We start from the raw sequence: 116,336 nt of genomic DNA on the forward strand, positions 1-116,336 counted from the left end.
AGCTGACAGTGACACCCAGGGTGCCCCAGGACTGAGTGACGCAGACATCGTGAGGGATACAAACCAAAGGGAGAGCCTGAATACACAATAAAGCACATGCACAGAAGACGTTTAGCACTGGAGCACATTGTCGGGAAGGCAGGGTACCTTTTCACAGAATCATCCTGAGGGAATTACACTACTGTTGGCAATATCACCGTTGGATGTCACTAGCAAGCTTTGCTCCTGCATAAGCTATCTGCGCATATCACCTGCTATGGGCAGGAGTCAGAGGTTAGCTTGATTAAAGAAAGCAAGCTGACACAGGGGTCAATATCCTTTCAGACTCAAGAGGACGTCTTGAAGAGCAAGCAGTATTTTGGCCGTCTCAAAGACCAAGAGCACACAAACATCTCAGGTAAGTTTGTTTGCTGTGGTCTCCTGTGATGAATTTGGATGTAATTGTTTTCTGTACTTAAGCCTTCTTTTGTTAATTTGGATAGTTAGTGGGGATTATTCCTATCATTTCCAGTAGACACTTGAAAGTTTAGCCCTTCAGATGTTCAGCCATTATACACTATATTCTAATCCCTACAAATTTAAGACCATGTGGGGGAAAAAGAACATTAATGCTAATTGTATGACATCCGTCTCAGTTGGGCTTTTTGAGGGGCTTAACAAATGCCACACCAGACCATTCGATGTGCATTATGTAATCATGTCCTAAATAAATAATCTTTCATTTTGGACAAATCATATGCCAATTAGTACTAATTGTATCTATTACTCATTTAATCTGAAGGACCATGAAGTAAGACCATGAAATCTTGATGTATCACTGAGTCAATTTGAAACTGAAGTTAAGACAAACTGAAATGGCATACTGGTGCGCTGTTCCAGTTATATCAGGATGAGGTGATGCATGTTATCATGAATGCTGTAATGAATCACAGTTGGTCAGTGCAGTTGTGTGATGTATGCACAACTTTTGTTTTGTCCACCACACAGTCCACTTATCACCCCATCTTTATTTGGACAGCCTATTTTAAATACTTCTGCTTGATATACAGCACCAGCTGTTGAGACTGAGGAGGAGCAGGAGAGGGATTTGTTGGATTCCCTCTTAAACGTATTCTTTATGAATGCTTCTTTTAAGAAGACAAACCTTACATAAATATAATATATTCATCTTTGGATATTAAAAGACAGGTTTGCAAATGCTGTTCCTTGATTTGTCCATAGTAGTACTTGTGGTATAATCTGAAGTGATCCTGAGGCAAAAGAGTAAAATAAAATGACACATTGATGGTTTCTGTTTATTTTTCAACAGTGTGGTATGTAGAAAGGAAAGCTCAGGACAGCTTTATTCCAATAAGAAGAAAACATTGTGAAAGCCTTGCATTACCAAATATTACTCAACTGCCATTGCTATGGATGTGTTTGGTGGTGCTCCCCGTGTTCTTGGGTACCCACGTCCAGTTCTGGTGAAAAGTGGCTCAGATGCCCTTCTCAAATGTCAAATCGGTGGAGACCCCCAACCGGATGTGGTATGGGAGAGAAAGAATATACCTATTGTCCCGGATGGGCGCTACTGCATTGCCCAGGATGGCAAAGTTTATACCCTGTCCATCTCTGGGGTAACTCTGGAAGATGCTGGTCAGTATATCTGCAGAGCTAAGAACAGCATCGGGGAGACTTATGCAGCTGCAACTCTTAAAGTAGAAGAGCAAGCTCGAGAGGACCAGCTGACACAGCCTTCTGAAGTACACCAAGACGTTAAGGTTGTCCCGCCTCAACACGAAGTAAGGTCACTTCACCAGCCAAACCAACCAAGGCCAGAAAAAGAAGCAGGTCTGTTTCAGGACAACAGGCCTCGGTTCCTCATCAAGCCTTTGTCCTTGAGAGTAGACCGAGGTGAGGATGCTGCCTTTTCTTGCAAGCTTTGGGGCGACCCCTTGCCTGAGGTTGTGTGGGAGAAAGATGGCAAGCAGCTCAAAGAGATCTACGAGAGTGCACACTTTCACATAGGCCAGCAAGATGGAGGATGGTTCCAGCTAAAGATCTTCCGGACGCGCGCCCCAGATGGAGGAGTGTATACATGCAAGGCAGCCAATAAGCATGGAAACGTTGTGGCTGGAGCTGTACTGCTGGTTCAGCCTGTCCCAGAGCAAAGGGGGGAGAGCCATCAGAATGGCTACACCAATGGGCACTGGTCCCCACACCAGAACAAGGATAAGTACCCAAGAACAAAACACTGCAAAGAACCTCAACTGAATGCAGCCAAAGCCAAGAAGTTCACTGTCACAGAGGGAAAACATGCCAAATTCCGTTGCTGTGTCACAGGTAAACCCAAACCGGAGATTGTGTGGAAGAAAGACGGAGAGCCGCTCATGCCTGGGCGACGCCACCTACTGTTTGAGGACAGGGAGGGGTACTACACATTGAAAGTGCTTTACTGCAAGCAACAAGACAATGGGCTCTACATCTGTGCAGCATCAAATGCTCTGGGGAACACATTGAGTGCTGTGCATCTCTCTGTGAAAGGTATGATGAAATTTAACCAACAATGTGTAGATTACATCTTTCCAGGCTGGTTGGTGGGACTAGTATCCTCACTCCCATAATATACTATGTACTAAAACTGTATAGTTCCAAGCATTCCCCAATGCACCCCAGACAGTCCACATTATTGCTTAATCCATATGTGTTGGGATTGAGCAAAAACATGGAGCTGAGGACAGGTTTAAGAACCCCTGGCTCCTTGTATTATTTAAAGTCATCTGTATTATAAGCTTCATGTTGGAATGAATGCAATTAGAGAACTTAGTTGCTAGCTGTCTTACCCTAATGCTTAGTTAATGTTTTGACTACACTGTAATTGGTAATGGTTTTTATGTGATTACTGTGGGGAAATAGCTATTTCAACCACCAGCTGTCATTACTAATGACTTATTTGCACCTGTTGGTGCACTGTATGCAAGTATGACTGGAATGTATATAATTGACAACAGAATTGAATTTGTTGAATTGAATCAAATATGCTAAACACAAGAGATGCTTCATAGGAGCTCAATAATTTAATTAACCTCTCCAGTCAATAATAACAGTTTATTTTGGCTTCACATTATATTAGAATATGCATATACCATTACTTTGAATTGCAATGATTCTTTCTCTTTTGATTTCTTATATAAGAATTGTTAGATTTAGAAAACATGTCACATTTATGTGTGTATGTGACCTCCCTCACTTCTTTGCTAAGTGTATTACAAATATTAGGAATATATCTTGTCTGAGAAAATATATGATCATATCATCAGCTATTATTGACAGTACAGTAAGGAACAGTATCTGCACAATTCAGTTAAAATGTACTTATATAGCCCTTTCCACAATGAATGTTGTCACAAAGCAGCATTACAAAGGAGCTTAGCAACATTGGGGGGGGGGGGGGGGGGGGTTAAAGTGATACAAGGCTGACTCAGAGGCTAGGCACCAGCACTCAACCATGATTGGACTCAACAGCAAACAGACTGCAGGGGGAAGCTTGATTTTTACAGTTGTGATGCATAATGGTACAGAATGGAGGTTTTCAAGGTTCAGTTTAAATTGTGAGGTGTCCACTGTGATTAATGAGTGCCACAGCTCTGGGGAAGAAGCTATTGGTATGTTAGGTTGTGTTTGCTTTGATGGCTCTTTGCTTTGATGGATCTTCTATTAGAGGAAAGTAGATGGAATATGTCATATGCTCCTCTGTTTCATGACCCTGTTGTAGAAATGAAATGTTGCCAGCTAACTGGTTATCTCTCTCCAGTCCTGATTTTAATGCAGTAGGTTTTGCTCATTTTTGTGATGTCAAGGCTCTAAACTAAATGGTTACAGCTGAGGTGGGGGAGAAGATATACATGTAGAGCTAGATCATAAAAGCCAGTGGCAGGCTGAATTTGTGTAATTAGCCAAGAAAGAACATTCTCTTCTGCATTATGTTTTTAGACTTTTTCCTCTCTTACTTCAAGTCACTGGATATAGTGCTGCCCAAAAACTTGATATACTCCAATGTAAAGAGAACAGGTCTGTAGATGTTAAGGGTGAGGCGAGAAGGTAGCTTCTGTGTCTGGCACTACAAGGCAATACTGTACAATACATTAGGAAATATATGAAGAAATATCTTCACTTGGAAGCTTGAGCATGTTTATGAGACATAAGACATTTTGTAAGTCAATATGACTTCAAGTGTGACATCCACTCACTGTGCCGTAACCTGGTCTTTAAACCTGGTCTTTCTATTCGAGCAAACACTCAGCTCTCAAAAACTGACCCTGCTGCAGCTGTTAGAGCAACCTAATGCTACATATCACAAACATTGCATTTCTGTTTTAGTAACTGATGTCATTCATTTTAGCATAGTTAAGAGGCTCTGAATTGGACCACATAAACCCCTAACTTATGCTTAATATAAAGACTCATAACCCAAACTGTTGTATCCAAAGTAAAAATGTGTTATTTAAATGTCTGTTTAAGCTATTCATTTTACAGATACATTTCCATTACCAGCCTAGCAGAAACTAGCATTAGCTTAGTGAGACTAACACTAGGGACACACAGGTATCCACCATGGCTGGAATGTCATGGTCAGGGGGCTTCAGGTGAATGTTAGGACCATGGCAATGTGTATGTGTGAGGGAGTTAAATACCTCTAGAATCATGCAGTTATGAACACAAATACATAAAAAAGTTACTCAATAATTAATAACCTTAATAGCCTATATAACCAAATAGTCTTCTTTCTTTTCAACTGAAAATACTACTACTTTTACTATATTTTACATATCTTTGTATACATACAGTAAATATTGACTAGAAACTGGACTTTTATAGAATATTTGTTTCCACTAAACAAAACAGCATTTTTTTCTGGAACTGATTGGACTGTGTTGGCATTTTGGGCTGTGGGAAACAGTTTGACCAATGGTTGATGTAAATGCATGTATAAATAGACAGATTGTGGTGGATGAGAAGGTGGGACTTAAACAGATGTGCTTAAAGCTGTAAAAATCTGTTCATATAATGTGTGGCGACTGTGAAAACAAACATTGGCATGAAATTTATGTGAAATTCAACTTTTAAAGCAGTTAAAACATCCCTGTCTGACACATTTTTAGATGCCTTAGAATAGGATATCTGGTCACCCTAGCTTGGCTGGCTCATGATTTAATAACTGGATCTGGTCATTTCATAGAAAAACAAGCATAAAAAGTAAAGCATGGTTTGTCTAGGGTTCTTTGTGGCAATCATTGTAGAGCTGTCCTCTGTACATTTATTTAAAGTCATATAGTGTCCTGCTTTCATATTTCACTATATATAACCTTTAACGCAAACGTTGAGCTATGTGTTGAGTGAATGGTAACCACTGCCCTTTGCATACCGATGAGGGAAGATCAGTGAAATCCTATCAACAGTCCAGGGCAACTCACCCTTCACCCCTCTCTCTTATTAAGGGTCATGAGCCTTTGGGATTTGCCAGCAAGGTTTTTTATATTCTTTCTTGCTGAGTAGATAAGACAGCATATATATTTTTTGCCAGCATTCCTGTGGGTAAATGTCACAAACAATACTTGGCTAAACTAAGGGGAAAGGGGGATGAAGCAGAATCTGCACCACAGATAATGTTTGCTGTCTCTGACAGATAGATATATCACTTGTGTATAGCCTTCACTTCAAAACAGGCTGACAAGCATCAAAGAAATGTCAGCTCAAAAGTTGTTTTTCATTGCCAGGACTGCCGGTGCGGTTCAAACGGGCCCTGCAGGACATGGAAGTGAGGGAGAGAGATGTTGCTGTTTTGGAGTGTGAGGTTCCAGAAGAATCTATCCCCACAGCATGGTATTTGGAGGACCAGAGGCTTCAGCCAGGTAGCAAGTATGACATGGAGCAGAAGGGCACTAGACGGCGGCTCACTATACGAGATGTGGGGGCAGATGATGATGGAGTTTACCTGTGTGAAATGCCTGATGGCGGGAAGAGCATCGCAGAGTTGGCTGTTAAAGGTGAGTGCTGGCCAGATTTTTGGCAGATGCTGTTTACAAGAAGTGAACATAATACCATCATGCTATTTACTCGAATTGTGCATATTAACATTGTACTTTCCACGACGCAAATTGTAACTAGAATGATGTGATTACAAACATTAAACAACCACATTGACCATTTGTGATGGACACAGATGGAATTTGGCTTCCGTATTTAACACATACACACCACTGAAACACACACAGTGGACAGGGAGCACACATGCCCGGAGCAGTGGGCAGCCATTGCTGCAGCGCCCAGGGAGGGTGAAATGCCTTGCTCAAGGGCCCAACAGTAGCAGCTTGCTGAGCCTGGGTATCGAAACCACAACCCTGTCATCAATAGCCTGGAGCTCTAACCGCTGAGCCACCACTGCCTCATACAACTTTTTGCACAATGTGCAATGTGCAAAAAGTAAATGCAGGTGCTATTTACATAAAATCACATTTACACCATGTGTAACTACAATGATATTATTAGGTAGATACTTATTTACTGTTGCAATCAAAGTTATTGTGGAAGTCGAACCCCACAGATTTATTAGTACTATTTACTAACTTTTAGCTGTTTGCAATAAACCAATCAAACAAGAACAACTTATATAACACAAATTTTAAGTGCACCATTTTTAATGAATAACAAAAGTGTTTTTTTACCACAGTGCGCTAAGCTGTAAAATCACATTTTATTTACTTGCACAAAAAAGCACAAATTGCCCCTTGTAAGAATTTTCTGATCTTGAACCAGGGAACCAATGGGAACAATGCTTTAGTGGAATCCAATCCTCGAATAATTAATAGCAATTTGTTAACTTTTTTCGTTATTAATTTTTGCTCTGTGTCAAAATCACAATTTTCCCAGGTTCTCTCTGTCCACAGGAGAACGCAAATGGCTCTAAAATGCTCACATAAGCTCACATCAAACTCCCCAAGAAGCAGTATAATGACCAAAACAGACCTAAATCCAGTGCAAAGCTGAAGCACATTTTCTAACAACAAAGCTGTTCAATCAAATAAGAAAAACATTTTTTACATACTTTTTAATATAACTTGCTCTTTTACACAGACTGAACACCTGATTTGTACCAAGAAGAAAAGTTTAAAATCTTTAAAAAGGCACTGTATTTATTTATTTTATTTTTTTGTAGCCTATTCCAACTGTAAGGGCAGGACGTTCTGTCACACTGTGTTTTAAGAGCAAACTGTTGTTAGTCTATAACAACCATGCACAAGTAAAATATCAAGATGTCTTCAGAAAGCAGCATTTGTCCGTCCACATAAAAAAAATCTCAAACTTACACTCGTCCACTCGTCCTTATCGTAGTATGGTAGAAATCAAACCTTCATCATTTTACTGATGTTAGAATGTTAAACTTACACAGAACTATTTCAGGTAAACAAAAAATATTTTAGAGCAGATTGCCGAGTGTATACTCATCAAACTTCTCAAGGTAAAAATGCAGTTTTTTTAACAGACCAACCAAAGGCTTTGCCATGTAGTGTCTTTGTTCGCAAAGGTCATCCAGCTGTCATGTACGACACAGCTAGTGAAGCTTCAGTGCGACTTTGTGGTTATTCATTTCTCACAATTACACATTGTTAATCAAAGCCAGGCATAGTATATTTCTGTGTTCTGTTCAGAGTCCTGGTGTATGTAAGCAAATTACCATAAGCCTATGTCATTAACCTGTGTTCTCTGGTAACTGGTACTATTTCTGCTATGCTATTTGTATATGTAGAAAACTTTTATTACATATTTATTGTTAAAGGAAATGATAAAGCAGATGTTCTGGGCATTTCATTGGTAATATGAGTGATTTGATCTTTTAGGTACAATTGTGAAGAAGCTTCCTCGCAGGCTAGAGGTGCTTGAAGGAGAGAATGCAGCATTCTGTGTGGAGGTTGATGAGGAGGAGATGGAGGTGTTCTGGTTCAAAGATGGCCTGCAGTTGATGGAGACACATCAGACCATTATCAAGTCCTTTGGAAAAACCCACATCCTGGTCTTTGTCAACACTTCTTACCAAGACTCTGGCACTGTCACGTTTATGGCAGGCAGATCTAAGACAAGCTCCAAACTACGAGTGAAAGGCAAGAGATCAGATATGCATATAAGACTTGTTTACAGCCTCTACCTAAGGCCTGCATACAAATGTGTAATTTATTTCTAAGAAGACCTTTATGAATATTTATGTATATGACTGACAAGTGTAAACTACACTACAGAAGTAGGTACTGTGCAGGTACACTTTTGTTGCCCAAGGTAAAAACAATATAAACGTACCCTCTAACAAATATGTATGCTAATCACACTTCTGGCATGAAAGGTACAAAATGTTCCTCAAAATCCAACTGTGTATCTCAAAGGTACCCTACGCTTACTTTCAAAGGGGAAAGGGTACATTTTTAGACTTTTAATAACATAAATGTTTTTAATTAGACAAATATATTAAAAGCTTGAAGTAGATAGTGTTTGGTAAATCCTTGTATCCTTGTAGATTCTACAACAGTGACTGTTTGGTACTTTTTTGTGAGAGTGAAAGTTTAAAGGAGTAGCTCAATACATTTATAGTCTTCTATATACTTCATAATTTGGACAGCCCCCAATAATCCATCAAAGATTTTTAACAGCATTAGGGTTAGGGTTAGTTTCATTTCCTTGAGGAAACTGAGGGTTAGAAATTGTTGTTAACTCAATAGATTTTATTTAAAATTTTCTAAACTCTAAAATGTTACCAGAGAATTGTATTTTTAGTACAACTTGGTGAATCAGCCAAGAAACCATTGTTGTCCAAAATGTAGACTTTTAAGTGTAATCCATAAGCAAGTATGTTCAAGATTACTGAACATCAGGGCAACTTTGGCTAATGTGTGATTATTTAGGCATGAAATTTGTTCACAGTTAACTGGCAGAATATAAACCAAATGTCTTGGCTGATTGAGTATGTGTAGGGTATGTGTATGTAAAAAAAAAAACTTATCTACATGTTATATACATGTTTTTACGAAAGTTTTCCTTTAACATTGCCTTTAAAATTATTATCAGTAGTTTTCCATAAGTTGGCACAGTATCTGATCTGTCATTTTTCCTTTCAGCGATCAGACACTGTCCTCCTATCTGTCCTGTGGAAGTCCAGATGAACACAGACTGCCCAAATGGGGCCATCTTGTCCTGGTTGCCCTCTCCTAACTTACAGAACTCCACTAAGTCAGTGTATATGTTGGAGTTCCAGGAGATGGGTTCGCAGGAGTGGCAACGCTGTTTGACTACAGAGACAGAGACCTCAGCAGAAGTTCTGGGAGACAGTGTGCCATGTGAGGGTGATTACCGCTTTCGCATCTGCTGTATCAACAAATATGGCAGAAGCGGCCATGTGGAGTTTCCCAACGTGGTGCATCTGGGTAATAAACTATATCCTACCATCACTGAACCTATGTTTTACACAGGGGTTAAATTGGGGTCTAGGAGGTGGGGAAGTTAATGTGTTACTATATGGAGGTTTCAGAACTTGATATCTCAAAAATTTCATGAAGGGGTCTTCAAATACAAGAGCTTGATGTGCTTGATGCAGTGTATAAACACTGACAAACATAGTAATACAGATCATGTAGGACAGATAAACCTGCGAAAAAAGTCAATTTCAAATTATTTCATCCTAGAAATTAGTTTTCCTTTTCTTTCTCTTCGCAGTTTTTCAGTCTGGACTGCTTTTTGTATGAACCACAATACAGGATAGTCAATGAGAACAGATATTTAGTTTTTTTTGTGTTAAAAGCACTGTAGGCAAAACAGCTTCTTTAAATCAAGAAAATAAAAATGGTTGTATAAAAATGTATTTCTACTATTACAGTTGTCAGCAAGTTTATCTATGTCTAATAGATATGTGTATATATTTCTCTACTTATATCTAGCTCCTCTTTGTAGCTTGATAAATAAAAATACATTTGTTTAGAATAGGCCTACTGTATAAAGGCATGTCTTATTTAAATATCTGCAGGGATGTTTCCATCCTTAACAATTTTAACACAACAAGCTAAACAAGTCAAACAGAAGCACAACCTTTTTTGAAGGTCATTTAGCATTGGCCTTACTATTATAAAATCAAATATGTCTAAGCCAAGGGAACAAATTACTGTTCCTGGAGAATTGTAGGTTCATTATTAAAAAACAATTTTTACTTTTACACAGTCATTTAAGTTCACCCAGGTTTGAGGCAGGAACAGACCTTGCTGATTAGCCCACAGCTAATATATACATATACACTGCTAATGCTATTTGATGGATAACAACATTAGATGATATGAACCTTATTTTAACACTTTTTACTTTTAACTGCTATGTCAGAACAGCTAATACATACATACACAAATACAGACTTATGCAAAATGTGACAAAAGGACATTTTGCTGACTTTCCAAATGAAAATAAGTGAACAAATTGTTTTCTACACAAACAAATATGTACTATGTAAAAAAAGTGAATATATTTAATGTGACATTGCTTATTTATTTAGTTATTAAATTTTTTTGTAATGTTAATTCCTTTTTTTCTATATCCTGACATCTACAGTCCCTGGTCCAAAGATCAAAACTTCTCTAAAGAATGCTGTGGTGACTGAGGGGGAGGATGCAGTGTTCTCCATTGAGCTCTCAGCCTCTATGATTGGCACCTGGTTCCTCAACAGCACTCAGCTGCACAACAGCGAGTGCTTTAGTATCAGCCAATCAAAAAACCTCCACACCCTGCGCTTTCACCATGTGCTGAATGTGTATGATGGAGCCGAGATCACGTTTATCGCCACTGGAGTCCGTGACTCAGCAGTCCTGCAGGTACAAGGTATGGAGCTTTGAATTTATTTCCAAAGTTATCCACCCGTCTGTATTGCCATTGTAAGGGGTGGCTCTAGGGCAAGGCCTCCTCCTGCCACCAGGGGGAGGCCCCGAGTCACCCCAGCCAGTAATCGAGCCCAATTCCCTACACCTGGGCAGTAGGCTATATAGGCACACAGATCCAGTTGCCCCACTGCTGGATCTTTTGATTCTGGTGGTGTGTGTGTCTGTGTGCCTGTGTAGATCTCCAGTTGAAGGCTGAGTGTGTGTCACTCCCCTTCGTGTGTCTCTCCCGAGTCTGTCTCCCTGTGTCTGTGCAGTGTGTGTGTCTGTGTGTGTGTGTGTGCGTGTAGCACACATACACTCGTGTACCAGAGGAAGACAGGAGTGTCTGTCTTCCCTGGTGTGTGTGTCTGTGTGTGTGTGTGCGCGTAGCACACATACACTCATGTACCAGAGAAAGGCAGGAGTGTCTGTCTTCCCTGGTGTGTGTGCCCGTGGGTGTGTGTATGTGTGTGTGTTTGCGCACATACACTAGTTTTACAGAGGAAGGCAGGAGTGTCTGCCTTCCCTGTAACTTCTCAGTTTTCTGGTTTCTTTTGGGAGATCCTTTTTGCCCTCAGTTGTATTTAATGCTTAAGAGGTAGCCAGCTCTCCCCTGGTGTTCTTTGTTTGTTTATTAAACCCACCTCTTTTTAAGTTTCATTTGTTGGCTGCTTTCATAACTGCCGCTTTGGTGAAGCGGCAGAGCGTCAGTCTTGCAACGCGGCGGCCTGGGTTTGAGTCCCGAGAGGCTTTATTTTTCATTTCCGTTTTACCTGCTCTAAGATTGAAAGACTCTGCACTTGGGCCCGTTGGTCACGTGATAGTGGTAGCCCACTCAGTAGCGCGTCGGCCCGCCCACCTGGCGGCCTGGGTTCAAACCCCACTGTAAGTGAGCACCACATTACAGAAAGATCCAGCCCAGACATGGACCCAGCAGAGACATTCAATCTAGAACAGGTAAAAGTCGCTCTAGCAAGTCAGGGGGTGACTGTGGGGAGGCATGAGCAGGCCCTGCAGCAGATTCTTTCTCTGCTGCAGGGTCTGACAAATCTAGTGACCCAGCACACTCCTGAACCTCCCCAGGAGGAGGCTACCGCTGCCCAAGCAGCCGTGGTTTCTAGTGCTGAGCCCCTTCTACCAGCCCCAGAGCGCTATGCTGGTGGACCAGGAGGATGTAGAGGGTTCCTCCTTCAATGTTCACTGGCTTTCGAGCTGCAACCATCCCACTTTACATCCGAGCGTGCTAAGGTGGCATACATCATCTCTCTCCTCACCGGTAGGGCATTAGCCTGGGCCACCCCGGTGTAGGAGTATCAACCCCATGTATGTGCCTCTGTGGCCCGGTTTGCGGCTGCGCTGTCGCAAACTTTTGACCTTCCGCTCCGTGCAGAAGAGGCAGGGTCCCACCTCCTGCACCTACGTCAGGGAGAAAGGTCTGTGGCTGATTATGCCATTGAATTCCGCACGCTATCGGCGGAAAGTGGATGGAATGCCAGTGCTCTTGTTTCAGCCTTCCTCCATGGTCTCAGTGAGGAGCTCAAGGATGAGCTGGCCTACCGTGACCCCCCCACCTACCTTGATCGGCTCATTGAGCTGGCCCAAAGAGTGGATAACCGCCTCAAGGAGAGGCGTAGGGCGCGGGGTGCCAGAGCCCCCGAGCTCCTCAGGGCCCACCTGCTGTCTTAGGCTCTCTTTGGGGGCCCCCCAGCAGTAGGGCCCTAACCATGCGGCTGGGACACACTCGTGTGCCACGGCAGGAGCGTGAGGCGCGCATGCGCGAAGGCAGGTGCCTCTACTGCGGGATCTCTGGGCACCTTCGTGCTGCCTGCCTGCCTTTTTGGACTCTGGAGCGGCAGGGAACTTTCTAGATGCCGGCCTCGCCAGAAAGTTGGCCCTGCCACTGGTCCCCTTGAGGGAGCCCATGCCCATAGCGGCCATAGACGGTCGGTCACTGGAGCCTGGGGTGGTGTCCCACCAAACCCACCCTCTCACGCTGCGAGTTGGTCCTCACACCGAGCAGATAGTGTTCTTCATTATCAGCGCTCCTGACTTGCAGTTGGTGCTGGGTTTCCCTTGGCTCCAGCGTCATAACCCCCACGTGGACTGGCTGTCCCAGTCTGTCTTGGCATGGGGACCAGTTTGTCGGTCCTCATGCCTCAAGACCCCTAGGGTTACTGTGGGTACTGACACCAATCCCGAAGGTTTCGACCCCTCACGAGTCCCAAAGGAGTACTGGGACCTTCGGGAGGTGTTTAGTAAACGGCAGGCCCTGCTGCTGCCCCCCCACAGACCCTTTGACATCGCCATCGACCTCCTCCCCGGCACTACCCCCCCTAGGCGTAGGCTGTTTTCTTTGTCAGCACCAGAGCGTCAGGCAATGGAGGACTACGTCCAGGAGGCCTTGGCCTTAAGGTTTATCCGGCCATCCACTTCCCTGGCTGGGGCCGGCTTCTTTTTCATGGGGAAGAAGGATGGGGGCTTGAGGCCCTGTATAGACTACAGAGGCCTCAATAAAATAACGATAAAAGACCGGTACCCATTAACCCTCATGACCTCAGCCTTTGAGGCACTGCAGCAGGCCTCCATCTTCCCCAAGCTGGACCTGCGCAGTGCCTACAACCTGGTCAGGGTCAAAGAGGGTGATGAGTGGAAGACGGCGTTCATCACCCCGTCTGGGCATTACGAGAACCTCGTCATGCCATTCGGTCCAACGGTATATTAACGAGGTCCTCCGGGAGGCTTTGGACAGGTATGTGTTTGTCTATTTGGATGACATTCTCATCTATAGTAAGACCGTAGACGAACACGTCGCCCACGTCCGGCGGGTTCTCCAGTTGCTCCTGGAGAACCACCTGTTCATCAAACTGAAGAAATCACAGTTCCATGCGCAGTCAATCTCCTTTTTGGGCTTTGTTGTGTCCCACAACACCCTGCGCATGGACCCGGACAAAATCAAGGCCGTGGAAAACTGGCCCAGGCCAACCTCTTTGCGCCTTGTCCAGCGCTTTCTGGGTTTTGCCAACTTCTTCCGAAGGTTCGTGAGGAATTTTGGCTCTGTGGCAGCCCCTTTGACTGCTTTGACGAGGAAGACATCAGGGAGGTTTGTTTGGACCACGGAGGCCCAGGAAGCATTTGACACTCTAAGGCACCTGTTGACCACGGCCCTGGTTCTCCAGTTGCCCGACCCGGAACTTCCGTTCATCGTGGAGGTGGACGCCTCTGAGGTAGGCGTGGGTGCAGTCCTCTCCTAGCGGTCTGGTCCTGGCCAAAAGCTGCACCCCTGCGCCTACTTCTCCCACCGCCTTACCCCGGCTGAACGGAATTATGATGTGGGTGACCGCGAATTATTGGCGGTCAAGCTTGCATTAGAGGAGTGGAGACACTGGCTTGAGGGAGCAAAACATCCCTTTCTGGTCTGGACGGATCACAAGAATTTGGCCTACATCCAACAGGCCAAACGTCTTAATCCGCACCAGGCCAGGTGGGGATTGTTCTTCACTCGGTTCGATTTTGTGTTATTGTTCCGACCGGGCTCGAAGAACACCAAGCCCGATGCTCTCTCTCGCCAGTGGGAGCCCTATCCTCTATCAAGCACACCCACAACTATAGTCCCCAAAGACCGGATTGTTGCGCCCATCCGATGGGGACTAGAGGACGCGATCAAACAGGCCCACCTCACTGAACCTGATCCGGATGGTGGCCCCCCGGATCGACTTTATGTACCCAGGCCTGTAAGGGAACTGGTGCTTCAGTGAGGCCATGCGTCCTCCCAGGCAGCACACCCAGGGACTACACGCACGCTCGAGCTTCTGTGCCGGCGATTCTGGTGGCCCGGCATGGAAGGAGACATGCTCGTGTAGCTTCCTGTTTGGTGTGCTCTCAGTGCAAAGATCCCAGAACGAGGCCAACTGGTCTGCTGCTCCCTCTGGCTGTCCCCACGCGTCCTTGGTCCCACCTGGCCCTTGACTTTATCACAGGGTTGCCCCGATGATTCTAGTCATTGTGGACAGGTTCTCCAAGGCTGGCTGCTTTGTGGCTCTTCCAAAGCTGCCATCAGCTAAGGAGACAGCGGATCTAGTACTCAACCAGGTGGTTCGGGTTCACGGACTCCCCTCTGACATTGTGTCAGACCGTGGGCCCCAATTCACCAGCCGGTTCTGGGGTGCATTTTGCCGACTGTTGGGGGCGGAGGCCAGCCTCACATCTGGCTTCCACCCCCAGTCTAACGGCCAGACAGAGAGGGTCAATCAAGACCTGGAGCGCACCCTCCGCTGTCTGGCCTCCTCCTCATCTTCTACCTGGTCTGACCAACTGATTTGGGTGGAGTACGCACATAACACCCTCTGGCACTTGTCCCTGGGAATGTCACCCTTTGAGTGCCAATACGGGTACGCTCCCCCATGTTCCCAGGACAGGAGGCAGGAACTGGGGTCCAGTCGGCGGAACAGATGGTCAGGCGCTGTCGGAGAACCTGGCAGAAAGCCCGCAGGTCCCTCCTGTCTGTAGTAGCTGCTCAGAAGCGCTATGCAGACAGGAGGCGAAGGCCAGCTCCGACCTATCGTCCTGGGCAACGGGTTTGGCTTTCGGCTAAGGATCTGCCCTTGCGTGGTGCTCCCTGCAAGTTGGCGCCTCGGTACGTCAGACCGTTCAAGATCCTTCGCCGGGTCAATCCCGTTGCCTACCACCTTGCCCTTCCCCCTTCGATGCGCGTGAACCCCACCTTCCACGAGTCCCGCCTCAAGCCCGTCTTGTGTTCCGTGGGTCCCGCCGATCCGCTGGGCCCGCGTACGGTTGGCGGTGCGCCGGCCTACACTGTCAGGCGCCTTCTGGATGTCCATCGGATCCGCGGCGGCCTCCAGTATCTAGTGGACTGGGAGGGTTATGGCCCGGAGGAGCGGTCCTGGGTGCCCTCCCGCCACATTCTGGACCCCGAGCTCATCCGGGCGTTTCGTCGGGACCGTGCTGCTGGGTTGGGGATGTCGGGTGCCGCCCCTCGGGGGGGGGGGTAAGGGGTGGCTCTAGGGCAAGGCCTCCTCCTGCCACCAGGGGGAGGCCCCGAGTCACCCCAGCCAGTAATCGAGCCCAATTCCCTACACCTGGGCAGTAGGCTATATAGGCACACAGATCCAGTTGCCCCACTGCTGGATCTTTTGATTCTGGTGGTGTGTGTGTCTGTGTTGTGTAGATCTCGAGTTGAAGGCTGAGTGTGTCACTCCCCTTCGTGTGTCTCTCCCGAGTCTGTCTCCCTGTGTCTGTGCAGTGTGTGTGTCTCTGTGTGTGTGTGTGCATGTAGCACACATACACTCGTGTACCAGAGGAAGGCAGGAGTGTCTGTCTTCCCTGGTGTGTGTGTCTGTGTGTGTGTGCGTGTAGCACACATACACTCGTGTACCAGAGAAAGGCAGGAGTGTCTGTCTTCCCTGGTGTGTGTGCCCGTGGGTGTGTGTATGTGTGTGTGTTTGCACACATACACTAGTTTTACAGAGGAAGGCAGGAGTGTCTGCCTTCCCTGTAACTTCTCAGTTTTCTGGTTTCTTTTGGGAGATCCTTTTTGCCCACAGTTGTATTTCCCTCTAGTGGAAAATACCTCTAGGGGTAGCCAGCTCTCCCTGGTGTCCTTTGTTTGTTTATTAAACCCACCTCTTTTTAAGTTTCATTTGTTGGCCACCTTCATAACTGCTGCTTTGGTGAAGTGGCAGAGCGTCAGTCTTGCGACGCGGTGGCCTGGGTTTGAGTCCCGAGAGGCTTTATTTTTCATTTCCGTTTTACCTGCTCTAAGATTGAAAGACTCTGCACTTGGGCCCGTTGGTCACGTGATCGTGGTAGCCCACTCAGTAGCGCGCCGGCCCGGCGGCCTGGGTTCAAACCCCGCTGTAAGTGAGCACCACATTACAGCCATAGTTTTGTTTTGAATGCTTGAGGGGTTCTTTGCCTAGTTAAATTGATCTGGGCACTGTGCAGCATCATGTGTTTTGCATTAGTCTATATGAAGCTGTATAAAATATTATACAATGTTAGATGCATCCAGAAAATACATGTCTAACATTTAGGATGATAATCCTACAGTGTAATTTCAATACTATTATGATATTGTATTGAAAAACAGTAAGGGTATTTTTTTATGATTCACTATATGTATGAATAGTACTGTATAATATTACCACTTCCTGTCATTTACACTAGATATTAAGAAACATGTGGAAAGAGAAGCAGTCTCTTTTTACAGTAAGAGTGTATAGTACATAACCATTCATTTAGTACCTGGAAGCATTCACTTACATCCACATTAAGTCTAAAAGTCTAAAGACACAAATGAGAGCTAGATGCATTTTCATGTATTACTGCACTTCAATTTGTTTACTCTCTCTGATTTTTTCATTGTTATGTCTTGATGTATACATAATCAAACATAGAAATAAAAATGAAAAATTCTTGCTACTTCCAGCTGCTGTGGTGAAGTTCATCCCTCTGGCGGAAGCAGATAAGAATAAGAGAGTTGAGGCTGGAAACCCCATCGTACTGTACTGTGAGGTCTCCCACCCTGCAGCTGATGTGCGCTGGTTCAAAGATGGCCAGGAGCTTCACCAAGAAGAAGGGTTAAATATCCAAGCAGATGGCAACATGAGGAGAATCGTTATCCAATCATCAGAGTATTTCCACTCTGGAGTTTACACCTGCCAATCAAATGATGATGTCCTCAACTTTAATGTGAATGTTGAAGGTAAAGGTCGCAATTTATTGAGTTTTTTTGTTGCTAAAAAAATCGTACCCTTACCTGAAATATAGCTAATCCAACATTTTAAAGAAGTTTAGACTGCACCCTCAAAATGTCAAGTATTTAAATTCAGTGAGTGATGATTTAGTGTGTGATGTTTGCATAATGTTAAGTAGTCTTGAAGTTCAAGCGCAAAACTAAATACGCAAACCTTAGACATTAAACATGCCTTGAATGATCAGCTACATTTAAGGTAGAGAGTAAATTGTGGACATTTGATTCTTCAGAGGATCACATTAAAATAAATAATTATAACAGTTAATTATAAGTTGCTTAGCATAAGTAATGATACTGAAATTATTAGAAGTACAGAACACTATGCTGAAGCCTTTGATTTGACTTATCTTCACATTGACAAACTAAACACCCTCAGCACTACGGGCCACATTCGAGAGTCTGACAGAGGCAGAGAAGAGCAGGTCCGTGGATGCTGGACATCCATTAGTACTACGCTGTGAGTTATCTGACCCAGATGCAGAAGTTTGGTGGCTCAAGGATGGGGAGCCCATCTGTCTCCAAAGTGGAATAGACATCCAGACTGATGGCAACATTAGGACGTTGGTCATCGAGTCTGCTGATTTTGACCACTCCGGCACATACACTTGTCGGTCTGCTGATGATGTTGCTGTGTTTCAGGTGGACATTACAGGTGATACGGAGGTCTTTCTGTTTTGAAATTTGGCCTTTTTTAGTGTCTCTCTTAACCCTCCACTGTATCTTCCCTGTAACCTTTCCTCTTTTTCTTCTTTTTCACAAGCAAGAATTGTGAGGTGCACAATGAGCACTATGAATGCGTTTGAATTACAGAACTCACAGTGTGCATCACCTTTTGCTGTTGTTTGCTGCTGTACCCTTTCTACCTAACCTGTTTTCTCTCCCATTTTTGGATACTATTAACTTACGTATTATGCACACTGGAGTAAACCTTGCATATCTCCTTCACAGTCCAATACGACTGGATTTGTCTAATTGCATGGACAAAAAAGAAACTAAAACCTCTTTATCAACATGTTTCAGGCTGGTTCACAACATAAAACTCAACTTTGACTACAGTTTGATCTATTTTCACACATCTACCTTTTACTGACGATACTAGTGTCCTTCCTTATTGTGACAGGGCCCCCAGTATCGTTTAAGGAAATCCCTGCTGAGGAGAGGCAGAAGAGCACTATGGAGCTGGACCCTGTGGTGCTGCACTGTGAGCTCTCTCGGCCAGATTGCACCACTCAATGGTTCAAAGATGGAGTTAAGGTCCTCCAGAGTGACAGTGTCACCATCCAGACAGAGGGTACCATGCGCAGACTCATCATCCGTTCAGCACAACTCAGTGATGCTGGCACATACACATGCCAAGCAGGAGACAACACCACATCCTTCACTGTCAACGTTAAAGGTGTGTGAGTGCACTTTGCCATTTTGAGACATATATAGAGTCTAAAACCTGAGTTCCATACAAAGTCTAAAATTGTCTTATCCAAATGTATTTTCATTCAGCAGCATTATTCTGTCTCCAAACATATTCATTAGTATATTATTTAATTGTACGCCTAAAAGCAAATAGAAAATTATGACTCCAAGATAGTCATTTAGATAACATTTGTTGGCCTTAAGCATTTTCTTTCGTGCATGTTGAGTTGCTTTAGAGGCAGTTTGGCTCACATCACAAGGGGCTATATTAACATTACTTTGGCTAGCTAGCAATTTTAAGCCTTTTGCTTGTTAACAACTGTACCGGTCTTCCAGTTAACAATTGAAGTCAGAACTGAACAGCAAAAAACATTTTAAAACTGCCATTATACTGTGTTTTTCAATGCTTTTACACTTCTGTTTTAGAACTTTCTTTTATAAGGCGTTATAAATGCAAGATGTTAGTATGTCAAGCTCAATGCTAGCATCTTTTTACCCAAAATCGGTTTGCTATAAAAAAAAACTTTCTCATTGATTAGTTATCATTGATTCTTTTTTATACAACAGTTAGTTTCAGCCACGCTTGTCGATTGGTTGAGAAGCTTTCTAACTGCAACGTTATTTTACCATAGCAGCCTTTTTTCTATATCGCTCTGCTAAACGCTGTTGCTATAAATCATATATTAAATCAAGACGTAATGTAAAGGATGAGGATACACAATAACAAACAACAAAGACAAGAAAAGAATTATGAGTGGAAAGTATTTTATTTGTTGGTCTATAAAAGGTCTCTTTTTGCTTGTGTTTGCTTCATTATAGACGTGGCAATAATTTTACCATGTTCTATTGTATTCATGTAGTACATCTACTTTCCAAAATGAAACAAAAATCCTGTGTGAACAAATAGAAAAATATTTTATTTGCATTTATTTTTTGCCATTTAGCCCTCTCCATCCCATTCACTAAGGACACACTCTGACTCTAGCATTTCCCAGTGACTTTTTGGTATGAAGAAAGAAAAAAATTGATCATTACACACACTTGTGTTTTACTGTATAATTATATATGCTTAGAAGTTAGTCATTCAGTACATTAAAGAGATCCTTTTCATTTTTAATCCTGGCAACAAAACAAATTTGAGGGGTGGAGTATAGATATGTCAAACTGTTTCAAACCTTTACAGACTGTATTTGATTGAGAAATAGTATTTGAAGGAAACCTCTCATAAGGATTGTTCTTATTATTTATATATTACTTAGCATGTTTTATGCATACTGGATTTGTCTTTGAACAGAGCCGCCAGTAACAATTGTGGACCCAAAAGACGATGTCTGTTTGGAACGCTTTGTCTCAGAGGAGATAATACTGAACTGTGAGCTCTCCCGCTCGAATGGAGAAGCCTGCTGGTTTAAGGATGGCCTGAAAGTCCATGAGAATGAGAACATAAGGCTGAGTGCAGAAGGGCCTTACAGGAGACTGACCATCCTGTGTGCATCCAGGAGAGACTCAGGAGAGTATGTGTGTGACACAGGAGGTGACTCTGTTTTCTTCCAGCTTAATGTTACAGGTAAGCTTTACTGAACCAAGAAACTTCATCTGTGGAAATGAACCATTGCTAATGTTTTAAGTACTGTTTATGTTGTTATAAATGAGTGACCTATACATTATATTTTTATTGGATTTACACAGAATTGAGTGAGAGTTTTGAAATGTTCAACAGAATGTGTTGTATACTCTGTATACAAATTCATGGACATGTGAACAAAGACATTTTTCACTTTCTGTATTGTTGGGCTCACTCTAGGAAAAGTCATTCAATTTCAAGCTGAAAAAGTTAGTTTAGGGGGTTTTCTCTGCTGTTAAACATAGGGGACATTTTCTCAAGAGTTACGTAAGAGCAAGAAGAATTGGCTGCCAATCCGATGCCAATATTCATCATTTTCCATCTACATATCTGCTGATGCCAATGTCAATTCATAAACATTCATAAACCAGTACCAATAAATATAACATTTTCTTTGGCATGGTTACAAACACGGTAAACTTACCGTATTACCCAACCACCTTTACTTAAATGTTAAGTTCTTTCAGAGTACAATAAATATCATCATATTTGAAATATTATCTTAATCTAAATAACTGTCTGAAGACATACATTACTAGTAATTAAACACTCTAAAGGCGTATTTTGATTTTAGGATTTGTTAGACCTCTATCAAGTACAGGACAGTACAGCTCCAACACAGCAGACTTTAACACTCTTAACAGACTATTGTGTTAATGAAGACATTGATTAATTGGATCCATTGTGTTAGTTTATTGTTGTAAGTTGACAAGATGAGCGTACTCCATGAACTCATTCTGTGAATTCCTTTTCAATCAGAGACTCCAGTGCGCATCATATCCCCAAGTGAGTCTGAGGTGGAGATCTGTCTGCTGGCTTCAGAAAGGCTGATGCTAAGCTGTGAAATCTCTAAGGCAGAAGCAGAAGTCTGCTGGTACTGTGATGGCATGGAGGTAGAGCAGAGCAATGACCTCACACTGGAGGAGGATGGGGTTCACCGCAGGCTGATTATATCTCATACCACGATAGACGATTCGGCAGAGTACGTTTGTGAAACTGCAGACGATTCTGTGACCTTCTGGGTAAAAATTGAAGGTAACTTTACTCTTAGATATATATTTTTTTATTTAATGTATTGTATATAGTATATATGCTATATATATGCTTCGTTCATATTTAAATTTAGAATTCTTACATTATCAGATACATAATACATTACATTTACATTCGATTTACATCCTATATCAACATATCAAGGATGTACAAGGGTTACCTTACATAATGATGTAAGCCAAAATACTAGATACAGATACCAACCCTTAAGTTGTTAACCCTTTAAGTCAGTGAAGAGCTTCTTTATCCAAATCATTTTGAGGTGTTCAGACAGTCGGTACATTATTTAGTCAAGTATTCTTACTTACTTTTTTTTTGGTTCACAGAGCCCCCTGTAAAACTTTCCTGCTCTAAAAAGACAGATGGCATTATACAAACATTAGCTGGGGAAGCTGTGGTCTTAGAGCTGGAAGTGTCGCGTGAAAATGCTGAAGTCTGCTGGATGAAGAATGGAGTTAAAGTGGAGGAGAGCAACAACATCACCATCACCATGGATCGCCTAGTCCGCAAACTAATCATTCACTCTCCAAAGCTCGCAGACTCTGGCCTCTATACCTGCAATGCTATTGATGACACAATGGATTTCCAAGTCAAAATTTGTGGTACATTCAAACAGCTCCAATCACATTGCAAACCTTATTGCTACACTCTTATCTATGCTCCTATCCTAATCCTAACCCTCATCATGGCCTTAATCTTAACATTAGCCTCAACTCAAAACCTAATCCTGACCATCATTCTGGCCCTAATCTTAACTTTAATCTCAACCAAAAACCTAACCCTGGCCTTCATTTTGGCCCCTTATTTTCAACCTGATTCAGTTACAGATCTGAACTTGCTGATTTAGCCAGAAAAACAGCTGAATTCAGTCAAATGTCTGTGTTTAGTAATAGTATCTTGATAATCTACTGAATAGTGAGATGCTGCTAAGTCATTAATTAATGTGTTATTGATATGATACTGAGAGTCTAATGAGTGTTTATTTCATAAAAAGACCACTTCAAATACAGTGTACCTAACTCACTGAAAACAAGTTAGACTGTATGTGTTCACAATTAGAGTTGTATGTACACTGTTAAAAGTAAAAGATCCTTGAGGAACTTTTGGGGGTTCTCAAAGCACCTTAAGAGGTTCCTCCATTTTAAAATGAAGAACTTTCGAAAGTTCCTCAAAGACCTTATACTTGTAACATTTTCTTCCTCAATAGGTCTAAATGAAAACATGATTAATGTATTCCTCTGTAACGTCTTAATTTTAAATGTAATGTGTTAGACCTTCAGTTCAGCTCTTAAAGTCCTAGCCAATAGGAATACTCACATGGTTGTGCCTGTCTTTTTACCACATGTTCACAATGAAATATAAGCATTTTTTACAACAGAGTTGCTTACAGAGTTTAAATTCAGCAAGCAGGATGACAAGAGTAAATACAAATTAAAGCTTAGAAGGTTTCCTACTGTACAATAAGTATCATTGGGCAAGGTTCACTTTCCTGTGTAACATGATTCAATTGTTAGTCCTTCTTGAGTGTCTGCCACTCTAGACATATGGACAACGACACTTTGAGATTTTTTCTAGTAGACACTGTTTTCTTCTGCCATCAGAGTCACCGCTTAAAATCCTGAAGAAAGATGAGATTAAAACAGATTGCAAGGCCTTGCTTTCCGATGACATTGTGCTGGAATGTGAGCTGTCAAGACCAAATGGGGAAGTCAAATGGTACAAAGATGGTGACCGTATAGAGGAAAATGAACGCTTCTGCTTTGAGGAGGAAGGAGCTTTCAGATCCTTGGTCATACTCTGTGCAGAGCTGGAAGACTCTGGGGAATATTTCCTTGATGCAAAAGATGACAATATTTCATTTAATGTCACTGTGCAAGGTATGAAGATAAAGACACTCTGTTTTTACATTTCTAAATGTATTACTTTTTATAGCTGCTATTCATGTACTTGCATTTTCTAAGTACTTTATCATTGTTTGGTGTATTTTTGTCCCGTAGAGCCTCCTGTGAAAATTATGGGAAACTCAATGCAGCCTGATGTCCAGGAAATGGTGTCAGGTGATGACCTGATCCTGGCATGTGAGGTGTCACGTGCGAACGCACTTGTTCAGTGGCTCTTTAATGAAAAACCACTGCTTCCTGATTCTCGCACCTACATCGAGAGCTATGGCACACTACGCAAGCTCATCATATCTAATATTCAACCTTCTGACTCTGGGAAATACATGTGTGATGCTGATGATGATAAAATGCTGACTGTAATCAAAGTTCAAGGTATGAAAACCCCTTCACTTTAAAGCCTTTTCATGCAGAAAATAATGTGTATATATATATATATGTCAGCATTTGCATAACCAATTAGTTTGTTTTCTTGAAAGAAAAATGTAATCGCATTTTTAAAAAGCACATCTATTGGGCCGTGTGGTAAATGAATAGGTTTCAAAGCTTTTTTGAAAAGCTTTTTTTCAAATCATTTTCCCCTTTGATTATGAGGTATTAAGTATGAGATATTTTGCCTATATTGTCCCAAAGTGATCAGTTAAAGGAACATTATGCAGCAATTGTGCTTTAAAACTACAGGTCCAAAATCATTTAGTTGGTACACTAAGGGCTTTTTCACACTTGTCCTGAATACACAAATCTACATCCAGGGGGAGGGGCTGCTTTGCTTTCACACAGAAGAATTCCATATGAATCGTGAATTGTGCAATTTATTTGCGAGTCCATTTGAATCAAACCCCAGACAACCAATTTTAGGAGGACCAGAGATTGGTTCTTTGGACTGCTCTTAGCTCTCAGCTTTCACCAAACGTACCAAACTCCAGGGCAAGTGCTTCTGGGTCTAAAAAAAACTGTTATAAATACATTAACTTGTAATAGGTAGAATACCATCTCTGATGTTCCCACTCAATGTAACTTTGGTGGAGCTGCATAATACCTGAGTAATCTGAGTCATACTACTACCACATAGTAATAATACATGGTTCGTTCACTTCTAATGCCGGTTCTTTATCACTCAGCTTGTGAACAAATGCCCAAGAGCAAATATTCTGCATAATACTGCTTTACATACTGCATATTAGCTTGCAGGTAGCACATAATTAGCAATGCTTGTGTTTCAGCTGTTTGAAACTACTTTTAGCCTCGAAATTCAAAAAAGATGTCTGGAAGAAAAATGTACACACAACGAGTTCTGGTACTCCCTTATCCCCAATAAGGACATGTGTTTAGAGGTCTTTAGGTCAGAAGGCGAACTTAAAGTTTTTTTTATCTATCTCTCCAGAACTCATGTTGTTCTTTTTTTTTATTATTCATCCAGGACTGCATAATAATTAATGAAATGCAAAAGTCCATAAGGAGGTGTTTTGCATAATACACAGCAAAAAATAAATGTTAGGTGTAGTAAAGAAAAGAAATGAAGAAGTGCAAACTGTGTAATGAAGTAAAAATTAAACTAATATATAGAATGTTTCATATTTTTCTTCTTATTGAACTACTGTGAATAGATCATTACAGTGGATTATTTATGAATCAATGAATACCATCTTAGTACTCCCCCAAAAAACTTAAATTATTAATGGGGAATTTAAGTTACACCCTAAGAATTACTATTCGGTAAATTCATGCAAAACAATGCAAACTGGCTGTGTTGTTCCTAAGTTATAACAGAGGATAGAAAGCCAGAAACTACTGGTGGTTTTATTGAGTTTAAGGGATTAAACAAATTGTTTTCAAATAACTTCTGTTTTTTAGCTTACAGTGTTACGTTATAATTTATTAAGTAGCATCAATAATCAATATAAAATGTGATTGAGAACATTGAGAATTTGATGAATGTATACAGGGATATGGTGTCTCACAAAAACAGTAGCAGTGGTGCAACTGCTACTATAGCAGGGCCCAGAGAATAGTACGTGGCCTTATATATAGTGTGGCCTTTTTCAGAACTTCAGTTATTAGATTCTTGGATCTTTGTGTCTTCCAGAGCCTCCTGTTGAGTTTCTTGATAAAGAAGAGATGGTCATGGTTACGGGTTATGAGGCAGAGAGCATTACTCTGACTGCCATGGTGTCCAGGAACAATGCTCCAGTGCGCTGGCTCAAGGACTGGACACCGGTCAGTGGAGAACGCTTTCACACAGACAGTCAGGGCCTGGTGCGCACCCTCACGATTAACCCTCTAAAGAGGTCAGACAGTGGAGAGTACACATGTGATGCTAATACAGACGAGCTGCACTTCAGTCTGCTGGTCAAAGGTTTGCAATATTTTATAACTCTTACAGCTTGTTGTACATCACATTGATATGAAGGAAACAACTCAAAGCAAAATCCATTTTTATAGTGGCATCTAAAAGAACACCCTGCTGTTTTTCAGCTTTGGCTTGTAACTGGTTTGAGATGGTAGCTGCTCTTTGGTGGCTCAAGTGGTTAAAAAGCTGGACATTCAAGTGAAAACACACCCTAGGCTGGTAAGCCAGCTGGTTAACCAGTTCTTGACCAGCATAAAATATGTTTGACACTTGAGTTTGATGAACTAGCTGGTCCATCAGCACGACCAACAGCTTCAAACGGCTTGGTAATGCTGTTTATGCTTGTCAACCAGCTTAGTTATGCTGTTTATGCTTGTCAACTAGCTTGGTAAAACTGGTCATACCGCTGGACCAGGCTTGGTTATGCTGGTCAGCCGGCATGGTCATGATGGTCATGCTGTTCAACGAGCTTGTTCATACTGGTTGTCTAGCTTGGTCAAGTTCTTCATGCTTGCAGACCAGCTAAACCATCAAACTGAAAAACAAAAACATATGCTGGTCAAGAGCTAAGCTGATGTACCAGCTTAACTAGCTTGGCCTGGCCGGGTTGTTTTTTTTTCAGTAGGGTAGTTTAGTTTAAAATTCACATATGTCCCTTTTTCTTTTTACCCCAAATAGTAGTAATCGGCCAGAACATGTTACGTGTGTACTATGGCAATAATGGCAATGTAACTTTTGAGAACATACTTTGCATTCACACATTTCTCTGTGTTTGTCTGTATATGTTGTATCTACTCAGAAATGCGCATTAAGTTTGTAAAACCACTGTTTGACACTGTGGCCCATAAGGACGGCATGATCACTCTGCGCTGCGAGGTCTGTAAGGCCAAAGCTGATGTGCAGTGGCTAAAGGATGGTGTTGAGATCATCCCCAGCCGCCGTTTCTCAATCCGGGCTGATGACATGGAGAGAAGTCTCACCATCCACCGCATCAACAAAGAGGACGCGGGAGAGTACACCTGCGAGTCTAGAGACGATCGCACCAGTGCAAGGATCAGGGTGGAGCGTAAGTTGGATGCTAATGTAGCGTGATGGAGCACAGATTCTGTATTTACGAATTTTGTTTGTAATTTTAAGTGACATGTATATCATGATCATCACTTCATCACAATATCATGAGGTCACAATGCATCGTGACATTACAATATCATGAGGTTACAATGCATCATTACATTACAATATCATGAGGTCACAATACATCATTACATTGCAATATCATGAAGTCACAATACATTGTTACATCACAATATCAAAGGTCACAAGGCATTGTGACATCACAATTTCATGATCACAATGCATTGTTATGTCCTAATATCATGAGGTCACAATGTATTGTTACATCACAGAGAGCACAGAATTCATTATTTACATGGGCCAGAAACATCATTTAAGAGAGGTTTCTGTCAGTGCATGCCATACTGGATTTAATCACAATATCATGAGGTCACAATGCATCATTACATCACAATATCGAGGTCACAGTGCATCATTACCTCACAATATCATGAGGTCACAATGCATCGCTACATCACAATATCATGATCACAATGCATCGCTATATCACAATATCATGAGGTCACAATGCATCGTGACATCACAATATCGAAGGTCACAATGCATCGTGGCATCACAATATCATGAGGTCACAATGCATCATTACATCACAATATCAAGGTCAAAATGCATCATTACATCACAATATTGAGGTCACAATGCACCGTGACATCACAATATCTTGAGGTCACAATGCATTGTTACATTGTTACATCACAATATCATGAGGTCACAATGCATCGCTACATCGTTACATCACAATATCATGGGGTCACAATGCATTGTTACATCACAATATCATGAGGTCACAATTCATTGTTACATCACAATATCATGAGGTCACAATGCATCATTACATCACAATATTGAAGGTCACAATGCATCATGACATCACAATATGGAGGTCACAATGCATCATGACATCACAATATCATGAGGTCACAATGCATCATTACATCACAATATCGAGGTCACAATGCATCATTACATCACAATATGGAGGTCACAATGCATCGTGACATCACAATATCATGAGGTCACCATTCATCATGATCATGATCACAATGCACCACTTCATCATAATGTCATGATCACAATGCATTGTGACATCACAATATCAAGGTGAAAATGCAACGTGACATCACAATATTAAGGTAACGATGCATTGTGACATCACAATATCGAGGTCACAATGCATTGTTACATCATAATATCCTGATACACAGTACATGCCATATTGGATTTTGTTTGTAATTTTTGTTAATCTTTGTATGTAATAGTAGATCAAATAAGTGACATGTAAATTCTAATAATTGTTTTCAGGAAAAAAACACTGCAGAATAATCCATTTACAGATAAGAAATACAGAATAATGTGTTTTTTGAAATCAATAGTGTTATCAATTTTGAATTTTTGTCTTTGAAAAAAAATATTAATGACACGTTGTATAATGACCCAGCAATTTTGAATGATTTTTGTGCCTGCTGGAAGACCCTTGGTGCTCTAGAATAGTGGGTATCAACTTGGTCCTAGGTGGTTTGATAACCACTGCTCTAAATAACATGTTGAGCGGGGCATGATAGCATTGTGACCTTTACCATGAGCTTTGAGGCTTGTCTAAAACCAACATCAAATAAAGCATTGCATCGTAACAGTGTAGTAGCAGCTTGTGATGCCAGAGCTACTCTCAGATCTAAAAAGTCTGCTTCTGACCTTTACCAGGCAAATTTTTCCCATACCACTGGCTTCACCACAAGCCCAACGCATGACTGACTCAGCCCCTGTGCTTAACAGAAATGTTATTTTCATGAAATCCGACACCATTTATTCTCCTAACATACAATATATGGACAAAACTATTGAGACGCCTGCTCATTCATTATTTCTTCTGTCTTTATACTGCTGTTGTTGGAGTAACTGTCTCTACTGTCCAGGGAACTACTAGATTTTAGAGAATTGGGGATTTGACTGCATTCAGCAACAAGAGCGTTAGGTCAGGATGTTGGATGATCACCACCCTACTTCATCCCCAACTCCCCAAACCATGTATTAGGTGGAGTAGCATCATTCCTGAGAACACAGTGCCACTGCTCAGCAGCTCAATGCTGGGGGGATTTGTACCCCTCTAGTCTGCGCTTGGTGTTAGGCATGGTCCCAATAGGTTCATGTTTTTCAGCTCTAGAGAGTCCAATTCAAATTTGCATTTGCATCTGTGTCAGCAATGAGTGTAAGGTAAAGCAGCTGAATGCATTAATTAAAATGGGTGTCCATAAACATTTAAGCATATAGAGTATTTGAACTGAATGGATAGGTGGGGTTGCAGGAAAGGCTTTATTTAGATTAATCCTTCTTGAAGGTTATGCAGATGTCGCTTTGGAGATCAGTTAATCTTCTACTCGCTTAACTATTTAGAGTAACAGGTATTTTGACCAGGGTTGTCCAAACTTTTGCATGCCCCTGTATTAGCATATGGTCACATCATAAACAACATAATTTATTTATATATAATCAATTTGATAACAACTCAATGTGGTACCTATAAGGAACCTTATATATGTATATAAACCCATATATTCACAACCGCTGTCTGCCATCTTCCTGCAGTGCCCCGTGTGGTGGAGTTCCTCACTGAGCTCCACAACACCACGGTGATGGAAGGCGAGGAGGCCACCTTTAAGTGTGTGGTGTCGCCAGATGATGTTCAGATGGTCTGGTTCATGGATGGAGAAATCATCAAGCCCAGTGAGCGTTTTGTCATTGAGCAGAATGGCCTGTGTCACATGCTAATCATCCGTAATGTCCAGTTACTAGACTCCTCCAGGATCACAGCCGAGGCTGAAGGAGTCATCTCCAAAGCCAGCCTCAAGGTCCAAGGTGAGTGAAAGCAGTGTGTGATTTATGGAAGTAGAGTTTCTTAGATACACACAGTAAACATGATATATGTAGACAGGGTTACTCAAGTGCATACACTAAACAAGATGGCTGCATTTCTGAAGGACACTGATACATGTGTTTACACTTTTTTAGTTAAATACTGCCAAGATCAAAGTTGAGTCACAATCATGATTCCATGTAGCCAGGTCAGGTTTTTGTTGTTATCGATTATGTTTTTGCTATACATTAATTTTATGTATACATATTCGCATATTCACAATTTAGTAACAATATTTTTCACTATTGCACATTTTTTACAAAAGTTAATTAATTAGTACTGTAAAATGTCTGTCTGAAGCATTTCAATATTATATAGCAATTTCAATTTTGAATTTGTCATGTTTGTGATGTCACACAAACCAATACATTTGCATCTGGACACATGTTCAGTAGGGCTGTGAAATGGCAAGAACCTGGTGATACAATACATATCACGATGCAGTGGTTACAATTCAATATTTTGTGAAGCTGTGAGCAAGACAATATTTTGGATTGGATAAAATCTGAGGAAAATTTAAATATAAGTGCACTTTTTATACAGTCAGTCATCTTTACAGCTAAAGTTTTAATAGAAATGGATACTGTGTTTTTGAGAGTGGATACAATATTGCAAAACATATATACAATACTTTAATAAAATAAAAAAAATCTTACACCCCTAATATTTAGTCCACATAATTTTTAGCGATGTTCTGCTCGGGCTAAAATTAGGACAATTCTTTAGGCCTTAATTTAATTTTAAATTAATTGAGTATTTTGGCAGAATTGTTAGAGTTATGGGGCAGCAAAGGTTTTATTACACAATTCTATTACCAAGGAATTGCCCCACCAGTTTGCTTAGAAGTCCATGTAGTTACTGAATAACACAAAGTTTGTAATAAGCCTTGGAGTGTTAAGGAGTTAACTTTCCCTTTCTAATGACAGCTTCTTAATTCTTCTCCATTGATGCTTTAACTCAGAGGCTCAGGTGCTGTTCAATAAGAAGATGGAAGCAGTGATGGCTGAGGAATTTGGAGAGGCCACTCTAGAGACCGAGGTCAGTCTGGAGTCAGGGGAGGTGCAATGGATGCGTCAAGGTGTGGTCATCCAGGCGGGACCTCGCCACACGCTGATCCAGAGTGGTTGCAAGAGGGGCCTGAAGATCACCAACCTCAGCCTGTCTGACCGTGGCACCTACCGTTGTGAGACCCTTCATGACCGCACACAGGTCAAACTCAATGTGGAGCGTAAGTGTGAATTACATAATAAAAAAATTAACATACTTAATTAACATACTAGAATCGTGGTGATTACATTACCCAATCAAGTCTCACTGGGTTTATCGCTAGCAATGAGAAAACATCTAATTACATATTAATTGAAACACACAAAATGTCCCAAGTGAAGAGGAAAAGACTTAATTATAATAAGAATAATTACAGAAGATACTAAGAAACTAAGCTATGTTATGCAGCTTATGTAAGCTATGTTACGCAGCTATCTTGGTGATGTAAACCAGCTGGTAAAAGTAGAGTTTGTAGAGTTTGGAAAATGATTTTTTTGGTATCTAAAACCACAAAAGTGACATAAGGTCATCTTGAAGAACAATTATAAATGAAAGCTGTCAAATATGGTCTCTTTAAAGAGCTTTCATTGATCTTAATGCTACCCTGGCTAAACCCTGAAATCCAGCTTCTCGGTATGTGCCTGACCTCTGCTAATGGCATGTGGCTCAGTGCTATCACATACAAAAATAACTCAACCTGCTGGCTGGACAAAGCCTGTTTGTGTGAGAGGAGGCTGGTGAAACAGCAGTATGTCATTTTAGAAAGTGTAGGCTTTAGCTAACACTGAAGACATATTAGACATGCACATAGTGTTGTGCTATACATTCATCAAGGGTTCTTTAGTGAAGGCAATAGTTCTATATAGAACCATTTGGATGTTTAAATTGTTCTTTGCTTGGTTACAACCATCTTCTATGTAGCACCCAAAAGGGTTCCACAATTGCTACAAGTCAAATAAGGCCTTTATAGTACTACCTTGAAACCTTTTCGCATAGAAAATACTGATAATATTTTGACAATAAAAGCTTTGTACTGTAACTGTTCAGACTTTGCTGTAAATGTCATGTATATTTGGCAGCCACTGGGTTGCTTTGACCACCTGCTGTAGTGCTTTGGAGTCAGTGAAAGTGAAGTCTGCATATTCTTCTTTAGGCATCTAGATTTGAGTATTAAGAATTTGGCTGGCCAAAAGCATACACTCCTTTGTCCCCTTACCCCAAATGTAGTGAGGCATGTCTTAAGCAGAGGGACAGTTTTTTTGTCCATCAATCACACTGTGAGAAGCCTGAACTATGGTGTCATCATCAAGCATGAGTCATGCAGTGCAGTCGTGAGTGAAGTGTAGTTAAGGCCATAACAGGTTGCTTAAGTTGGTGAGTCATCTATGACGTCAGTTGTGGAAAAGTCAGTGAGGCAGATTCACCATGCTAATAAACACAGACAGAACGTACAATTAACGTATGATCAGTGCAGTATAAACCTGTCTGGCCCACATGCTTTTTGAATGGAAGCCTGTTTCCACCAGATAGGATAAAAAAGTTTGTATCCTTCACTGTTTCTGATTCAAATATTGACTAGTTAAAACATCATACTTTCACAAGAACTTTGCCTTAGATAGTAAAACAAAAACTTTTAGTCTTTGAGTTTATTTAGAAATTTTGAAAATTAACTGCTAGAAAAACTCATTTTTCAGATGGTGGAGCTGATCTTCTAGATTGCTCTGCTCAGAGCATTTGGAAAGCATATGATTTTGTAAAATTATCTTGCTCATATGGTGTTGAACCTGTGGTGAGTGTGAGGTCTTAGGAACCTGCATCACAGTATGGCAACAGCCAAAATAGTTTTATTATGTGCTCTTAAAATATTTTGGAAAATATATTTGGATGAAATTAGTCCATCAAACTATTAACAGTTGATTATCAGTAGTTGCAGTAGTTGCAGAAGGCCTAAATGTAAAGTTCTTTCTTGACAGATTGACAATTTAAGGCTGATTTATGCTTCTGTGTCGCATCAACACAGAATCTACGCTGTAGCCTGCGTAAGGAGCCATCGTATCTGTCCGTCTGCATCACTCTGCAGTTACACTGGTAATAGGGTTTCTATGTCACTGTCGAATAAGTGTACTACAAACGATGGCAACTGAAACTGAGGGGATTATGTTGGAGTTAATAGCTGTTACTTTTACTAAAATTTCTGCAACGAAAGAGTGAGTCAACATTCCATTCGGATGAGATGGTCCAGTGCGGCCATTGAACCGAATGAAGCAGGAGGGTAAAATCGTCTGTGCTTGTCCAGCCGCTGACATGAGACAAGGACAAGGAAATACAGGTAGATTTGATGATTTGGTTCATCATGTGCAACCATTTATCTCACATCAGAATACGCACAGTCCATATCCATGTTCCCCAACTAAATTTTAAAGTGGCAGTAAAGGTGGAAATACAAAGCTACTAAGCAGACAGGTAACAGAACACAATGTGTAGTTACATTTCTGGGGAGGTGCGCGTAAGGCTACGGCTGGTGTAGGCGTAGGGTATGGCATAGGATATGTATGGCATAGGATACGTGGCTACACATATGCTTTGCCACAGAAGCACAAATATGCCTTTTGACACGCACAATGCTTTGTAAAAAAAAAATTTGAATTACTTGCTTAGGGAATTTTTAAGAATGTTAAAAGGAATCAGTGAACATCATTCTTTCACAGGCGTCCTTTTCATCTAGGTGAGTCAATGCTGCCAGAATGACTTGAAAAAGTGTGTCCTCAGTCTATAACACTCTGATCTAATAGATCCTATTAACTCTTACAGCCAGGAAGATAACCTTACGAAAGGGCTTGATGGACATTGAGACGTTTGAGAGGGAAACAGCCTCATTTGAGGTGGAGCTGTCCCATGCAGATGTGGAAGGCGTGTGGCAGAAAGATGGACTGAGGGTCAAACCCAACAACACTTTTCGGGTCAGTGCTAATGGATGCATACATGGCCTCACGCTCACCAACCTCACTCTGGAGGACACAGGCACCATCACCTTTTCCGCAGAGGGGCTCAGGACCTCTGCCCGACTCACGGTCAAAGGTGGGCACATTACTCGCAACTATTTGTACTTATTTAGGTTGTACTGAGAAGTACTACACTATTATTCAGAAATCTGGAATCACTGTTCTTAGTTTGTGTATATATATATAATATGATTCTAATTTACAAACATATGCAAACGTTTGGGCACCCCTGGTCAAATGACATCTTTAAATCCTCCACGGGCACTTATGCACATTTTAATATTAACATAATTAAACATTTTGTATTTTGTGTTTTCCTTTTTTTTTTTACAATGTTAAATGAAACAAACTCATAGATATAGGACTTTCGCACATTCTTCCGTTTTTTTCTCAGAATTTTAAGAATGTCAATAAAACATATCATAACATTTGTACAGGGGCCAAGGGGACAAACGTCAAGGGGCCAAGGGACCAAACGTCATTCTGAACTGCTAAACAGTATTGTAGCATAACAGAAGTGAAGACTCACATCTTCTCAGCATCAGACAGATAATAAGAGTATCATCAAGAAAAGCGTCACAGATGTCTCCTGGGCTCTGGCTTCTAAATCTCTTCATGAGTCACACATATTTCAAACACAAACAGCCATGCCATTAAAAGTGCTTGACGTTTGCTCATGGATAAATCATCTAGCAGTACTCAGTTCCGATTAGTCATAAAGACAACAGTGCAACTGTTGCCTTGCATAATTATCACATAGCTCTAACCTGGAATGTAGCCTGTGTACTTTAAATCAGCATACAGCTGTGGCAGTATAATAGGGGTGATACTGAACCAAAAGCCCGGCTCCCCTATTGGCCATTCCGCTAGTGAACTGGACTTTTTTTTAGAATAAAATATATTCTAGTAACTCTGTTATCTGGTCAACTTAGATCTCAGGGTGTGTAAAATGTGACTCCCTGTTTTGTAAACCATTAATATTTCCATCAGTGTATGTTTTAGCAACTTCATTCAAAAGAAAATGCATAGGTCAACAAAAAAAGACTACCTCACATTTAATGGCTACTTTTAAACGGGTCAATTGAATTCAGTAATAGCTTGTCTTAAAGAGCCCATGTCATGAAAACTGTGCTTTCTTCCCTTTTCTGAAATAAAAGAGCAATGTAAGAGTAAAGAGTAATTTATATAATGTAAATATGTAAATATTTTCTGAAATAAAAGAGTAATGTATATCATGTAAATATTAGATAAAAAAATGTCTTTCCTTAATTTGCAGAGACACCAGTGGCAATCATAAAGAAGCTGTCAGATGTCAGATTTGAGGAGGGCTCCCCTGTCATGCTGGAATGTGAACTGTCCAGGCAAAATGTGGAAGTCAAATGGCTGAAGGTGCTGCAGTTCACTTAAGATCGTTTTGATCAAACAAAGACTGTATATACACTTAAATATGTCTTACACATCTGATCCCTGATACATGTGTTCTCCACCTCTAATGGTAGAACGGACTGGAGCTTAAGTCAGACAAAGGCTTGAGGGTCTACTCGATGGGTCGGAAACGCTGTGTGCAGATCATGCAGAGTACTGTGAGTGACTCCGGTGTCTACACCTGTGAAATTGGTGACCTCTGCACATCCTGCAAACTTGAGATCTACGGTATAGACTTCCATAACACCAATCACTGTCAAATGAACCATTTCCTTGTCACAACATCCATCTTTTTTGTACATGAAGCAGGGGGGTAGCATCTTTGTTTTCTTAGAGCTAGAACTTCCAGTGTGACAGCGGAATATAGAGTGCAAACACAGTGATAATAAACATATAGTGAGTAGTATAATATGATCTATTAGAGGGTGTCACAAGTGGAAGAAGAGGAGAATTTAGCTTGAACAATAGCTTTACAAACACAACACAAATAGATCGGAGTGCTTTGGAATGCCATATAACTATCTAACACTTTCTAAAGAAGAGGACCGCGTCTATTGTTGAAGACCATAGAAAATCTAAAACATCCACCTAAACGTCCATACACCTTTTGGTCATACCACTTTGTGGAGGAGAACATCCTTACCAAGAAAAATGGCTCATCATTCATCTTCACAATATGGTAAGAGCAGACGAATGGACGTTTGGGTGGAAATTTAGAGCCTTCAATCACAGACACAGGTCATCTTCTTTGGATGTGGTGCCTCATGACACTCTGATCTGTTTGTGTTGTGCCAACTCTTAAAAAAGTAGATGTTGGATACTGTTGTTCAAAAGTTTGCAGTCTGTATTTTCAATAAATAAAACCCCATTGGACTGAGAATGCTGAAGGGCATCAATTTTGAAGCTATAATAAATTCATATACAGAATTAATTTTTCAAAACATATATTTCAACTTTTTGACCTTTACTCTCTAGAGAGACCACCCAGGTGATTGTTCAGTCTGTTAACATTTCAAGACCACTGCAACTCCCTTCTGGCTGGTTTTCTATGTGTACCTATGAGATGGCACAGGTTGTTTTCAATGTTTCTATGTTCAGCCATGTTATTCTTCTGCTGCATTCTTCTCTTCACTGGCGTTCTGTAGCTACAAAGCCAAGAATGCACCAGCACTTTGGTACTTAATGTCAATGGTCAATACCTAATCTATACCAAAAGTCCTTCAAGCTTCAAGTACGGCTCAGCTTCACCCACCATCCTTAATACGGAAGACAAGTATCTAGAGTTTTTTTTTGTCCTGGCACCTAAGTGGCGGAAAAAACTTCCCCTGGGTGTCGGAACGGCAGAGTCACTTGCTGATTGAAGACCCATCTCTTTCAGGCGAGGTGGCAAAGTAGCTAAGGATATTTTCTGAGTAAACAGTGAAGCACCCTGTTGATCTGAATAAGAGCATCTGCTAAATGCCTTAAATGTAAATGTTTCAGAGCGGGAGTTGGAGATTGTCACTGAGCTGGAGGATTTGTACATTAAGGAGGACCAGAATGCTGTGTTCATGTGTGAGGTGTCCATGGAGGACATGCCTGGAGACTGGTACAAGAATGACCACAGAATCCGGCCCAGCAGCACTATCAAGACTCGAAGAGAGGGTCAGCATGTCACACTCTTTGTCATGCTTATGTACTTCGTATTAAACCTCTGAACTTATAAAGTGTGATTATTCTAATGAAATATTTTCCTTTTTTCTAATAGGGACAAAGCACTTCCTTTTAATATGCAATGTAACAGCAGAGGATGCTGGAGAGATCAAATTTGTGTCCAAACAAGTCGAATCGGTTGCCTACCTTGAGGTTCAAGGTATTAAATCTTTTTAATTATTTAATGACAAATATCATCTATGGTAAATATGTTGCTGCTACACTGCAAAGAATGTAGATTGATCTACTGCATAACACACATATGCACACAACCCCTTAATAACTTCCTTATTGGACAGAGCTCCCTGTGAGCATTGTGCGTCCACTAAGGGACCGCACAGCGCTGGAGAAACATCGTGTGATTCTGGAATGCACAGTGTCTACCCCTCGCTGTGAGGTCAGCTGGTACAAAGGCGATGAAGAACTGGAGTCTTCAGAGCGCATTGAGATCATCACCGAGGGCTGCTACCACAAGCTGGTCATCCACCAGGTGGCAGTAGAGGACGAGGGCACTTACAGCATCGAGGTGGGCGAACACACGTCCACAGCCAAGCTTCTGGTGGAAGGTGAGAGATCATTGTCCTCACACTGGAGAAAACTTATCCTCAGAGGGGCAAGTAAACCAAGTATCTGCTTAGAGCCACTGGTCAAAGTTGGCTTACTAATAGATAAACTGACATTAATGTAGAGCCACTACTTAATGTGGACCCTACCCAATATGTTGTACTCAACAGTTACATTTATTGATTTGTTTAAACATATAATTCCCCATAGTTTTATTATCATGACATGAATGTAACATTTACACCCACTTTCATTATCATTATGATAATCATGACATAAATGTTATTTCAGGAAACAGGCAGGTGAAGCTGTTTTGTACCTGTGTTTCAACAAATCGGGAAAATCCAGCGCTGGTGAACTAGCTGTTGGCTAGGCCTAGTTAACTTAAACCTTTTTGTTACAGGCTAACTTAAAACTGGTTGTCTTTTAGCATACCCAACTAGCCTTTGCCACAGGTGTCCATATATTAACTGGCTGGGTACCACAGTTTACCATTTTCATCCTCTCTGCGGATGACCTGAAGCCACAGATCTCTCCTTTTGCTGTCCTTCACTCTTTGGGAAGTATAGAAAATGTATTGTTGGTTGAGCAACTTGGCGGCATGATTTGGAGTATGATTGGGCTTGTTTTTTCACCCAAAAGGGCATGTAGTTGTTTTGACAGGGACAGGGAAGTGATGTGTGATTGCACTCAATCATAGCAGTGCATATGGTATAACACTGCGGCTACCTGACAATAATCGAAACATGTGTCAAGTGACATTTGCAGACTAGACAACAAACTATGCAAGTAAAACTTGCACACTGTGCTTATACATCTATTAACGACAAATCATTCAGATAGAGCTCTTTTATTAAACTGCTCTCCAAAAGCCAGTTGTTTCACTAGTGTAAATAGTTTTTTACTAAAGCCGTTTCATACAACAGTTTTACTCCATGTAAGGTGGTGTTTTCAAAGTGCTAGCTCATGACTCACTGGCATTCAGTCAGGCACTAACACTTGAGTTTGGTGAGAAGCAACACTTGACGTCATGCTCTTAATACATGCTGTAATAAAAAGGTTATAATTTATACATTTCTTCATAATTTTCCACAAGTCTTACTGGGTAGTGCTGCTATCCTGTCGTCGATGTGTGCGTTTAGTCCGGCTAGCCTGACTAGCTGAATGGCTAACCATTCAGACAAAAGCACAGCAGTCCCTGATTTGCGTTACGTGGTTAGCTGCCGTCTTAGCTCGTCCAAACAAAAGCACCATTTTCTTGGGAAATGGCCATGTTGGACTAGGGCAAGAAGGCTGGTTTATGAAAATGAACATGAATATTCATAAGTCAAGACTGTTATGAAACAGTTTAGCCCAGTGTATAGCCAGTTTATTTTTGAGAGATCTGCATTCCAGTGAGGAGACCGTACGGAACTGTCCATGCAGTTTTCCATTCTATGGCACCTTTAATATTTTGCATTTTTCTTTTTTGACCAAAACAATGCCACATTTTACATTTTAACATACGGCGATTTTCAGGTACACCTAGTTTTCAGCTGTTGCAAAAGCTATCGTATCAGAACGGGGATTTGTACTCTGTGTGCTGTTTCTGCAGCTAAAATTACAATTCTACAATGTTTCATTTGTCCACCCAGCCCAGTCTATTAAGTTCACAAAGGAACTGGAAGACGTGGAAGTGAACGCACCAGAGGCAGTGCGCTTCCAGTGTGAGGTGTCTGTACCTCTCATCAAACCCCCTGTCTGGACCCTGAACAGCGAAACCCTTCAGCCAGGCCCAGATATCCGCATGGAGAGCAAAGGGACAGTCTACAGTCTCATCCTTAAAACGACCAGCGTGGACATGGACGGGACTGTGCAGGTCACTATGGGGAAAGCCAAAAGCAGTGCTACGCTCAGAGTGCTGTAGAGAAAGAGAGGATTGAGCACTGCTAGGTCACAAATGAATCATAGCTTATAGGCTGAAGTAGCTGCATACAAATGATCAGTGTTCTGTGGGCTTCATCCTCCTCAACTTTATGAAAACATGTGGCCACACTGAACCTTGCCTTCTGTTACTGCATAACCATCAGAGGGGGGAGGTACGAAGGCATCATACAATGAAATTACAGTCAGTTTTATTTGATAAGCAAATAGCAATAATTGGTGATTCCGTTCAGTTCTTTATGTTGAGTTTAAAATAGGTTAAAAAAGAAGGCCCAAAGAAGGCTCAAAATTCATCACTGTTGATCGCTCAGGCATCCAAACAGGACTGCTGCCTAAATGTAAATGCACCAGGAGACCCATATAAACGATGTATGATTTTTTTATGCATGACAGTGAACTGTACTGATTGTCATTTTTATGTGGATATTCTAGAGCCTTGCACAAAGTTCCTCTCAATTTAACAGCGTTTCTTATTTAGACAAAGTGGAGTTTCATTTATGTGTGCTGTGTTTGTGTAAGTTTGTGTGGGTTTGCATCATCATGGTGCAGTTTGGCTGCCAATCAGGGGCTGTGTGTCATCAAATATTATATCAAATGCTAGTGAGGTGGGTTTGCCCAGTCTGGGAATCGAATCCTTGTCTTCTGGGAAGAACCATAGTGTTGTTACCCATTACATCAACCACTATTCTGATTTCTCAAAAATTGTATAAGCACAAATTATTGTTAGGGCACAAACCAGCACAAATTAATGGAAACATTTTACATTAGCAAGTGTTCTAAAAGTGTTCTCCGAAAAGTGTATTTTTTTAAATGTTTCCTGAATCCTGAATACAATACTCTCTACAATGCTCTTTATGTGTATTCCTAATACTGGTATTTTGTTACATCCCAACATTCATTATTGTAATGTACCTTAAGTTGACTTTTTTATACTCACATATATTTGCTTACACTAAGTGAAGATGAACGGAAAGAGGAAAGTGTGCTGAAAGTGAAGGAATGCTTAGCAAGTTGAATGTAAGAATGCATGACATTAGTATAAACACAATTATAACATGAAATTGTGTCTTTTCATGCCATACAATGTACTGGTGTGTAATTTGTGTATACAGTCTTGTATTGAAGAGTGTTTTAGAATCCTATAAAATGCAGAAAACGTCATTTTATCTTGGATTTGTATGGCACACGGTTTTGTAATATTTATGAAAATATAAAGTGGAAGGGAAAACTGCTAATCTGAATGAGGATTTCCTTTGAAAGTGGAGAACTACAACATATTTGGTATCTTCTTTTTGTTCGAGATGAAAATATTGTTGCTGTTGAAACAAAATTTGAGTTTCCAAAACAGGAAATGAACAGGAAACCTCCCAATGTAAGTTTAATGTACCAAGACTGTAACTTTGAGTTTAAATAACTCTGAATCATTCTGTTGTAATTCTGACACAAAGTAAAAGGGCAGCTGCCAGTTTCAAATTATGTCAAGAAATGAAAATGGACATAAATGGAGAAAAAAAGGTTTTGTTCCAACAGCGACAGCAGCTTTTGTTAGCAAATCAACTTCCAACATCAGTTAAAACTGCACTGTGGAGCTTTTGATGTTTTTATGTTAGGTGAAGGATTTACCCACAATGTTTCCAACAAAATAAAGATGAATAAATATTTATATTAAACAATACAACCAAAGTATTTCCTCTTTAATCAACACTTCTGTAATTCAAATGACACATTGCAAAAAAGCAGCAAAATGCTATTTCAAATACAAACAAAAACATATTTACAATTCAGCACAACAGCGCTCATTCCTTTTTTTTTTTTTTTTTTTTTTTTTACAAAAACAGACCCCAGCAGAAATTAGAAGTGAAATATGACTGATTTAAATCCATGTTTGCTATTGTCTTGTTCAAAAGAGGACTCTGTGAATGCATGCCTAACCAAGAATAATATATATGGATGCAGCTGTCCAGAAATAAATACATAAATTAGTAAAGCAACATTACACAGCTGCAGCGAAGTAACAGTCACCATTTCGACATCTAGGAGCACTGTCACGTCTACAACACACACACACACACACACATACACACACACATACTATAAAACCCTCTGTCTATCCTCCTTTTGGATTTCTACCCTTCTAGTAGAGTTAGTTCCCATCCACACTTAGCATACATTAAGAACCCATATCACAGAACACCTCGCTTCACCATTTACAGCATTTGAATGACATGTTTATCCAGAGCAACTTACATGTAAATCATCATGCATCTGGAAGTGCCTAATGCATCACAGAGAGTTTTAATGAAATGTTTATGAGACTGAAGTCTCATAAGTCTTGCCGAAGAAATCTTATAGGTGCCTGTCACATTGAAGGCAGTGTTGTTTCAAATTACACTACACCAACCACTATATATCCTTTATATAACTTTCAAAATTGTAATGGTTGTGATGTCACAAGCACATTTACATTTGATGTATCCTATTTAGCCTACTGATTCACAACTTTTTATCCAGACTGCTTTTTTAAGGATGCAAAATACAAGACATCAGTCAAGGGTCAGCCAACCAGAAGAGTTGCAACTTACATTAAAGGGGAATTCTTTCTTTATAATTCAGTTGTTAAAATGCAAGCAGATTGATTCAAAGTGGCTTGATGTAAAATGCCTCTTTTCTAAATTCTACACGACTCTTATCTCACACACTGCATATCAGCTTCTCTCATATTGTTTACCTTTGAGCTTTATATTTTGTCCATTGTATATTTTTACCTTGTTTCATTACTACAAATATACAATTACTACAAATATAATATTTGATTTAATTTGTGAGAGACACACAGTGGTGGTGGTTGGAACCTGAACCTGATATCTGTAGTGCTTAATGCATCTGGAAGTGCTCAATGCATCACAGAGAGTTTTATGAAATGTTTATGAGACTGATGTCTGAGACATTGTTTCCCACAGCTTTGAGAGACTTTTTTTTATAGAAAAAGTAGTTTTATAAAACATTTAGGAAATAGAGGTATGCAGGGTATGCTAAAAACAAAACTTATTTTTAAAGATTTATTACTACTCTACCATTATCGATATTACATATAAAAGATTCACTGGTTGTTTTGATAGTAAATAAAATGGTGCCAATCACCACCACTGTAAATAAATCCACAAAAAGTCATTTAATCATTTTACAACAAACCGCTCTGAACGAATTTGTTTTACATCTCAGCAACTGAATTATAAAGACATTTCAAACAAACAATGAAATTCTCTTTTAGGAGACATTTTAAAGGCAAGATAACAAAAAAGCTTGAGACCAAATTGTTATGTGAATTAGCAGCAATGATATAAATTATATGAATAAAATCCAAAGATTTTAAATAGATGCTCACATATAATAATAATAATAATAATAATTATATATATATATATATATATATATATATATATATATATATATATATATATATAAAATACAAAAAAGGGAAATATGGGTCCTTCAAAAACACTAGCTTACAGTACAATATGCGAAGAACACTCTGCAAGAGGGATGAGCAGTAATAATTCAGTAAAAACTTTCTTAAGCACTCTCTATAACCATATACTCATAACAACCTTCTAAGCACAAACACAATTTAAGTAAATATAGAGTATAGGTATTTAACCCCTTGAAACCTATTTGATACATTACAAACATTTCCATAGTTAACATATTTAATCAGCAGTCGGATGCAACTGAAGAAAAATGTAGCAAATATGACACTGATTAAAGGAAATTAAATCGCTGTACTCTGCTTCATACACAGGCCCATGCAACCTGTCTCTCTGCAGTGCTTACCAGTGTAATGAGATATTCCGTTGGGGTATGTTAAAATTAGAGACAAATATGAATAGTTAATACATTCCTCTGCCAAAGGCCAAACGCATGGAGTCTCGTATTGCTCTGTATACCATACTATCTTTATCACATTTGTGCCATGATCTCAAAGCTACAACAGTTCCACCCCCTATTACTGTCCTTCTACATACAGTAGCACTATTCATGAACATATATGCTTTTTAAAACTTTGCTTTCTATTAGCTACAAGAACTCCGTTCAACTTCTCTACGTCTAACCTTCGCCTCCATGCAGTCTGCTCTTCTGGAGCTATGTCTGCCGCATTAGGTAGCAGGTGTGGTAGGTAAGCTAGGTACTGTTGGTGAAGTTGGGGACTGAGGTCCACTCTGGTAGGCCCGCAAAAGGACTTTGTGTTTTGTGGCTGACTCAGCCCGTCGACGCTCGTGCACCCCAAGAAACTCCTTCAGTTGTGCGGTGGTGAAGGTCAGAGTCTGCCGACGCAGCTTCATCAGGTAGGAGTCCTGCAGCCAAGCATGGCTAAAGCAGTCTTTTGTGGTTGGTCGAGACCTGGGCAAATTAAACATTAAAAACATTAAACAACCACATTGACCATTTGTGATGGACACAGATGGAATTTGGCTTCCGCTTTTATCCCATCCATGCAGTAAACACACACATACACACCAGTGAAACACACACAGTGGGCAGTGAGCACATGAGCCCAGAGCTGTAGGCAGACATTGCTGCGGCACCCGGGGAGCAAAGAGGGTGAAAGGCCTTGCAGTAGCAGCTTGGGCCCTTGAGCCCGGGTATCAAACCCACAACCCTGTCAACAAATGCTCAATAGCACATAAGAAATTGTGGTATGGAAAATTACACATGAAAGAGTAACTAACACTGAAGTCTAATTCTGTGTAATTATGTAAATAACGGGTTTGTGGTTCAGTGCTCGGTTTATTTAGGTTGGTTATAAGAAACCAGCACTGACCAGGCGAAAGTCGCCTTTCTCGTGACCCGTCTCGCGGGCGAAGCTCTGGATTGGGCCGGCGCCACCTGGGAGGAGCTTAGTGTGAAGCCCTTCTCGAAGTACGTGAAGCACTTCAAGGCAGTGTTTCAGCGTCCCCGAGGGGGGTTCACGCCGGACGACCTGCTGCTGTGGCTGGAGCAGGGCAACAGGTCGGTAGCCCATTATGCGTTGGAGTTTCGCTCCCTAGCTGCGCGTAGTGGGTGGAGTCACGCCGCACTTGTCGCCATGTTCTGCAACGGAAGGTAGGTAAGCTAGGTACTGTTGGTGAAGTTGGGGACTGAGGTCCACTCTGGTAGGACCGCAAAAGGTGCTGGTGGAGAAGGGCTAACCCCTCCTGTAGCTCATAGCCATGCCACATTCCTTAGCCATGCCATGTTCCCTAGCCATGTCGTCCAGCCCACAGCCACTTCAGTTAGGGGACCACTGGACAGCGAACCCATGGAGGTGGGCGTATGCCACCTCACGCCTACGTCCTTGCCCATGGTCCCTACCCCGGTGGCAGCTCCCAGCACCTCTGCCAAAGTCAAGGCCATGCCGAAGCCATGCCGGTGCCCCGCGCGCCCTCCGAAGCCAAGACGGCGCCGCGCGTGCCCTCCGAAGTCACGGCGGCGGCCAGCGCACCCTCTCAAGTCACGGCGGCGGCCCCACCCGCCTCTGTTCATGTTTCGGCAGTGGCATCTGCGCCTCCTATCAGGCAAGCAGTGCCAGCTGTCCCGGTTTCAAGGTCTGGTCATGCGGAGGTAACCGTGACTGCCCCAAGGCGAGCGGTGCCGTCTGCCCAAATATGGCCCCTTGGATGGCACCTACCTGGGGTACTGACCATCATCGTCCCCCGGGTAGGCCGCAGTGGTCTCGGGCCGCAGACGCCTAGCGTCCACAAGTTACGTAGTTTTTGGTTCTAGTCTGGTTTCTTGTTTTCTACTCACGTTCTTGTTCACGTTTTCACCCCAGTCATGTCTTGTTTTTCATGTTTTCCAGATCAGCCTGTGGAGCCCGGGCCCCGGGATGTGGCCACCCCAGCGGACTCGCCGCCGGAGCCTGCGTTGTGGGTGCGCCTAGCTCCCTGGCTATCCTCCAGCCTCAGGTGGCATTCATGTTTTTGCCCATGTTCATTTGTCATGTTTGTTTTGTTTATCACTATCCCTTGTGTTATTGCTGCATTCTTGTGTTTACCCCTGTTTGGTTCATTAAAGTCTTGCATCGCACCGTACCTGCGAGTGTTCACCTGTCATTGATCTAGCCAGTCATGACAATAACACACTCCCCCCCAAGGTTGCTTTGAAGGTAGCTCACACGCATGCAAATTACACACAAGGACAGGCATAGGAAATACATAAAATAAAGTATAATAAAGTATAATAGTGCTAAGTCCTTCTCAAGTCATTAAAATTGATTGAAAACTTTTGAAGAGTATGTCGTTTAAAACTCACCATTGATAGCCATTTAGCATTTTCTTGAGGAAAGCCAAGGCACTTTGGGAAACGTTTGGGTACAGCTTAGTTGAGTCAAACTTTGCTGTGTATATTTTGGTTTCTGTCTGCCTCGGGTCTTTCTCTTGGAATGGCAGCCTACCACTAAGCCTGCATGCACAATGAATAACAGTCAAATGTGTCAATTAAAATCAACAGATGAGAAGATAATTTTAGTCTAGAATCTCATGTAGAATTACAAAAAAGGGAGACACATAACGATATATGACTTATCATTAATACAGAATCAATCAAATATAGAATTAAACAACAATGTGCCAAATAAGTGTATCATTTATAAACTGTGCACACAAGTGGAAGTAAAGCAGAGTAAGGTACACTTACATAATGTATGTGAGAACTCCTAAACTCCATATGTCTGCTGGAGGCCCCACAACATCCCCTTTAAGTATCTCTGGAGCTTCAGTAATGGGAGACAGAAGTAACAGATAAGACTCTATTCTGTACTTCTTAAGCGGACACACAACATATTCAGAGTTCATTTAAGAGTTTATCATTTTTTTCATTTGCCCAACTGTACCTAAGTACTAAATGTGCTGTACATACCCATGTATTCCAAAGTTCCCAAATCTCTGCTGTAGTGTTTGAGGGAAAGAGGGTTGAAGGTTTGAGCACTGCCAAAGTCTATGATTTTAATGATGCTGAGGTTGGTAACCATGATGTTATCTGGCTTGATGTCTAGATGAAGAATCCGGTGGTTGTGCAAATACTCCAAACCCTGCAGGATTTGAACTATGTAACCCACCACATCGTCCTCAGAGTAACGGAACCTGCAACGGAAAAACACATTAATCTTACAGAGAGCCTAAATAATCTCTGTTACTTTTGCAGATGCATGATTACATGTAAAAATGCAAAAACACAAACAGGCACATAAATACCTGTCAACAAGGCTGTTAAGGATCTCCTTCCCCATGCAGCATTCTGTAATGAGGACCAGGTAGCGAGGTGTGACATAAGCTTCATGAAGTGCCATGATTCTCTCATTATGAAGGGACTTCAAGATCTCATACTCCTGTATCACTGTCTGCTTGGTCTCTTGGTCATAGCAAACAATCTTTGCAATGAACATTCTCCCAGTGGAATTTTCCCGGCAGTCTCGTATCACACCAAATCGACCTCTATGAAAGAAGGCAATATAATTAATATATACATGCATTTAAAGTAAAGAATTAAGAATTTACTATTCACTACTTTTGAGTTTTTAAATCAACACATTTTAAGTTTTTGGTTTTATTTGGATAGCCCCCTAAAGATTATCTACAGATGTAGATGATCTACAGATGACTATCGATACATGTTTATTCTTAACAATATTAGAATAAGCACCAGGGCTATGATTAAAACAAGATCTCCAAAGCATCTACAGCGGGCTATCGAAATAAAGTGTGACCTGAACAGACCAGAACAGCAGCTTGGCCTCTCACCTAACTCTCTCATCCAGAAATGTGTATGGTTTCTGGGGAACTCCTTGCCTTAAAGCTGTCTCACTTTTGGTTGAAGGGATCACCCTTCCCATGGACATTTCTGTCATGGGTGAGCTCACTCCCTCCCCAATAAGACTGCTCCCTAGAACCACAGGAGGAGAGACTGGGGTAGGAGTCACTCGAGCAGTGGTGGCTGGTACATATGTAGGAACTGGAGAAATTGGCCGGCCCACTGAGGGGGGAGCAGTGTATGGCCTTTGGGTTACGGACTGGATTTGCGTTATGGGGGGAACCACATTTACAGGGCTGCTAGGTTTGAGGGGTACCAATGGAGGGACAGACTTGACCTTTGGAGGCAACTGGGTCACAGCAACCATCTGAGCAGCGTTTATAACAACATCAGGCTGCATGATAAGCTCTGTGGATATAGTGGAAGTGATATTAGCTGCTGATAGTGACAAAGCTGCAGACTGAGGAGTGGAAAGCTGACATGTGGAAGATGGTGAGGCAGGTGCAGTGCTTGTGCTGGTAGCTCTCCAAGGGGCAGTAGAGGGAAGTGTCCGTGGAGGAGTGTCAGAGGACAGGGAAGCCGCTGGCTGTGCCGAAGTTTCAGAAGTTGTTGTTATATGGGAGCTCATAACAGGAGGACAAGCTGAGGGAACTGTCTTCACTGCTGGCAGGGGGACTGAAACCACTGTCAAACAGATGAAGCATTACTCCATTAAATACGAAAACAGATAACATGCAGAGATTACAATTACCACTTAACAATTGAATCCGGTTTGCTGAGATGCTAGAGGGCACTCCCTTGTGAATCCAAAGTGAATGGGTCCATATGAAGCTTATGTGCAAAACTGTCATTTGAAATTGACTATTTTTTTAAATAGACAACTACACTTGTTTATTTTCAACACTATAAACTATATCTTTGAAACTCAGAATCAGTTTGTCTACAAAACCATTATTAAGATTTCATCCATTCTGCTGTATTCAATAGTGACTTACTTGAGTGCACCCTCTAGCATTTTTTTTGTCATTTTATGCTATAATGGAAAGAATGAGAGGCCAGTCTCCTCATAAACTGGCTATGACACAACGCTACCAAGTACAACAATGTTGTAGCATTCCCCTACTGCATTACAGATTGCAGCTCTGTCTGGTATCGCAATTAAAAAGCAATGTTTGGTCTAAAATCTCATTGTTTGTTAAACATTTGGTATCTTAAAGCCCCTGAGAACACATTTTGATATTTTTTTGTATAATATTTAACTTGTGTTAAATATTGGTGTTTCATGAAGCGTTCAGCAAGTTTAAATAGAAAACAAAGCAGGAATGTGATAAAAACCCTCCTCAAAAGTCACCAAAACTCAGAGACAGAGACAGAGAGCGGTCTGGGCATGGTCTTAATATTGCAGGTGTGTGATGCAACAACAGCCCTCTATCACTGGAAAACAACATTTAGTTTTTGTTACCATGGCAACTCCTTGAGGAGTTGCATTTTTCAGCTTTTTACTTTATATTTTTTGTTGTGATTTCACAGATCTGTAATAAAGTTTATTTAACAGCCCATGTATGAACACAAGTTAGAGTGCCCCACGTGCGCTGTCGTCCCTCCTGTCCCTTCCAATTCATATGGCATTTAGCAAGGGGGCCGGATAAGTGCTGTGTGGGTAGGGTGGGGTACATGTGAGCGGCAGGCTGTGGACCTTCCTAGCTATGCTATCCTATACATCCTGGCTGCCAGCCGCTGAATTCAGTGGTGAAACAAACAAAAACAAGTTTAGATTTAGTTTTAGCTCACCAGGTTGCTCAGACTCTAAGAGAGGGCGGAGCCATGTTGGTCTTGCAATTGGTCAGGGTTATGCTGACATAAGTATGACCACTTTTAGGACCACCGATTCTAAATCGAGAGGAAAGCAAAACTGATATACCGCGGACATTTATTAGACTTTGGGAAGATATTAATAAGACATACTTTTGTACGTTTACACGGGGGGCCAGATTTAGGCCCCGAATGGCTATAAGATGGCTGCATTTATTTTGCACTGGTTTGATTAATTTAATGTTAATGGATACTTATACCAGTTAGCACTGTGCAAACTGAACGCTCGTATTACCACACATGCTCAATCTCAAATAGACTTGCTTATGTGGATTCTGACAGCGATATAAAAATAGACCAAATACAGACAATGAGCTAATGAACTACTGAAGAAACTGATGGCACTGTTACTGCATGTTAGCTACATTACCCTTGTATTAACAGCGCAACAAGACAGTCAAGTTGTTCTTTCGCTTTAAAATAACCACAAAAATGTTTGCCATTAACATTTAAAGATGCACCTGTTTGTGTTTTACCTGGTACATTGACGCCAACTCTCTCTGAGACATTGCTGTATGGGCCCTGGCCCGCTTTGTTCACACATGCCACACGGAAACAATAGCTTACACCAGCTGGAAGGTCTGTGACATTGTAGTAACAATCTGTGATTCCTGCAGCCACAATCAACCAGCTGGAATCACCTGGAAAAAGTTAATGGCACATTTTATGGATATAGAAAAAAAAACATTTCGTCCAACTAGAAGATTAAACTAAATAAAAAATATTCTGACCATCAGTTTTCCTTTCAAGTGTGTAAGTGCAGGGGGCTTTGTTGTCCGCTGGTTTCCACAACACCAGGGCTGTGTTGTTGTAGGTCTGTGGAATCTCAGGGGTCCCTGGACGTTTTGGAACACCTAAAGAGGATGTATGGGAAGAACAATATGATATGATTGTTTAAAAGCTTAATGATAATTACTTTAAATAAAATTCTGTTTAGATCAGTTTAAAACCTTTTTATTACTGCATAATTATTATTTTGTATTTTCTCTTTATCAGGCAAGACATTTAAGTAGGTGTGTCTAACCTTTGACTTGTGCTGTGCTGTACAGCGGGTGAAATAAGTATTGAACATGTCAACAATTTTCTAAGTAAAATGAACTTATTGAAATTATTGAACTTATATGAAATTATTGAACATGAAATTATTCCATAAATAATGTGTAATTATGAGAAATGACACAGGGAAAAACTATTGAACACGCTTACTGAAATGTATTTAATAATTCATACAAAATCCTTGTTGGTGATGACAGCTTCAAGACACCTCCTGTATAGAGAAACTAGTCGCATGCATTGCTCAGTTGTGATTTTGGCTCATTTTTCCACACAAACACTCTTTAAATCCTGAGGGTTTGATGGATTCCTCTTTCTCTGAAACTAATCAAGAGTTTTCTTTGCTGTGTCTTTGGGATCATTGTCTAAAATGTCCACCCTTGATTTATCTTCGTCATCCTGGTAAATGACAGCATATTTTTTATCAAGAATGTCTCTGTACATTTGTCCATTCATCCTTCTTTCAATTATATGAGGCATGACAGTGCCATATACAGAAAAACAGAGACACACCATGATGTTCCCACCTCCAAATTAAATTTTGGTCTCATCTGAGCAAACTATCTTCTTCCAGTATTTCATTGGCTTGTCTAAACGTTGTAAAGCAAACGTCAACATGCTTTTTCTTCAGCAATGGAGTCTTGCATGGTAAGCATGCATACAGGCCATTCTTTTCACTCCTCTGTCTAAAATCTTGCAGGGAGCACCTGGTCGTAGCCGGTTAGCCAGAATATGCAAGAAGGTTGCGAAGGTCTTAAAAGAGCTTACTGGTTTTGGGATTTTTCTTGAGTGGCACCCTGGTAAGGACACCTTTTCATAGGCCATTAGTTGACCCAGCTGATATTAATTTACACTAACTGTGAAAATTAATTTCCTTGGCTTTTGCACACTTTTTCCCTGTGTCCCTGTGTCCACCTTTAGATATATATTTACTTAGAAAATTGGTTACATGTTCAATACTTACTTCACCCGCTGTATATGATTATCAGTTTCCAGATAAACATATTGTGAAATATTGTGCATGAACTTTTGCAAAATGATGCATTAACTTACTAGCTAAGGATAAGGTACAGGAACTAGTTGAAGAGGCCAGGTTATTAGTTGCCAAACACTCATAAAGTCCAGCATCTTTTTTGCCAGTCTTCATAATCATCAGCAGTTGTCTTCCATCTGGGCTAGACATCAGATTCATTCTGTCATCAATCTCCAAAGGATTCTTGTCTAAAGACAAAATAAGACATTTTTGAACAATCGTAGTCTGAAACTGCCAACCAAAACCAATTGCAAAAGAAGATAAAGGAGGTAAACATTACCTTTCATCCAGACAATCTTTGGCTGGGGGCAGCCGGCTGGTAGACAGCACAGAGTGACTGGATCACCCTCCAAAAGAATGTGGTCCTTCAATTTAATATGAAAAACTGGGGGGAAATCTATTAGCAAACAAACAAACAAACAAAAAAAAGAATTTGCATGCATCTGTGTTGTTAACCTCACAAAGGGCCCACCATTTCAAATTGCCCCACCAGTTTGAACAGACGTCTTGGAGTGTTATAGGGGTAATAGCAAATACTATGACAAGAGAATATGAGAGTAATAGTAACATACCAGATGTAGACCGGGTATAACGATGGGATGTCTGGCTATCATGTTCCGTAGTGGTCGAGGAAATGCTTGACTGAGAAGGTGTTCTGTCTCTTTTGGCTTTAGATAACCCCCATCTGTCCCATCGAGACCTACGCTCACTCTCAGGGGCTATGAGGAAAATAGCAAACTAATATTATAAATGCATTATCAAAAGAATCATTCCTAACAACCAGCAAATCAGAAAACATCCACTGGGCTGTTTGGACATATCAAAGAACATGAATTTGAGTGATGCAAAATATACACATATTATATAAATGGAAGTATTATATACCTAATCTAGTCATACATACTTTGAGATGATTTTATAGACTGGGCGCTAGATGTAGAGTCTAAAGACTCTTTGGACACTGTACAGGCAGCCTGTGAGGCCAACTGGTTTTCAGGAATGTCCATCTTCTTTAAACTAACACCTTCTGACTGTGAAAGGCGGAGTCGTGAGAAAAGAGGTGTTCGGTTTCCATCTTTTTTGGTTTCCTTTTCTCCCCTTCTCTCTTCAGAGTGACTTCGGTTTCTTAAAGACCCTGAAATTGACTCAAATCTCTTGCGCATTGCTAGAACTGGTGAATCATTGACCTTCTTTGTGTCTTGTTTCTCCTTGGGATCTTTAGGGATCTTTGATTCAGGCTGTGTTTCCTTATTCTCTTTTCTGTCTTGTGAGTTACTATGCATTCTGCCAGAAATACTTGACACTTTAGAGTCAAACTTGCATCTCATTGTAAGAGCTGGTGTCTCAGATGCCTTCTTGCAGTCCCTTCCTAGGCTTTCCCCAGAATCAGCTGCCTTTTTGTCAAGGGATTTACTACGCCCCAGAGCCCAGGTTACTCTTCGCCTGGAAGCAGATGAGTCTGGATTGTCCTCTTTCAGATTTTCCTCTTTTCTGTCGCTTCCATGTGGCTTTTTTGAGCGCAAAGACAGCCTGCCAATTATTCCAAGGCCTATATCCTTCTCCACTTCCCGAAGGTCTTGGTATGACTTGGACTTTTCCTGCAATCCTCTTGACACAAACTCTAGTGGCGCACCTGTTGGCCCTGGCCGATAAACCTCTTCACCTGACTTCCGTGGAAGCACAGGGGATGTTTCCTCTGTTTTTGTCCTGGTGAGACGCTTCAAGCCACGTGTTAGAGATGATTCTCGCTTTTTAAACATCGCTTCAAAAACCTCCTCTGAGTCAAGATCTTTGATATCAGATCTGAGAGTTGGTTGGTATGTTGGTGCAGAACATGCCACCTTTGCAAAGACAGCTGGGTGTTCAATACTGGATGATGGTTCTGGCTCTGATACCCTCAGGACTGGTGAAGGTTTATCTGCAGAACCATACTTCTCATTTGACTGGACAATGCTATAATTAATTGATGCTAGGTCATGTGGGAGAGGACATGGAACATCACTACTTTCTTTCTTTGGTAAATATAGGGGAGACATAAGCTTATCTGAGTTCTCCAATTTCTGTTTATTGTCCTGCAATAAAGGCTGCAAGAAAGGTTCACTCTGGTCCATCCTATTTCTTTCATCCTCCTTCATAATTTGTTTAGGTTCTAAGTCTAGATTCCCCTTAGGAGACACACATGTAGGCTCTAAATTGGTTTGTTCGGTACATGCAGACACAGATTTTGCTTCTTGCAGTTTGCTCTCCCCAGACTGTGCTGATGGAATCTCAAGTGGAGCCCCAGATCTTCTATGAAAGGGCATGGACTCTGGATCACCATGAGTGAAGGATGCACTCTTCCGGAATGCTTTTGTCTTGGGTGGGCTCTCGCCAGGACTACCACCAGTAGAGGTAGCCCGGTTTAAGCTATCCATTTTAGCTCTCCTCAAGTTGCGGTCTAAAGACGAAGTTCTTCTTTCATCGTCAACACCTAGAGTCTCAAACAGGGGACCACGAAGCCCACTCAACTTCTTATCCACAGAGCCTCCTTTGAGAAGCCTCTGCCTCATGAGTTCCAGTTTTAGTGCATAGTCTTCCTGACCCAGTTTACCTGGACTGGGACTACTGCTCCTATGTGGCAGTTCCATGGACACTGCTTTTTTAATGTTCTTCTGGTCTTCCTCTGAAGCCTCCCCTGTAACACATTGTTCAGGTGTTATGTGGAGAAGAAGAGCGCTGTCAGCTGAACTACCCCTTCGCATCAGTCGCCTTCTGGGCTTAGCTGAGGCCTGTTCTGCCTCTGAACTTGATTCCATTGATAGTTCTCTTGGTTCAGTTATTTCTACAATCTCTGTGTGGTCCAACTCTGTTTCATGTTCAGGCTTATACTCCATAGCATCTTCTTTCTCAGGAAGATTCTGGTGAGTGCCACTGGATGCTCCAGCAACATCGTCGTCCTCATGAATCTCAGTCAGAGACATACGGGACCCAGAAAACATCATTGTGAGAGGCATGGGTATGAAAGGCAGCTCGTCAATGTCCTCGTCAGAGTCAGAGGAGGACGAGGGAGGTGGTGAGCTCTCTTTGAGGTTCCTGGGTACAGCAAGGGATATGTGACTGGAGGAGTCATCAAGTAATTCCGGGATGGACCTCATAACCATTTTAGACTTGTAACTGATGAGTGAACGCTGAGATAGATAGATAGATAGATAGATAGATAGATAGATAGATAGATAGATAGACAGAAGGAGGGCGATTAGCACATTTTCACTAGGATTTCCAAACTCTTATGGTTTAAGTGATTTAACACATACCTGCCATTTCCGCCTAGCCAGCACTTGCTTGTGCACCGATGTGCTGATGCTCTTACCCTTTGTTAGAGTCTTTGAACAGAAACATTATGATGATTTTCATGTCAAGAATGAAACATATGAAAATCATAATTTATAATACATGAATATTACTAATGAACATGAATTATTAATACTGGATATTCTGGTTTACCTTGAACCATGGGTGACGGAGACATTCGGTGGCATCAGGCCTCCTAAAATAGCACAATTATGCAGTATGATGAAACACAAAATGTCATTCAATTATATAGAGTATAAAAATGTGTTTTTTTCTTAATAGAATGAAATATTCATTGTATATTTTATGATTCTAAGCACTCACAGTCTGTCTACTACAAGAAGCTTAATGACAAATCCTTTTGCTTCTCTGCACAGGTCTGCAAACATGCTCTCCTCAAATGCCACATTAGAATTCCTGATGTTGAGCAATGTGTCACGATCATTTTCACCAGCAAAAGGCGAAACTCCAGTGAGACTGTAACAAACAAATCCTAGTAATGCATTGTGCACAGTGTCTCATTCAACACTCTTCAAATGTTAAAGAAACCAAATGCAGATCAAATACACTTACCACAAGTATGTTATAACTCCAACTGGCCTGTGTGAGAAAATAATGGAATTTAGGGAAAATAAATAAAGATAAGAGTGTAAATAAGAATAATGAAAGAGGAGAGAAACATGACTTTGTACCAGATATCAGTTGCCTTGGAGATGGGTGTTTGGTTAACAATTTCAGGGGCAACAAATTCAGGAGTTCCATATTTACAATACTGTGTTTCATGTGGTGTAATCTTCAGAGCATTGCCGAAATCACAAATCCTTATCTGGTCATTCTTGCGGTCTGCCATAAGGATGTTTTCAGGCTGGAACACACAAATGCTTTTTTTTTATGTCTTCGCATACCATTATTATAATAGGCATATGTTACCCTGAGAATTTATATACCTTTATATCCAAGTGGATAATATCATTCTGATGGAGGTAGGAGATACCCTCAAGGACCTGCCTTATGGAAGACCGAATCTATAAGAAAAACACCAACAGATGTTTTCACATTTTTGATCATCTGAGTTCATGTTCATGGAAAACATAAGTAGAGGACCAACCTCAGACTCTAAGATGGTGGTCTTCTTCATTAGTCTTTCCAAAAACTCCTCATGACAACTTTATTAAGCAGTAAAGAATAATAAATTACATGAATGATCTTTAATGAAAAAATGCTCTATTGTAGATGAACATGTTTCTCTGCAGAATTGTTTATTATGGTGATGGTAATAGCAACCACATGGAAAAAGCTTACATGAATGGCTCCAAATATGCTGCCTGACTGTTTTATACATTAAAATACAATACAAAACACTGGTCATTTTGAGCAGTAAACAAAATGTTTACATTTGTGTTGTACATACCTGGTTTCTATTACTAGCACTGTAAAGAAACCAGTAAGTATCTCCACAATTAACAATTCTTCATCAACCACTCTTAAGGACTTTGTTCAAAGATGTGAAAAACTGAGTTCCCCCTTAAGAGAAGGTAATGGTAAATAAAAAAGATCCTGTACATTAACAGAGCAACAAGGATACAGTTCTGTGATGATGACCACAACATTTTTCTTTTCAAATGCATCATGAAAGTAGAGAATCCTCTCGTGGTCTAACTCAGCCAAGAGCTCCATCTCTCTTAGAGCAGAGGCTTTCCTTTTGGCCCGAGCTGATATGAACTTTGCAGCATACTCCAGCTTTTCTTTTTTCTTGGTCACCCGTTTTACATAAGAAAAAGCTCCCCTGCAAAAACAGACATTACAAAAGAAGCCTTTAAAAGCAAATACAAGGTATATCAAGTGGTGTTTTTTTTTTCAAACCCATACCAAACATGAAAGTCCCTATGTCCTGACAGACCTGCCAATTTCCTTGTGGATGTCATAGTAATCTGTCAGCCTACGCATACGTCTAAGAATGGTCCCTTCATCCTCCATCTGTTCCTCTTCCTCCTCCAGCCGTTTTGCTGCAACGGGGAATAAAAATTCACAATTATTGTAATATCTGTAATACTGCACCTGGTACTCATGTATATATTCTGGGAATGTAATTGAGATCTATATACTATATAGTGTATACAAACAACTTGTCACTTTTTATGCCTCTAAGTAATGACTAATTTTTTTTTATTTACCTTTACTCTAAAGTCACTAATGTTAGGATTTAGCAAAATAAAACTTTGGATCACCTCACAGGTTCTATCTACACGTTCTGGAGTTCTAGCTTACAAAACATAGTTCACAAGGAATATTTCACAGTCAGGCTTAACAAAGCCAAACAGTCAATAATTGTAATCCATGGTATTCGCCATGTAAATGGACTTTTACAGACTGCACCAGGAAAGGTTCCACTGGCTTTTAGCTACAATAAAACAAACAAGAAATTACATCTGAAGAAGCAAGTGTACAACAGGACATTAAAATGTTCTTAATTTCATGCAATGATGCAGTTGGTTATAAATTCCTACAGTAATGACAATGCTACTGGTGCATTCACTTAAGACAGTTAAGACATCTAGGTAGTGTTTAGAGTAAACTAAGTCATGGCTAAATTAAATGTTTGGTATGTATTTTATACTGACGATTTGAAGTTGAATGTTTTGTATTTGGACCGTTTTTAGTATGAAGGCAATAGATAGCACAAGTGTCCACTGGACTGGTGTCATTTATAAAAAGATTTCTCATCCTGTGCAAATCAGTCATAAACAAAGGTCCTGTCCTGTCATCTTGTGACTGGATGAGTTACCCCTACATTATATAAGTGAGGAAAGAAATCCTTGGCCAACTCACAGATCCTAGCAATTAAATGGGTTAAATACTGTAAATGCTGAGCATAATACAAATTGATACACTATATGTCATCCAAATAAATGCAACTATTTAACATTTTATTCCAGTATATGTTTTACCAAGATGGACAGTGAGCTCAGCCTTGCATGAGACTTCTCCTGCCAGGTTCTTAGCGGTGCAAGTATACACTCCTGAATCTTCAAGTTGTGCATTAAGGATCACTAGGGAGCATTCTTGATCATCATACACAAATGTAAAATGACTGCTCTCTGCAAGCAGTACATTGTCCTGGAGAAAAAACAAACATGTTTTACTAATATAACATTCTAAGATAACAAAAAAATATATATAATAATAAAATGTACGATAGAGGCTCACCTTATACCATAAGATGTCCGGATCAGGTTTGCCATCAACAACCACAGCAAAACAAGGTGTTTCACCAACACAAACATCCAAGTCTTCCATGATGGTCTCAAAAGCAGGAGGTGCTACAAAGTATAAAATGTGCTGTCTGTCACAAATTCAGTGCAGGCTGGTGAAAAAATGTATTATGTGTTATGTAATTTACCATAAAACACCCACCGGCTTTGTGGTGGGTGTTTTAGGGAATGTAACATAATACATAATACATAATTACATAATACATAACAGTATTGTAATATGTATTATAAGAAAAGTTGAGATGAACTTTAAAAGAAAGGACAGTCACCTGCCATTGCAAGCTGGACAGTGCAAAGGTCACTGCCATACTGGTTGTTTGCCATACAAATCAGCTGTCCAATGTCAGTTCCCTTCACTCTGTATATCTTCAAAGCATGCTGGTCATCATCTGGCATTAGCATCTCATATGTACCAGGTTTATTCACAAGTGCCATGCCTCTCCTGTGAACCCGCAGTTTGCTAAGTAATATGCAAATTAAATACATAAGTGAAATACTGTAGTTTTTAACTAGATTTCTCTTACCTTTTCCAAGTAACTGTTGCTTGGACATGGTTTAGGGTTACTGTGATAGTAGCAGGCTGGTTCTCCACTGCATATACAACATCAGGTTTGTCCACAATGACTGGTGATTTGTGCAAATATTGCCCTGAAATCATATAGTAAAAGTCACCTTATATATTGTAATAAAAACACCTGTCCACACTAGACATTTAATGCTTTAGCCATTAATGCCTGGGCCATTTAAAAGAAAATATCCAAAATGAGATTATTCTGAAGATATGTATACTATTTTGATCATTTACATACTCTTATTGCAATTAAGGGTAGTGATATCCTTCATCCTTCATCCAATCCTTCATGTCTTCTTATGTTATTTCTTTTTTTTCTGTTTTCTACTAATTACTAATTATGTAAAGCTGCTTTGCGACAACAACAGTTGTAAAATGCGCTATACAAATAAAATTGACTTAACTTAACTTGATATGGCACAAATAACATCCCAATAATATGCATATTAATAATATATTATTATATGTTTTAGAGGTTTGCAAACAAACTGGAATGACAAACATGATTGACCACAGACCTCAGATGCAGTCGCTCAGAAACTTTTCAAAACTTTTAAGCACATGATGTTTGCTTCTTTAGTTTACAATGAGAAATGCTAGGTTAACGTTGCTGGACTGACACTTTTATCAATATCATTTACATAAATTAACACCCAAAATTAGTAAGTAATTTGTTTGATTTAAAAAATCTGCAGATATGTAAACCATTTTAATGTAGTAAACATGTATGAATATACCTTATTTAAACATGGTTTATGGTGAAATTTAAAACGTTTAAATGCTATATCAAATTGTCTGCTCCAAACAAATTAAGATCTGGATGCATTTTGAGTGGGCTGAGAGGTATTTTTAGGCATGTATTACAGAAATTAGAGCGTATTATTATAATCATATTTAAATTCACTACATCCAAAATGTTATAGACTTTACAGGGGGGAAATAAAAAATTATGGCATAATGTACTAAAATCCAATCAGGGGTGTGTACGTAGTATTTAAGCTTCTTTACTATTTTTATCATGTGCATGACGTTTTCACTAAATTCATCATTCATGCAGTTGTTCCTGACAATACTCATAAAATGCTATGTATCACAATTACATATTTTCACATTGCCAACAAATTGCCTTAATATGTTTTTTTCTAGCAGAATGTGGCCAGCCATTTTTTTTCTCCCCTCACACCTTTATCGACTAGCTGAACCAGGTCAGTAGGTTGAGAGGGTTTGCTGAAGGCTTTGCCGGTGCTGCAGAGTACCCTGAAAGCATATCGGACTCCTTTCGAAAGAGAGGTCATGGTGTAAGAGGTCTCCCTCAGACCAGATGCTATGATTGTCCACTGGATGGAGCCCAAAGCTTGTTGCTGGACAGCATATATGAGGGAACTGGGATCTGTTAAAGAAAGAACATAAAAAAACCACCTATGTTCCAGGAGCTACGTTGACGGCCTTCACATTTAAAATCCAAGCAAGGAGCACTCATGCATCCATTTCTACAGGCAAACTCTCACCACTTTTTTTTCAATAGCCCCAGCTTGACTGTCTTTCATGACAAATATATCTAAATACTTTTGAGAAAATTTAGTTGTGCATCTTTTCGCAAACAAATACTAAAGAGTATCTGTAAAATACATCAAAAAATTAAAAATTAAAAATTTGTCACAAAAACGTAAAGAAGCACATCCTAAAAACAGGGATAACTATAACAGCAATCATGGAACAGATATTATAATCTGTATATATTATTATACATAATACTTCACAAATAACACAATAGACCCTTATTGACTTTGAATCATTTGACACAATATGCTCTTTTCTCTTGAAAGCATTTTGATTAGTTTGTCAAAATCCTATATGACAAGAATGGTGGAATCATGGGCTTTAGGACCAGAGTACTCCACCTCTGCTGTATAAACATATCATACAGCATTCCTTTGTTGTGAGAAAAGATTTAATTTACTCAAAACACAATATGTGGTTTGTAGGCACAAGTTGGCTTATTTGAAGAAGAAAAATATATTGAAATGCAATAAAATATATATTTTTAAAAACTCAATTGGAGAGCCACCTAACATCTTGAGTTGTATATTGTTTTGTTCTGCCTCATACAACAAACACTGCACTCGGGGCCCCCCAAGACAGAAAGAAAGTTTAGCTCAATATTGCATATAGTACTGCTTATGTAATGCTTTGTGTAACTCTATTAAAAATGCAGTCATAAAACCACTTTAAATAGCAACACTTTGGATATTAAAAACAAGGATGCAGTGGTCTTTCTAACATACTTGATGTTAAAATGTGATTTAAAAGCAGTTAAAGGCGATGCAGCTCAGAACTCAGAAGTATTATATTTGCAAGAGGCCAGTAAACAAAAAGCGTGCAATAAAATGCAAAAAAGCATTTACCAATGGATGGATCAAGACTTTTTGGTCTTTTCCAGCTTAAAGTGATGGTTCTTCCAGTTATGGACTCAACAATCGGAGATCCATCAGGAGGTTCAGGAATGATGTCTGTTGAAAGAAATGTTCTCTAATGGCTTCACTAGAAAGAACACTGCACATTTATATATACATTTATTAAGACATAATGCGAGTGATGTGGATATAAGACTATGGACCATTCAGTGCTGCAAAAAAAGAATTTGTCCCTTTCCCAATTTTCTTTATTGTTGCATATTTGTTAAAATCAATGTTTTATATCTTTAAACAACAAGCAATTTTATAAAAACAACATTTATTCATTACATTACATTGTGTGTCCTCTTACCGGTCACATACAGATGAGCATAGCAGGCGGCCTTTCCCACCTTATTGGAAATAACACTTTTATACACACCGCTGTGACCATGACACACTGAACGAATGACCAGACTGTGAACATCCCTGTCTAGAGAAGGCAGAAGACAAAGTAAGCAATGTAGCGGAGTAATGTGCAACTCAATTGTAGTGTGCAGTTCATGTTCAACTGTTACCAAGATTTACTGTTGTTTTGTTTTTTAGTAACTTTAGTGACTTCACCTTCATTGACATTTAAAATTCTGAGAGTTAAGGTTGACCTACATTGTGTCATCTTCCTGTCTTCAGTGCTGTCTATCTTCTGGCCATTATGGTACCAGGTAATGGTGGGGTATGGCATGCCTGTCACTTTACACTTCAGGATGGCCTCTTTCCTCTCTACCACTTCCAGGTCGCTGAGGGGCTTGACAAAGTCTGGCATTGTTCTGCGCTCCATTTCTCCCTCCAGCACCTCAGGCTCCTCTGGGATGGACGGCATCTTCTCCAACCTCGACCTGAAACACAAGGAATACAGTAATACAAATATAGACCTTATTCAGTGGTCATTCTGCTGTATAATTCAAACTGATACTGTACATGGTGCGTGCAGGTTGGTTTAAGTGTTAGCTTGCGGCTGCAGCAAAGGAGCAGATAACACAGCTTGCAATTGCTTTTTGTAGTAGAGTCTTTCTATTCCTGTTTTTGGAATTTTCACCCACTCGTCCTTTGGCTGTCTTGAATGCACAGCATGTTTAAGATCTACCCACAGATTTTCAATGATGTTCGGGTTAGGGAGATGCCAGGGCCACTGCAACAGCATCAGCTTGCATTTTTAGAAGTAGTTTATGGTGGCTTTTGAAACTGATTTTTCTATTTTTTCCAAACACACCACTGATGAATACAGGCAAAGAGATTTAAAGTGCTTATGCAATCTTCAGCAAGTTGCCTAGAGTAGCTCATGCTTTTTGAATGAAGCATAAAAGTTTATTTTATTAATTTATTCCACTCTGGAAGTGTCAGCAGCTGATTACTAATGACACTTTTTTGTCCTGCCTAACCATTATTAATGAGTCAATTCGGGCCTAATAAGTCAATTAAAGTAGGTCATGTCCAGACTTTTTCATGAGCCACACTTAATATTTATAATTTAAAATATACATTAATTATTCTTAATTAAATATCTTGCAGTGTAGGAATCTTTCAGGACAGGAATACGTGCAGGACAGGAATACTCTTGGCCAGGTTTAAAAACCACTGACAGCATGTCTTACATGTGAGAGGATATGACTGGACGAGGTTCCTGCACATAGAGTTCAGCTGAGCTTTCAGCTTGTCCATGAGAATTTTGTGCAATTGCAGAGTAAAACCCCTCACTCTGCTGGGTAACATGGGCGATGAGCAGGGAGTGTCGCCCACCCTCAGTGAGAATGTGAATATTTTCGTTCTCCACCACTGGTTGTTCTAACGAGCAGAAAGAACAGACATCTTCTTAAAGTAACTCACAAAAAATATCAGTGTTGCTAAAAATGAATGCAAGCAAGCAAGGCTCCACTGCATTATTCAAAAGAGATTTGATAAATGGTTCCTGCTTGCTTGCATAGTACACCATGTTAGAAGTATTGCTTTATTTTTAGGAGCTGAGGTACAACAATGAAACACTGAACTCTGTATTGCAAAATTGTCCTCACCACAGTGGGTCCATGTGACTTTAGGGGGTGGTGAGCCACTGACTTTACAGTCAAAACGAGCAGAACGACCTTCTAAAACTTCTAGTGCATCCAGCTTTCGTGTGAAGAGAGGTTCTTTTGATGGGATAACAGTGAGCTTGGCACTGCTAATCAGCTCCTCTTACATATGAAAATGAAAAAATGACATGTATCACTGCTTAAAATATCAACAACAAAATGCTAAAAATACATGTTTGCATATTTTTTAAACGTTTTATCATAATAATATGTATAATAATATTAAACTAGTATATTATATATATTAATATATTTTATAAAAGCTACATATTGACTCAGTAAGTGTGTAGGTGCCCAGTAAAACACTAATAATTAATAATAAAATAAATAACGCTTATACAAAAAGCAGTGGTTTTATAAATCAATGTGTTTATTTAACTATTCTAAGACTTCTTAGCTTTAGCTAATTAATGCATTATTATGTCAAATCAGGTGTGCTGGTGATACATTTGAACAAATGTACAGTATTTGGTGGGGGCCATCAAGAAAAATCTGGAACTTAACTTTCATATTTACCATTTTTATAATAGTACAAACTGTTCTTAAAAGCCCACCTACAAGCCCCCAAACTCACCTATTAAGTCTGACAGTTTAACACAGTTTGCTTAGGTGCCTACTGACATTTGCACAATACTATACACATGAACTATTGATTTTCATTAATAACTTTAATCACAACAAAGTTATTACTGATAAGATTACTAAATAAGAATTTATTTGCTTTGTGGTGGAAGCAAACCTTTTGCTGTGCTAAGTTTGCAGGTGTAGCAGCCACTGTCATCCTCATGGACAGATCTGAGCAACAGACGACACCTCTTCCCATCAAACTGCATCTTACAGTCCAGTAAAGCTGGCTGGATCAACTTCCCATTGGCCAGCCAATCCACGTCTGTGTCTTGTGGCCCAGTCACGTGACACTCAAACAGAGCTGTTTTTCCGGCACGTACCCTCACGTCCTGCAGCGGGCTGGTGATGGTTAAAGCCTCTAAAGGAAAAGGAGCTGTGGAAGAAATGTGTTGCCATGGAGATCAGTAGCCTTGCACTGTGGATAGAGGATTCAAGAACCGCATTATCTGACCTTTCGTTCACTCTGTCTAGCTCCTTATGTTTCTCATTCTTTCTCACCTTTGACCTCCAGCTGGCATTCAGTCTGTTTGGTGCCATATTCATTAATGATCTTGCACATGTAAACTCCAGTATCAGATTTTTCAGCCGACTTAATTCTCAGCTCACATCTCCCATTGTTATCTTCACGGAGCTCGTGCTGGCCACCCGTTTTGATATTCACTCTGTCCTTCAGCCTGAAAGTACAGTTTCTTTATTGTATTTCAAGCAGTTTATCCACTCCATTTTAACTAGACTCTGACTGACTTTTCAGATCCACTAACAATGATTTTTCTGAATTCTACAATGTACTAAAACTTCATCATATTGGAAATGGAAAAAAGTCTCTTACCAGTAGATCACTGGCTTGGGCTGTCCACAAAACTGGACACCCATCTTGACTTCTTCTCCCTCAGTCACTGCCTGGTCACACAAGGAGACCTGATGACATAAAGGAACATTAGTATCAACAATAGCAGACACTGAGATGAGTTGTCATGATAAATATAAGCTCAGGGTCCAGATTGGTCAAGACTGTATACAGTAAAAGCGTAAAGGAATTCACCTGGAATGTTGGGGGCTCTTTAAAACGTGACCTTTCAGTCATATTAAGCATCCCAAAGTTCACACCCTCCTCCATGGGGCTCAGAAACTCTTCATCAGAGGTCACTGGACTACAAGGCTGCTCCAGTGGCAAGTTCAAACATCCGCCTCTGGCCTGAACAGGCTCTGAGACAGAACACACAGAGCCATTTATACGGTTTGTTGTGAGTCTTCAGCACAAAACTGAATGCCTTAAAAGTGTTTCTTCTTAAACTTTGTTTACTTCCAACCGCTGCCACATTTGTAGGTGTAAGATGGGATTTGAATTTGCTTATATATATATAAAAAAAAAAAAACATTTTTGGCCACACTGTTCAGAAACAAGCAATAAGCAGGAAGTTGGAAGAATGTCATTATTTAAAATAAATTATGTAATTATTAGCATTTTAATAATTATTATTATGTTCTGTATGCTCATCTGTATAGCAAATAATGGAAATAAAAGAAAGATATTATTCATCCCACTCAACACCATAACTGTAGCCTACACAGCTACTGTTTTTGACTTTTTTTTTACCAGGATGGATGTTGCCATGGCATCACGGAACTTGGCAACCGAGCAGAAAGATTACGAAGAGTTGAAGCAGAGGCAGATGGCAGTGAGAACAAGATCTAACTGACCACAGCTGGAGACACAATTGATTAATCCTTCAGTCTCTGACCCAATCAAAATGTTTCCACTCATAGGCGGCACTATTGAGACAGAGCACGCTTTGTGTGAGTGGAAAATTCCAGATCAACTTCAATGGAGTGGTCTGAGCGTAGGCAACACAGCAATACACTTATTACATCTGATGTATCCTGCTGGGGCAACTTGTGTCAACAGAGGCTGGAAACAACTCGCTTCATATTAACATCCTTCAATTTTCAGAATCAAAAAGAGCTCACTAAATTGAATTGATTGCTACAGGCACAAAAATATACCATGTTATATGTATGTTCTTAATGTAACTATATATACTGTATATTTCAGACTACTCTGTTTTAACTAATAAAAGAGGAATACATAAACATTTACATTTAAGGCATTTAACAGATGCTCTTATCCAGTGCAATGTACCAACGTAACTTTGCTATTTACTTAGAAAATATCCTCAGCTGATTTGTATAGGCTAGAATCCAAAAGATACCTCAAGCTTGACGCTGCCAAATACAAAAGTCAGCATGGACACCAAGATACACAATACTCAATACACAATACAATACATACACTACACTTTGCTGGTTATCAAGCAAATCAAGTAAGCACAACCATTAAATGTCTTATTAAATGTAAGATAGCACTTTAAATACTATTGGAAGAATACTCTTTTTCACCTTCAACCAGAGATAAAGTTGGTATACAAGACGATATCCACTGTCTCTGAGCTGAACACAAAGGCATGCAGCATCTCCAGTATGCAAGCCTGTCATGGTTTATTTAATAACCATAACTCACTGTACCCCCCAATCTGCATTTGAAATCTCGCCCTTCTTCCCTCTCTTCCTTCTCTCTCTATCCATCTACACTTGCATTGCTTGAGACTCAAACCTAATCAGCTCAACTCTCATTACTTTTTGAAATTCACAAGTACGCAGCACCGTAATCCCCCCCAACAACACACACACACACTTTTTTTTGTTTCAGTCCAACCCATGGCCGATTTTCCAGGCCATAAAGACACATTAATCTTGCAGCGGGAAATGAAAACAGGCTGCAATTACTTGAAGGAACAAGGGACACTATAAATACACTGTGTACTTAGTGGCCTAATAAGGAAACACAGGCACAGCTTCTGCGCTAGCCCCAGATAGCAGAAGCACTTAGAGAAATAGCTGCAGCTTTGCCGGAGAGGAACGTAGCACATTCAGTTAATCCACTGCATCCAAAAAATGTGAGCACAGAATGTGCGCAGAAAAAGCTGAAGTTAACAATAGCAGGACTAAATCTGCCTCCCAAACCTTTCAGAGTTTGATGCACAGCTCTTGGCTATGTATAACTAGCAACAGTGTATGATGTTTAAGCCCTGATCCACTGAAAATTTCTAATTTTAACAAAGGTGTGCTATTCCTTATTATTCAGCTGACCACAGATGGGGCTAAATATGAATCCCCTTTTTGAAGCACAAAAAAGACAGCAAATAGCAAAATCCCTTTCCATTAGCAAGCCAAAATACAGTAAATAGCAGAAAATGATAATCTCATCATTCAGATTTCAGACTAAGGGCTTTTTTTTTTATCAATCGCCATGGCAACCAGTGAGGAGCTTAAGCTGCACTTTCAAAGGCCTGTCATTTGAGACGTTCTCCAGTACGAAAAAGGGAACATGTGCTTTGGGAAGGCTGTTTGGCTCAGAAGTGCATTTATGCATTCAAGCATATTGAATGCTCATTTTGTTCGGGTATAATGGCTGTGACGCAAAAAAGGATCTGGGTGCTCCGTTCACCTGACTGGATGAAAAGTGTGGCTGTGCTGGACACCCGTCCTGCTTTGCTGGTGGCAGTGATAGAGTAGGTTCCTGCGTCACTGGGTCTCATCTGGCGGATCCGGAGAGTATGCCGTTCCCCCTGCGCCTGCACCTCATATCCTGCTCCATCCTTTAGCTGCATGTCCCCCTTTCTCCACATCACTGCCAAAGACCAGCCATGATTTAGAATTGAGCCATAAATGAAGCACACATTTATCAAAGCCTAACATGCATTGTCCACATGCATGGGCAAAATATCAACTTTGATTCTTGATTTATATATGCTTAAACCATGAGTGAGCAAAATAGGCATGCTTTATCCCTTGACAACGGTTAATATAAAATTTCCTAGAAGTCCTAGAAATCCAATTATTTCTCACTTGGTAGCTCACTAAAAAAACAAAGCATTTCTCTGACAAATGCACTTTATGCTTTTAAATCAATAGCTTACCACATCTTGAGTTTTTGAGGAGATATTTTTACTATGATTTGAATGTCATGAAAAGTTATTGCTGTGTCTTGTTTTGTATAAAAGCTGTAACTTTAATGTGTTGAAATAAATATTATTTAGAAAGTAAATGTAACTACATATTAGTGCTGCAATGTAAATCTAATGTTTAAAGTTTTAATGTAAATGTAATGTATTTCCACCCTCAATATCTGTGGTTCTCCAACCTTTTGGACACATTTAAAAATGCATGGATGCATTTGAAACAGAGACCCACCACTATGTAACAGGAGTATTCCTAACACCCTATCCATCAAACCTTTTTACCTGGCTAGTTTATGTCTTTGGGCAAGTCATTTTAACTGCAATACATATAATTCTTGTTTTTCTGTAATCAGTGCAGTGACATTTTACCAATCCTGTTTCTGCTTTTCTGTAGCACAATAAATATGTTAACATCTGTATGATGCAATCTTTTTTAAAGCAATTATCTGACATTATAAATGTGATTCCTAAATCACTGTGCATCACTATTCTCACACATTCTGCAATTATACAATCTCTAAGCATGCTGCACTCAACATGATCTGCCTTGAATTTATGACAATGTAAAAATAAGCTTAAGCAAACTTGCCTTGATAAGAGTTTCCTGTGATAACACACCCCAGTATCACCTCTGAGCCAGTGGCTGCTACAACATCCCTAAGAGGCAGTTCAAACACAGGAACTTCCAACGCATCCTCTTCTGCAGACATGTAGGAATCATCAGAGGAGTCTTCTGGGAAAGCCAAGCACAGGTGATGGTGGTTTCACACGAACGTACTCATGTCAAATACTCAAAGTCGATGCAAGCACATATTAATCATATTAATCATCAATTTTAGTTGAACAGGGAAACTTTTTTTTTTTTAAGACATCTATTTATTGATGTCCTTGCCCATCTTATCAAAACCATGCATGGAAATACACTCCCACCACATCTTTACTCTTGAATTACTGCTGGTTAGAAACTTCTGAATTACTTGAATTACTGCAGGTTGGCTCCGTTTTACCAGTAGGAGCACCGTGCGCCTTTCCTTGGTTTAAACCCGGCACTGAACAGCTCATTCAAAACCCGAAAGGAGTAGACTTGTGCACACACATTATAGAAAACCAAATCAAAGCACATTTATCACACTACAAAAAAAATGTACTTTCCATTAGCAGTGGACATAAAATATCAATACAATCAACCAATACTTTTGGGATAAGTTGGAGAGTTGAGAATAAGGTGGGATGGGGATCATCCATCATCCTGACTTCATTATTGCTTGTCACTGAATACAATCAAATCCTCACAGCAATGCTCTAAAATCTAGTAAAACTGTAGGGAAAGTTACTCCAAAAAAAGCAGGATGAACTTTTTTTTATATTTTTAATTTCAAATTCAAAAAAGAAACAATCAGCAGTCTTAATACCTTTGTCCATATAGTATTTCTCTATTTTGTAATTTTAGATCATTTTATATACATTTATTGATAGCTACAATGACAATATACTTCAGGCATTATCCTACAACACAGCAACATCCTGACTGAAAAAGTCAAAGAAAAAAAACTGTTCTGTACTCTGGTACATTGGATGTGAGATGAAACAATGATTGTAATGCAGGCTGACAGCTTGAACTTAACGATATGTACAATCATATTGGAACTGTGTAGACATAAAGCCCTTTTTACACATATAAAAAATAGTCCTACCATTTTATGGGACCAAACCTAATCTGACAATTGGAAGCACAGCCAGCACCACCATGCAATTACTTACAGACCCGAGCCAGGGTACCCTACTCAGTAAATCACAAAAGCAGTAAATCAAATTGGTGTATTCAACTGATTTCAAATCCTGATCCTGAAGTAACCCCTCCGCATTTTAGTGTCATCCTGCCTTGACACACCCACTTTCAATGCAGAAAGGGCCTGTTTATAATTAGAGCAGGTAAAACATTACCATTTGCATGGCAGGAGAACTCCAAGACCAGGGCTGGGAACCAGTGGTCTAGTCTGATTCCTTTTACTTGTTTCCAGTAATATCCTTTCATAGAAAGCCCTTCTACAGTGTATGATATTGTGTGAGTGCAAATACATTTACAAGAGCAAACCACATGAATATTTTTAGCTCAACCTTGAGACATTTTGTCTCCACAACAACTCATATTTCTACTGTTCCATACTATAAACTTGGTTTCTCACCTCGCTCTTGAGACACTGATGTCCTCGGTTTGCTCCTTCCTTTTTTTTTCTGCTCCTGAGTTAGTTTGATTTGTTTTTGAATGCACATTGCCACCTGCTCCTCTTCCTCCATAGGCTCATCTTCAACTGTAATGGTAGGTATTGTCAGCTCAGGTAGGGGCAGTGAGGCTTTCTTCTCTTTTTGTCCCTTAAATGACTCTGGGAATGTGGAAGCTGAACACAGAAGCCTGGGAGGTTTTGGAGGTGCTCGGATCTCTTCCTCTTGGAGTAGGGGCCGTGCTTTTTTGGGAACAGGGCTTGATGTCTTTTCATCCAGCTTAGGCAGTGGTTGTTCAGCCTTTCCAGGTGACACTACATTAATAGGTGATGCCGGAAGTCTGCTTCCCAAGGATTTCTGTGTCAGGCTTGGTAAACTGTTCTGTTGTGGTACTTCGTGGACAGGGATTTTTTTTTTTATGTCAGTGCTCTCCACCAAATGACTAGGCTGCAAGTCTTCCCTTGACTGGCCTTCAAGAGCATCAGGAGGTTGTGTTTGGGATGCTATTTTCAATCTGCTTTGAGGTGCTGGTGGTTCAAATAATAGCTCCGCTTTTGTTTGCTTTGACAACTCCCTTACTGGTAGCTTTGGTAGGTCCCCTTGAGACATTTTTGCTTCATTTACATCAACCTTTTTTACATCTGCATCTTCAAGTCTATTATTGACCTTTGGTGGGATTAATTCAACCTTACCCACTGGCTGCCTGTCAGTTTGTGTAACATACTCAGTTGAGAAAGCTTTCTTGATATTAGGTCTCCCAACAAGTCTCTTAATCCGCTGGAGCTCCTCTGAGAACTTGTTTTGAAAGTTCTGGACCTTCTGAGCATAGGTGGGCCGATCTTCCAACGAGGAGGCTCTTTGCTTGAAGATGGATCTTTTGAGCGCAATGTCACTCATGGTGCTGTCATAGCCCTTAACTGCTTTACTCCCACCATCTTCAGAATCAGTTGATGCTCTTTGGCTGAAACTGGCCCATGAGCGCCCTGACGAGGGCATTTTTGGTGTGTCAATGCTGTGCCTGCGTTCTTCAAAGGCTCTTACCTTGTCAAAGATTTTGGAACTTGACCGAGGGAGTTTAGGATTCTGGAGCAAAGCTGAGTCTTGGGAACCACTACTTTGAAACCAGGTGGAGGATTTGGTCTTTCCTTGTTCTTCTTCATCTCCTATCTTTTTGTTACCATTTTGGGCTATTGAGTCTGCTTCACTAATCAAGTGTAATGCAGAAATGGGGCTCTGGGCATTTTGGAAAGGCTGACTTGTGAGTGGGGATGCTTCCCCTGTAAAAGAGTCCAATTTTCTCCTGGAATGAGGGTGATTGAGGGAAATGTAATGTTACAACAAAGAAAGTGAAATGAACACTTTTAAAGTGTTACATTGCAGTCTTGTGATGAAATGTCAAGCAGCAGTGACAACAGTGAATAAAAAATGAAGCGAATACAATAAATCATTTTACAAATATCATGACCCACAACAGAAAATAATGTGATACACAAGAGCAAATACATGCAAGTAGTGACAATCACTGATGCATGCTACAGAGAACTACCAAATCTGATTAAAAAAGCAAGTGGAGTCAAAGGAAGGTAATAACTCAAGAAAAGGAAAATTATATGTATACCTTAAAAGGAAAAACTTAAATAAAACACAACAAATGAGGATGAATGGTAAAACTGAAAAGATTTATGTATGTATGTAAATTTGGTTTGTGCCCATTTAAACCACAAAGCTTTGTGCTGTGATATCACGAAAGCCAGTATTTACTCCTGGACACTGTATATAGAAAACGTCCTTTGGCGATAGAGGCTGAACACACTGCCATAGTAGTCACTGGCTAAGGACATACTTTCCTCAGACCCCACCGCTGGGTAGTACACACTGATCTGAGAGGCCCGCACAAGGGCTTCCACTCCTAGGTGTCTGACAGGGGGGCTCTCAACACACCCAGCATTTGCTTGCCTGCCAGGCTGGAGAGGGTCTTGTAGACCTGGGGCTCTAGAGCCCAGGGCCAGCATCTCTCTCTCCACTATGGGGCCATCACATGGAGTGGGGATGTGGGCAACCGTTGTCTTTCCACCACCTGAACAGATATTATGCTGTATTACTATGGAGGCAATATTGCATGGCATTCAAGGACAAGATATGATTACCGATCTTACCTTAATGAGCAAGCACGTTATGAACAAAAATGACTGGAAGAAAGGACAAAAAGACTTTTTTTACCTGACAGATGACTGCTAACTGCTTGAGCTCTGGACCTTTCTTTCGTCTCCAAGGAGACCTGGGATTCCGCGTTCTCATCATCTGTGTTTTCTGAGTCTGCAGAGAAACAAAGCAGTGTTTGTCAAAATACACAACACCAGTTTCTATGAACCTGGGGCTCATTTGGTGGGCAATGAATAAAGGTTCACATTTGAAAAGTAAAATAACAAATTTATCATCTGTTTTTTAGGAAATAACAAGCTATTATACTAGAGGTGTAAAGACATCACAAAAATTACAAGCCAATACTAGGCCAAAACAGTGTCAAAGAATTGCATGTCAGGGATGCTCTGTAATGAAACTGCATCATCTTTCAATGTCCACTGATCCTGGACCATTAGTCCGCAACTGTGCTGAACTGGGGAAGAGAAAAAATTAAAAGCAACAATTACCATTGCTTTGCTTCCTGCACAAGCGAAAAACTTCACTTCCATAGCGGCAGAAAGGAGAGGTGGACAAAAGAGCACGGTTACTATAGAAACAAATGTCTATCTGCAGGCATGTGAGGGTGCACAGATGACACACACACGCACATAAACACACGCTCAGAATTTCAATGGCATTTCATCATCACACATTGAACTCTTTGCATAATCAGAAGTGCTACATAATCCACAAGCACACAATGTAATCTAGCGAAGTATTAAAAATATGAACTGATCACGTTACTAATGACGTTGCTGTTTGCCAAGTATTCAAGCTAATACGTCCATTTTTATTTCTACCTACATTTAATGTGCTATAAAACACATGCATGCATACTCTCAATTATGTCTTTCAATTACATTTTCTCTTTTGCAATATTTTTATAGAGCTAAACACACCATGAGTGAGTCTTCCAAACATCCAGCTAGAGTGTCCAGCTCTCTGGAAAGAACAACAACAAACAACTGTTAAGGATGTGGGTTAGCTGTAAATTTATGGGTGCACTTAAATGTTGATGTCATCTAAAGCTTTATGTCCTCTGGACTATTATGGTAAATTCATCATAAAGAAAGAACACCAAAAAAAATACAAAATGGCAAACTCTAAAAATGGATCACATGCTAATAAATCAACAACAACAGAGACTTCAGATTGTTACACTGACTCAAAATCAGTCTTTGCTTAGTCAAATGTCATGCTTGTTTGCAGCATTTCAAACGCCCTCCCATCCTGCTACCAAGGCAACAGGGTAATATAATTGTCCCTATGGGCATCTCTCTCTCTCTCTCTCTCTCTCTCTCTCTCTCTCTCTCTCTCTCTCACTCACTCTTTCGCTCCATCAGTTTTCGTTCTGCCAGTGAAAATGTTTATTTTTTAAGCAGGCTTCTAACATTACCTCACAGTCCTAATATTAACACGGTTAAAGTATTTTTGCAATTTTGCAGTTTGGTTAAGAAAAAAATTCCTCCCTTCACTGAAATCAAAACAACCATGTCGGAACCACTGAGGAAGTTGTTTACTCCCCATGATGTAAGGGTGAAGGTTAAATAAAGGTTATATGACAATCAAAATGATTAGTCAAAATAACAAGCCAAAAAACTAATATACAATACCAATGTGAAAGATGTTTGCAGAAAGCAAAACAGGCAGAGATAAATTTGTGAAGATTAAGCCTCAGCAGCATCACAATAACATCAACCTTGCACTTCCTATTCCCAGAAGCTGAAACCTTGGCTGCAGACGACTCACCTGGAATCTTTTTTTGGACCAGATTTTCTTCATGACCCCAGATGAACTAAAACTCTTCTACAGCGCGAGCGGTTCCCCATTAACCTGCAATAGTTGAGGGCAAAAAGCAGCACAGTGGAACCTAGACCGGATAAAAGCCTTGCTTCTGAGTTCACGTGGTTTCCGAAGGCGTCCGCAGTTTTGTCCTCTGTCACTTGATGAGCTTTACTGGAAACTCAGAATGATGGCCTCGTTGAAATCTTGAATCTTTAAGAGAGGAGGGATAAGCTACCAACATCCACCAATGTTCATAATGTTAAAGCATCAGAGAGAGTGCCAAAGAAAGTACAATCCACTGGATCCTTAGAAAACATGAAACAGTCCAAATATTCCAAGCACAGCAGGAAGAGGTCCAATAGTCCTTGTTAAGAAGCGGTGGGGAAAAACTCTTTTTGTTACCACCCACTCTTCCTCTCTGAGACGTATTAAAGGGGGCAAGGAAGGGAGAATATAGACAAAAGATGTGTGGGAGGAAAACACAAAGAGTCAACTGAGCACAATCGAAGCTAAAATAAGATTTTCTGCTGTCTTAGCGCTCCTTCCTGTGCTCTCTCTCTATCTCCCTGTCTCTGCTTTCCTTCTTCTCTTCCCAGCTTCCTCCTCTCCCTTTGTCTCTGGTGTTGACTGTGAGGAGAGAGGGAGCATGGCTCTTAGCAAAAAAAGCATCAATTATATATTCTGTCTGGCTGTGGCAGTGACGTCACACTAATCCCAGGTCGATGCCGCTGCTGCCGTTGCTAGTGCTGCTGCTGCTGCTGCTGCTGCTACTGCCGGGATGGGGACAAGAGAGAGGAAGCTGACATAGTGAACGGTAACTTTCCTTTCATCTGTTCCACACAGTCCATATCAAGCTGTTAACACCACCGCGCAAACACACACTCTATTCAAATGCTAAGTACCTTTCTTTGAATGAATGTGCAACACTGAGTGCAGTTACACAGGAACAATAGAAACATGAGTAGTCCATTTTAGACATAAACAACAGAGAATAAATGCCACTAGATCGCATTAAAGGATTTCCAAACAACGGGTGCTGGCAGAATTACATCAATGCAATAGAGAAGCAAGTTTCGATTTAACAGCACAAGGAACCTCATAAAGTCAAATGACTAATGCAGCAGAAGCAGCAGAGAGAGTACAATGCCTCTATACTGCACGTGGTTTTTGGCACATTTCCATCAAATATGGCAAACCTTATTGATGATACCCTCTTTGACTGACATGGCATCAAGACGAAGCTACCAATGCATTCCAGCCGTGCAAGCTTTCACAGTCAGCAAACACAAAACCCACACATGGCTCAACATCTCCAGTGGTTTCTCCCTAATAGACGGCAATCAATAAAAGGAGCCCACTCAACAAAAAAAGAGACTCGGCTCAGGCTGCCTTCACATCTCACTTAAGTGGGATCGATCCAGCAAAAGAGCACAGCTGAAAAAGTGCCTCATACAAAGTGCCAAGTAAACACAGATCTGTATCTAAAGATGGTGTTTGAAATCAAATACCTGAAGGCTAAATGACAGATTGGTTTAGAAAGACTCAATGAATCTCTCATATGAAATATCTCTCCAAGTCTACAGCTCTAATGCTGAAGAATTTATATATTTATATGTGGTTAAACAAAATTGTTTGATGGAAGAAAAGACAAGACTCACTGATTTTAACCTCATCAATACAGCAACAGAAAACCTGAAATGCAATCTATTGCAGTTTGTGAATGTAAAAGTATGTCTTTTCAAGCTGCAAGTTGCAAGAGAAAATAAGTGTATTTTTGGAATTACTTTTTTAGCATGGATTACTAATAAGACCCAACCATAGACAAACACAATCTAATTGAATCTATATAGAACACACTAACTGTTTATTAAGCACACTGAGTTAACATCCACGGTGCAGTATGGGTTTCAAAGGTTGGTTGCCCATTAAATAAAGGCATGCAAGGCCTGGTTACTAACATCTGTTCTTCTCACGAAAGATGAGTTAGTGTGATGCCTAGATGCAAACAACTTTCAGAAAATATGAGCAGCATAAAGCTGGAAAAGGCTACAAAAGCATTGCTACAGATCTTTGTGTGAATCAATCCAAACAAAATAGGAAAAGGACTGTTAAGTAGAAATAGACCAATCAGTGTTTTTGAGGCAAATACTGATCACTGATAGTGCTGACAGATACCAATACTGATCAAGGTTGGGCTGGAATTAAAATATATGTTTTAAAAACATATTACAGAGAATGTGAGGGCAGTCCATGACTTCAATCTGATGAGACAATGAATGATGTAACAAGACAAGACTCACAGCACACAACTAAAGAATGGTTCAAAAAGAAGAAAGTCAGAGTCCTGACTAACTCTATTGAGATGCTGTTGAATCTCAATGAATCATTAAGTCTCAGAAACAGTTGAAGACAGGTAATTTTGCTAAATTGGGAACTACAGGTCAATAAATTCAATGGTTTACTCATTATTGTGGATGTTTACTCATTAAAAGACATGAACACTTCAACTGTTTGCATGCATTGGTTTAGTTGAATTGTTTTTGTCTAACATTGTGATTTAAATAACAATCTGACCACATTTTATTAGTAATCAATGCAGAAATCTAGGTAATTCCAAAGGGTTTACCTACGTTTTCTTGCAACTGTATTCTTGCCTACCCCGTCTTTATCCAAATTATTTACTGGCACTAAGGATCTTAGTTAAAATTAGAGTTAGAAAGTACGAATCATGAACATAGAGGTCAAATAAATATACGTGGCAACTATCTGTAATCACACACTCATCCCATGTTTCTTCAAAGCTTTCCATCAAATCTCTTTAATCAAGGGTATTGGTTGGGAGTTTGTCTCTTCTTTGCACACAAGGATCCTTGGTATTGGATGATTTCAAAGTATTCAGTGGTGCTATATCACTGCAGTGAATGCAGTTCCACAGCCACAACAACATGTCGGGGGGCCTTGTACCCCTCTAACTGATCTTTAACATTGGGCATGATGACCTTAGGCTCATGTGCAGCTCCTACAGAGCGTCCCATTTAATTAGCATGCTTTTCTGTATGGTAATTAAACACAAGCTGTACATGAGTAATTGAATGCCTGTGTCAGAAATTGGGATAAAACATTAAAATTAGAAGGGCATATATATATATATATATATATATATATATATATGAGATGGAAGGACCTAAGCTTGTGTCAAAGGGGAAGCGTGTTTAAGTGCTGGAGTGCTGTGAAACAGTATAAGAGCCCCTAATCCCAACCAGGCTTGTGAGTCCAGGTGACATTTAAAACAGGAACACATGCACAAACATGCTGACAACATGACCGCATGGACCTTGGCATGTAACAAACTCCAGTTGTGGGACATAATGAGCATTACTCTTGTTAGCATAGAGGCTATTGAACTTAATTTAATCAAAAAACTGAATTTTTAGTCCACTTTGAATTATGTACAAAATAATATCACAGTACAGAGTCTTTACATGAAACTCCAAACTTCCAGACATCAAAATGACATGGCTAACAAAGTAGAAGAATCACCTAAATTCTAGCATTGTCTAGCAGTGGATACAAGTTTTTTTTTAAAGCCTTTATGATTTACAATGACAATACTAGTGATAGTTCAGCAGTACAGCAATACGTGTTAAGACAATTAGTTAACAAAACAGCACAAAATGAGTCATGATGGCATAGTTTTATACCATTTAAAAGGAACTGCCTGCAAGAACTTGTACAAGAGATGTAGCTAGCTTCATCCCCACCACACAAACACTCTGCAGCCAGGCCCATCAGATTACTGTTTCTGAAAAATATTTTTTTAGTCCAGCAAATGCAAATGGCGGCATACCACATAAATGAGCAGAGTGTCCAGTTAAATTAAAACAATGAATTGTGCTCTTATCCCTAATGCATACTGACCTTCAGGCAACACGTTTCAGGCTCTAGTACTCCTGCTGTGTTTTTTTTATTATTGATGTTTAATAATGACTTTGGTAGATGAGATACTCATAATAAACTAATAATCTATTAAGGATATCCATCAGTATGTGGTATAATATATAATTTAAGTCCTCCTTAAAAAATTAAAGCACGTTTTTGTGTTCTGGCACCCCTGGTCAAAATGTTACAGTGAATAGTTAAGTTTCAAAATGACAAAAAAACAGAAAAGGGCCCAAAGTTTGAGCATCTGCATCCTCTTTGGTGAGTATTAACTATTCACAGTAACAGAAATTTTAACCAGGAATGCCCAACCTTTTTTGTTTATGAGGTCATGTTAATGATGCGTCTGAGCCTATAAAAATAATAAGCTCCAGCTCCTCAATAACGGATCTGGGCATACTGGCTGTATCAGAGTTACAAGATGGATTAGTGATAATACACTGGTAGGTTTAACTCATTTGCTACAGGAGATAAAGATATAAACAATGTTCCCTCAGTTGAACTCTTGGGTTGCAAATGAAACATCATTCCTTTGGAAGTGCATTAGTCTTGAAACCTTTAGTTTAGCCATTATACATACCATTTATTGGTGTTTATACCAAATTTAAAACCCTGGTGCTTTACTATAAGAATCCTATCTAGTTGATGATGGCAATGGCCTATGGCAATACCTAAAGCCCTTCAAGGTTTATGTATGGCTCTGTTTTACTCTCTTTCGAGGGGACAAAAAGAACTCTGGATTGGAGTGTATATTTAATGCCATGAATGTAAATGTTAAATGAAATACGTCTGTTGCCAGCTGTCTGCTTCTATCTTGTTGTCTTTAACCAACTAAAACGTAATGACAGACTTTTGCAGCACAAGAGTTAAAATACAGGATGAATGTAAAGGCACACAATTAAGCATTCTTGTGTCTTTTTACCCTAAATAAATACAATTGGCTGTTGAAGCTCTTGGCTTATCACCATTGGTCAAGTATCAAACAAATATCCAGCTTAATTGGTTCTCCTGATTGGAGGAGTGCATAATAATAATAATAATAATAATAATAATTTACATAGAATTACATAGAATCCCTTAAACCATTCAACCAGGACAATTAGGCCTAGTGCTGTAAAAGGTAGGCCGCTGGATAATTAGCCAGCACAAATTACATGAAAGCTGTTTCAGAAGCAGCCATGCACGCCCAAGCCATGAAATGACCTCCACCATGCTTCACAGATGAGCTTGTAAGCTTCAGATCATAAGCAGTTCCTTTCTTTCTCCACACTTTGGTCTTTCCATCACTTTGGTAGAGATTAATCTTGCTCTCATTAGCTCCAGAATTTTTGCGGCTCATCTTCTTTGCAAATTCCAATCTGGCCTTCTAATTCTTACTGCTGATGAGTGATCCAGGACATTCCAAATTGTTGTGCTTGCTAATGTTTGTTCAATGGCTCCGATAGATTTTTCTTCTTTTCTCAGCTTTAAAATGCATTGCTGTCTGGTCTTCATGTTGGTTAATTCTCTTTAACAAGAAATTCAGTCTTTATAGGTTTAACCCCAGGCTAAAAACCTTAACAAGTCAACAAGAAATACCTATCAGTCATATGTTCCAATAGTTTTGATCACTTGAAATGAGTGGGTTCAGACAAATGGGGGTATGTTTTGAGCTGTTAAACACATCTAAAGTAAATACCAGAGAACTGTTGTATCATACTTATCATCTTAAATCCAAATGAACAACAAAAACAAAGGAATTTGCCTTGCTGTTCCAATACTTTTGGAAGGGACTGCATTTACATAGACGTGTAATGTAAATAAGCAGGAGCATATTACCTTTGCTTAACTAGATAAGCAGCATTTAATATTACATTTTAAGTACAATATTTTTTATGTAAACATCAAATTGGTCATTGCTTTAATATGAACAACCAATAATAATAATAATATCAATTAAATTTTACATTTTCTTTTTGATGTTTGTTTAATGTTGGTTTTTAGACTACTGTAAAGTTCATCTTAAGATCACCTTACAATAATTCTTAAAACGTAAAGCAACTACTGACCATTAATAAATATGAAATTTAATTTAATTTATAATTTAAGAGTTTTAAAAACACAAGCCTGTAATACCTGTGATGCAATATATTGGTGTAGCACACAATCTTAAATGACTAGTATGCAAACTATGTAATGTAGCAGCTGTGCTGTATTCCTAAAGCTGTCTTTTGATTTATTTTTAACTAATTCCCACACCCAAGAACCAAAAATAGCATACTATGCATAGTCTGAAACAATAATATCATAAGTTTACAAAACACACTGACACATGTCCAAAATACAAGTTAAAACAGAAATGTCAGTTTACAGCACTGTTTTGTTCAATGTTTCCAGACAGCTTTCAAAGTGGCCATCAGCAAGTGTAAACACATGGTTACATTTTGTGTATGCAGTAAATGGACAGGCTTAAAAAAGCAGGAAATGTGTAATAGCAAACATTAGCTGTTGATAACAAGTAAGATATATATTCTTTTTGTTAATTAATTTGAGCTCAAAGATGTCAGTGTGCTTAATGGCTGTGTGCTAAATATGTATGTTTACTGTAGTAATTTCAGATGCAAGTCTATATAAATAATATGAAGTATAATAAATGAATAATAGCCCTCTAATACTGGAAGATAACATATGCAGCATTAGCTAAATACTATGGCTTTGGGATCTACTACCTCCATCTAAGGTATCTAAACCTTTTCTTATTCATTTTGGCACTGCTGTGAATCACTGCTGCGGTAGTTACGTTTCTTTATACCCTCAGCTGCTGGGCAGTCTTGAGTTAGTGCTGGGGTCAGCAACAGCAGAAACAGAGTGGATTACAAGATGGATACTTACATTAGTAGGCCTAATGAAAGTGGTGTGCATTCATTTCCCAAACACTGTATCAATTTTCTTGTTCACTGTCTGCTTTCTTATGTACTACTGGAACTGTAGGTCTTGATTTATATTATGCTGGAAGTGCTGATTTGAGTGTCTAAGTAGTCCTCTTACTACTTGTAATGTCTCCTCTGTACTTTCTTACATACCACAAAATTGTTGTTGCGGTGCTTGCAGCAAGGATGACCATATTACACATGATTTAGCCTACTTCTGAGCTACCACTTATAAACATATTGTCATTGTCACAATAAAATCAGATATAAACAGTTTGGTTGCCATTAATTTTTTTACTGTTGTAGCCCCTCTGCTTTAAGGTTTAACATGTAAATTTTAACATGCATTTCTGCTCACCACAATTTCACGTTACTGTACGTTACTGTAGTTTTTCTGTCAGTTTCAACCAGTTGTGCTATTCTCTATTGACCTCTCTCATGAACAAGGCATTTCTGTGTGAATGTGTTGACTTTTTTTCCACTATTCTGAGTAAACCTTAGAGGCTGTTGTGCTGACAATTCTAGATCATGCCACATTCAAAATCACTGAGATCTAATTTTATTCCTCATTTTGGTGGTTTATGTGAACGATACCTTAAGCTGCAATATTGTATGCATTGCACTGCTGCCACATAATTGGTTGATTAGATAATTACATACATGTGTACAGGTGTTAATAAAGAGCTTGGTGATTGGTGTATTTATAATGTTTAAAGTTGTTGGTGAGATTTACTTGCACAATAAATAGATCACAATTAATGTGCCATTAACCTACATTTATATAATGGCTGAAATTTACAGAAATTGCTGTAAATGGAGCTTCACTACAAAACAATACTGTAGATGCACTTAAAGAAGTCCTTGATCATGCTTGGTCATATAGATTGCCTACACAATTCCCCACTCACCCTTCTGTTTCCTCTTGCTAGAGCCATCCGCTCTTTCTGTCCTTACACTTTTCAAAGCCTTCCGAGCATCCAGCAGCTCTTTTCGAATCATGGCAGTGTGCCTTATCCTTAGGTCATAAATATTCCTTAGAGGTGAATGAGCTTTACCATCAACAAAGCTTGTAAACGTCACTTCTTCTCTTGCGGCTTTCTTGGTCCATCTTGAATGTTCGCTAGACACCCCCCAACTCTCTGCCTGTTGATGGGTGAGCCCAATGGTCTATTTTGAGTTGTTCATAATACACCCCCGGTGAACCCCACTCAGGTCCTGCTTTCACTAATACCAGAAGATTATGGTGGAGGATCATTTGATCTTTAGTGCTGCTCTTGGGCGCAGTCTCACAGTGTGTGAAGTAACATTTGAGACGCTTGCACTCATAACATTTTCATAGTTTATGTAAAACTGTTACACAGTTGTCTGATACATCTGAGTTAACTAAATTCCAATTCCATGTCCTATTACTCGTAGGGGAATAAGGCATGTCTGTTAATCCCCCTTAACCCTTTAAACCCCAGGCTTGTACACTGTGCAATTTCGGAAATTTTGTTTTTTGGTGGTTGCCCACGCTGCACATTTAGCTAAAATTGTGTGTGGACAAATTCTACAGGTGCTTACACTGTTTGAAAGTGGTTGGTGCACGCATGCTGCAACATGGGTGCTCAACACACAAACAAGAACTCAATTCAGCTGAATATAGCACCCTATATATAAAAAATGTTGAGAAAGCGCATAGCTTACTGACAGTCCATGGAAAAAGAGGAGACGTACACGGAGTTAAGCTATGACTTGACTGTGCGTGTGTAGAAGTGTCTAGAATTGGGCGTTATCTACTTTTTCACACCATTACAGTGTTTAAAAAAATACTGCTGTATACAATATTACCAGGGAGGGGAAGGGTGCATCCTTATAATCTAATCATGACTAATTTTAAAACCAAATAACAAATAACAAAATACAACATTGTTTACTTGCAGGGTGACAAAGTTAACAATGTCATTTTAACTCAATCATTTAATAAACGTTAAACAGTTAATCTGACAATTACAAATGTTAAACTGCTGATTAGTATTAGCACTGGCTGGTCTTGCTGACTGAAATCCAACTTTTACACACATTTTTTACCACATCTACACAATAATGACTTAAGTGAGTGGTAACTAATGATCAAACAACTGCTGTTAAAAGAATTCAAAGCTGAATTCAAAGTTTTTTAAATCTGTAGCCCACTCACTTAGCTAGCTTTTGCTTAACTAGCTTGGCTACAGCTCTACAGAATATCAGACAGCCCAGTTCAGCTGCTGCTGACTAACTGCTGAGCTACCCAGACAAGCGTTGAAAGAGCGGAGTTGAGTGACTGGTGTTCGGAGTAACAGAAAGGCAAAATGAGACTTTCTGGCATGTTTGGACTGGCAGCTGGCTATCGAGGCTTAGATAAGTTATCTAGCAGGCTAAACACTACAGGACAGACCATGTTCCAGCTACATCAAACTCACACATGTTTAGAAGATAAAGCCCCATTCTTGAGAGCCCAAAGTCTAGGGAATGGGAGTTTTTTTTGTCTGTTTTCAGGCACACTGACTGGTTAATTTCAGTCAAACTTAGCATCACTAATCCTAAAACTATGGTGGGCTTGTTTTTTTTCCACCTGTTTTCAGAGTGTGACATCACCAATCAGTGGGGTCCCACAGCACTCCCACCCTGTGACTTTTTTAAATGCACATAGGGAAATGAGCTTATTTGGCCATGTACTAGATGGTCAGAGAACAGAAATTCTAGGGGGTGTGCAAAACCTTTTTAGCTCACACTGTGTGTTCTGTGACTCACATGGATGGATTTAAGCTAAGAATTTGGGAAAAACGGGTTGTGACGTAGAGGAATCGTCTCGCAAAACTGCTCATTCCAAGCTCGTTTGGGCAGTTAATTGAGAATTGCTTTCCCTTTCACACTGCAAATCAAACGTCAGCCGATCAAGCTAAAATTTGAACAGATCCTTAAATGCAGTCAGCTATGACCAAATCAGGCTTACAAGCAGGCTAAAATTTCACAGTGTATGCTTGGCTTTAGAAGTTTTGTTCATTGCAAAATAACAGTAAACGCATTAGAGAAAGATTAATAACATTTTTACAGAGGCGGCCCACACATTGCTGCTACAATTTTGATTTATTTTCTGCACCAATCATGAACAATTCAACATGAGTGCGTAAGTGGGGTTAATTATAAGGGACTGAGGGGCTTGTTGTAACAGTCACAGTCTCAGTGATTTTAGTCTCATCCCAATGGGCCGTGTAAGTCAATTTGTACAGACTGCATGCTCACATATAACTATATAAATATAAGAATCCAGCACCATCGAGCCATAAAAATAACCTCAGGTCACATTAATCCTGTGCAAATCATCATGTGGGTAAATATATTTCATCATATCCTATGAAAAGGTTTTTTGTGGCTTTTCTCAAGTATAAAGGATGCATGTAGTTTTACTGTGTATGATATCTCGGGACATACATTCTAGTTATAAGGCTAGTTATCACATATTTTAGAAGGTGACAGAAGAGCATAAGTTGAGAAGCCACTTGCATCTCAGTCATTTATGTTGATATTTCTTATCCTCTGCAAATCGGTCATAGGTTTTACAGATGTCCTATAGTAAAATTACATTACATACAGTCCAAATAGGGCTTCATTTACACTGCGGTAAAACTAACCCCGCCGTGTGGAGGATACATTTTTGCCTGGCCAACTCTCACTGTAAGTTATTTATATGCTACCACATGATACTAGTTGGTGATTATATTAGTGTAAATTCCTACTATGATTTGATTACTGTCAAATTATTATGTAATTTATATAGCTATGACACAGAAGAGATGTTGACCCACATACAGACCCTTAATACACTAATCCATAGACAAAAAAGATACCTACATAACAGGTAACACAAACTATTTCAGAAGTGACATACGGTAAGATGAGGAAATTCACTAAGTAAGATTATTCCTTTTGATGCAAAATCAATTGTCACTTCACTTTAGCAGCTAAGGCAAGATGCAGTGTATGGTGTGTTTGATTAATCCTGTTTTCATTCAACTGGGAAATAAATGTCGACTGAAATCAATAAGGTTGAAATGCGCCTGCTTTTCCTCCCACCCTCATGCACATGTCCCACTCTCGTCACTGACGTAGACTCAATAAGTGCGGTGGCAGCTCTGCAGCATAGGAGCTATAATTGTGGATGATGTGCGGCAGAGTGACAGTAGAGCTGTAATTCGAGACCTGGCACATTCCACACTGTAAATAACCACAGATGGGGAGAGAGAGAGAGAGAGAGAGAGAGAGAGAGAACAAAGAGAGAAAGAGAGGTGCTGAGTGTTCTGACAGCTGAAGGCCCTGCATAGTCATGGCAGGCGATTGACATAGAGCTGACTTTCACCCAGCATCAGTGTGAGTGTGTGTGCGTGTGCATATGTGTGACTGATTTTTATATGTGCCCCTCTGTATTTTAGACACAGGCAGTTCTAGCAGTTGAAACCAAAACGGATATAAGTGGCTTACAATACTGCTGTTCTCTAAATGAAATCATTTTGTTAAAAAAAAGGAGAATGGAATTAAAGCTCTATAATAGTACTACTACAACAATTACTACTGCCAATACTACTACTACTACTACTATTAATAATAAAAGGATGCTTTGTTTACAAAACACACTGTCAAATCTTAATATGTCTTTACAAAGCATCAACAAAAGTTTGATATATACCTGTTTGCATCTGTTTTTCCTTACACTTAGTAAAGTACTGTCTCTGTTTATCAAGCTGCAAACTGAATGTATGTCACTGTAGCCTACAAGTGAATCAGACTTTACAAGTTTTTACTCTATGAATCGATTAAAGACGGAGAAAGGCCTCTTAAATCCATATAAAACCCAAGCACACATTTAACACCAAAGGAGTTAGCCCTGCCACTATGCAAAAGACTACACTTGACAGTGTTCAGAGGACAACAATGGATGCGTCAATCTCTAGCAAATTAAAACTAGGAATAATTGGTTAGCCACATTTAAACCATGGAGGACAAAGATCTGTGCAACCAATGACTCAGAATAGGAGTTGCCCCTGAGAGTCATGGTTAACAGTAGGACACACAAGAAGTATAAAACAAAGAGAACAAAACTAACTAAGGACTCAGAGCTAACAGTGATAGTCACACTTACTGCTGCTGTTGCTAACAAATTATCTGGTCTAACTGGACTAACAGCTTGAATTGAAACTTTTGAACCTTGTAGACTTTGGAAAGGAGTTTACATGAGATTATGAGTGTGATTTAGCAATGTACAATGGACACTGTTTGAGACTACATGTCTTAAATGATTTTTTACCATCTAAGCCCAATTTTGTATTTTCTATTGTTCCACTTAGCAGAGTTAAATGTTCTCTTATTCACATTACATTAACTTGATAAGTAAATTTGTATGAAGCATTAAGACTGTCCACTCTTCTTAATATAACCTCAATACCTATAAGTATTTAATTGTGGTACAATTTAAAAGGTTTGAAAAATAAAATCAAACTGTAATTCATAACAATTACTTTTTAAATGACTACAGCGACACAGCTGGTCAGTTCACTTTAAGTACTGATGATATCCATTATATACTTAAAAGATGCACTGTGATGACATATCACAATATCCATAAAATACTGTCACACTGCCAACTCATATGCATGCTACATGTACACTGCCAGACACTTAACTGACACCATAATACTGGAAACCTCAGGATACTATCCCAATAAGATTAGCACAGAGTGATAGTTAGGTGTCTTTGCCAGTTATAGACTATGACGTTATAACAACAAAGAAATAATCTCCACCGGTTCTGCCAAGAAAAGTGGTCAAATATCCAACCAGAATTTTGACAGAAAGCTTGATGGCAACCAGAAGGATCTGAAACCCCAATAAAGCTAACGAATGGAGACAGTGGTTCCAACCAGAGCTCATTTGTGCGGCAAATAAGTTTTGCTGTGTTTCACGTTGCTTTATTCCAAAAAAACAAAAAACAACTGGCTAATATGCTGAATGCCATAACACTAGCCATCAACGGTGCTTAGGCTGTAAAGAAATCCATAAAAAAGAATGATCAGAAAAATACTTTTATGCACAATTACACAATTAATGCTCTTCTGCCTTACCTTCACCTAGGTCCAACACGGCCAGCACTGCACTACTCCTGGCCTCCCCCAGGGGGTTCTCAGCCACACAGGTGTAGAGCCCACCATCGGTTTGGTGGCAGTCCCGGATCCATAGTCCACCATAGTCCTGGGCATCAGAGGGCAGTGGGTCTTCATTACGGTACCAATGAAGGGTGGGCCGTGGATAACCCCCCACGGTAACCCTCAATCGGACATCACATCCTGTGGCTACTGCGGCCCGTCTTAGCTTCCGTAGAAAGACGGGAGGGGCAGCGGTGCCGTCTTGCTCTGAGGTAGCTTTAGCTTTGCTGGATGGCATCATTTTCACTGTCCTAAGACAGCCAGCCTTTCCTACAGTTGAGTGACTTTGGATGTATCTCTGCACATTAATATTAATATTTTGAGGTTAGGTTGTTTTGTTGCATCAGGACAAATTCTTGATGGGCCCCCAACTGGCTCAGGTGTCAGGTTCCATGGTGCGTCAGTAGTTTTCATGAAGAAGTTCTACAATAACCTGTATAAAATAGTCCAACAATGAGTCTCTTAACATCAAATAAAATGAACAGGAAACAGTAATAACAGTGCATTGCACTTTTGAAAAAAGGGTACTTTAGAAGATCTTTAGTAATAAAGACAGAACCATATAGAACCATGTCAACCCAAAGAACCACATTGGCACATTTTACAAAGTTCTCTACTGTCAAACATACTACTGTTGCAAGTCAATGTGTACAAGACAAAAAGGCATTTTAAGTAACCTTAGTAACTGATTAACTTAAATTAAGAATGCTTTTTAAAATTAGTACACTAAACCTTTCAATGTTTTAGTGCATATGCAAAACATCTTTACATATTTGTTGATATATTTGTTACAATAAGGCTCATACAAAATTATGAGCAAGAATATATATATTTGGGTCAGTATTTATTTTATAAATAATGAATAAATATTAATAATAGCAATGTAACATGTTTAATTTCACTGTGACTGTTTAATTAAGTAAGTTGGTATGAAGAACAGATTTTGCATAAATAATAATTTGCCAGTTTTGTTTTCCACACATATTGGAAACTTCAGGATCAACTTTTAGTGCCACGTTTATTATGTTAGTGCAAACTGACAAAGGAGACATGCCTGTTAGATGTCAGCACACTTTCACCACTAAACTTTGATGGGCTGTATGCTCTACATTCATATATTAGTCTAATTAGTAAGATAAGTTAATGTATAACAGCAGTAACTCAGCTTAAATTAGCTCTAACTCAACAGCACTGAGAGGCACGCTGGCTCATTCCAGCAAAAGTCTAATTAACATAATAAGACTCTGATAAGAGAAATAGTTTACCTTTGGCCAATTAAGAGAGCACAGCATGTCGTAGAGCCCCCGTCCAGCATGGCTACTACACTAAGCCCTTAAAGGATCAAGCTGCATTAGTAGGAGCTCTGTTTACACCAGTGAGGTGAGGCGGACCCTTTCTCTCTCTCTCTCTCTCTCTCTCTCTCCCTCTCTCTCTCTCTCTCTCTCTCTCTCTGTCTCGCTGTCTTTATTTCTTAGTCTGTCTGTGCCCTACCAGCTCTGGCGATGTCAAAAGGGGCCCAAGTTAGCAGGCTATTCTTTGTCTAGCTCTATGAACTTTTCTGTTCATTCTGGAGTTGGGTTATCCCCCACTTCTAAGAGTCCTTTTCCTGCTCATGCCCTTTTACCCTCACCGGCTCCCCGTGGAGGTGACAGGCGAGCAGCACCAGCCTTGAAGTGACAGCTGGAGCCAGAATAGGCTGCATTTTTTGGGCGGCCCTTGTGCTTCTGTAGCCCACCCCCCACTCTGGCTAAGCATGCAAGAGGGCCCTTGTAACCAACCAAACAACTACACTGTTTGTGTGAGTCTGTCGCTTGTGTGCGTAAGGACATGGCACTGAATGAATGATGGCTGATTCATTCGGCAAAGATAGTAGCCTACCGGGAACATGGTGAGATGTCAGAGACACGTGACGTAACCAGTCAGGAGACCTCTATGAGGCTGTAGTGTAATTATAAGCACAGATTTAATTGTTAAGGGTGCTCAAACTTTTTGTCTTGTTTCTTTGTGGTAGGCCAAGGGCCATAAAAGTTTCAATTTGAGTCTTTTAAAATAACATTTCACAATATTTTATTTCTAAATGAAATCAAGCTTTAAAATGTAATTAATGGCAAGTACAAATGGTTATGTAGGTAAATGGCTCATTTCATACGTTTTGTTTTTCATAATGATAAAAAACATCCATTTGTTTTGGCCTTTATTTCCCATAAAGTACAAATACTGTAAACTTTTCCTTGTATCCTCTTATATCATTTCACTTCATCAAAACCATTTTAAAATCATTTGTATACTGCTTTTCTGACTGGCCAGAATTGTACTGCATGTACAGCACTGCAGTATGTTCCTAAAGCTTTCACTGCAATACTCTTTCTCAAGACTTCACTCCACCTACTGGTCATTTAAAATAGTCACTATGCAAAACCTCTGCCATAACTTCATAGTGTTTGTATGAGTCATTATTTAGTCAATCCAAAGTATATTATTCCTTTTGTTACATAAAAAAATAATACATGGACTGATACTGTTAGGAGAATATTAAAAGACTACATTTGGGTAATGCTGGCCTGGTTCCACAGTGACACGCACCTGAGAGAGCTAAGGTGTCAAAGTGTTTATTCGGCATGGACAAGACTGTCTGTCTCTATTTCAAGGCAAGTCACTAATGTGGCTAAACTTAACTGTGAGAAAGGTTTCATGCAAATAGAGCCTCAAAAAGACTGGTAAAGCTGCTGCATTAAAACCGTTCTCAACATCTAGCCTGCAGATGCTTTCTGGTAGTTCTTCTCTTTTGTGACACAGCTCATCTGAACCTTGGCACTCCACCAGGCACACACACACATACACTTGCCTGACCAAGGTCGTGAGTGTGATAACATGAGCTGTTGTTTGTCTTACCCTTTACTTGCAGTGTACATTGTGAGAAAACAGGTGCAGAGCTATTAAGGCGTTCCAGTAAAATAAGACTAAATAAGAATCTTTCGAGACCCTAGTGAAAATTAAATGAATGACAGTTGCCCTTGCAATAGACAAAGCAGGGAAACTAAATTAGGGCATCAGAGGCCTTATCAGTAATACAGCATAAAAACAAAAGTAACAATTTCTTGATACAGGAATTGGAGTTTTTGATGGCTTCCACTGTGGCATCAATGGTCCAAGGGGCACCACTGTTATGCTGTTGGGAGGCACTTGGGAGGTTCTACATGACTAGAGCTTGACAGTAAAAAGCCAACATTAGCCATACCTAGCGCATATTTGATGTTTTTGCACATTTTGCTCTTTAGAGGAGCGGACAATATCTGCTACCAATAGGTACTATTCATGTTTGTATGGCAAATCAGAAGACACAAATTGAAAAATATTTATGTGTGTAGTATAAGATATTTATTGTATGTCTCTTGTTGTTAGATTGACATAACACAACTATTCTCACTCCACATACAACCTGTCCTTCGTTACTGATAATGATATATAGTGAAATGTGCCAATAATGATACCTAAACCAAAATGTATTAATGTATTTACTGTATTATCAGTTTTGGGTGGCATGGTGGAGCAGCAGGTTTTTTTGTGTGGCACACAGCTCCAGGGGCCTGAGTTTGATCCCTGCTCAGGTGTTTTTGTGAGGTTTTCCTCTCACCACCCAAAAAACGGTAGGGGAATTGGCTATGCTAAACTGAACCCTAGGTGAAAGTGTGTTAAAACCCTGCGATGGACTGCTGCCCAGTCCAGGGGTGATTCCAGGTTGCCTCCAGACCCACCATAACCCAGACCATAAAAAGCAGATAAGATGAATGAATAAATTATAATGAATGTTATATTCATTATAAATCATTACAATACACACAATTGTATATATGTATATAAGTCTCATATAAAGCTTAATATATTAGTTGTATATGATATATGGCCTGGATAATGCTGAAGTTCATCTGGGTCATATTATGAAGAAAAAACAGTCCAGATAATACAAGCTATGTATATGTAATACATTTTGTGTAAATAAAGGGAAGGAAATAAAGGGAACACTTAAACAACACAATGTAACTCCAAGTCTATCACATTTCTGTGAAATCAACCTTTCTAGTTAGGAAGCAACAACGACTGTAAATCAATTTCACCTGCTGTTGTGCAAAAGGAACAGACAACAGGTAGAAATGAGAGGCAATTAGCAAGACACCCCCTATGAAGGAGTGGTTCTGCAGGTGGTGACTACAGACCATATCTCGATTCTCATCTTTCTGGCTGATGTTTTGGTCACTTTTGCATTTTGTCAGTGCTCTCACCCCTAGAGGTAGCATGAGGTGGTGTCTACAACCCACAGAAGTTGCTCAGGTTGTGTAGCTCATCCAGGATGGAACATCAATGTGAGCTGTGGCTAGAAGGTTTACTGTGTCTGTCAGCACAGTGTCTAGAGCATTGAGCAGATACCAGAAGACAGGCCAGTACACCAGGAGACGTGAAGGGGGCCGTAGGAGCAACAACACAGCAGCAGGACCGCTACCTCCTCCTTTGTGCAAGGAAGGACAGGAGGAGCAGTGCCAGAACTCTGCAAAATGACCTCCAGCAGGCCACTAATATCTATGTTTCTGCTCAAACTGTCAGAAACTGACTCCATGAGGGTGGTTTGAGGGCCCAACGTCCACAAGAGGGTCTTGTGCTTACAGCCCAACACTATGCATGGCGATTGGCAGATTAGCATTTTCAGCTGACTGCAACATCTTCCAGCATTACCGGTTTGGCAGTGGGTCAGTAATGTTGTGGGAAGGGAGCACAGTCCTCCATGTGCTAGCCAGAGGTATCTTGGCTCCAATTAGGTACCAGGATGAGATCCTTAGACCCATTGTGAGAACATATGCTGCTGCCCTGGGCTCCTTCTGATGCATGACAATTCTAGGCCGTGTGGCTGAAGTGTGTCAGCAGTTTCTGCATGACGAAGGCACTGATGCTATGGACTGGCCTGCCCGTTCCCCAGACCTCAATCCAGTCCAGCGCATCTGGGACATCATGTCTGGGACATTCAGTTTCCACTGAATGTATTTTGATTTTCCACTTTTATTTTGAGTATAATTCCAAATCCAGACCTCTATGGCATAATACTTTTGATTTACTTTGATAATTTTTGTTATTTTCATCTCAACGCATTCCACTATTTAATAGAGATTTCATTAAAACATGGGTTCAACTGGAAGCTGTAAAAATAATTGAGAAACTTTATCAACTGCCCAATATGAGATTAATCTTAAATGACTGACTGAACTTGGCCACGACAGCTAAGGCTGAGGACCAAAACTGCCATATGTATAATAACCACGAGAAACGATATTAATTTACTACATAATATTTAGCAACAATATAACAATATGAACATTTATCCCACCTGTACTGGTTCTGACCGCCGAATCAGGCGCGCGCTGACACGTTAATTTTCAGTTAGCTACATTTTACATTTGAATTGACGGTGACTGTGCGCGCGGGCAGCAATGGCGACGGATCTGTGGGCGCTGATATAACATCATAAACTCACTTTAACCAGCATTAACATTAAGGCCTACAGACTCTGCCGAGAAAGCTCGTTCAAACTGCATCTTGGCATGATGGGCTTCACATCTTCAGTACTTCAGTTTTCTGAAACACAGCCCTGGCCTGACCAAGATCAGGGTAAGGCTAAGAGTCGATTCGTCTATTCATCTAGTCCGTCCTCATGAAGCTTAATAAAGTAGGAGTGCAGATCTAAAATATGTTAATGTAAGTAAAGTTACAATAAATAATAATAATATAAGAAATAATCTTAAATCAGCACTCTTCTACTATACAGTGAGATGTTCAGCTGCAACTGAAAATTGTCAATTTTAAACTCATAAGAAAAACAGTGGAAGACAGTTCTGCGTCTCCAAGTGCTTTTACACATCGGAGAGAAAATGTCAGTAAAGAAACAGGTAGCTACTGTTTTTCTACAGTAAACCCCTGTCCCTCACATTGTTTGCCCCTGAAAATATTCTGGTAAAATAATTTCTGGTAACATCATAAATTGAGATATTCTGTTGCTGGTTTCATGCATTTATTTCTTTAAACAAGAACAAATGAATGCAATAATGGGATAATTTCTCTGGATATAATTACTTAAACTATAAATAAGTTAATTGTATAATATTACTCATAATGAGATATTTTCGATATGTAGACCAAATGTAATCTTTTGCTGTGGTTGTTTTCTTTTTGGTCTTTGTTGTTGTTGTTTTCAGACCAATTTGCACATTACATCCATAAGAACATTTGCTATAGTGACTGAACACCAGTTTCAAGACACCAGTTTCAGTGCAGTTTACTGTAACACTTCTGTAAGAATAACAGACATTTTGAGACAAGAAGCTCTTTATGCATTGTGACACTACAGATCCTCCAAGGTCAAGGCCAAGGTATTAAAACAATTCCCCAGACGGGTCTATCTCATTGGCCTCTTCCCCACATGTCCTCAGTGATAGTGTGAACCCAAATACTAGCGTCAAATATGCAATGCACTCGTAGGAGGACCTGTAGTAAGCAAAGGAAACAGATAGAAAGGAGAGAACAGAGAGAGGACGAGTACGACAACCGTCTTAGGAAAAAACTTTACAGGCAGGTTTACTGTGAGGACGTCAGAGCTTTCTATTCTTGTCTTTTCAAATGTGACAGATTGTTCAAGCTAGTCAAGCAAAGGTTTGCTTTAAGTTCTTTTAATTGAAGATTGTCTCCTCCTTTTTTCTTTTTGAGAACCAAAAAGGGAATCTACATCATGCATCTACCTATGTTCACCAGCACTCTGATCATGTTGGCCCTATTGACTGATTTTCAGTCTCAGGCCTGCCCAGAAGAAGATGTCCCTCGGGAAGTGGTTCTGGACTGGCTCAAGAAAAGCATTTTGGAGAGGCTTGGGCTAGATGGGCCACCTGTACCCATGCCACTGATGTCCCCTGGCGAGAGACTGGACAGGGCAGCCCAGCATGGAGCGCCACGAGTGAGCAGGGAGGCCAGAGTTGAGCGGAGGCAGCATATGGAGACCTCCCAGGTCATTCTGTTCCCCAGCTCCGGTCAGTCTAATTGGTCTTATATTGTTCTGAGGTACCCATCTCCAGTCCTCGAGGGCTGAAGTCCAGCAAAGTTTAATTATTTTCCTGCTTTTCCTGCCTCACTAGTTCAGCTCATCTTTTAATAACCAGGTTTGGTTGGTGCCTTAAAGAAGGGAAATCTCCAAGCAGTTCTGGACTCTGGCCCTACAGAACCAGAATTAAGTAGCTTGTCAATTTATTCGTATTCTTGGAAACATTAGACTTACTAAATTACTACTAAAGCTACTAAATTTACTATTAAAATTATTTTTACAATCTAGAGAGATTCAGAAAATAAGCAATAATATATATCTTTACGTCACCCTAAATATTTGATACATATGTGAATATGGCATTTAAAATGTGATATAAATATCAAAGATTATGTGTCCATGCACAATAATAATAATATGTCTTATATGTAGTATTGGTAGAGCCTCTCATTAAAGTATCTTAAAGACTATTTTGCTGTAATCTAATGTTATACTTCAAGTCATTATGAGATGATTATTGAATGAGGCAGCAGAAGAATTTATACTTTTATATGTTCAGTTAAGATTCATTTTAATATATAAAATATATATAAAATTATCAACATCAAACATGTGTTCAGTTTGGCCAATATTTTAAACCAATATATTGCCCTGGGTGGTTGATCACATGGTTGTGTAGTTGTTACCAAAGCTGGGATATTTAAAGAGATGTTGTTGTGCTAATGACAATATAGGTACTTAAAGGGACAATAAAGGTAATTTTATTAACAACATTTTTTTGTAATACAAATCTAGATTTAGTCTCAACCTGCATAAGTAGATACTGTATGTACATATAAAAGATTGGATATCAGCAGGGGCCCACATTCTTTTAATTATTTAAAAATACTTTTAAAAAGAAATGAAAAGGCATGCAAATATTAATTGTCAGTACAAGGAAAATACAACATAATTTTTAACATATGCCAGATCAAAACCAAATATAAAGTGACTTTTCTCAAAGTGTTCCTTTGTGTTGTATTTGTAGCCAGGAATACTGATTAACCAGAAACTGGACCTCCTACGCTGTAGAAATTTCATTCAACCATTCCAGTGTTTTTTTTTGTTTGTTTGTTTGTTTGTTTTTTTAAAACATGCTTTGCTATTAAGCATTATGATACCACAAAGCTTATATTTACAATCGCCAAACTGTAGGGATTCACTGATACCTGTACATTGATACATTTCATTGTGGTGTGATATATTCCTCTGGTGATCATATTAATTACTTCATGCACAATCAGAATTTTTTACTGGGTTTGTTGAAGTAGGTAAAGTACACATACAAATGAATCAAAGAGGAGAAAGAAGTCTTGGCAACTTCTTGGCAAGAAGTTTCCATAAATCACTATGCCAGTGTTTATTTTTATGAGACATATTAAAGCGTTATTACATGCAGCGAAAAAACAACAGTACCAGATTTTTTAAACAAAAAAGCTGTTGTCAAACACTCCATATACAAGAATTTTAATTTAAAATATGCAATTTAAGAGTGTGTCTGTAATGAAACATTACAGATTAGGTATTTAGGCATTTAAGAACAGACAAGATCAGAAAATCTTTTTGTGAACCATTCTTACCATAAAGCATCCTGATATTGCTCATCTGTCTCTTCAGACTCTTTAGGATAGTGTAAAAGTAAAGGGCTTGGTACCATTGTACTGCTCTTAGTTTGGGTACTGTGACAACCATAGTCAGCACTCAAACCTGAAAGCTGTTATAGCCCCTTTTCAGTAAGTGCTTTAACAAATGTTCAGAAAGAAAACATTTTTGATAGAAAGGAATTTGATTGAAATTAAGTATCTGAATGTAAAAGAGCAGAACTGATGGAACAGAGCTCAGTATCATAATTAAGTTCATAAATACCTGTGCCATGTTAGGACAGAGTGTGCAGTGTGTAGTCTAAGTGGTCTTTTGTAAATGTTGAGGCATTCCCTGACATCTTTTATACTTTTGTGGTGTTTTTTTTTAGAGTCTACTTGTCTGGACCCCTCCTCTTCAGAGGCCTCCTCCAGCCACTTCACCTACTACTTCCATCCTTCCCTAGACAGCCAGGAGTCTGTCATCACCTCAGCCCACTTCTGGTTCTACGCAGGCGAGGCCATTGCAGAAGACACCAGCCCTGTCCCTATATACATTCTCACATCTCGCCAGGAGCTGCTCCAGGTGGCCCAGAAGCCGGTCAAGCGCAGCCCCGATGGCTGGACCACTTACAGGCTGGATCGCCAGCTTCATGCTGCCATGGCCGATGGGCCATTCATGCTGCAGGTGCTGTGGGCAAGGGGAGAATTTAATGATTTTTGGGGCTTATTGGCAAAGGAATGGGGCATTTCTTCAATTTAGATCTACACAAATGTAGGTAGGGGGCCAGCAGGTAAACACATCGAAGCCTTTTAGGCAGGTTCTTCTTTTTTTTAGCATTTCTTATTTACCCTCAGTAGGTCAACATACAGTATATCTCATTTGTATGTTCATGGTGCTCCTAGCTCCATCTGGTGGTGGGTGTACTGAAAAACGCAAATTGAGACATTTAAAAATTGCAGTGTGAAAGTGTGCGGGCTGTGTGATTTCAGCAATCACACTCTGTTATGGCAAGCTGTTTAATTGACTTATGTATGCATTGCCGAGAATTTATAGACTAGAAAATTTATCGAACACTGGCAGAAAATCTCATTTGACCCAAAGAATTACAGTTTACAAAAAGTGTACATTTACTTAGTTATTTCCTAAAGGATATTTATTTTGTGTGCATGTGTTAGGTAGACTGGTATATTATGCATAGCTTTTTGGTTAATGTTTAGTATCTCACTGACAGACTTAATAGAATGTTCACAAAGTTTCACTTCCTTTAATGCCGCCTAGCAAGTTAACACCATAGCCTACACCACTAGCTCCTGTAGCATGGCTAAACATTTTTTTTTATATATCCTTCTGCATAAATAAACTGAGGCATAAACAGAAGCATTCAAAGTACCTTGTTGTTAAATTGCTAGTTCAGTATATAGAAACATATTGACTGATGGTAGGAACCAAAGGTAATGCCAACTATACTAGTATAGTATTTTGCCTTATAGCATGTACCTGCCCACAATGAACTGAATGAATGTAATGAATTTAGGCCAACATTTCATAAACTAATGTATCAGGCATTAGAAAATATATTAATAACCACTTTATGTAATACTTTTACACTTTTGACATTTAGTTATTACTGAATTACCACTGATTCAGTGTGTTTCTCCAGATGATTGTATTATGCAGATATTTTAAAAATGTGGTCCCTTATGAAGCAGTGGTTTCCAAACCTGGGCCTGGAGGAAACCTGCCCTGCATGTTTTGGTGTTTTCCCTTATCAGCTAATAAATATAATAAACATGCCTTTCTTGAGTAGAAGCGGGTTTGTTACTGCAGGAAAAGCAAACAACTTGCATCACAGACATACTTCAAGACCAGCTCTAAGGCAGTATTTCTTAATCTAGTATTTGGGGAGGTGGAGTAGAGCAAGGCTGTGGACTACTGGGGGTACTCAAATTTCCTATGAAATCTTTTTTTTGTTTTTTCCTCACGGCTAGGTCCGATGCCCAGCCTGCAGCTGTTACAGCTTGGAGGAGGACAAGACTCCCTTCCTTCACCTTCATACCAGGCCTCACGGGTCTGACCGCACCCGCAGGGCCCCCAGCATCCCTTGGTCACCAGCTGCCATTGAGAAGCTTCAAAGGCCCTCTTCTGAAGGCCCCAATACCGACTGCAAGAGGGAGCAAATTGAGATATCCTTCCAAGAGTTGGGCTGGGATAACTGGATTGTGCACCCAAAGGTGTTCAACTTCCACTACTGTCATGGTAACTGTTCTAGCCCAGAGCGCACCACCACTCTGCTGGGGATAAACCAATGCTGTGCACCAGTGCCTGAGAGCATGAAGTCACTTCGCTTCACCACCACTTCTGATGGAGGCTTTTCCTTTAAATACGAGACCCTGCCTAATATCATTCCAGAAGAGTGCAACTGTATCTGATCCTCTGCTTATATAAACAAATAAGCTTGTATTCTGATGTCATGTAAGTCTAAAAACATGACTAGATATATTGCACCGTTAAAGATGTAGATTCTGACTGCCATTAAAGAGAAAAGAAAATATGTTATCCCTTTGAAGACTAAAGACTAAGGGCAGTGTTCTACCTTTTCTAGCTTAATCCCAGAAAGACAACCATTCGGTTTCATTCTACAGTTCTTAGCATTATTACAAAGCGCATCATTTAAAAAAATACATTCTGCATTTAAGTTTCAAATCATATAAAACAAGGGAAGGGGGTTTTGACAAGTTGTCAATATGCAATGTTTTATCAATCAATGCATGTATAAACAAATTAAGACAAGCAGTGTACAGAAGTCTGTATAAATGGTACTGAAATGTGTTTGACCCCATACCATAAGCAGGAACAAAATACATGAAACAGTGCACACCTTCCAGTTAAAAAGACATTTCAAAAACAGAACAGAATGAATAGGAAAACTGTATGCTTTAATTACATGGCTGAACCTTTTAGATGCAGATCTTCTTTTTGTTTGTGGTTTGTTTGTTTTTTGTTTTTTTAATCCAGTTAATGGTGAAAATTGTACTAATGAGCAGCTCCATCAGGAACAAAACTCCAAACAGTAACAAAACTGAAGACGATACATACAGATGTTACAAACGTTAGTACACTGAGTGAAATATGTTATTGGAAGCGGCATTCATAGTGTAACATGTTATTTAGTGTAACATACATTCTGCTTAAACTGATCGAATGCCACAATTAGGTCAGAGCAGCACAAATGTATTTAGTTCTCTTCTTGTTTAGTTTCTATTTATTAAGTTACAAAATTAATATATAACTTACTGCACTTTTACTAAAGCTAAAACCAGCCAATGTATGTTAAGATTTTACATAAGACATGAAACAACTGGTCTAATGTATTCAGAGAAAGGCCAAACAGACTTTCTTTTAACAGTCAGACAGCGTGAAACGTTTTAACGTATATTATTCAAGCATTTTCCAGGTTGTTTTTTAGCAAATGTTTAAATCTAGTCAAATGCACATTAACATTATTCAAAAAGATACTGCTCACTTTTTTAGTTTAATTATTAACATATAGAAAATACAGCATGATTGGACTACTGTGCAGTTGCTGTAAGATCTCAAGGCACTGACGTGGCCCAGTATCAAATGTGAAAATGTGAAAGTACCATAAAAAATACGAATGTACAAATCTCACCATTCCTTCATGCATTTAATTCTGAATCCCCAAATACTATGGGTGCTGTTCGCCAAGAATTTACACCACTGGGGCTGGAATGGCAAAGAGGAAAACTGGCTCACGCCTTAAGGCAATGTGCTGAGGTGAACAAACCTACCTCATTTTGACTTGTGAAAGAATATGGCATTTATCGATGCATCACGGTGTAAGCTAATGACCCAGTATACCCTGGATAGGAATACTAGGATATTTGTTTCTCCATTTACTCTCCCAGTAGTTATTAGTCTTGAAAGGACATTCTAATTCTGTGTCTTTGTAAAGGACACATTTTGTGAAAACAGCATCTGTGTTATTTATAAAACAATACAACCTTCCTTACTGAATTATTTAGAGACAATTAAACAAAACAAAGTATAACAGAAGTTTCTCCTTTACTTTACATTACTGCTATGCCTTTAGCATTTTTGTTTTTACAGGCCTCTCAGTGGCATAACCAAGAGGTACTTGGATAATTCTATTTATTTATTTATTTATTTATTTATTATTTAAACAGCACTACAGAGCAGTTAAGGTGCGCTGACCATATTAGATATCAATACCTTTATATTGCAAAGTAGTGAAGTCTCCCTTTAATACTGACAGGCACATTTATTACTCAAACATGCAAACACACATGCACACACATCTTCACCATCCCTCTTGTCAATGACTGCCCTCCGATATGTGCATCTCCTATAACAGGCCAGTTTGATCGATGGAGAGGGGAGTTGACAGCAGTTCACTCACTTCATGCATGGACCCCTTTGGAAAAATAAAACAAAAATAAATTCTTGACAGTTTTTTCAAGATGGACTGATTTAACATAAAACAGCATATTTCCTTATCTAATGGACGCAGAAAATCTACACAGCTAGCACAACAGAGAAATATGTTGACTCAAGAATGAAACAATAGTGTTTCAGTAAGGTAAGGCTGTAATTTTTCAGTTCTTACAAAGAAAAAAGTCCACAGAAGGGGACAGCTGATCTAAAAAGGTCTTAAAAAGTTCTATATAGCAGAAAAACTGGATCTCTCACCTAACTTAATGGATAGAAAATCTACTCTTAGCTGCATTTTCTTAATAGCTAGATCACCAAATCATGACTATACTTCAGCCTGAAATACTTAATTGTATCCTTTTGGATGGTGAAGTCATGTAAAAGGCTATAAAATTATCCATTACAGCATCATTATGCAAGATTATTTTTGCTCTAGGGATCCCCCTCCATAGTTTTGCATGCTTTGAGCTCCCACTCATGGTACACATTGATTTGTTTACAAGCGGAGAGATACAGAACCAGCGAAAGATGCACTTTTACTGATCAATTAGACTAATATTACAGGATTTTACACAAATACTTCACAGTTCTCACAAGACTCAACGCCTGCTCCAAGTCATATAGGGCAGCAACAGTTTTCCATGTAGCATGACAGAGACATAATTCTACCCATTAAAGTCAGTGGAGTAACGAAATGAACCTGTATTTTAAAGGAAAATTACTATATTACGTTGCTTTATGGCACAATGTTTAACCATGTTTGAGTTTTCTTGTGTTTAAATGTAAACTGCAGGTTGTTTTTGCAGCTTAGTTTCCATATCTGTCTGAAGGGCCGGTGAATTAATGTTATATTCTGAAGCCTAAAAAATGTTTACATCAACCTCTTCCTATTCCAGAAAAGAAAGAAAAACATTACATAACCAAATTAGAGACTCCAGCTTTTGGTCTGGGTACTACACACCTTTCTCCACAGTGCTGGCATGTTTCTCCTGGGCCAGATTGAGTCGGTTCTGCTCTGCTGCTGTGCTGCTGGACTCTGGGCTGCTGCTGCGTGAGGCTCCACCTTCCTCGTTTTGGTAGGCTTGGTCCAGGTGTTGCTGGGCTATCTTCAGGTGCCTCCGCAGGCGGTCCAGGTCCCGACTGGCCGCCTCATCGCCCAGTGATTCGCGTCCAGAGTCACCCATGTTTTCACGAAACCCGCCCTTCAGCCTGCTCAATGGGGCCTTCTTCAGGGCAGTGTGGTAGCCTGAAGGGGCACGGCCCAGCTGATGGCAGAGGGCTGTGGTGCGCGGAGGGCCAGACAAGGCACGCCTGTGGGCGGCCCGCTTATGAAAAGTGTCCCTCAGGCCACCAATGCCCAGATGAAAGATCTCCAGTAGAGTCAGCAAAAGGCACAGAAAGCTCACCACATACATAATGATTAAGAAAATGGTCTTCTCTGTGGGCCGTGAGACAAAGCAGTCCACTGTGTGTGGGCATGGGCTGCGAGTGCACACATATGAGGGAGCTACCTCAAAGCCATACAGGATGTACTGTCCGAAGAGGAAGGAGATTTCGAAGGCAATGCGAGATATCAGCTGCAGCACATATACCTTCATCAGACCATCTCTCTGGATGCGTCTCCGCCCATCATGCTTCACTGGGGGACTGCTGGACTCAGCCATTGCCTTGTAGGGATGAGTGGCATGAATGTTAATTTACATCAGAACATTTTCCAATTAGATCATAAAAAAATAAATGAATTAATTGAAATCAATTGTGTTTAATAATACCTATATTAATAAGTTCTTTATTTTACACCAATGTAATGCCCCACCTCAAACTTCTTGTCCTTCTCAGGTGGCTCAATATCTTCTGTTATCATGGGCACCTCCTCACCCATCTCGTCTGCCTCTTCATAGTCACGGTTGGCACCTCGGTGCACCATGGGGGCCCGTTTGCGTCTCCGTGGCAGGTAATCCTCGTCATTCATGCGGGCGATCTTGTGCATGGCGAAACCCAGATACATGATGGAGGGTGTGGTGATCATGATGATTTGGAAGACCCAGAATCGAACGTGGGAGAGTGGTGCAAAAGCATCGTAGCATACATTCTCGCAACCAGGCTGTGCTGTGTTACATACGAATTTACTCTGCTCATCGTGGTAGATGGTCTCGCCACCGACCACCGTCAGAACAATCCGGAAGATGATGAGGAGTGTAAGCCAGATCTTCCCAACAAAGGTGGAATGGTCAGAGATCTCATCTAATAAACGTGTCAGAAAGCTCCAACTCATATTGCCACAGCGACCAGGGGCCTGCCAGCGTTAAAGAGTGAGGAAGATAAAGCATAAGAGCATAAGTAAAGCATTCCAACATGACCAATTATCAAAATCATATTAATGGATAGCAAAGAACAGCATCGGAAATGAGTTAAATTCACTTTTCATGACATGGTTTATAGGGATGTGGATCAGGATCAGGGCAGATCCAGGCATATTTTAATGGATAAGGTATAAGCTAGGTATAAGTTTTAATCCCAATCTAGTTCTGAGTCTTTGTTTTAGCCCCATTGTGGAGTCTTAACAGTGAATGACTTTACTTGAGTGGGTGGAGGTGACACCCTATTCCAGAGGATGACAATTAGTGAGCAAATAGTGCAAATAGTCACAAGATCTGTAAAACATTTAAAGGAGGTCTAAATGTGGCCATTAAATGGCATTGTGGGCAGCCTCAGACCGTGATTCATTTCACTGGCAAGGAGCCCTCACTGCTTGTTCCTATTGTAAGCTTTCATGTCACTAAATCCTTTATTAGGAACATTATACTAATACTGGGGTAAGGCCTCCTTTTGCGCTCTGTCTAAATTCTTCAGGGCATGAAATCCACAAGATGTTGGAAACATTCCTTTGAGATTCCGGTCCAGGTTGACTTAATTGAGAAATCTTTTGTTTTAACACATCCCAAAGGTGGTCTAATAGATTTGGATATGGTGACTGGAAATGCCACCAAAGAACACTGAATGTTTATGAAGCCACTTTAAGTTCACGTTTGCTTTGTGATATGGTGCATTACCGTGCTGAAAGTAGCAAATAGACAACAGGTAAATTGTGCTCATAAAAAGATGTCTATGGCGAGCAACTATATTAAAAATGGACTGGAGCATACAAGTGATGATCAATTGGCTTTAACTGACCCAAAGTGTTCCGATAAAACATTCCCCCACACCATTACACCACTTCCACAAGCTTGGACTGTTGACACAAGGCAGGTTGGGTCCATTGAGTCATGCTGTTGTCACCAATTTTAGAGTCTACCATAAGTGTACCAGAGCAAATATTTATAGTCATCAGAGCAAGTTATGTTCTGGCACAAACAATCCATGCCATTTTCTTAACAGATTGCTTGGTGAATGAATATATAAATAGTTCTATATACACAATATAAAAATAAATAAATACAAAAGAAATCCATATCCATCTAGCATTAAAAAAGATTCCATGATCGTTTTGAGTCAAAGAACCCTCTTCATTTAGTGGGTAATTAGTGATTTTGGCTACTATACAGTGCACCCTTATGACTTCATTTCATACACAGCTTGTATATTCTCCATACTACAGCACTGCCAATAGAATGGAACGCATTGGCGCAGCTACCCATGAGCTTCAGATTGCCTAATGCCAAGTGTCATCTGGAAATGTAAAAAGCATCGCACCACTAGGATGGAGTGATGAAACAAAACTATGGATAAGTCATATGGAGGAGGAAGAATGAAGCATACACTGAAAAGAACACCTCGCCAACAGTGAAGTATGGCAGTGTCTCAGTGAGGCTTTGGTGCTGCTTTGCTTTCTCTGGCACTAGAAATCTGCAGCGCATCGAGGGCAAGATGGATTCAATCCAGTAACAGGAAATTCTAGGAGTAAACGTGATGCCTTCTGTGAGGAAGCCGAAGCTTGTTGGCCCTTCAATAGGACAATGATTCCAAGCTTCATCAAGACATGGCTTCAGAAGAAGTCCTGGAAGATTCCGGAGCGGCAATCACAGTTGCCAACTTAAACCCCATCATTTTTTTTGGTAGGATTTGAAGAAGGTGGTTGAAGCAATTAACCCATGAATAGTAGTGAACTTGAGGTCATTGCCCATGAGGAATGGACTAAGATTAATCAGGAACGCTGCCAGAAGCTGGTGTCTAGCTACGCATCATGTCTGCAGCAGGCCATAACAGCAAAAGAGTGCTCTACTAAGTAAAGGAGTTGAAATTCTGAAACTGCAGTAGGTATTAAAAGTTGCATTTTGTGTTGCATTTGAAGAAAGCAAGTGTTATAGTAGTTGTTATGTGTAGGCGTAGAGCTATTTAAATTGTTCTTGTTTGGTTGGTTTTTGGCAAGCAGCTGAAATTGTAAATTGTGCTAATAAACCTAATCTGCAATAGGGATTGAATTACTATGATTGCAACTATAGGGTGGCAAAGTCCCCTTTAATATTCCTATTCCAGACTTTAGATGAAAATGTCTAAGTGAAAACTTAATCACAACTCAGTCTAGCCATACACCCAACCATAACCTTACAATTGCATGCCCTTACAACATTCACTCTTCAGGCTCTGCCTGTAGCTCCTTCTAAATGCTAACCTACAAAACACTGTACACATAAAGATTGCGACCTGGCATATCAGCTTACTGATTAAATATGATTATCTCCCAAGCAGGTGCCCACTGGAATGTTACACCACAGAAAACACTTGGCCACACTGCAAAATGCTTGGAAGAGACATGTCACAACATCCAGGTTTCGACACACATCAAGCAAGCCAGCGCCTTGACAAGCATGCAGTAAACCCCTGCCGGAGTTCTGTGGTAGTAAAAATTAATTAGTGCAGTAGGGCCTACAGAAATGCCTGACTCCAACCACAGGAGGTTCAAGGCTATACAGCAACAGAAGTTATAAAGAAACAAAAACTGTAGTTTCCGTTCAATAATGTCTACTCATTTCCCTGCAACTCTTTTACACTACGGTTACATGCAATGTGCATAGGGAGATCACAGCATTTGAATACAAAAAGTGGAACATACACAAATATGCCAAAAGACTGTGATTAGATGAAGTGAATAACATTCTCTCATAATGTCAAGGTCTGGGAAATGTTAGACAGCAATTGAACAGTCGGTTCTTATAGTATAGGGGTGGTGACGGAGGGGATCTGCTCCTAACATCTTGGTGTCAGATACCACAAGGCACCTTCAAACGAATTTGTAGAGTGAGATGTTTTGGTTTCCAGCAGAGTGCATAATGTTTCGGCTTGCAGAGTGCATAATGTTTTGGTTTTGCTATTCTAATATATATATATATATATATATATATGCCTTAACACAGCTGCGCAGTCAAGGACGTAATTGAGAAGACAGAGACTTTCATCATTTGATTCAAGATACCGCAATACCAGATATCCCAACTCTTGTGCAACTTGCGTGATTTTCCCACATATTTATAGTGACTCCTTGACAGCAGTAAATTACATACAATATCACAGTAATCAGAATTCTGTATATCTGTCTCACTTGCACTCATTCATTGTGCATCAGTTCAGTTTAGTATCTTGCACCTCTGTGGCAGTGTGTTCAAAACAGGAAATAACACTCTACCTCAACTATAGGGTCAAAATAATTACAATGCTCATGATCTGTTTACAATAGTGTCTTTTCTGTTGCACATGGGGGTTAAATGACAGTAAAAGACAAGTAGAGTTGTGTTAACAGATGTCATTTTATTAGCATAGCTAATGTTATATACTAACCAGCTATCTGTGCAGCACCACTGATTTATTTATTTTTTTTTAATCCAACTGTACTGGATATTCAAATATTAAATTTAGTCAGAATTCATCTCTAGAGCAGTTATTGCAAAGATGTTTTAGAGCTCAGAGTGATCCAAAAGACCAAAGAGTCCAAGAAAGCACAATTGGCCTTGCTCTTTTAGGTGGATTGATGGCACTTCCTCCACACCTCCTAGTGTGACGGTGATCAGCACAGGTGTATGTTGGCTGGGTATTAGAGCTGTAAAGTCGCGCTGGCCACCTAGCGATGCTGCGTAAATGACAGTTTGAAAAGAACCATTGGCTGACACAGCAGTTCACAGCACATTGGGTAATTGGCCTTCCAAATTGTGTAAAAAAATTAATTAATAATAAATTAACAAGGATGTTTTGATGTTCCAAATCCAAAGTAGGCGTAAACACTGAAGAAAAGTACATGCACATTTGCCCAAAGATATTACATTTGGACTTTGGTATATCTTTTTGTGTACAGCCCTCACTAGATGCGCTAGGGTGCCTTTTTTTACATCTACATGTAGTTTTGAGTATGTGCAAAAAAATCTCAGATATCAGCAACAACCCAAAAATTCACATCATCAGTGCATCCATAATAATTTGTAACAATTGATGGATTTCTGTTCCACTCTCCCAAAAATAAAAGAAGGGGTACAGCACAAATCCGCTCCAGAGAGCACTAAGCCAAGATTTACTACCTCAAGCTAGGAAAAAAAATCATGGCAGCTACTGTTCTCTTCACTAGCAACTATGAAACTGGGCGCGGATAGCTCACATTTACTTATATTGGAAAAGAAGGACGTGGCCATAAAACAGCAAACGAGCACTGTCGAGTACGTCCTGGAGTGGAAGTGCTGAGGAGCATCTAACTTTTAACAGCCCCCACCCCGAGGTCAACATCAGTTACTTTGTGTGCAGACAGGAGCTTCAAAGAGAGAGCCGGCAAGTCATGGCAGGCTGCTAACACAGAGCAGAAATGATGAGGACTGAGAAAGACCCTGTGCTCAAGACAGAGCATAAGGAAAAGAGGACAATGGCATGAGAGGGTGAGAGGTGAAACTCATTAAGAGGTAACACATTAAAGAGGCTAAAAATTTCACAGTGTGGTGAGAGCAGTCTTTGCATGCAGTTCAAACGTACTCTGCCTAAACCACTTTTTACACAGCTACCCCAGAATTACTGTTACAGATACAGACATAGGTCCACAATGACATCCCATTAATCATAAAATTTAACACCATACCATTTGGATATAATAGAAAAAAGTTACAGTAACAAGTCTACATTTAGGAAAGTGCATAGATCAGAAATATAAGACTAAATATCAGACTAGCATATCAGGCTGTGTGTTATTCAGACAGAGCAGGTTTTAACAAATACAAAGAAAATATATGTCACAGTCAGGCAGCCACTCTTCAGCTCAGTTACAACTTGGAACCTGGGCTGAGAGGTATGTTACAAGCATTAGCAAACACACTTTTTGGTTTATTTGAAACCCAAGCCCTTTTGCTACATCATGTGACACCAACAGGTATCTAGTAAAAAAAAAATTCCCAAGAACTGAGAATGTCAGAAAGAGAAAAGGGTGTTCAGGTAGTTAGATACTAAGAAGGTCAACCTAAATACAGGGTGTGTCACTTGCTATCAATTGCAGGTCCCCTGGGACTAATTCATAGGCTCAGATTTTGGATCCTGAATTGGACTAGATCCTAACATAATTCCTGTGTTTCACTGGGTATTTCAGGTATTTGAGGAGAGGGTTTATTCAATGTCCAACGACTTCACTTTAACTGTTATTTGAGAAAATAGGGCCTGAAAAACTACATCTGTTGAGTTCACTTCTGATGGACAAAGTTGTAGCATATGTTGACACACGTATGAACATAGAGGCATACTAAAAGCACCACAGTCTTTTGGTACACAAGACCTTGTCAAAACTATTCCAATGTAATATCGTACAATTTCGAGATACATAATAACGGGACAATAATATTAATTTGTATTATTAATAATATTTTCATAGTGAAATCAACTAGCCCCGTGCCCAATGTGTGAAATTACTTAAAGTAGCCTGACAGACTAAACAAAAAGACTCTGTGAGGTGAGGCTCTCATACCTCACTTTTTTGTATTCATAATCTTAAAACAGATTAAATAGACCATGCTTTAGAATTAGAATATGAAAACTAATTGAAGAAGCCTAATTGTAAGCCGACCTGGCCGGAGGTGTTGGTTGGTAAATTGAAGCTCAGTCAAACCAGACAACTCTTCAAAACACTTCAGCCAGCGACCCAATTTTACAGCAGTGCACCGGTCTGTTCAGAAAAACTACACTTTTTTTTAGACTAACTTTTTAGCTACATAAACTCAGATCCCTGTCACAACAACAAAACCCGAACGTGAGCTAGAAAAGCTGTTTTTTTTCCAGAGGGGAATTTCAATGACAACATATGGTAGCTAGCTAACTTTTTAACCGCAATTTCCCTCGACCAACATTACCTTTGTGTTTGTAAGGACCCTCAGCAGTTCGCCACAGGAACAAGTTCGTTGAAAACCTCAGTGTGACTTCGGTCGAGAGAGACTTTCTCCACACACACACGCACGCATACTTCCCCCCAAACATACACTCACACTTTAAAAAGATTTAAAAAGATAAAAATTAAAATATATATACATATACCCACCTTACAAAGTGATTAAAGTCTCGAGCTCTCTATGGTTAGTCCTAGGTGAAACTCTTCGGCGCTTTAACAAAATATCCCGGTGTTATAACGTTCGCTCACTCCTCTCCATCCACCCCTCCTTCTTCCAAAAAAAAAAAAGAAAAAAAGAAAACACTCGGTGTGCTGAAGTTGAACCATGTGACCTCTCCATCCTCGTCGGTATTTGAGAGACAGAGGAGAAGGGGGCAATCTTCCATGAATTCCTTCAGCCCACCTCCTCTCCTCGGTTCTACGTAACGCAGCTCTGTAGCGCTGTAGTGGCACTGCTAGTGCTTTAAACTTCTGATCTGTGAACAGGACTTTTCTGCAAATGACAAAGGCTGTTTTCAGTCATAGTATTTAACCCGGAATAGCCATGGCTGTGGGTACTGTGGACCTCTGCCATCATGCTACAAAGAACGATAAAGGGGTGAGAGATAAAGGGGGGGGGGCTGGATACAGCGCAAAAAAAAGATACATTATGCTTAGCGCAATATATAAATATATAATGAAGTAACATCTGTTAGATTTGACAAAATGCACCAGTGTTGCATTTATAAAACGCTATGAAATATAACTTCATTTTAAGTTTAAATGTAGGAAACGTTTTATGTTGTACATAACTTTATGATGAGGTAAAACTAAGTGGATTTAGGAAAACGTAATCTCCTCACTCCCACTGTCTTTAGTTATCTCTTCTCTCTCTGTCTTCACACTGCCTCTTTCTGCATTCTCTCATCTCTCTCGCACTGTATCTCCTCTCTCTCTCTCTCTCTCTCTCTCTCTCTCTCTCTCTCGCTCTTCTCTATCAGTCTTTCTATGTGTCTGTCTGCCTGTCTCCCTCTTTCTGTCAATCCCACCCCCATCTCTGTCTCTCTCTCTCTCTCTCTCTCTCTCTCTCATATCATTTTATGTGATTTAAAAAAAAATGTAAAGAAACTAAAAAGATTTTTAAATTAATGAAGCTACTCGTCACTGGTTTTGTAAACACTGTAACAGCAGATTACAGGAGAACATTTATTTATTTTATTTGTTTAGCTGTGTACATATGAAATGTTTACTATAATGATTTGAAACCTGTCAGATGTTAAGGGTCAAAGGTGTATTACAATCTGTGTGAAGACAAGAGGCGTATACCAAGTCTACTGTTCACACCTGCTTATGAAGACTCTTATGCAACGGCCTGTAGATCACAATTGACTTCAGTTGTAAACAGTCTGCTGCTGTCCGAGAGGGAAGCCCGGAAAATGGCTTTGGTGCCAAAGGCGGAAAATGTTTACCACATGCGCCTGTGTCTGTCCACTTCCACCTACTTGGAAGTGATTTGTCTCTGTGAAACAAAGCAAAACAGGAGCAGACAGGTATGGTGCCGCTCTGGAATCACTGGCATGCTTGGTGAGGATGAGCATGAATTGCAATGAAAAAAATGTCCTTGTTTATCAGCTCGAAAATGTGAGAGTCAGGTATAAATTATACAGTGGGTGTCAGTAATTCTGCAGGGCTCTTAAAAAAAACAGTTGGGTCTTCGCTTACTGCCCTTACATGTGCCTTAACGTCTTTAGAACTGTCTTTAAAAGCTTGCTCCGAGGATGAGTGTAGTATTGTTCAGAATCCCTCACAAAAAGACTGTAGATCTACTGGCACCTTGGAAGACAGGTACCAAAATAGACCTGTAGCTTAATCATCCAGTCAATAAGGATTGTCTAGAGGAAAAACAGAGTCTGCTTAGTATCTCACTCTGCATCCAGTTGGGAACTGGTTGGCATCATTTGAGACATTATTGAATAAACTGTTTAAGCATCATGAGCTTTGGAAGCCAACCTGAGAGAACAGTGAAACAGAACAGTTGATCTTCATTCATCATAAGTTGTCATCGCTTTCTGATGCCAAACAGAAGAACTATAGTAATAACTGTTACTGTTGTTTATATTAGTAATCAACTAGTCTACTTCTTGTTTTAATAATAAATCAGCTTCTGAAAATGTCAAACAATACAAATTCAATTAGGCGTGCACAATATATCAGCATCTTATATCGATATGGCAGATATTTGAGTTTAGACAATGTTTAGATATTTTTGTTTTCCTGATTTTTCCTGATTTTTATTCTGAATTAGGGGCCGATTTCTGCTTCTGCGTTGACTCAACAGAGTCTGCCGCATGACCTGCACGAGTGGCCTTCACCGTTGTGAACATTTAGGCCATATATATATATATATATATATATATATATATATATATATATATATACTGCTCAAAAAATAAAGGGAACACTCAAATAACACATCCTAGATCTGAAGTAATGAAATATTCTCATTAAATACTTTGTTCTGCACAAAGTTGAATGTGCTGACAACAAAATCGCACAAAAATCATCAATGGAAATCAAATTTATTAACCAATGGAGGCCTGGATTTGGAGTCACACACAAAATTAAAGAGGAAAAACACACTACAGGCTGATCCAAGTTTGATGTAATGTCCTTAAAACAAGTCAAAATGAGTCTCAGCAATGTGTGTGGCCTCCACGTGCCTGTATGACCTCCCTACAATGCCTGGGCATGCTCCTGATGAGGTGGTGGATGGTCTCCTGAGGTGACGTTGGTGGATGGAGCAAGACATGATGTCCCAGATGTGCTCGATCGGATTCAGGTCTGGGGAACAGGCGGGCCAGTCCATAGCTTTAATGCCTTCATCTTGCAGGAACTGCTGACACACTCCAGCCACATGAGGTCTAGCATTGTCCTGCATTAGAAGGAACCCAGGGCCAACCGCACCAGCATATGGTCTCATAAGGGGTCTGAGGATCTCATCTCGGTACCTAATGGCAGTCAGGCTACCTCTGGCGAGCACATGGAGGGCTGTGCAGCCCTCCAAAGAAATGCCACCCCACACCATTACTGACCCACTGCCAAACCGGTCATGCTGAAGGATGTTGCAGGCAGCAGATCACTCTCCACAGTGTCTCCAGACTCTCACATCTGTCACATCTGTTCAGTGTGAACCTGTTTTCATCTGTGAAGAGCACAGGGCGCCAGTGGCGAATTTGCCAATCCTGGTGTTCTCTGGCAAATGCCAAGCCACAAAGGTGGAGGTAGCGGTCCTGCTGCTGGGTTGTTGCCCTCATACGGCCTCCTCCACGTCTCCTGGTGTACTGGCCTGTCTTATGATAGCACCTCCAGCCTCTGGACACCACGCTGACAGACACAGCAAACCTTCTTACTACCAAGTACACCAGTCCGGGCTAGGCAAATTTTGTATTGAGAATCCCCCTGGGTTTTCAAGTAATTCAAAAATGTCTCAAGGCATTTCATAATGCAAGCGCGAGCTACACCAACAGCAAAGTTGCCTTGTACAGTCTACATGTTTTTTTTTTCAGTTAACTGTCATGGTGGACCGTTTTTTATTAAAATTTGAATGTTTAACCACTACAGTAACATAAGAACACACATTGAGTTTGTGCAGTTTAGGCATTGGCATTTGTGCTTGTGTACTTGCGTTGAGTATGTTTTTGGCCTTGAGACTCATTCACCGGACTTAGTTGCGTTCATGTGGTTTGTGTGGGACATTGGAAAAAACATAGAAGCTGTCAAGCTTTCTTAATGAATATATATATATATATATATATATATATATATATATATATATATATATATATATATATATATATATAGTGTTGGTTGTTGATGTTTAAAACAAATTGTAAATTATTATTTGATATTTTACCACTGAAGAACTGTTTGACAACTGTAGTTTGAGCTGCATTAAAAATTTTGATGTGTCCAACTTCAGCGTCCGACTTCAGACGGTGTTCATATAGTGCTTTTATTTTACAGACACAACTTGAATGCAGCATATGTTTCCACTGTGTTGACTCTCTTGGCGCATTACAAACGACTGAAACTGAGCGCATTATGTTGGAGCAAAATAAACAAAAAAGTGAGAAGACGTCAAAGAAAAGGAGACTCCATAATGTAATTTTCATCAAAATAATCATGTGCAACCATTTATCTCACATCAGTCTACACACAATACAAAAAAAGATCCATGTTTGTCCAACTGAATTTAAAGGAGTAAACTAAGGTGGAAGTATGATGCATTTCTAAGGAAGTGTGCGTCAGGCGTAGATTTAACCCAGAAGCATAAGTTGGCATTTAGTCGTTTCCATTTCCCACACACTACTTAGGATTCTTCCATCAAACAATGCTTCCAGTACTGGAACGTTACAACCTAGCATGTGTTTACTTTGAGTCCCACTACACTTTGTTGAACTGACACTAACACAACACCACTGTACAACTGAATGTGCTTAGAGGAGCTTGAGCTAACTTTCCCACCCAGAGGGTACGACTTTTAATACACTTCCAGGATTCAAACCCAATGAGAAGGCCAACACTAATTTGTCCAATAATTCAAACTAATATTAGATGATATTGCACTCTTAAAGAGCAGGATGTTATGTGACACTTGGCTACTAAGCAATTTATTAATTTTAATTTATTACACTAAAGAAAAAAATGCAATGCTGCTCCTGGTAAATTTGATCCCATTGCTACATTTGATAAAATCTTATATATCGGCATGGACAGATGTGCATATTAAAATCAATGGGCATTGGAACTGGACTGTGATTTGCATCATAATCTTTCAAACTGCCAATTAAACAGTTCCAGTTCACAGAGAAGATCAATTAAGGTCCAACTGATTGTTTCCTCTAGGTTTTTTTTTTTTTTTTTTTGAAAGAACAAACAAATGTTATGTTGCACAGTAGACGTAAATCACCCCCAGGAACGGAACCCAAACCACACAAACCCCCAAAAAACACTGATAGAAAGTATTAATCTTATAGCAGCCTCATTACAGCCAATTTGGTGATTTATGGGCACTAAAAATGACAAAGAAATATGCATTCACACAGCTTCTGGGGAAAAGTGAAATGCGAACCTAGAGAAAATCTGAGAGTATGACTGAGTGCAACATGATTTCACACATCAACAATCACCAAGCAAATGAAGTGTTAAACTATCTGGAACACTTAGGGACAAAAACCTCACAAGTTTTCAGAGGTGTGAAGCCTAACAGTTTGCAGCTGTGATCAGTATGCTTTTAGACTTTTTAATTTTTTTTTTAAGTTGGTGGCTGGATCAAGTTTGTGATTTTTCCAAAAAAAAACATATTATAAGACTAATCATACATCACTACATTGATACTAATGGAATTTGTTTCATGCTAGGAACTTTATAAATACTCCCTGCCTCAACATGCCCGAACTTGCTCATAAATGGTTTGATAATCACAGTTGTGTATGCAAAAATTTGATACCCCACCCTAAACATCACAAGGCGCTGGAATCATACTAGTTCCGAATATCCAGAAGTCTTCAGCAGGGGGAAGGGACATTTTCTTGTAAAGCCCCCCAACTTTAACCTTTCAGATAATGTTTGGGACATTAGACATTCGAGTCTAGGGTAACAATCTATTTGTGTAATTTAGCTTTTGGAAATTGTTCCCTTTAACTGAAAGTTGCAGATCCAGGATATCATGGACATTAGGAATTAAATGTGGTAAAAGAGGGAGCACCATCATTCCAGAGAACACAGCTCCACTGCTTCACAGCTAAATACTGGGGGCCTTTATACTCCTTTAGCCCACATCTGGCATTATGCACGCTTCATGAGTCCTGTTCTATTGACAATATTTCTCTACAGTATTTCTCTATTTCTCAACTTTCTCTTCTCGACTAGACAAGCTGTGTGTGTGCATTTGTACATCTGTGTAAGCAATGGGTGCAACTTAAAGTAGCTGAAAGCATTTATTAGAAGGGGTGTCAGCAAACATTTGGACATGCAGTGTATAATAAAACAGACAGCAAGAATGTGTTGCCATGAAAAGTGTCTGGTGAGTTGTAAGGACTTGTCTGTAGAGTCTACATTGTAAAAAATTCCATCATTTGCAGTCACTGATGTCGTTGGCCACCATGGACCATGAAATAAATCTTGCTGTTTTTAGGTTTATTTAAGGGCAGTGGTGTATGGTTTACACCATCTTCAGATTATTCAGTGATTGGTTCATAAAGGATTGCCAGATCTCAACATCAATTAATGTGTTTGGGAATGTGCTTGGATGGTGAGAAGCAGAAAATGCTCCAATGTCCAAGACTGAACTTTGTCGCCAGGGGCGCTACAAGGGATTTTGAAAAAGATATTGCCCTGGGTCCCATAACTTTAATAATTATGCCTTAATACTCAATTAATATATTTTTAGGGCAGTTTGTCAGTCACAGGCCCTTAGAATTGTTCCCCCCTATACAGTACCCCTGATTGTAGGTGTGAAAAACAAAAAGCAAGTCTCCTAAACAGAACAGAAGGTATAAAGAAAGGTGCACACAATAAATACTCCTATGTCAATCCTATGTTAGTTGTTTTTGTCTTGACGCTAAAAAATAAATTACTGGTTCTTAATGACTAAAAATGAAATAAATGAAAGATTTGCACAGTCCTGTACTAATAATGTATGAGTGGCAACATGTGACATTAAAAAGTTTGGTGGGTGGCCTATGAAAGTGATTCTGGGTACTCTGGACGCAGAAGCAGACAAGATGATAATGAGAATGCAATACAGCATAACAGATTTCACAATTGAAGTCATTTCATGTCTTGACTGCAACTTTAAATCACCTGACGAAAAAGGTGCATGTGGCACATTATAAATGCAAAATTGGAAACACAAAAAGGAAATAGAAATGTTGCAAAACATACAGGAGACAACTGTAATGTTAAGATCTTACTGATAGGAAGCTGATTGAACAAAAGAAGAGCTGACGTACATTGGCAGCTAACAATACAACGTGTTCATCAAAGAACTGCTCGTTCAGGCATGCTCTGTATTACTCAGTAATCTCCATAAATTCCAGTATGAGAGAAAGGTTGTCATTGAGGATACAAGACAAAGACAAAGGTTGTGGCCAGAAATCACCTATAGTCAATGTCAATATTGGGCTTTAGGTTATTTCTTTGTACTTTTTCTGGGGCAGAACAAGTGTTCAACGTTACATCAATCAGCCATAACATTTAATAATAGTAGCTTAATATTGAATTGAACCGCCTTGTGCCACTACAACAGATCTGACCATTAGAGGCATGGACTCCACCAGGCCTCTGAAGGCATTCTATGTTATCTGGCACCAAGACAGCAGCAGATCAAGTCATACTAGTTGTGAGGTGGGGCCTCCATGAGCATCAGTGAGCCATAGGTGCCTATGATCCTGTTACCAGGTTACTGGTTGTCTTTTCTTGCACCACTTTTGGAGAAAAAACCCACAATACCTGCCTGATGTTTTGGAAATGGTCTGGCTGTTTTGAAAGTGAGTCAGATTCCCCTATGCTTGCCCATCTTTCCAGCTTTTAACACATCACCTTCAAGAACTGACTGTATATTCCACCCATTGACGGATGAAGATAAGGGTTTACCACTTATTAGTTGGAAGTGGGTGGCCTATGAAGGTGGGTACTAATGAGGTAAAACATTTCCATGCAATCCAAAACAATATATGTCAATGTGTGTTACACTCCATGCCATGTCTTAACTATAACCTC

General features: G+C 39.9%; 4 protein-coding genes across 5 annotated transcripts; 2 read left to right on the plus strand and 2 right to left on the minus strand.

Annotated features, from left to right (window-relative positions):
• The first annotated feature begins 1,409 nt into the window (after nt 1-1,409).
• obsl1a (obscurin like cytoskeletal adaptor 1a) lies at nt 1,410-39,710 on the plus strand. Its single transcript, XM_072682933.1, has 21 exons — nt 1,410-2,523; nt 5,757-6,026; nt 7,878-8,138; nt 9,144-9,449; nt 10,618-10,884; nt 17,368-17,643; nt 18,815-19,090; nt 20,399-20,671; nt 21,488-21,763; nt 22,108-22,383; nt 23,383-23,658; nt 23,779-24,054; nt 29,747-30,016; nt 31,036-31,302; nt 33,933-34,199; nt 35,400-35,512; nt 35,623-35,776; nt 37,031-37,192; nt 37,296-37,400; nt 37,540-37,806; nt 39,439-39,710. Exons 1-21 carry the CDS (start codon nt 1,410-1,412, stop codon nt 39,708-39,710), a joined length of 6,024 nt encoding a protein of 2,007 aa, XP_072539034.1.
• Nucleotides 39,711-42,380: 2,670 nt separating this feature from the next.
• Nucleotides 42,381-88,449, minus strand: spega (striated muscle enriched protein kinase a). Its single transcript, XM_072683815.1, has 42 exons — nt 88,332-88,449; nt 86,986-87,499; nt 72,252-72,347; nt 71,973-72,108; nt 69,995-71,331; nt 68,398-68,541; nt 67,295-67,477; nt 64,832-64,995; nt 64,619-64,707; nt 64,288-64,463; nt 63,902-64,162; nt 63,106-63,264; nt 62,689-62,878; nt 61,703-61,932; nt 61,410-61,529; nt 61,049-61,153; nt 59,827-60,033; nt 58,597-58,720; nt 58,342-58,514; nt 58,008-58,120; nt 57,749-57,917; nt 56,701-56,806; nt 56,386-56,586; nt 55,909-55,966; nt 55,748-55,825; nt 55,493-55,665; nt 55,374-55,400; nt 55,125-55,277; nt 54,954-54,996; nt 54,764-54,832; nt 52,375-54,637; nt 52,043-52,189; nt 51,751-51,867; nt 51,491-51,658; nt 50,116-50,238; nt 49,861-50,025; nt 47,503-48,196; nt 46,957-47,196; nt 46,622-46,845; nt 46,400-46,475; nt 46,016-46,165; nt 42,381-44,125 (listed from the first exon to the last, which is right to left on the minus strand). Exons 2-42 carry the CDS (start codon nt 87,305-87,307, stop codon nt 43,882-43,884), a joined length of 10,017 nt encoding a protein of 3,338 aa, XP_072539916.1. The 5' UTR covers nt 87,308-87,499; nt 88,332-88,449; the 3' UTR covers nt 42,381-43,881.
• Nucleotides 88,450-93,835: 5,386 nt separating this feature from the next.
• inha (inhibin subunit alpha) lies at nt 93,836-98,679 on the plus strand. Its single transcript, XM_072682978.1, has 3 exons — nt 93,836-94,130; nt 96,153-96,448; nt 97,753-98,679. The coding sequence occupies exons 1-3, from the start codon at nt 93,836-93,838 to the stop codon at nt 98,191-98,193; spliced, it is 1,032 nt and encodes a 343-aa protein (XP_072539079.1). The 3' UTR covers nt 98,194-98,679.
• LOC140559961 (gap junction gamma-1 protein-like) lies at nt 98,501-108,901 on the minus strand. Of its 2 annotated transcripts, none has more exons than XM_072683811.1 (4): nt 108,726-108,901; nt 102,051-102,530; nt 101,196-101,901; nt 98,501-100,217 (listed from the first exon to the last, which is right to left on the minus strand). In XM_072683811.1, the coding sequence occupies exons 2-4, from the start codon at nt 102,507-102,509 to the stop codon at nt 100,204-100,206; spliced, it is 1,179 nt and encodes a 392-aa protein (XP_072539912.1). In that variant the 5' UTR covers nt 102,510-102,530; nt 108,726-108,901; the 3' UTR covers nt 98,501-100,203. The 2 variants fall into 2 exon arrangements, with proteins under 2 accessions (XP_072539912.1, XP_072539913.1); XM_072683812.1 differs by lacking the exon at nt 108,726-108,901 and adding an exon at nt 108,541-108,642.
• Between the last annotated feature and the right edge of the window lie 7,435 nt (nt 108,902-116,336).

Source organism: Salminus brasiliensis, chromosome 7 (assembly GCF_030463535.1).
Source record: "Salminus brasiliensis chromosome 7, fSalBra1.hap2, whole genome shotgun sequence".
NCBI lineage: Eukaryota > Metazoa > Chordata > Actinopteri > Characiformes > Bryconidae > Salminus > Salminus brasiliensis.

What these genes read in the sequence shown, in the direction of transcription:
- spega (XM_072683815.1), bottom strand. Translation starts at nt 87,307, where the DNA reads ATGATGCCATCCAGCAAAGCTAAAGCTACCTCAGAGCAAGACGGCACC. An exon ending in CCAGTCATATCCTCTCACAT is followed by an intron (nt 61,933 to 62,688) that starts GTAAGACATGCT and finishes CTTGTGTTTCAG; the next exon opens with GTCGAGGTTGGAGAAGATGC. An exon ending in AAAGATTGTCTGGATGAAAG is followed by an intron (nt 51,659 to 51,750) that starts GTAATGTTTACC and finishes TTTTGTCTTTAG; the next exon opens with ACAAGAATCCTTTGGAGATT.
- LOC140559961 (XM_072683811.1), bottom strand. Translation starts at nt 102,509, where the DNA reads ATGAGTTGGAGCTTTCTGACACGTTTATTAGATGAGATCTCTGACCAT. An exon ending in AGAAGGACAAGAAGTTTGAG is followed by an intron (nt 101,902 to 102,050) that starts GTGGGGCATTAC and finishes CATCCCTACAAG; the next exon opens with GCAATGGCTGAGTCCAGCAG.
- obsl1a (XM_072682933.1), top strand. Translation starts at nt 1,410, where the DNA reads ATGGATGTGTTTGGTGGTGCTCCCCGTGTTCTTGGGTACCCACGTCCA. An exon ending in AGCAGTCCTGCAGGTACAAG is followed by an intron (nt 10,885 to 17,367) that starts GTATGGAGCTTT and finishes TGCTACTTCCAG; the next exon opens with CTGCTGTGGTGAAGTTCATC. An exon ending in TATCAAGACTCGAAGAGAGG is followed by an intron (nt 37,193 to 37,295) that starts GTCAGCATGTCA and finishes TTTTTCTAATAG; the next exon opens with GGACAAAGCACTTCCTTTTA.
- inha (XM_072682978.1), top strand. Translation starts at nt 93,836, where the DNA reads ATGCATCTACCTATGTTCACCAGCACTCTGATCATGTTGGCCCTATTG. An exon ending in CATTCTGTTCCCCAGCTCCG is followed by an intron (nt 94,131 to 96,152) that starts GTCAGTCTAATT and finishes GTTTTTTTTTAG; the next exon opens with AGTCTACTTGTCTGGACCCC. An exon ending in ATGGGCCATTCATGCTGCAG is followed by an intron (nt 96,449 to 97,752) that starts GTGCTGTGGGCA and finishes CCTCACGGCTAG; the next exon opens with GTCCGATGCCCAGCCTGCAG.